The following is a 110,038-nucleotide window of genomic DNA, read 5'->3' as shown; positions in this document are numbered from 1 at the left end:
GGATCTATTACTCATGACTCATTCACTTCCCCAACAATGGCTACCAAGAGGTCTCAGAAGACATTTCTTTAAGCAGAACATTAAGATAAAATTTGTGTTTCTGGAAGTATGGAAAACTAGATGCTCTGACTGACTCTCCTACCAAAAAGTAATTTAAAAATCTGGATAAAATATATTTTAAAACATTAAGTGCAAGCAGAAGCTAGAAATAAAATGTCAAAATTTAAGAGTCCAACATCAAAGTGAATAAAGAAGAACAAGCTATTAATATGCAACAGTATGGACTAACCATTGTGCTGAGCAAAAGAAGCCAGGCAAAACACAGTATATACTGTATGATTTTATTTATATAAAATTCTGGAAACTGCAAACAAATCCACAGTGGTAGGAAGTAGGTCAGTGTCACCTGAGGATGGAGGTAGATGGAGAAATATGTTACAGTGGGATGGGGGAAGCTTCTGGAGCCATGGGAGTATTCACTATCTTCATTATAGGGATGGCTTCATGAGTGTATATTGCCAAAATTGATCAAATATGTACAGCTTATAGTACTTCAATTATACAGCAATAAAGTTGCTAGTAAAAAATACCCAGACTAATTAACAAAAACCAAAGTGATAGCAAGAACTCAAAACTTGAACACTGCTTAATGTGGTTTTTACCCTGAGGGCACACACCAAACTATGGTCATCTTGAGCTTCCTGTTCACAACGTGGAAGGGTGAGGGGGGAAAAGGAGAAAAAGCCTAAAGTGGGGAGTTTAATAGAGGAGACCCTGTACAAAGCTGGAACCTCAAAGTGCTAGAGCTTTCCTGTAAGGATGACCAAAGCATAAAGCAGTCCCTCACTCCCTGCCCACTCAGGGCATGATAAGTTTTAGTATCTATCTGTGCTTATTTTATCTTGATAGCAAACACATGGTTTCTGGATCAGAGATCAGACCAATTATTTACTTACGGCAATAACATTACTGGTTCCCCATGCTCCATGTACCCCCTTGTGGTGATGTGACGAGGGCAGATGTTCACCTTGCATGTACAGAGGGAGTCTGTCCTCCAAGAGGGGACCCCAGAAATTCTGAACCTCAGAGTTTACACAGGAAGTGTTTCACAGCTGCCACCTGCCCCTCTGCAAAGAGGGACAGAGACCTTTGGTCTCTAATGTAAACAAATCCTCTGTGGGAAGAGAAGGGGAAAGTTCCTAGGTGTTTACAACCCTCTGAAAGTAAACAAATAATAGCTCCAGGAGAGATAAATCTCCAAATCTCTCTGGGGTTATAAACTATCTTTAATTTCCAAGGCTTGTTTGCCATTCACTCGTACTTTGCCAGGAAGTTTTGCTCATGCACAAACACAAAAATATTCACACTGTTTCTCGACAGAGGATAAGAGGGAACACTACCTACCTTGAACTTAGATGCTTACAGAGGGGTGAAATACCTTCTTGTGCACTCATAAACATAATATGACCTCATGCACGTTGAATTCCCATTACCTGGAATGTAATAATAAATTAAAGTAGACACTTAATTGATGATTTAATAGTTGATTAGTTACAGCTGAAAACAGAGCTGAAAAATAAAATCATACTGGAAATCAACCAGCATTATGCAGAGAGAGACAAAGAGATGGAAAATATGAAAAAGAGGTTAATAGGTATGGGAAAGAGAATGAAAAGATCTGTCATGAGTCTAATTGGAGTCCCAAAAGGAGAAAAAGAGAGAGAATGGAGAAGGGGCAATTTTTGAAAAGACAATAATTTCAGAATTGATGGAAGACTCTAATCCTGAAATTCAGAAAGATCAATGAATTCTGAGCAGGTTCCTTTTCTAATTAGAAGAAATACATTCCTAGGTACACCATAGTGTGTATTAACGGCAGCAAGAAAGACAGATTACCCTCAAAAGAACACCTAGATTACTGACCAAGAACTCATCAGATTTTTAAAAATTGAGATGTAATCCACATACCATAAAATTTACTCTTTTAAAGTGTACAATTCAGCAATTTTAAGTATCTTCACAAGGTCTGCAACCATCACCACTACCTAGTTCCAGAATAGTTTTATCATCCCCCAAAGAAAGCTGTATCCCTTCACAGTGACTCCCCATTTCATTCACTTCCCCCAAGCCCTGCCAGCCAATACTCTAATTTCTGTTTCTATGGATTTACGTACTTTTGACATTTCATATAAAGGGAATCATATAATATGTGGCCTTTTGTGTTTATTTTCCTTCACTTAACATAATGTTTTCAAGGTTCATTCACATTGTAGCACATATCAGTACTTCATCCCTTTTTGTGGCTGAATAATATTCCATTGTATGGATATCTGTTTCATTTATCCGTTCATCAATTGATGAACATTTGGGTTGCTTCCACTTTTTGTCTATTTTTAATATGCTGCCATGAATACTTATGTACAAGTTTTTGTGTGAACATACGTTTTCAATTCTCATGGTATATACCTAGAAGTGGAATTCCTGAGTCATATGGTAACTCTCTGTTTGGCTTTTTAATGAATGGCCAATGGTTTTCCAAAAGTGGCTGCACCATTGTACATTCCCACCAGCAATGTAGGAGGGTTCCAGTCTTTCCAGATCCTTGCCAATGCTTACCATTGCCCATGTTTTTGATGATAGCCATTGTAGTGGGTGTGAAGTGGTATTTCATTGTGGTTTTGATTTGCATTTCCCTAATGACTAATGATGTTGAGCATCTTTTCATGTTCTTATTATCTATTTATATGACTTTTTTGGAGAAATGTCTTTTCAAGTCCTTTGCCCATTTTAAAATTGGATTATTTGTATTATTGAGTTATAAGAGTTCTTTAATGTATTCTTGAAACTTGATTCCTATTAGATATAATTTGCAAATATTTCTCCCATTCTGTGGGTTGTTTTTCACTTTCTTAATTAAATTGGTAATAATTGATCAACACTTATGTGCACATATGGAAGTAACATTCATCATGTAGCTCTGATTCAGGCGGTGCAAAGGCAATATATGTAACCAAAGTGTTTGTACCCCCGTAATATTCGGAAATTAAAAAAAATAGTGTCCAGGCATTTTTTAAAAAACTATTGAATACCAAGTTTGAAAAAAAATTAAAGACAATTTTAATGTTCTCCTGATTTGCTGGTGCCCTCTTTTCTTCAGCCTTCACTGGGTAAATGTGACAAACTCAAATGTAAATTTACCTTGGATACAGAGTGACATACCATAGTGTTGGTAAATCCTGAGCTGGTCATATCTTCCTCAACATCAGGTGATGCCTTGTGGGACACAGAATGACGGCCCCTAGACAGCAACACTTTAAGAGTGGTCAGTAAGAGAAAACAAGCAGCCCTTCAAGTATATTTGCATCACGTGTGCATGTGCATGTGTGTGTGCACACATAGGCCTTACAGATTCAGAGCTGATAGGATAGGTTGGTAAAATGACTAATGGTCTTCCCTGGGATGGGGATCAATATTGACTAGGGTTGCTCAATTTATTATTTCTCTCAAATCACTTCCCTGGGAAAGTAGGAGAGAGAATGGAATTGATCCTTCCATTTTCCTCTAAAAAGGATGAAGAATTCCTGTTGTGTGCCTCCTGTTTCCTCCAACAGCCTCTCCTTGCAATCCCCACACATCGACCCTTCAGCCTGCTGCGTATCCTTGACTCTGTGAACTTGGTATCTCCCGCCTCACCATGTCTTCCTTCTGTTTCCATCGCCACTCCCCTGGTTTAGGCTTTCGTGATGGGCTGCCTTCTAAGTCATCTCCTTGTCACAGTTCCTCAAATCCACTCTGATCTCTGCACCACTGCCCTAGTGTCCTTCCAAAAGCCTGGATCTTGTCATTTACACTCTGAGAACCCGACAAGAGAGACCAGGTCTTTTCATCGTTATGAACAGCAGTCCTCAGTAAAGCTGGTTGAAAGAAAACATTAATGAGCCTGTCACTCCTTTACACAAAAACCTTCACTGGCTCCTCCTACCTTTTGCCTGATGTCTGAAGAACTTGGCGTGGCAACCTTCCATCCAAGGCCTGCCATAGTCCATGTTTCCTGCCCTACTGCCCACCACAGCCACCCTGCACTACTCTGTCCCTGGTCCCCAAGGGCATCTCCATGTCTCTGGGTCTTTATTCACTTCATCTCCCTTCCAAGAATGTTCTTGATTTTTGAAAAACAAATTGACATCCTTCTCCCTGTGGGCCCAGTCCCAGCATCAGCTCTTCTGTGCAGACCTCCCCTGTCCTGTGTCAGGACCCCTCCTTCTTCGCTCCTGCGGTGCTTTGTGTACACCTTCTGTCTCCTTCCTGGATGACTGGCATTTTGTTTAATCCGGACATATTCTCTCAGGGCCTAGCACAGTGGGATGGTCAATAAACATTTGTTGAATTGAGCTAAATTTTTATGTGCAAGCTTAACTTTTGGGAGAAAAGCTCAGGAAGAAAAATCAGGAGAGGAAGTGGGTATGGGTTTCTTGATTCCCCAGAATTTCTAGCTATTTCAGGCCACTGAGCTGAAACCCCTGGTCCCACAGAGCCCTTGTTGCCATCCCTCTCTGCTCTTTCTCAGTCTCTGGGTTGCTTGCCACCCCTCCTCTGTGTGGCCAGTGGATGTGGTACCTGCCTGCTCCTCCGTCCCCCTCTGGCTTGTCTGACAGTCCCATGAAGAAGGAGGAAAGTGACCTTCCCTGGGACTGTCTTCATGGGGACCCGGATGTAATAGTCTTCCCGCTGCAGGTAGGCAGAAGGAGCAGGGGAGGGAAGCAGGATTTCAAGCTCTTTCCTCTCTTGTTCAGGGATGAAACTCACACCTGATAATAGGAGAGGGGAGAAATCAGAGCAGGTGTTTCCCCTACCAGGAGGCAGAACACGCCTCTAGCACTTCATCTTTTCCCTGAGCTCTGTGAGTTGCTCACGGCTCCCCAGAACTGCATTTCCTATGGACTGAATTCTAGGGTTCAGCCAAAGGACAGGAGGCAAGATCATGAAACCCTTACACATCGAACTGCCTGACCTGCTGATATAATTCATTCGCAAGGACACCATAAGGATGTTATACCTGGGTAGGGCCTGCCCTTTGCTCTGGCTTCTGGGGATGGTTTCCCCTCCCCTGCACATAGCGATGATGTTCCCTGTCCTTATGCTGGGGTGTGGCATCTGCCCTTCTTAACCCATATTGCCTAGTTGCCTGGCCACTTGGCCCTTCCTTCTCATAACTTCTTGTAGCTCCTGTACTCAGACTGACCAAACCCTTCTGGACAGCTTTGAACACAGATCTCCCTGTCTATCCCTCCTGTCCCTGCGCACATTTCCTAAGCTCTTCCCACCAACGCACACACTTACAGGGCCAGCCCAGCGCACAGCATCTACCACCTACACGGTCCAACTGGGATCTACAAGCCATGTGTTGTTATTTAAATCTCAATGAATTAAAACATTAAAAAATTTAAAGATTCACATTAACCACCTCTCAAGCACTCAGGAACCACATGTCACTAGTGGCTATGTATTAGTCAATGTGGATTTAGAACATTTCCATCATCGCGGAAAATTCTATTGAATACGCTGTCACTACCAGGAGTTTTTTTTGTCTTTCTGAGACATGTTCATTGAATTTCATCTGACCAAAATGATTTGTTTTTGCAGCTTTTATTATTCATCTATTAGTTTCTTCAGAGTATCATTCTCTGAATTAAGACTTGGTTTCACCAGCATGGGTATGTAAGTGGAGACAATGTAAGAATGGCCACCGCTATGCAGTGACTATTTTGTACAAGGTACTATGTCAGTCACTTTCTGTATGTTACTTCTGATTCTCACAACCTTGTGAGTTAAGTATTTTTATTTCTATTTATGGATATGGAGACTGAAGCTCAGAGAGGTAAAATGGACTCTAACTGCACAGCTAGTCAGGAGCTGGGATTCCAACTCAGGTCGATCAGGCTTCAAGATCCTTTCTAATTTATGTATCAGTGCCCTTTCGGCGTGCAAGAGCATTTGAAAGGAGGATTTACCCAAGCTGAGACATATGGACTTGAAAGATTTAGTATACAATCGCTGTTCTCAGAGATCTTTCAGCCTAGCTGAGAAGGAAAACAACCTCATTGCTACGGTCATCACATTGCAAACATTTGTATAACATTTTATAATTTACAAAGAGTGTTGTCATTATTTCAGTACTCCAGGAGGTGTTATAGTGCTGGACTTACTAAGGCAAATAGAGGTGTATGCAACTGGATGGTGGAAGTGCTCCAGAAGGAGCATTGACTGTGTGTGATTGACTGGGAGGCACAGAGGAGGTGGCACAGGAGCTGAATCTTGATGGATTAGGAAGATTTCTACAGGCAGAAGGGTGCACTGGGCAGGGATAGTCACATGTTGAAGGGTGCAAGCCCATGCTGAGGCCCCATCCACCTCAGAGCCATCCTCCTCCCTGCAGAGTGAGCTTTCTTCTCCTTTTTCCACCCCCAAGACAGGGTCTTGTTCTGTCCCCTGGGCAAGAGTACAGTGACGTCATCACAGCTCACAGCAACCTCAAACTCCTAGGCTCAAGGGATCCTCCTGCCTCAGGCTCCTGAGTAGCTGGTACTATAGATGCGCATCATCATGCCTGGGTAATTTTTCTATTTTTTGTAGAGACAGGGTCTTGCTTTTGCTCAGGTTGGTCTCGAACTCCTGAGCTCAAGCAATCTTCCTGCCTTGGCCTCGAGGAGTGCTAGGATTACAAGTATGAGCCACCATGCCTGGCCAAGAGTAAGCTTTCTTACATAAGACTGTGGCTGCGTGGCTTAAAATGTTTTGGTGGCTTCCACTGTCTGGGGATATAGTCCTAACTCCCTGGGATGGTTTGGGAGGCTGCACAGTCTGGATGCATCTTTGTTCTCACCATTTCTACCTCTTCCTCACTGCCTACCCTACAGGTGACTTGTTTCCTTTGAACGTATCAAGCCCTCTCTCCTTGGGGCTTTTTTTTTTTTGAGGCACAGTCTTGCTCTGTTACCTGGGATAGAGCGCCATGGTGTTGCCTAGCTCACAGCAACTTCAGATTCCTGGGCTCAAGCAACCCTTCTGCCTCAGCCTCCCCAGTAGCTGGGTCTACAGGCATGCACCACCACGCCCGGCTAATTTTTCTATTTTTTAGTAGAGATGGGATCTTGCCCTTGCTAAAGTTGGTCTTGAACCCCTGACCTCAAGCAGTCCTCCTGCCTCAGCCTCCCAGAGTGCTAGGATTACAGGCATGAGCCACCTTGCCCGGCCACCTTGGGGCTTCTATTCAGATTCTTCTTCATTTGACTGTCCTTCCCTTCACTGCCCTTTTGCTTTTCTTACTCATGTCTCTTTATTCCTTCAGGACTCAGTTATCTGCCTCCTCAGTGGCCTGTGGGCCCCTGTGCTTGCCTCCATCATAACTGCCATCCCCTCCACTGACAAAGCCTCTGTCGTGTGACTGCCTGCCTCGCCCCAGAGGATAAACAACTTCAAGGCAAGGACAGTGTCTTGTTCATTATGTACAGAGCTTGCAGTGTATTGTAAATGACCAATAGATATTTGTTGAATGAATAAATGAAGATGTTCCCATTTACTAAGTATGCTGACCTGTCCTTAGGGATAATACTGGGTTTCATGGTGAATGTATGAGAAAAACACTGAAGTAACCAGTATGATGAAAGTGCATGACTTATGGGATTTTACCACAGATCAATTTTATTTGTGTTTGCCATGTCTCTATACATTTATCCAATAGGCCTAGTTCTCCCCCTGCCCCTGGCTAAACATGTGGGCAGTCCCATGACTTTTCTAGTAATCCTCACACAATCTGTGTTGCCATCGAATATCTCAGTGTTCCCTGAACATGCCTTTGTTCAGGCTCTTCCATCAGCTTGGACACCTACCAAGGCTGACCCCATCCTCCAGACTACGTCTAAACACTGCCTCCTCTGGGAGCTCCCCAGAGCTAAATCACTTCTCAGTATTCCCATAGCTGCAGTAGGACTTTAAACAAGCCTAGTGCATTCCACTTGAACTAAGCACTTAATTGTCTTAAATGTCTAATTATATCAGATCATCAACTGTTGGCTACTGCAATGCAGGTGTTTTATGGGGGTGGGTTGAACAGGAAATAAAGGTCTGTGGATTGGTAAACTGTGAAGTCCTCAAGAAAAAATAGCAAGTGATCACCCCCCCCCCTTTTGTGGGTGGTGAAGGATATTCTGGGTACAGGCAAGTCAGTGCAGGGGACTGAAGATGATCACCGGCTAAGGAAGTCTCCATTTTCTCTCCTTGAAGCCCACAGATGTTCTGGAACCCCTGGGTTCCAATAAAAGCAAAAGAGGACAGCACTCAATTGGCGGTGTGTCCTTGACAATGTGATGGTCTGCTGGACCCAGAAAAGCTAAAAATTAGGAATTCAACTCCAGGCCTGTATCTCATAAGTGAGGTGAAGGGCACTCTGAAGATCAGAAATTTGGCAACCTGAGGAAGGGGCTTGCCAAACGTCTTACTGTTTCCTGACCTAATGTCTTTGGATTATTTTAGGCTGATGAATTTTTTTTTTAATATAACTGTGTTCCAGGATTACTTCCAAGATGTAGTATGGAGCGGGGACAGGGTCCTGCCTGGTTTGGTGTACTAGGTGGTCCCAGCTGTGTTGGAGAACCAGCAAAATGGAGCTTGTACAAGCATCTTTGTGGGGCTCCAAAAGTAGTAAGTGCTATTCATCACCAGGCTGCACAGCGCTTACTTCATCCATGTTTTGCTTTATAACATTAGTTCTGTATCGATCTGATGTCCCACTAGACTGTTTGCTCCCCAAGGACAGGCAACCTGTAGGTCCACAGAGAGAATGCTCTGTACATTCAGTTTTTGGTGAGTGTTTGTTTACTGAATGGTGGCTGCTTTCCTTGTTTCAGCTTCCCTGCTGTTTGGGGTTGGTTCATTCAGCTGCCTGAAGCTGAGGCCTAATTAGAACAAGTTTAAGTGTTCAAGCCAGGTGTGAGCAGATTGGCATCATGCTGTTCCTTGACCATTCAGGCAAAAGTTTAGTAAGGAAGCAGCGATCAGTGTGATAGTGACAGGGGGATGGGGCATGTCAGGTTATATCCTAGGAAGGTTTGCATTCAAAGATTGGATAGTCATGTGCGGAAAATATGAGTGTATGAATAGAATTTGCTATGCTGCAATGTGTGTTTTTATAATATCATTTAGTTGACACACCATTGATAGAGAGAGAATGGTACCACAACTTTGGTACAAGTTGTGTTGGTTCACATGTAATTTCCCTAGGCAAAAGGAGCCAGAATAGTGGTAGTGAAATTATAACTACAGAGGCAAAGAAAAAGTCCTGAGCGTGGCTGTTGTATCAGACGCAGCCCTCTCAGGATATTTTGAGAAAATTAAATGTGAGTACCTACTCCCGGGGCTTGTCTCCTGGAGTGGCACTCCTTGTAACTCATAAGCATACCTTGTACACGTGGCAGATGACCTGTCCTCCTGTACATACCTCAGCAGCAATCCAGCTGTTTTGTCTTTGTGCCTGCAAGCTAGCATTTTCACTCTTTTGTTCTGTGCGTTTGTGATACCCCCTTAGTTTGTAATGCTTTGCACATGTCATGTATTTGATGAATAAATAGTAAATGGAAGACTGGCCTCTTAACGCCTGAATCTAGCTGTACTGCATTCCAGGGAGGACGTCACCACCAGAATAATACTTATTTGAACAAATTATTAGTAACACCATGTGCGTTTTTTTTTTTTTTTTTTGATGAGCCAAACAAAAGTCTGCTGGTTAGAAGGGACAAGTTTGTTCTTACGTGCCAAGGGGAGACACAGAGGATTTTAATTTAGTCCACTTGTGTCCTTCCAGCTCCATTCATTCAGGCCTCCTAGAAAGTGGTCCTCCTTGCCCACCCTCTAAAACCTGGTACCTCCACAATCTCTATCTGCTATCCCACTGCTACTCACTTCACTTTATTCCCAAATTTATAACATATATTTACTTGCTTATTGGTTGTCTCCACTGGAATGTGAGCTCACTGTTAGAGCCCAACTCTTAGAACAAAGCTGATGCACGGTAGGTTGTTGCTTAATGAATGCATTCAAATTCTACTCTCTGATACAAACACTTTGGCAAATGATTTGGTACTACTTTTCAAACATGAGTATATGCATAGCCTGTTACCCAGCAATCTCACTCCTAGGTAGGTACTTATGGTGAAACATTCCCATTCTTTTCCAGTATTCATCCTCTTCTTCCTCCATGAAAATAGAATTTCTAGGCTGGTCATATGACTGCCCATAATAAAGACTTCATTTCTTACCCTCCATTGCAGCCAGGTGTGGCCATGTAACTTCTGGCCAGTGAGATATAAGTAGAAATGTGTGTAGCATTTTCTAGGAACCTTCCTTAATAGACAAATGATGTATGTAATTTGCAGCTTATTTTTCATTCTTCCTTCACTGCATTGGCTGAAATGCAGAATGCCATCATCTTGGATTGTGAGGATGAGAGCCACACCCTAGGAACAGCAGAGCTGTGAGCTGGAAGGAGCCGGGGTCTCTAGGGACTTGGGAGAGCAGAGCTACCATACTAGCCATGCATGGCTTCCATCCTGACTTTGAGTAAGAGGGAAATACATTTCTATCTGGTTTCTGTCACTCATGGCTGAACCCAAGCATAACTGAAACAATACCTGGAGAAAATCTCTTCATAAGTACAAGAATATCCATAGCAAAATTAGTCATTACAGAAATGAAAAAGGAAATACCATCAAAATGTCCATCAAAAATTGTGTGGATAAATTTTTTCTTGTAAAGTCATATATATAATATACTTTATAATAATGAAAATGATCAGATGATAGCTATACACATCAATATGGATGAATATCAAAACCATTTTTAAGCAAAATAAAGTTACGCAAAGAAGCATACAGTGTGATTTCAGGTATAATATGAAGTTCAAAAATAGACAAAAATATTCTTTAGGGATACTACACACACATAGGAAGTACAAGTTTAAGGGAAAAAGGGAATGATTGACACAGAGCTCAGGATGGGACCACCTGTGGGTGGAGGGGGGCAGTCCATCAGGGTGGGGCACACAGAGGTCTGCAGAGGTACTGGAGTGACTGTGAAACTCTAGGAGGGTACAAGGCATGTGTGTTTCCTTATTAGGCTTTAAACTAGACGAATATGCATAAACGCTATTTTGAATTTAGGATATATTTCTTTTCCTTCCCTCCTTCCTCCCTCCCCACTTCTGCTCCTTCCCTTCCCTTAGACACAGGGCCTCACTGTCACCCAGGCTAGAGTGCAGTGGCGCAATCATAGCTCATTGCAGCCTCAAACTCCTGAATTCCTGAGCTCAAGTGACCCTCCTGCCTTAGTCTCCAAGTAGCTAGGACTATAGGTGCATGCCACCAGGCCCAGCTGATTTTTAAAAAAAATATTTTTGAGAGATGGGGGCTGGGTGAGATGGTTCACTCCTGTAATCCTTAATTGGCACTTTGGGAGGCTGAGGCAGGAGGATTTCTTGAGCAAGAGCGAGATGCTGTCTCTACAAAAAATAGAAAAATTAGCTGGGAGTGGTGGCATGTGCCTGCAGTCCCAGCTACTCGGGAGGCTGAGGCAGGAGTTTGATGTTGCACTGAGCTATGATGACATCACTGCACTCTAGCCCAGGCGACAGAGTGAGCTCCTGTCTAAAAAAAAAAAAAAAAGAGATTGAAGTAGACATATTCCACTCAAAGTAAACATTCAATACATTGGTTGATGATGGCAATTAGTGCTAAAGGGGAAGAGTGAAAAGCAAATGAATGCCTATAAAGCGAGTTATCTGCTCACTCACCATCAACTTCTATCAGATACAACTTAAGCTCTAGTTTTAAGTTAATGCCAAAATTTCTTTCAAAAAAAAAAACCAAAAATTTATCAATTCATCAAACATTTATTACCTGACCACTATGTGTTTCACATGGTTCTCGCCACTTCAGAACAATATAGACACAGTACAATGAGTCTAAAGTGATTAAGGTGGTGCCTCGAGTATGATAAGTACCAATATTATTATTACTGCTCCTACACATACTTAGCCTGAAAGTCTTTAAGCTCTGAAGCAATTTAGCATCAAAATCGCCCCCAAGACAGCTTTTCCCACCTTTAAAGGCTTACCTTTATAACAGTATGTAGCTAGATTAAGTTGTTTAATTCTACAGAATCAAAACTGCCATAATTTTAGTGGCTTTAAACAAATATTTCTTGTTCATATACATTCTGCTTTGAGTCTGGGTTGCTTTTCTGTGTGATTGTCCTCCATGTATAGGCTCAAGACATCAGGCATTTTGTGCTGATGACACTTTATGTCAAAGCTTGCTCCTATAATTGCCACTGCAGAGAAGGTATGGCTGGAGAGTCTTCAATCACATTTTGTTGGCTAAAGCAAGTTATCTGGCTTCTTCTGACATCAAGGGAGATGGAAAAGGGCAGTTCTGTGATTCTGGAAGGAGTAGTGTATGGTTTGAATGTGTTTCCCAAAGTTTATGTGCTAGAAACTTAATCCGCAAAGCAGCAATGTTGGGAGGTGGGGCCTAATAAGAGGTGACTGGGTCATGAAAACTGCCCTCAGAGAGTGGATTAATGCTGTTATCTCAGGAGTGCCTTAGTTACCATGAGAGTGGGTTTGTTATAAAAGCAAGTTCTGTCCCCTCTTGCTCTCTTGTCCTTCTACCTTCTGCCATGGGATGACGCAGCATGAAGGCCCTCACCAGATGCCAGCGCCGTGCTCTTGGACTTCCTAGTTTCCAGAACCATGAACCAAATAAACTATAGTTGATAAATTTTCCAGTCTCAGGTATTCTGTTAAAGCAACACAAAACACACTAACACAAGTGGTACCAAACACTGGTGAATGGTGGTGCAGCAAACACTGGTGAATGGGTGGTCTAATTAAGGTACACATTACAAAGTGCTCTCACATACCACCCTACCTTCACCTCCATGGAAGCTCCAAACCATCCTACAAGGAAGTTACTGTTTCATTTTTCCAGATAAGAAAGTATATCATTTTTTCTACAAGGGGTAGAAAAAGAATTCAATTCCTATGCTTAACAACAGTAATGTTTTATTGCCCCTTTCACATCTCACATAAAGGAGTGAATCATGAACATAATTTATACTCTGCTTTTAAGCTTCCAAACATTAGCAGAATAACAGTCATACATCTTATGCCTGGAGTTGTTCACTATTCAGAGCAATCATCATCAGTTCCAGTTGGCTCCACCATACATATTATATACTTTATTTTATACGGAACATTATTCAGCTGGTTTATCAGTGCTAACACTCCCAATTTTTTTTTCTAAAAGTCTTTAAATGCTGAGAATTGCAAGCTGCTTTAGTAATTTCCATTGGACTTTCCCCTCTAGTTCAATTAATTACAATAGTAGGTGTGGTAGGCTGAATAATGGATCCCTTCAAAGTCCATGCCCTAATCCCTGAGACCCATGAATACGTTATCTTACATGGCAAAGGGACTTGGCAGATGTGATTAATTTAAGGATTTTTCTTAGTTGGGGAGTTTTTTTTTTTTTTTGAGACAGAGTCTGGCTCTGTTGCCCTGGCTAGAGTGTCGTGGCATCAGCCTAGCTCGCAGCAACCTCAAACTCCTGGGCTCAAGCAATCCTCCCGCCTCAGCCTCCCGAGTAGCTGGGACTACAGGCATGAGCCACCATGCCTGGCTAATTTTTTCTATATATATTTTTAGTTGTCCAGATAATTTCTTTCTATTTTTAGTAGAGACAGGGTCTCACTCTTGCTCAGGCTGGTCTTGAACTCCTGACCTTGAGCAATCCTCCCACCTTGGCCTCCCAGAGTGCTAGGATTGAGAGCTACCATGCCCGGCCATAGTTGGGGAGTTTATCCTCAATTATCTGGGTAATCACAAGGGTCTTCATAAAAGGGAGGGAGAAGGGCCACAGTCAGAAAAAGGAGATATAATGACAGAAGCAAAGGTTGGAGTGATGCACCCTGGAGATGGAGGAAAGTGCCGTGGGCCAAAGAATGCAGGTGACCTCTAGATGCTGGAGAAATGAAGGAAATGGATTCTCCCCTGGAGGCTCCAGAAGGAATGCAGCCCTCCCAACACCTTGATTTTAGCCTCATTAAATTCCACTAAAGGTTTCAGACCTCCAGAACTGTAAGAAAATGTATGTGTTTTTAAACACCAAGTTTATGATAATTTGATATATCAGTAATAGGAAATGAATACTGTAGGCAAACAGAAATGCAGCATCCTGGAGTATGCATATCCACAGCCCTGCTCAGGAAATTGCTAAGTTCTTCTCCCCATACTGGTCTCCTTTAAAACATTCTTATTGGTTTCCTTGCATTATTATTGGTCCCTCCTCTCTCTCTCTTTCTTTAATCTATTATAACACAGAGCTTGGCGATAAAAAGTATTTTTTGACTCATGTTAGAAAAAACTGTAAGATGCCTCCTTTAACCTATTTTAGAAGATAGGGTATAAATGTTAAATTAGAGGAAAAAGCAAGACAGAAAACAAGTCACATGGGCTTGGGAATCAGACAGAGTTGAGCTTAATACACAGGCACCACTGGCTACCAGCAGTGTATACTTGGGTGCTATGGACTGAATGTTTGTGTCCTTACAAAATTCACATGTTGAAGCCCTAACTCCCAATGTGATGGTGTTTGAAGGTGTGCTTGGGATAGTGCTGAACTTGTAGAGCGCTCAGCAAAAGGTTGATAATATTATTTTTATCTGTGCTCTTTCTACTTTTACCTCTGTATTCAAGGTTCTATTGAAGTACTTCATACTGCGTTTTAAATAATTTGTCTTTTAACATCCATCTCCCTCACTAGACTGTGTGCTTCCTCCTCCTCCGTAAGAATACAAACCAGGCTTTAGTCATTGCCGTATGTGCAGCATTTAGCACGTTTGTCAAATGAGTAAGTAGGAAAGGCAGCCAAGGCAGATGGGTGTGCGTGGTTTTGACAGTTAATAAGCAAGCTCTTTTTAATTTTTAATTCTGCCCTTCCCTCAGGCCTCAGATTCAGAATGGTTTCCACTCCGGCAGAGCTGATGTTCCTCCCATGTGTTTTTGTATTAATTTCTCCTATTGTAAAATGATTGCACTGTAAGGTGATTGTTTGCTTGTTGCCTCCCTTGATAGACCGTCAACTCCTGCAGGGTAGGAAGTGTCTTCTTCACCACTATATGCCCAGTGCACAGCACAGTAACTGACAGATAATACTCAATATCGATCTATTGAATAAATGCATGCATAAACTAATTTTTTCAACAAGGTTAAGACAGGCACTAATACCATTGTTCTTTTAACATTGGAGGAAATCCAGAATTAATGAGATAAAATACCATCCCAAAGGCACAGGAAGATAGGCTGAAGAAAGGAAATATGGATATTAAATTTGTAAGCATGTATGTGTAGCTGCATGTGACAAAGTCCCCAAATAAGAGTGGCTTTTATCTAGTCTCAGCTAGGATGGCAGCTCTGCTCCACAAAATCAGCAGGGACCCTAATAACTTCCAGTCTGAGGCTTTGCCATTCCTGGAGTCCTGTCCCACTTGCATGGTCAACCCATGCTGTAGTTCAGGCAGTGAGGACAAAGAACAAGAAGGGCAGAGCATACCTCTCTTCTCATAGAACACAATCTGGAACTTGCAAAGTTCACCCTCACTTCTGCACACATGGCCACTCTCACTATAAAAATGGCTGAGATATGTCATCTTTATATTGAGCAGTCATAGGCCCAGCTTTAAATTTCATTACTTTGAAGGAGAGAAATAATATTGGTAACAGGTGGTCTATGCCATAGATATTAATGCTCCTCTTTTTCTAGGTGGAGAGGAAAGGATGGAAAGGAAAGAGAATATTAGGGGTCTTTTTCTTTTTTAAAGTAGCTCAACCGTTTTTCGACATGTCAACAACCATTAAAAAAATAGGGATTAAGAAACTTAAAAGACATACAACCAAATGTAATGTATGGCCCTTTTTCTTTTAGATCCTGATTCGAATCTGAACAAAATAAAATGTCCGGCCAGGCGCGGTGGCTCATACCTGTAATCCTAGCACTCTGGGAGGCCAAGGCGGGTGGATTGTTTGAGCTCAGGAGTTCGAGACCAGCCTGAGCAAGAGATAGACTCCATCTCTATAAAAATAGGAAGAAATTAGCTGGACAACTAAAATATATATACGAGTAGACCTACCATTTGATCCAGAGATCCCATTATTGGGCATCTACCCAAAAGAACAAAAGACATTCTATAACAAAGACATCTGCACTCAAATGTTTATAGCAGCACAAATCACAATTGCAAAGATGTGGAAACAACCCAAATGCCCATCAATACATGAGTGGATTAATAAAATGTGGTATATGTATACCATGAAGTACTACTCAGCTATAAGAAATAATGGGGATATAGCACCTTTTATATTTGCCTGGATAAAGCTGGAACCTATTCTACTAAGTGAAGTATCCCAAGAATGGAAAAATAAGCACCACATGTACTCACCATCAAATTGGTTTCACTGATCATCACCAAAGAGCACATTTAGGAATAACATTAATCGGGTGTCGGGCAGATGTGGGGGGGGGAGGGGATGTATGTATACATACATAATGAGTGCGATACACAGTCTAGGGGATGGACATGCTTGAAGCTCTGACTGGGGGGGGAGGGGGTAAGGGCAATATACGTAACCTAAGCTTTTGTACCCCCATAATATGCTGAAATAAAAAAAAAAGAAAAAAAGAAAAAATTAGCCAGGCATGGTGGCGCATGCCTATAGTTCCAGCTACTTGGGAGGCTGAGGCAGAAGGATTGCTTGAGCCCAGAAGTTTGAGGTTGCTGTGAGCTAGGCTGATACCACAGCACTCTATCCCGAGCAACAAGGTAAGACTCTGGCTCAGAAAAAATAAAAAAATAAAAAATGAAATAAAATAAAATGTCCATAAAAAAGATAGGTGGGAAATTTGAAAATAATAGTATTTCAAATGTGATAATCTACTGTCAGTTATGCCACACTTTGAATGAGACGTGATTTTGGCTACTTTTTTAGAGATGCATATTTAAGTATGTAGGGGCAAAATGACATAATACCTGGGGTTTGCTTTAAAATATTTCAGCAAGAGAAGGGAGTAAGGATAGATAAAACAATGTGACAAAGCTTTTATAATTACGGAACCATCTTACTTTGGGATAGGTTAGCATTTTTTCACAGCAAGAAAATTAAAAAAAAAATTAGCTCAGCATTCTTGATGGAGAGATTTCAGTCAAAAGATAGCAGTAATTAATGAAGGCTATTTCCTTTTAAAGTTCCAGGTCCTTGCAGAGCTCTGGGAATGGCAGACAAACCCTCTCCCAAATTTCTCCCCTAGGGGCTTTGGTTCTTCTTTTACATTACAATAGCACTGACATTTTAAAAAAAACAAAAATAGCCCCACAAAATATTTAACATGCTGGACTTGTTGCTGGCACATACTTAGAATTGAGAAAATGAGTCAGACAGGCCTCTAACTAGGTGGTTCATTCTAGTTAATTTTCGGATCCAATCTGATCCTGGACGCAGTCCAGCACTTCTGTCATGACTTTTTCTTTTTTGAGACAGACTTTCGCTCTGTTGCACAGGCTAGAGCGCAGTGGCACAATCCAGGTCACTGCAACATGTACTCCTGGGCTCAAGGGACGCTCCCACCTCAGCCTCCCTGAGCGAGCCACTGCGGATGTCATGACTTCTGAGCCCAGTCCGCGTCAAATATTTTCTCAAACCAAGTTGGCGCACTAGCTCATAACATAAATCGTGGAGTTTCAGAATCTAAGAGCGATTACCCATGCAGTTGTGTGCAGCCACTATCTCATGTGATCACGCAATGCTCCTGGGGTTTGCTGGAAGCTCTCCTTCGAATTCTACTTCAGACACCACCTGTAAAAGAAAAAGTTCACACAGATAAGTTGCACAGTTTAATTGAGCAAAGAACTATCTACAAGGTGTGCAGCTTCCAGAACCAGACGATGCTGAGAGACGAGACTCAGACTCAGCGGCTGCCCACGCCGTCGGATAATATGTTTAGACTGAAAAAGGAAATTGATCAGAAAGCGGAAGTGAGGTACGGCAACAGCTGGATTGGTTTCTGTTTGCCCCGTTTGAACGCGGCTGAACAGTCGGCTGCTGTGATTGGCTGAAACTCGGCTGCTGTGATTGGCTGATATTCTCTACTTGCCGTGAGAGCAGCATAGTCCGTTGCACAACCACATACGGAGAAACCTGGCCAGGCTCTGTTCGGTGCCTCACGCCTGTAATCTCAGCACTTTGGGAGGCCCCGGGCCAGAGGATCCCTTGAGGCCAGGAGTTCGAGACTAGCTTGGGCAACATATTGAGGCCCCTGTCTCTACAAAAAATAAAAAATTATCTGGGTGGCATATATTTGTAGTTTCAGCGACTCAGGAGACTGAAGCGGGAAGACCCCTTGCTTCTCAGGTTGAGACCCGAAACCGGAAATACGAGGGCATTATTAGAGGGTTGGGCTTTTAGGCCCACCCCCTAACTTCCGGGGAGGGGAGAGGGGCTAAAGATCAATTTGATCACAGATGGCCAATGGTTTAATCAATCATGCCTACGTAAAAACCTGCGTAAAAGCCTCAAGAGACCTTGGGGGAACTTCCAGGCACATGGAACTTCCTGAAGGGTGGAGCTTGTGGACGGCGGGGAACTCTGTGTGCCTCTCCCCATGCCTGGCCTTACGCACCTCTTCGTATGTATCCTTTGCAGTAGCGTTTCTATTAGACCAGTAAATGTGTTTCCCTGAGTTTTGTGAGCCCTCTTAGCAAATGAATTGAGCCCAAAGAGGGGGTTGGGGAACCCCAACTTGAAGCCGGTCAGTCAGAAGTTCTGGAAGCTTGGACTTGTGATTCCTGTGTGTAGCGGGGGGATGCACACAGCATGGATAACATTCCAGTTAAGTTTAGTGTGATGTTGTGAAATATATGTATTCGGTTCTTTTTTTCCTGACCCATAGCTTCTAAAATCCTTGTAATCTTTAGAGTGATAAGAGCGCGCTTTATATGCTAATGAGATGACTGGTGACTGTAGGTTCCAGGATGGGGCGAGTTGCCAGGGGAAATTCCAACCCTCTAATCACAGGGTTGGAACTTTCAGCCCAGCACCCCAGCTGGAGAGGGGAGAGGGCTCTGTCTCCAAGGTTAAATTTATCCCTCAGCATTGCTTTGGTTGGTGTATGGGGAGGAAAACTTACACAGCAGGGGTCACAGAGTGTTCAGTGAGAGAATACGGATCTGAATCTGATATCCTTACGTGTAGCTAAGAGATTAAGGTTAACCCTATATAGGGTTGGGGGAAGTAGGGGAGATCAAAGGCTGGAGAGACCCCAAGACGGACCACCTCACCATTAGAGCACGGGTGTCCCTTCACAGTAATACGTTCCTGCAAGATACATAAGGACAGAAAAAGAGAAGCACAAATTGATTCTTTGAATAGGGGTGTAAAGTTTTAAGACCGGAGTCCACAGGAGGGGGGCGGTTCTTTCTCTGGCGCCGGCCAATCCAAAAAACCTTACATTTGGTGCCGAGACCCGGGAGGGTACTTTAACTTTCAGCTACGCTGCCCCCCTCCTGTGGACTCCGGTCTTAAAACCTTACAAGGAGCATTATACTGGTTAGTGACTTGAAAAATTCAAACTTGATTCTGTTGGAATTGTCGGTGGAAATACCCAAACTCTAAAATAATTTAGAGGTTTATTCTGAGCTGACTAAACTCGTGAACATGGCCCCATGAACATGGTCTCAAGAGGTCTTGAGGCTGGGCGTGGTGGCTCACCCTTGTAATTCTAGCACACTGGGAGGCCGAGGCGGGAGGATTGCTTGAGCTCAGGAGTTTGAGACCAGCCTGAGCAAGAGGGAGACCCGTCTCTACTAAAAATAGAAAGAAATTAGCTGGGCAACTAAAAATAGAAAAAATCAGCGGGGCATGGTGGCGCATACGTGTAATCCCAGCTATTCTGGTGGCTGAAGCAGGAGTATCGCTTGAGCCCAGGAGTTAGAGGTTAATGTGAGCTAGGCTGACGGCAGGGCACTGTAGCCTAGGTGACAGAGTGAGACTTGGCCTCGAAAAAGTAAAAGAGGTCTTGAGAAAATGTACCTGATGTGGCCAGTTGGTCTTATGCATTCGTGGAGACAATAATTACAGGTAAAACCATTAATCAGTATATGGCAGGTATACATTGGTTTGTCCCAAAAAGATGGGACATCTTGAAGGGGGGGCTTTCAAGTCATAGGTGGGTTTTAGAGATTCTTTAGTTGGCAATTAGTTAAAAGAATTAAGCTTTGCCTGGAGACCTGGAGTGAGTAGAAGGGAATGCTTGAGGTAAAGTAGGGAGGTCTTCTGTCATGTGACACATACTATAATCAGGTTGGAAAGTCAGCCATATTATGCCCAGCTAATAAAAACCCATTTAATGAGATTTCACCGTTTGTAGGTGTGACTCACCAGGCCTCTCAGAAAGGCATTTGGGCAAGAGAAAAAAAGAAAAGTCAGAGTTCAGTCCCCAGAATCACAGAATATCGTAGTTGATGTGTGTCAGCAATGTGTGTTGTATACATTAGAGGCCTCTTATTACTAGAAAGAGGCTTATTTAGCTTTTAAAAAGACATACGTACATCTCAGAAAGACAGAGAAAGCATTTACAATATCAAGTTTTCTAAAGACAATGTTAAAATGAAAGGAAAGGAGAAAGTTTTCCTGTTGGATAGAGGACAATTTTTGAATTTAAATTGTTTTTTATATTTGTATTTATTTACTCTGTCAGAGTTTCTTCTCTTGGATTATATTCCAATTCTGAGATCTTTTAGGGTGCTGATTAATTTCCTAGGGCTGCCTTAATAAAGTGTCACAAACTGGGTGTTTGCTCACAATCCTGGAGGCCAGAAATCCATAATCAGGATGTTGGCAGGGCCATACTGCCTCTGAAGTCTCTCGGGGAGGATGCTTCCTTGTCTCTCCCGGCTCTGGGTACCCTAAGGAGTTCCCTGGCTTGTGGCAGCATAACTCCAATCTCTGTCTTCACATGGCTATCTCCCCTCTGTGTCTATGCCTTTTTTCCTTATAAGGACCCCAACCATAGTGGATTAGGGCCCACTGTAATCCAGTATGACACCATTTTAACCTGATTACATCTATAAAGGCCCTATTTCCTGTAGAGGAGGAAAAGTATCTTTTGCTTCTACCCATGTTAGGTTCATTGGCTGGGGCCCCTATAACAAAAGACAGATTAACAAGAAAAAAGCATACAAATTCATTTAATGTAAGTTTTACATGACTTAGGAGCCTCCGTTAGGAAATGAAGACCTGAAGAAACAGTTAAAAACTGATTTTTTTTTTTTTCCTGAGGCAGAATCCTCGCTCTATCCCCTGGGCTGAAGTGCCGTGGTGTCAGCCTAGCTCACAGCAACCTCAAACTCCTGGGCTCAAGCGATTTTCCTGTCTTGGCTTCCCAAGTAGCTAGGACTACAGGCGTGTGCCACCATTCCCAGCTAATTTTTTCTATTTTTAGTTGCCTGGCTAATTATTTTTCTATTTTTTAGTAGAAATAGCGTTTCACTCTTGCTCAGGCTGAGTCTTGAACTCCTGGTCTCAAGTGATCCTCCTGCCTCAGCCTCCCAGAGAGCTAGGATTACAGGCGTGAGCCAGTTCCTGGCCAAAACCTGAGTATTTTTAATAGTAGGTTTGATGAACAGTGGACAGTCTGGAGAAATAGGATAGCACTAAGAGTATGAGGTAAGTATAGTAAACTCGGGGAACTTAGCAAGGCCTGTTTGTTCTGATTTCTCTCTGTGTCCCTTCATCTTTGGCAATAAGGATATTCCTTTCCTGTGGGTATAGTGAGGGCACAGGGTCTTATGACCTGCTTCAGGGAAAAGTTGGAAAATCCTTCCTAGGTTTTAAGACATGGTTCAAGGGAAAAGAGCTGGTGAAAGGCTTAGATACCTTCCTGCTTCTGCCGTTTTCTCAATTTCCTTCAGCTTAAAGCATTCAATATGCCAAGATGCTGTATTTTGGAGTAGTGCGTTCTGAACTCCATCATTCCAAATAAGGTCACATTCACAGGTACTGGGGGTTAAAACTTCAACATATCTTTTTGGGGGGGTACAATTCAACATACAACAGGTGCCAAGGTGTTTATGTTTATTGAGGACTGGAGTGTGTAGAATGGTATCTTGTCCTTCTAAAAAGCTGCTGAAACTTCATCAACCCCTTGAGATTCATTGACATTCCTCCATGCCATGCTTGGGACACAGAGATTTTGCCGGGACTGTCTAGGGTCCAGAAGGCACTAATCATTTTGCAGGTCCTGCATCCCCACGCTGTAGCATTCCAGGAGGCACCAACCAAGTTCCCTCCCCTCTGTGTCTCTGACACATTGCCTGGGGTTCCTTTGTTCTAGGAGCCACAGACCTCTCTGCCCTCATCCTCTTCTTCCATCTAGCCCGGGCTGTCTCTTTGTGATCTAGAGGAGAGCCTTTTCACTTCCTGATTCTCTAGGGCAAATTGGCTATTTGAAGAGAGATTTTCAGGGCGATTTTGCCTTCAGTCCTGCCAGATTCTTCCCCAGAGGCAACTAGCACAGAGCTGACTACCTATTTGCATGGCAGGCTATAGAAGGAGTTATATATGATAGATGAAGGCATCAAAATTTTACCCCAGTTGCATGAGAATTGAAGTGTAAGTAAAAAGAGAGTGTTCTTTATTAGCAAAAAGTTAAAACAACAACAAAAGAACATTTGCACTCTCCTCTCATATAGAATTACACTCTTCTTTGCTTGCCCCAGATCACTCTGGGTTGATACTGCCTTTGGATGCACAATGTGAAGTACTGATTCATCCAGCATTTCTTCCCCACCACCTCCTTTCTTCCTCTTCATGAGAATTATTTTTCTGGGTTTTTTTTTCCCTTCCATTTACTGCTTACAAACCAATTTGCTTCATCTCAAGCCGTCTCCTTACACAAGTGCACACATCTTACCCAGGTCCTTTTCTGCCTCTAACCTAATTATACCATGAAATTCTCTTTCTCTAGACTTGTCGTGTGCTCAAAAGTGGCCCTAATTACAAATGATGGGTATAAGGACACTCTAATGACATACTTAGAGATAGGAAAAAGAGAGCTATTAAGTGTTCATGGAAAATGAAGACATTGTACGAACGGTGCCATCGCTTACAAAGTCCTTCAAAGTTCTCAGAAGTCCTCTTCAGAATCTCTGTGAAACTTTCCGTATACCTCTCCATCTTTCTTCAATCATGGCTGTCCCTATTGAAGTAGCATCGTACGAGATAAGTAAATTCAAGTATTCGTTCTATCTCTGGGAAGGACGTTAGAGATATTTTATACTGAGGAAACTAAGACTCAGAGAAGGAAAGTTACTTGCTGAAGATCACATGGCTGGCCGATGATAGAGGATTTGTGTTAAACCTCCTTCCTCTCTGCTTAGCACTCTTTCTAGCACCTCATGTTGTCTTATACTCTGATGCTTAATTTTTCTGTCTGATTTAATAATACTGGTGGCAAATAGAGCCCGTCTATTCATGTAGTTAATATTAACTGAGCCCCTATTATGTGTCAGACACTGTTTTAAGCATTGGAGGGGCAGAGGTGAACAAGGCACACACAGCTCCTGCTCTTGCTGAGTTGACTATTTTTGAAAAAGACACAAAGAAAAGCAAATAACTAATTCAATGTAATGTCTGCCGTGAGAGTTGACAGGTTGATAATGGGAGCACTCTCAATAGTGCTTACTTGGGACAAGCCTCTCAATGAAGTGAAATTTACTTGGCAGCATTTTAGCCAGATACAGGGTTAAATGACATTTGTGGGCTACTCTAGGAACAATGCTAAAACTATTCTAAGTTGTAAAGAAGTAACTTAGGAATTTTGTTAGAACACAGTATATTTTACAAGGTGAAAATGAAACTTGTTTCCTGATAATGTTGCCCATGAGGATTTGGCCACAGGCATGACACAGAAAGGTCAGCAATAACAAAGATGACCTGAAATTCTTAAGAGCATACCATCACCATACCCTCAGGTGTCTGTACACCCAGACACAGACCAACAACATAGCAGACATTCAAAAAGTATTTTTAAAATTAATAAATGGACAAATTTTCTTAAACTTTCAAATATCAGTAGGAAGAACAATGAGAAAAAAAAATCCTACGCCACATTATCTTAATTTTTACTGAGAAGGAAATACTAATTGTTACAGTGGACCATTTTAAGATTGTTCATTGCAAGTGTGTAGAAATACAGTTGATTTTTGTTTATTATCTTGCATTCCACAACCTTGTTGGACTTGCTGATTAGTTGTTTTTTAGTGGATTAATTAGGATCTTCTATATACAAGATCATGTCTTTTGCAAATGGAGATTGTTTTACTTCTTCCTTTAAAATCTGAGCACACTTTATTTCTTTTTCTTGCCTATTTTTCTGGCTAAAACTGCCGGTATGTTGTATGTTGAATAGAAGTGGTGAGAGAAGGCATCCTTGTCTTATTCCTGATCTTAGAGAGAAAGCACCTAGTCTTTCACCATTAAGTACGTTATTAGGTATAGGTTTTTTGTAGCAGCTTTTTGTTAGGTTGAAGAAATTACCTTCTATAGCTACATTGTTGAGTATTTCTGTCATAAAGGAATGTTGAATCTTGTCAAGTGCTTTTTCTGTATTTATGGAAATGATTATATGGTTTTATATTTTATTCTGTTGATATGGTATATTACATTAATTGATTTTCAGATATTAAACTAACTATGCATTCCTGGGGTAAATCCCACTTGGTCATGTTGTATGCTTTATATATTGCTAGGCTAGGTTTGCTGGTATTTTATTGAGAATATTTTGTATCCATATTCATAAGAAATACTGGTCCATAATTTTTTCTTCTGATGTCTATGTCTGGTTTTGGTGTCAAGGCAATATTGGCCTTACTGAACAATTTTAAAAGTGTTCTCTCCTCTCTCTATATATGTATATATTTTGGAAGAGTTTGTGAAGAATTGGCATTAATTCTCCAAGTATTTGGTAGAATTTAACAGTTAAGCCATCTGTACCTAGACTCTTTTTGTGGTTAGTTTTTTGATTACTAATTCAGTTCTTCACTTGATACAGGTCTATTCAGTTTGTCTATTTCTTCTAAAGTCAGTTTCAGTAGTTTATGTTTTTCTAGGAATTTGTCCATTTCACCTAAGTCGTCTACTTTATTGGCATACAATTTTTCAGAGTATTTCTTTATAATTCTTTTTATTTCTGTAACGTTGGCAATAAATTCATTACTTTCAGTCCTGACTCTAGTAATTTGAGTCTTCATTCATTTTTTTCTTGGTCAGTCCAGCTTAAGATTTTCCAATTTTGTTGAGCTTTTCAAAGAACCAACTTTTTTGTTTTCTACTGACTTTATTGTTTATCAATTCTCTATTTCATTAATGCCCATTCTTTATACTTTTTTTTCTGCTTGCTTTGGGTTTAGTTTGTCCTTCTTTTGCCAGTGCCTTCAGGTGGAAGCAGAGGTTATTGGTTTGAGATCTTTTTTTTTTTTTTTTTTTTTTTTTTTGAGACAGAGTCCCACTTTGTTGCCCGGGCTAGAGTGAGTGCCGTGGCGTCAGCCTAGCTCACAGCAACCTCAGACTCCTGGGCTTTAAGCGATCCTACTGCCTCAGCCTCCCGAGTAGCTGGGACTACAGGCATGAGCCACCATGCCCGGCTAATTTTTTTGTATATATATTTTTAGTTGGCCAGATAATTTCTTTCTATTTTTAGTAGAGACGGGGTCTCACTCTTGCTCAGGCTGGTCTCGAACTCCTGACCTCGAGCGATCCACCCGCCTCGGCCTCCCAGAGCTAGGATTACAGGCGTGAGCCACCGCGCCCGGCCCTTTCTTTTTTCTTGATATAGGCATTTATGTGTTTCTCTTCAGGTACAACTTTAGGTGTATCTCATAAGTTTTGATATTTTGCATTTTCGTCTTTATTCTTCTCCAAATCCTTTCCAATTTTCCTTTTTATTTCTTCTTTGATACATTGGTAGTTTAAGAGTATGTTGATTAATTTCTGCCTATTTATAATTTTCCCAGATTTCTGTTATTAATTTCTAATTTCATTCCATATGGTCAAAGAATATATTTTGTGTTATATCTACCCTTTTAAATTCATTGAGTTTTTTTATGGCCTGGTATATGGTCTATCCTGGAGAATATTCTATGTACACTGGAGAGAATATATATATTCTGCTCTTTTTGGGTGGAATGTTCTATAATTGTCTGTTAGATCTAGTTGGTTTATAGTACTGAGTGTTCCATTTTCTTGGAACTTTTGTCTAATTGTTCTGTTCATTATTTAAAGTGGAGTATTGAAATTTGCAATTATTTTTGTTGAAACGTCTATTTGCCTCTTTATTTCTGTCAATTTTTGCTTCATGTATTTTGGTGCTCTGCTATTAGATACACAATGTTTATAATTATGTATTCCTGATGGACTGACCGTTTTAAAAATCATTGTGAAATGTCCTTCTATCTCTAGTAACATTCTTTAACATCTATTTTGTCTGATATTAGTATAGCCACTTCAGCTTTCTTATGGTTGTTTGCATAATAGATATTCTTTTCCATCCTTTTACTTTCAGTCTATTTGTATCTTTGAATCTAAAGTGTTTCCTGTGGACAACATATAGTTGGAATGTGTTTTATCTAGTCTGCAATCTCTGCCCTTTGAGCAGATTGTTCTGTCCATTCAAATAGTTGTTATTATTGATATGGTTGGATTTACCTCTGCTATGTTACTTTTTTTTCCTATATGTCTCATGTCTCTTTTGTCACTATTCCTTGATTGTTTTTTTTTTTTGCATTGAGAGAGTATGTTTTTAATGTAGCATTTAAATTTCTTTAATGATTTTTTAAACTTTTAAAAAAATTTATTTCTTGATTGGTTGCTTTAGGACTTAACATACACATCTTATCAGAGTCAGCTTCAGGCTCATACTAACTTAATTCCAGTGAAATATAGGTATGTTACTTCTAGATAGGTTTATTCCCTTTTCTCCTTTTTTTGGCATTATTTTTTATACACTTACTATCTGTAGATGTTATAAACACTACTTGCTCTAATTATTACTTTATATCTTTTAAAGAAGATGAGAGAAGGAAGGAAAACTAGTATATATTTATAGCTTTTGTTATATAAAGCTTCTTATTTATCATTTCTGCTTCTCTTAATTTGTTCTTGTGGATTCAAGTTACGATCTGAAGTCATTTCCTTAGCTCAATGAGCTTAATATGAATCTTCATGAGAATTGTAGAATATATAATGTATAATAAATGAGCAGTTAGAAAAGAAACTGTTTATGGAATATGATCTATATTATAGACTGTAGTAGGTGCTTTGTGCAGTCATGCACTGCACAATGACATTTTGCTCAATGACCAACCACATATATGATTGTGGTCCTATAAGATTATAATGGAGCTGAAAATTTTCTATCACCTAGTGATGTCATAGCCGTTGTAACATTGTAGCACAACACAGTATTCAGGTATTTGTAGTGATGCTGGTGTAAACAAACCTACTGCACTGTCAATCATATAAAAGTATAGCACATACAATGATGGGTAGCACATAATACTTGATAATGTTAATAAAGGACTATGTTACTGGCTTATATATTTACTATACTATACTTTTTATCATTATTTTAGAGCGTACTCCTTCTACTTATATAAAAAACAGTAGAACGGCCTCAGGCAGGTCCTTCAGAATATTTTCCAGAAGAAGGCATTGTCATCGTGGCAGATGACAGCTCCATGTGTATTACTGCCCCTGAAGACCTTCCAGTGGGACAAGGTTTGGAGGTGGAAGGCAGCGATGTTGATGGTCCTGACCCTGTGTAGGCCTAGGTTAATGTGTGTATTTGTATCTTAGTTGTTAACAAAAAAATTTCAAAAGTAAAAAATTTTAAAAATATAAAAAGCTTATGAAATAAGGATATAAAGAAAGAAAAATATTTTTGTATAACCATATAATGTGTTTGTATTTTAAGATAAATGATATTACAAGAGTCAAAAAATTTTAAAGTTTATAAAGTAACAATTTACAGTAAGCTAAGGTTATTATTGAAGAAAGAAAATTTCTGAAATAAATTTATTATAGCTTAACTGTACAGTGTTTATGAAGTCTACAGTGGTGCGCAGTAACATCCTAGACCTTTGAAATCACTCATCACTCACTCACTGACTCACCCGGAGCAACTTCCAGCCCTGCAAGCTCCATTCATGGTAAATGCCCTGTACAGGTGTACCATTTTTTATCTTTTATACTACACTTTTACTGTACCTTTTCTATGTTTAGATACACAAATACTTACCATTGTGTTACAGTTGCCTATTCAGTACAGTGTCATGCTGTACAGGTTTGTAGCCTGGGAGCAATAGACTGTACCCTATAGCCTAGGTGTGTAGTAGGCTGCACCATCTAGGTTTGTGTAAGTGCACTCTATGATACTCATACAACGAAATCACCTAACAACACATTTCTCAGAATGTGTCTCCATTAGTAAGCTATACATGACTACATATGTTTAGCATGTAATTCTCAAAATATAATACTTCTTCTAAATGGCTAAGTAACTGCTGTTGGCCATTTAACAGATGAGGAAACTAAAATTTTAAGAGATGATGCAGCTCCTTTCTAATCATCTATACTACTTAACACTTAATCAAATGTGTTTTAATCTCTCTCTCACATCTGTGCATCAGCACGTGCTAATTCCTCTCTGCCTGAAACTTGTTTCCCTACTGCAGTCGAACTCCTGCTCGTCCTTCAGGACTGAGCTCAAGTGCCACCCCCTAGAGAAGCATTCCCTGGTCTTTCAGTGCAAAATTGTTAATAGTCTGTAATATTTAGGTCAAGAGAAATATGGAAAATTCAATTGCATTCAGAGTAGCTGCTCAATAAATACTTGTTGAACCAATGGCACACAATCACATATTAAAAGTGTCTGCTCATCTGTGTATTTGTCAAGACTCTTTTCGTTGCAAGTGATAGGAAAACAAGTCAAACTTGCTTAAACAGAAAAGGAGAGCTTATTTGTTCTTAAACTAAAAAGGCCCCAGGTAGCTGGCCTCAATCATGGCCATATTTTGGTGCTCAAATGATATTGTTAGTGACGTCATTAGTTATCCTCTCTTCCTCCACCTCTCAGCTCTGTTTCCCTCTGTAGTAGCTTCTTCATTAGGCCTCTCTATCAAGATGAAAGCAGACTCACAAGTAGCTTCCATTCTACCAGATCAACAACTCCAGAAGAAAGAGAATGCTTCCAAATGATTTGGCTACAGAAAACTCCAGTAGGGTTCTTACTGGCACAGCTTAGTTTGTGTTCATCCCTCATTTATTATGTGGCCGAGGGATGGTATATTTTGATTGGTGAGGTGCAATAGTAGTCTTTATCCAAAGCACGTGAACTAAAAGTTTTAAAGAGACTATTCCTCAAAGGAAATATCAGGGTGCTACCATCATAGGAGGCAAGGGCTGCCAGGCAGCTCTGTTAGCAGGGAGCTCCTGAGTGTCAGGAACTGCATCTTTCCTTTCTCAATTTCCTCAGCCTAGCACATAGTAGGTACTAAGCATATGCTAAAGGATTCAACTCAGAAATGCATGGTCCCTAAATCATGTATTCTGCTACCCAAAGCTGGAAAAAGCACTGGCTGAGTCATAGAAATTAGAGAGCAGTCTCTAAGAGAAAGAGCCAACTACCCTGATTGTTTCCCCCTTCCCGTCTTCTCCTCCTCCTTTCCCTCTTTTTTCCCTTCTCTCCTTCTTCCTTCCTTCCTTCTTTCTCCTCCTCCTCTCTCTCAAGCATAATACCATAATCATAAAGGTAGATCTCACCAGAGGTTTGGTATAAACAGAGTAAACCGTATACCTAGAAATAGGGTGGAGAACGTCGCACCAAGAAGAGAGGAGGTAGATCTGCAGAACAGGGGGAGACAGTCCGAGAGACTTAGGAGGACAAGACTGAGACCAATGTATGAAACCTCCCTGGAGGCAGATTTCAGCTCAATATAAGGAAGAATTCTTATTACCATCAGAGTCTTACGGATGGGATGTGTGTGGTTGTAACAGTTTTACTTTTCCCCAGAAGCTGAACCTGAGACAGGGATTTGGGTGCCAGCATGGTAGTCTCCCCTTGTCCGCAGGTTTGCTTTCCCCAGTTCAGTTATCTGCAGTCAACTGTGGTCCGAAAATATTAAAAGGAAAATTCCAGAAATAAATGATTCAAAGTTTTAGATCTTGCACTGTCTCTCTGCGTCCTGGGATGTGAGTCATCCCTTTGTTCAACATATCCGTGCTATAAATACTACCTGCCCATCAGTTGCTTAGGAGCCAGCTTAGTCATTGGATTGACTGTCTCAGTATCATGGTGTTTGCATTTGAGTCATCCTAATTTTACTTACTAATGGCCCCAAAGCACAAGAGTAGTGATGCTGTGAAATTGTTACAATTGTTATGTATTATTATGAGTCATTGTTGTTAACGTCTCGTCTTACTGTGCCTACTTTATAAATTAAACTTTATTGTAGGTATGTATGGATAGGAAAAAGCATAGTTTCTATGGGGTTTGGTACTATCTGCAGTTTCAGGCATCCACTTGGGGTCTTGGAATGTTTCCCCCACAGCTGAGTGGGGGGCTACTGGACTTTAATTGGGAGGTGAAGAGAGATCATGGGGAGAGGAGTGAGGAAGAGTGACAGAAGGAACATGGCCAAGAAAGGACACTTTATCAAGCCGGCCACCACTGTCGACAACTGGAGCTTAATCACTGGGGAGACTCTGGGAGCAGTGTAAGGCGTGCAGCTCAAAGCCGTCCCACTCACAGGACGAGGGAGCAGAGTGTTTACACACGGGCCCTGAGGGTCCTTTGTTCCCTAGCACTTCAGGGCCCCCTTCTGGGAGGCAAGGTAGGCTCTGGCAGCCGGAGAATGGCAAGGAAGTGCAGGTGCTGGTGGTTGGGAATCAGGTCGGAGTGCACCGAAGCGGTAGGGGCCCGGGATCTGGTGGGGGGAGGGCACGACAGCACCTGCTATGCATTTATTGGGCACTTTATGGTATGCCAGGCACTTGGTACACGTTATCCTATTTTTTTCTCAGTGCAACCCGGTCAAGTAAATATTATTTTATTCATCTTATAGATGAAGAAACCAAGACTCTGAGAAGACAGGTAACTTATGGTGCAGCTAGAATGAGGCAAGGCTCAAGGTCAAACTCCAGTCTGTCTCATTCTAAAATGTCACCGTTTTAGTCTGGGTTCTCCAGAGAGACACAACTGATAACATAGAGATACTTGAAAAGGGATTTAGTAAGGGGAATTGACTCACTTGATTATGGAGGCTGAGAGGTCCCATGATAGGCTGTCTGCAAGCTGGAGAACCAGGAAAGCTGGTAACATGGCTGGGTCCAAGTCTGAAGGCCTTAGAACCAGGGAAGCTGACGGTGTGACTGTCTGAGGCCGAGGACCCAAGGGCCCAGAGGGCTTCGTTGCAAGTCCTGGCTGGAGTCCAAAGGCTGGAGAACCTGGAGTTCTGATGTCCAAGGGCAGGAGAAAAGGGCATCCTTCTACCAGGAGAGAGAGAATTCACCCTTCCTCTGCCTTTTCTTTTTCCTATCTGGGCCTCCAGACAATTGGATGGTGCCCACTCACATGGAGGGCGGATCTTCCCCACTCAGTCCACGACTCACTCGCCTGTCTCTGAAAACACCCTCAGAGACACACCTGGGGCAGCCCAATCATTCTAATCGAAAGTAAAACCACCTGGGTTTCCCTCTCGGCAGAAGAGGGACAGGCTCAGCGCCTGGTGAAACACTGAGAATAAGTAACACCTTACTGCCTATCAGGGTATCCCTTAATCGAGTCGAGCTGACAGCCCAAATCAACCATTACCCCCACCCTTGCTGCCTCTCAGGCAGTGGTTCTAAGCTGAAAGTGCGTGACAAACCTGTAGGAATGTTGCAGGGGGGTTGGGGCTCGTGGTTATGAGCTCCCACCAGCCACAAAAAAGCAGCTTGAAGGTCGAGTGTGGGCAGTGGCTGGGGAGACAGAATTTGTCCTTTTTGGAAATGCCAGAGAGGGTGGCAGGAAGAAGCGTGACAGTGTCTGTGAGCTGATTAGAGGTCAGTTTCAGGGCTGCTGGATGCCAGGTCCCGGAGAAACTTCTTTCTGAGATCGAGTTTATGGAACCCAAGAAGGATGAGGAGGGAAGTCTGGGCGTTGACTGGACAGGAGTGAAAGAGCAAGGCTGGTGGGGAAGGGCTCTGTCTCAGAGGTCAGTCGGGACGCGGGCTGGAGCACTGTCCTGCCTCTACTATAAGGCCCCGCATGAGAATGAGTGGCTATTGTCCAGGGACCAATTTTCTGGATTTCCCTGGACACACATTCCTGGCAGCAGTTTGTTGGGCATAGAGAACCCCAGCCTTACACAGACCGGGGCTTCCGTCTGAACTTGATTCACTTACAGGTTTACTAGGTTGAATAGTGTTGCCCCAAAATTCATGATCATATTCATGTGAATGTGACCTTATTTGGAAATAGGGTCCTTCCAAGTGTAATCAAATTAAGAGGAGGTCATACTGGATTAGGGCATACCCTTACCCAAAGACTGGTGTCCTTAGAAGAAGAGAAATTTGGATACAGTGACACACAAGAGGGGAACTCGACCATGTGAAGATGGAGGCAGAGGTTGCTCAGGATTGCTGGCAACCATGAGAAGCTAGAAGGGGCATGGAAGGATTCTTCCCTAGAGCCTTCAGAGAGGATGGCCTTGTTGACACCTTGATTTCGGATTTCTAGCCTCCAGAACTGTGAGAAGATAAATTCCAGTTGTTTTTAGCTGCCCAGTTTGTCATAAGTTTTTTTATGGTGTTTTTTATTTTTTATTTTTTTACTGAAACGAATATAGTAGCTATGTGATGACAACTTCTCTGAGCCTCAGTTTCTTCCTTTACAAACTTGAGATAAAAGCAGACACATATAATGGGGTTGTCTCAAACCCCCAGTTCGATAAATGTGAGTGCCCTTTGAGAAAACGCAGAGGGAAGAGGTGCCCCGTGGCCCCCCTGCCCACTGCTACTGTCTGCCAGCAGCGCCTGAGAAAATTAGCTCTGGCCTGTTCATGTGAACATTTTTCTCTTTTCACTGCTGCAGCTCCCTTCTGGCTCTTTCTTTCCAGACAGAGAAAGCTGTCCGGGGGGTACCAATTGCTCCTGGAAGCCAGACCGGTTTTAGCCGGTGATAAATGGATTGCTGCCCATAGAAGAGCTGCTGTCTGATGTCAGAGATGGCTAGGCACTAATTAAGGGGTTCCTGTGTTTACAGGAAGATGGGGAAATAAATGTCAAGACTGCAGTGCTCTGGCTGCTGTTTTAACAGGGTGGAGGCCAACTATGATGCCTGGTATCTGAGAGGGTGTCGGGGACAGGCTGCTCAGAGCCACCCAGGTCCTCACATGGATGCGGCAAGCAAGGCCTGGTGTCCAGGGTGGGTGGTCTCCCTCACTCCTGTATTTCCTCAGCCCTCATCTCTCCCCACTTACACTTTGTTATAGGAGGAGGAAAAAAGAAGTGAGGAAAATCCTTTCTAGTTAAATTGACACATTTATAAAGAAGCCACGTTTCCAATCTCTAGCCTGGTTTCTCATGATCCCCTGCCATCCCACTGTTGATATTTGAAACTGATAGATCAGTCTTTGTAGGCAGATCCTAAGAGGCGGCTTGGATTTTGGAGGGTCAGGACATTAAAGAGCCTTGTGGGGAGTGGGGGGCAGGCAGCCTGCACTCCCGTCTTGTGCCCATGCCAGACAGAGGCTGTGGCAGGAGAAAGCAAATGAAGGAACAGAGGAAGGAGTCTGAGGGGATATTTGACATTCTCGTCACTGCCAAAGAGCCAGGCAGACCCCATCCGGGACTGACAGCTGTGACACAGGGATTGATTGGCCAGAGTACCTAGCCTAAAGTTGGCTGCAAATCAAAACCTTGTGTTTTTCTGCCAGACTCTCAGCCAAGAGCTTAATTAGCTAGAAGGGTCAAAGGGACTGAACCCCCACACTGTGATCCTGACCTATCATTCCTAGCTCTGGAAGCCTTCTGTTGCACTTGAGTCGCTGGATATCCAACATAGAGCCTCAGGTTCAAAGGGATATGGGGAAGAGAAGACTGAGTAGGCTGCTGGGGGTGTCGGGGGACACCCCTGGGGAAAAGCAGCTCCCAACGGAGTCCTAGGAAAGGGGCCCTGATTAGGACAGTAATCTGGCAGAATACTAATTGCAGAAATGTTTCCAAAAATTTTCATTTTTTCTTGTAAGAGGGCTGACAGCTCAGCAAGAATTAAAATAACCATTACAGTTGCCATTTTTCAAGTGTTCCTTCATACCTGCAAGTCTGCATACATCTTGTATATTCCTTACAGTAACCCTGCAATATAGATGTCATTGCATCTAACCCACTGGATAAATGAGGAAACTGAGGCTCAGAGATGCTAATCAAGGTATGCAAGAGCACACAAAATTTAATTAAGTAGAAGAGGCAGGAATATAATTCAGCCTGATTCCACGGTCTATGGTCTTACTGCTCTCTCAGTGTTCTAGCTATCTTTTGCTGCATAACAAGCCATCCCCAAAGTCAGTAGAGCAGATCAACAACCATTTTATTATTTTCGTGCTTCTGTGGGATGAGTTTAGGCAGGCCACAGTGGGGCTGTCTCATCTCTGCTCCACAATGACTGGGCTCTCAGCTGTGGGAGGCCCAGGAACTGGAGTTAGCTGAGCTAGCTCTACTGGCACTTATGTCTAGGGCTTCAATTTTGATCATCTGCAGGTTTCCTCTGTTTTCGTTCACATCGCAGCTACTGATATCCTTCGTGCCTATGGTGCTTGGGTTTGGATGGCTGCAACAGCATCTCTTTCTCTGTCCACCTGGCCTCTTCATGCGCTAGCTCCACATATCACAGGGGTCTTACTTAGGATAGTCAGACTTTTTATGGGGTGACTGGCTTCCCCAAGTCCCACAGGAAGAGACAGGACTCAGAAGCTGCCAGTTTCTTGAATACTAACTCCAGCAACTGGCACAGTATCACTTTGGCACATTGTACTGGCCGGATGAGTCACAGAGCCTGAGCTGATTCACTGCTACCTCATTATATGCTTTGCGAACATCATCTCTGCCCCTTCCCAGGGGCCCTGCTACAGGGGAGCTCTTTTCCTCAGATTACAGTGTTTTGGATGATCGTGACAATGACTCAATTTTGTCTTGCTTTTTAGATTCACATAGAGCTTCTAGCTCTTTCTCTTATTTGAGCCTTACAATAAGACTTTGAAGCAAGCAGAGCAGGTTGTACTATCCTCAGTTTAAGGAAACTGAGCTTTTAAAAACTATAGAGGCTCACCCAAGTCATATGGTGGGTAAACTCCCAGCCTACCTGACTCCAAGAACCTTGGCTAACTGCATGCAGTTAGGACTCTTTCTGCCATACTCCTGTGCTCTGATTTGTCATATATTATTATTCTGCAACTTTTTTTTTTTTTTTTTTTGAGACAGAGTCTCACTCTGTTGCCTGGGCTAGAGTGCAGCGGCGTCACCATAGCTCACCACAATCTCAAACTCCTGGGCTCAAGCTGTCTTCCTGCCTCAGCCTCCACCAGGCCAGGCTAATTTTCCTATTTTTAGTAGAGACGGGGTCTTGCTCTTGCTGAGGCTGGTCTCGAACTTCTAGCTCAAGCAATCCTCCTGCCTCGGCCTTCCAGGGTGCTAGGATTACAGGCGAGAGCCACTGCACTGGCCAACATTTTTTTTAAACATTTCCCGAGGGCTTTCAAAATAGTAGCTCTGCTAATAAAATATAGGGCTAGAAATAACTTCATTTCACTGGTTTTAATGATAATGAAAGCTATGTGTTTTACTAAAGTTAAACCTTTATTTGTTTTTCATTGAAATAAAATTCCCATAATAGAAAATTAACAATGTTAAGGTATACATTTTAGTGGCATTTAGTGCATTCACAATGTTGTGCAACCATCATGTCTGCCTAGTTCCAAAGCATTTTCATCACCCCCAAAGATCCTGTGTTTTATGACATAAAATGTATATGATAATTTCGCCTTATACTTAGAACCAGGATACTTTGTAGATAATTATTAATGCAATGTTTTATGAAAATGAAATAAGCTCAGTTTTTGTACTCTGGCTGACCTGGATTTAAACCACAGCTCTTCAATTTTCTAGCCATATGAGTTTCAGCAAGGTATTTAAGCCTGTTTCCTCATTCCTCATACAAGGGAATAATGATGCCTGCTTGGAAGGGAAATGGTGAGGACCAGTGAGATGATGGACTTCAAGCACCTCTTACAGGGTATGATTCTTACTGGTTGCCTAAATGAAGGTAGTTGCTATTCATAGTATTAATGACCAGAAATGAGTTAGGGGACCTCAGCAATAACCCTCGGCCTCAGATTCCCAAGTGGAAACTGAAAGTATGGGTCTAAACGACTTCTATTATTTAAGATGATAAAATAATGTACAGATCTATCCATCCCTATCTTTAAAAAGCCTCCTGCCAATTTCCTTCTTATTCCCACCCCTGACACACATGCACAAATCTTACTTTTTGTCTTCTTGATCACAATCCCTTTGTTTTTTAACAGCTTTATTGAGGTATACTTGACATACAATAAACTGCACCTATTTTAAATGTCCAATTTAAGTTTTGACATATGTATACACTCCTAAAACCATCACCATGATCAAGATGATGAAGATATCACCATCCCTGTAAGTTTCCTGTTGCCCCTTTGTAATTATCTGTCCCATCCCTCCCCACTTCCTAATTAGTAGATGTTTGCGATATCCCCACATTTGGTGCTTTTGTTATCCAGCATGCACAGACACACGGGTCCCATTAGGGCAGGACAATGTATGTTTTGCTCATTATTGTATCCCCAGCAACCAGCAGAAAACAGGAGACGGCTCAACAATTATTTGTTAAATGAATGAATCACCCCTTTGTCCGTTTACTCCCGATGTGGCGCTACTTTGGCTTTTTTCTCTGAATGCTATGGTGATCAATGCCGAGACAAGAGAGAGCTCCGGGGGCTGGAGTGGTTGGGAAAGTTTCACAGAGGAAGAAAATTGCTTTGAGGCTCCGAGGATGAAAAGGGTTTGTTGAGGAAGGCAGAGATAATGGCTTGAGCGCAGGCCAGGAAGGATTCTGGGGAACATGAGAAAGTCAGGAATGGCTCCGAGGCAATGCAGTGACTGACATGACTGACAAGTGACAAGGATTAGACCCCCTGAGCTGCGGTAAACCAGAGCCTTTCTGAAATGGAAAAACAAAAAAAACAAAGAGCTGCTGGTACCTTAGCAGAGAATCACCAGATACTAGACTTGGCATGGAGATTCAAGACGAGACAAGTACCGTCCTAACACAGATGAAAAGGATGAAGTCCGGAGACATGAAATAAATTTCCCAAGGTCCTGTAGTAGACTAGTGGGAGAACCAGGAAGAATCCAGTTTCTTCTTTCCTGCCTGGCTTCATTCATTCATCTTTCAGTATATATTTATATTTTAAAATGTATGCATTAATATTTAATTTATTGTGCTCTGACAATATGCAAGCACTGGGCTAGGTACTGGGATTACAGAGATGAAAAATATAGTCCCTGGGACCAATGAGCTCATGGGGTAGTGGAAGAGGGATAAATTATATACACTGATTAAAATATAGTAAGATTGGTAATCCTAGCTAAATAGAACTCAAGGTTTTTCTGAGCAACCATGGATCCAGCAAGTAGGAGGGCTTATCAAGGAGGGACATCAGAGCTGTGTGTTGTAGGAAGAACAGAAGAGAGAGCAAATAGTAGGGAGATAACACTGCAGGCATTAAGAACAGCACTTGCAAAGGAACACATAATACATTGGGGAGCTTTGACTGACTCAGGATGGCGGATGGGAGGTTGGGTGTGGAGCTTCTGCAGGGAATGAGGCTGGGGAGACCCAGCCATGAAAGGTTTGATACGTCGACCTTTTCTCCTAAAGCCAGTGCTATGATGGGATTTGCCTTCAAGGAAGGTTGCTGGGCCCACTGTGGGAGGTGGTGTGGGAGCAGTCCTGCTGGAAGCGGGAATTACACCTTCGTGGAGTGACATTTCTGAAATGCACATATGACCAGTCACTTCCCTGCTTAAACTTCCCAGTAGCTCCTTGTTTCCTATAAGAGCCAGACCAATCTGGCGCTTGACCCACGAGCCACTCCATAATCCCAGCCTTACCAACTTTTCTAGACTGCTCTGCTTCTGAAGGCCTCCCTCCCTGTGGCCCCTTATCCTAAGAGCCAGCTCTGTTGCTACCTACTGTTCTGCTGATGTACCAAGACATCCCACCTGTCCATGCCTTTGTGGTTGCTCTTCTTTGTAGAATGGCTGTGTCTGTCTTTGATGATGGCAGACTCCTCTTCCTCCTTTCTCCAAGACTCAGTTCAAGGGTCCTCTCCATGAGAAGTTCTTTCTGACTGCCCAAGGGAGATTTCACCACTGTTTAGGTAATGCTCCCATTGAATCTGATTTATCTCTCAGTGAAAGCACTTGCAACAATACATTGTGATTGTGTATATGTCTGCTTTTTGTTAGATTGGGAACTTCTTGAGGTCAAGGATCTTGTCTTTTCATCTTTGGAATCCCAGAGCTTGCTGGGCTTGACCCCAAACCGGTGAAAGGGACTCTGGAGTGCCCAGGAATCTAAACTTTTAACAATTACCCCTCAGGTGATGCTGACACACTCTGAAGGGAGGCATGAGGTCCTGAGGGGGTCTGGTAGGACACCCATAGAAGAACCTGACTCGCCCTGCCCCATCTGTTATGGGTTGAATTATTTCTCACCAAAATAAACACTTTCTCAATCCCAGTCCCTCAGAATGTGACTATATTTGAAGATAGGACCGTTAAAGAAGCGATTAAATTGAAATGAGGTCTTTAGGGTGGGCCCTAATCCAATCTGATAGGTGTCCTTATAAGAAGAGGGAATTTGGACACATGAAGAGGCACCAGGGATGCACCCGCAAAGAAAAGACCATGTGAGGACATAATGAGAAGGCCGCCGTCTGAAAGCCAAGGAGAGAGGCCTCAGAAAAACCCAGACCTGCCAACCACTTGATCTTGGACTTCTTAGCCTCTGGAACTATAAGAAAATAAAACTGTTGAAGCCGCCCAGCCTGTGGAACTCGGTCATGGCAGCCCTAGCAAACTAATGCACCGAGCCAGTGCTGCTCTGCAGGCTGGAACACTTGGAACTTGGTCTGTACCCGTGTAAGGCATTCATTTTCTGATGCACAGTGGGTGTTATTAGATTTCTCAAGAGGTGCTGCTTATAAGGGGGTTCGTTTTGAGAGACATATTTGGGGTCACTGGGCTGCAGAGAGTGAGGGTGCCTCAGCCATCCATTCATGTGTATTCTCCTCCCCAGCTATAGTCAGAGGATATAAAAAACCGTCTGGCAGATGAGAGCCCTGGCGGTTACCATGGTGAGGCAGAGCAGAGCCGGGGAGACTGGGGTATGTGTCGCTGTCTCCGACACTTGAGCCGAGTGAAATGTCAGTCTGGCTTGTGTTCATTTTGGACAATGTTTTTATCCACTATTTTTTCCCAGCTAAGTTGTTTAAAAAACTTATGTAGGTTCAGTTCTGATCACTGGGTGTTTTCACCTACAGAAAAAGCTCTTTGAGAACAAGGACTGAGTATTTTCCTATTTTATTCCCTCTTTTTGGCCTCTCGTCTCCCCTGTCACCATCTTCCACATTCCCCATAGTATTTAAATCAGTGTCTGTCACTGAGTTGATATTCAAAAAGTATTTGATAGGTTGAGTTGAATTAATTAACCTTTGGAGCAACTCTTGTTTTTGTGTTTGCTTCTGATTTTAAAAGGCACTGATAATTAATTTCACTGCAAGCGTCTAGTTAATTTGAGTGGCAAGTTCTGGAATTTGGAAGATAGCTGGCATCAGGATTGAGACGTGTGACCAGGGTTTGGGGGCCAGTGCCAGCAATTTAGGACATGGGCAGAACTTGAGAGTAAGGGCTCTAGACTTGTTGGACTTGGGTTTGTGTCCTGGGTCTGCGACCAACTCCTTGTGTGACTTGGAGTCAGAGACTTCATTTCCCTGGCTCCCTTCATTGTCCTCAAAATGGGGATCCTAATTATGTCTGCTTCATGGGGTTCCTCTGAGGCTTAATGAGACAGTGTAGATAAAGCCTTGTGTCTGGTACTCAGGAAGTGATCCCTAAACTATAGCCATTATTATAATACTGTTACAGGTTTTCATTTTATCTCTGTTCTTAACTCTATGAGTTTGGGCATATGTTTCCTGATCTCTAACATTCCAGGAAATGTTCTCTCTCACGAAAGTCATGTCTGGGGACAGGTGTGGACAGCCACAGACCTCCATCTCCTTCCAGGCCATCTGTGGGTTCCCCTCAATAATCACAGGGTGTCTGTGGCTTCCAGTGGCAGAAATGTCTGGGGAGGGCAAATGGCTGAGCCTGGAGAGGTTTCCAAGGTCAGGGAGAACTGGCTCAGGCTCAGGAGGCTGCAGCCAGCAGCAGAGCTGGGTGGGGACAATGGCTCATTGGCATGCAGTGCCCAGACTCTGGGAACAATCAGCCAGGGATGAGAGAGCTGGCAGCAGTGGGCTTTGTGGAGACAGCTGGCTTTGCCCCTCTGTGATCTCAGTCCACTTTCTCTCTCCTTCCTTTTATTCCAAATCTTAAAGAGAACTGCCATATGATCCAGCAATGCTACTACTGGGTATAGGGCCAAAGGGAATAAAATCCATATGTTGAAGAGGTATTTGCACCTCTATGTTTATCACATCACTATTCACAATAGCCAAGATATGAAATCGACCTAAGTACCCATCAGTGGGTGAATGGATAAAGAAAATGGAATACTACTCAGCCTTAAAAAAGAAGGAATCCTGTGGCAACATGAATGGACCCGGAGGACATTATGTTAAGTGAAATAAGCCAGAAACAGAAAGAAAAATACCACGTGATCTCATTTATATGTGGAATCTGAAAAGGTCAATCTCCTAGAAGCAAAGAGTAGAACTGTGGTTTCTAAAGGCTGGAGGGCAGGGAGGATGGTGGTATTGGGGCTATGTTGGTCAAAAGATACAAAATTTCAGTTAGATAGGAATAAGTTCGAGAGATCTATCATACATCATGTTGACTACAGTTAATAACGGTGTATTGTATGCTTGAAAATCACTAAGAGAGTAGTATGTGTTCTCACCACAAAAAATAATTATGTGAGGTAATGCATATGTTAGTTAGCCTGATTTAGCCAGTCTATAATGTATATATATTTAAAAACATCATGTTGTACAACATAAATATATATAATTTTTATTTATCAATGAAAAAAATTTTGATTTATTAATTTTAAAAAATTAAGCAGTCATTGGTTATGATGTTACTTGACTTGTTACTTATTAGTGTGTGTTGACTTGAGCAAGTTACTCAAGCTCTCTGGGCCTCAGTTTCCTCATCTGTAAAATAGGAATATGAATAATAACGTCACCAGCCTCATGGGGTAATATGAAGATTAAATGAGATACAACTTTCAGTGCTTATTCTACTTCTGGGAGACTTCTTTCTTGTAGCACTTTTCTTAGGCAAACCCTCTTTGACTTTACATCGTGCATTGAGTTATTCTTCTGGTGACCTTTATAAAAATCTCACTGTACTTAATGCATTGTTTGTAAACTCATTGATTTAACATTGTCTTGTCACTGAGCTCTAAGTTTCATTAGGGGATGCTGGACCTTGCCTGGCTTCTTCCCTGCTGTGTTTCCAGTTCTTAGCCAGTGTCTGGCACATGGCTGGGACTCAATTGATATCTGCAGAATGATAACTGAGTGAAGATTAGCTATTCTTGCTGCTTTTATTATTACTATGAAGAGTCCCTTTATTGTAGTATAAATTTATGGTTACAGAGCTTGTGATCTATTAGAGAGATAGCTTCATGTATATAAGCCTCATGTTCCCATATCAACTAGATAAAATTTTCCCAAATGCTGTTCTATGAAACAGAAGTATGTTAATGACGTTATAAGACAAAGACCTGCTAAGTAAAAGTTATTTGGTCAAATAGGCTTGAAAAGTGCTACAAACTATATTTCTCCCCCTTATTCCCCCACATCTGCCACCCTTAGGTCTCACAAAGTACATTAATTTGTCTAAAGGCTCTGAGAAGTCCTGCAATAAAGAAATTTGCCTATATTTATTTAACTCATTGCCCATGGAACCATTTTCTTATGCAATATCCACAGCTGTTTCTTGGTATATAATCATTTGGAAACTGCTGAATTAGACTATGAACTTTTTGAAGACAGGAGGCAAGTGTTGTAAATATTGACATCTCCTAAGTGCCTGGTAATGTGTTGTACATATAAATGTTGGGTCATATGTGCACATTGACAGTCTGTTCTAGCAATCCTCACCCTCTTTTTTTCTTATCTTCTAAGGTTTATTTCCCAGAAAGCAAAGGCTTCATTGCAGTTTAATGTATTTTCCTGTAAATCATAATGAATTTATTTTCCTTTTTGCCAAAATTAAACCATGATAGTTTGTAATGATTTATTCACAAATATAATAAAATCACATGATAGATTCTAATCAAGTTCTATCATTCTCTAGCTGTGTGGCCTCAAGCAAGTTACTAATTTTTGGACTGCCCAGGAACCCTCGATTTCTACCTGCCAAATCCCATGCTTCCATAGTCTTCTACATCTCTGAAAGTCATGCCACCAGCAGTCTATTTGCTTAAATCAGAATCATAGGTACCATTTTGAATTTCTTTCTTCCTTACTCCAACTCCCATCCAATTCACTAGTAACTCCTGTTGGTCCCATCACTGAAATACAGTACATCTCAAGGCCATCCAGTTCTCTCCATCCACCATTACCTCGGTGAGGCCACCATCATCTCTTGCCTTAACTAACAACCTCCTCACTAGTTACTTGTTGTGTGTGTATGTGTGTGTGTGTGTGTGTGTGTGTGTGTCCCTCTGCCTACAATCTGTCTACCACAATGTCAGCCAGAATGATTTTCTTAGAATGTAAATTAGACCATGACACTCTTCTGGTTAAAATCCTTCAATCTTCCTATTGCATTTAGAAAAAAATATGAACTCCTTTACTTGGTCCATGCATCTCTGCTGAACTTTGCAGCTTTTTTCTTGTTCATTCTCTCTGTTCTCTGCATCCCTGATATGTGAATTGTCTCTCATTTTCCCAAACACTGCAAGTTTCTATTGCCTCAAAGTCCTCATGCATACCAATACCTCTGCTGGCAACAGTGGTCCATACACTTCACATTCAAGCTTCTTTCTTATACTTCAGGTCTCTGCTTAAACTTATCTCCCAGAAGGACTTTTCCCCATCCCCACCATGCTGTCCAAAGTAGGTCTCTCTCTCCTCCTCTGGTTTTTCTCTATCTCCATGACTTTGTGTTACCCTTAGAGCACTTAGCACCATTTGTCATTGTTTTCTCTGTTATTTTTTGATTGTGTTCCCCAGCGGAATATAACCCCAATGGGCTAGACACATGGTCATATCCCCAGTGCCTAAGGGAATGACTGCAAATACACAGGAGGTGCCTAGTAAAAAAAACAAAAACAAACCAACAAAAACCCTCCACTTCCTCAATTTGGCACATGTGAATAGTACCTTCCTTACCATTGCTTGAGCCTCACTGCATACCTTTGAACTTGCTCTAAGGAATAAATTCATGCAAAAAAGATTTACTGAATTTCTATTGTGTGTCAAGCACAGTGCTAATAAATCTTGAAGGAGAAGGATTCTGGTGGAGTGGAGAGAGGAGCTTGGGCTTGGGAGTCAGTAAGACTTGGGGACCACCAGCTCCTCTTAACACTCACCTCTGCGGTTAAACCTTACTTCCCTGCACCCTAGCATCTATCGCTGTAAGAAATGCTCACCCTTCTTCATTATCCGCTAAACTCCCGAGGAGCATTTGTCCTGCTCACTGTTATCCCCCTCCCCCAACACACAGGGTATGGAAGACTTAAAACCTCATGTGCTGCCTTGAAATTGGTGAGTCTCGCAGGGCCGCAGAGGCCTGAGTTCCCCTGTTCTTGCCAGATACACGCCCCACCCAGTGGGAACGTTCTCCTGTCGGCCAGATCAGCTGCACCCACGTGGTCCTCGAACTACCAGGTTTCACCTCCCTGCCAGCCCATGCAATTATTCAAACTCATTAATCACATCCTCCCCATAGGGACCACAGGTCACCTCACCCTCTTGTTACTATTTAATACAAAGCCTATCTCCCACAGCCTCTGCTTGTTTATTCTGCTGAGTGCAACCCCTGCGTGGCCCTGCGTGGTGTGGGGTGTCTTCTACCCCAGGCTGTCAGTACGTGTGACTAATACACTGCTGTTGATTGCATCTGTCCAGTGTCAGGTATTAGGAGTTTGGCCATTCTCACAGCCCTAGGGCAAGACTTTCTATCAGTGAGGTAGAGAGACAACAAAACACACCTACGTACCCACATGCACACACACACACACACAGAACAAGCAGCTATGCTTGTGATGTAGGGGAAAATAATGATCCCCAGAGGTCCATAGTTAGAGTTGACCCATGTTACAGATGATAGATTAACAAGAGAAAAGCAAGTTTATTAACACATGTATATTTCGTATATAAATGGGAGCTACTCAGAGAATGAGTAGTTCTCAAAGAGGTGGCTTTAAATTCCAGCTTATATGGCATTTTCATAAAGAATAGTAAATTTTTAGAGAAGTGACAAGACAAAGGAAAAGGACTTCGAGTCTCTGGGGCGGGGGCAAAATAAATAAATGGCAGGTAGAGGTGATTTAGTAAAGCTTGTCTATGCAGATTCCTCTGGTATCACCTCCAGGCTGATTGGGGTTTAAAGGTGGCATCAGTGGCTAGCCTTTGTTCTCCCTGATAGAGAGTGGGACAGGATATCTTTTGTGTTTGTAAATCTATGTCCTGCTTTGAGGCCAATAGAGGGAGGGAGTTCTCGTGTATCTGCTTCTTCTTAATTGTCTGCAGCTCAACAATGCTTCATATTTTGGGCTGGCATGCTTTGACTCCCCACAGTGATCTACACAATGATTAATTGTTCTTGATCTTGAGTAGACATTAAAATACCTCTTGGGGTTTTAAAAAATACTGGCCCTGGGCCACATTCCAGGTCCACTGAGTGAGAGTCATAGGGGTGAGTCCCAGATGTGTGTGTTTTTGTAAAGTACCATGACTGATTCCGGTGGACACCCAAGGCTGAGTGACACTGTGGTGGTTGTTCAGTGCCTACCTGCTGACTGTCTGACTGATGGGACTTCATGCCTGTCCCGTGGCATGGCTTAAAGGACAACACTGTCATCTTGGAGGGAGCGTCTGGCAGACTGCTGCCTTGGGATGATGAACACTTAGTCATAGCTTTCAAAACCCACCTGAGTCCTCGATAGACATTGCACATTGATCTTGGCACTCTTACCTGCTAAGCCTGGACCTCACCCCAGAACCTTTTGCTGAACGTTATCATGAGAGACAAAGCCTATTTTTCCCTCTGCCCCAGCCCTCCCTGATAAGTGCCCTGTGATGAAGGAAACTCAGCTGCCTGGGACAACTCTCATAGCTCTCTCCTCTGCATCCCACTCTCAGTGCCAGAGCTCACGTTATCCAAGCTTCTTACTGGGAAGAGCCCCTCCTCTTGGCGCTTGCAGTTCCTCTACCCATGCACCGACTCTCTAGCATACTTTCCAAAGGTCCCAGGGCCAATGATCTACTTCTCACCTCTTCCTTACCTTAATGCCCTCTTTCAGGGGGTCTCAGCAAAATCATATGATCTTTATATTCTTCTGCTGATTCTATACTTCTGGGTTAGACCCACATGGAAATAAGCAAATGTAATAGAATGATGTGGTAGTGAGAATTGAAGATTTAGAACGAAGGTGTGATTCCCTGACTCATCCTCATTGAGCTGTGTGACTGTAGGCAGATCTCTGAGAACAATAATATCTGTCCTCTCAACTATACTGTTACATATGATACATATAATGTTACATATGTAGCATTATATGTAACATTAATGTAACATATAATGCTACAAAGTGGCATGAATGAACATTTGAAAAGTTAAAACTCCAAGGTGTTTTAAGAGTGGCAAGTGAATATTCCTTGCCTCTGCAAGAAAAATCTGCCTCTTTTCTCCAAGGTGGCTGAATATTAGGGGAGCTTTTCCAGAGAAGCAGACATAGAAGACATTCCATTATGCTAATGTAATTCAATTAGAATGTAAAATGTGAGCCATCGGCCTTGAGGTGTTAATGAGTTGCCACTTAGAAGGGCTAGGGAAGCAAATTAAGTCTATACGCAAATTAAGTTCTGAAACATCAGAACTGCCAACTCTCCGAGCTGTCTGGAAACTGAACTGCTCCTGCCCCGCCCTCATCCTATGTTTATCTCATCCTTCAAGTTAGCAGCTGGAATTGGTGGATGAGGTCCATGTGAATACCATTGGCTTTCCTGCTTTCCTGCCTCCCCTGCTCGGACCCATCTCACTCAGACCCTGTCTAAACTTGAGGAGATGAACATGCCCAAGTACTTGGGTTCATCAGCAGAGGGATGGAGGGGGGTTGGTCACAAAGAAGGCAGGATGTCTACTTCATTGTCACTGGAAAACATGCTTTAAAAACTTCCAAAGTGTCTTTGCTGATATATAGAAAGGAGTTTGGGGGGTGGAGGGAAGAATGTTCCCTGAAATATCATAAGCAACATTTGGAAAGTTAATAAAAGTAAATCATAAAATAATAAATATTTTAAAAATGATGTTTTATAGAATGTCTACTATGTCCCAGACATTGCGAGTTGCTACATCTATTTACTCTTTTTTAAAACTAATTTCAAATTAAAAAAAAAAAACCTTTTAAAGCATAGCACATGGCTTTAAAAGTAAGTTATTTCTACAGTGTTTATTAAAAAGAAAATTGGACAGCTTGCCATACTCACCCCACCCCATCATGTCATTCCTACTGCATAGGGGCAACTGCTTTGAACCCTATTAACAGTTTCTTTGGTTATTTCCACATTTCTCAATAACATGCTTACACTACAGCTTCTCAGTTTCAGCTCTTACATCTTGACTTACTGCTATGGAAGATGAACAGTTGGTTCTCTCATCCTCTCCTGGAAAATGCACACACACACACACACACAAACACACACACACACACACACTAAATTTCACTTCCCTTAGCCTCTTAAAATATTCATATCATGATATTTGGTCACATCAATATGATGAGGTAAATTTTATTCATAGTTGATCTATAAGGTATACCCTTTTCTTGTATAGTTTTTTGATTTGGTATCAAGCAGTTTTTCTTTTGAGCCTTTCACTGTTGCTATCTTATTTTTAGATTTCCAAGTGCTCTTTTTTTGAAAGCTCCTTGTAGAAATAACAACCTGCTCTTATTTTGTGGCTGAAATAGAGTCTCCTTTCTCTATGAGGATATTAGCAATAGTTATTTTTCTTTTTTAAGTTACCTCTTCCTACATTGTCTCTGTTTTCTACACATTCTCTCTTTTGGTGATTTTTGGTTTTGGTCTCCATCATTCAGGTAGAGGCATTCTTCAAGTGTGTGCCAATCTTGGGGTGTCAGCACATGTTTAAGAGCGTGACGTTAGAAAGCTAAGTGGAGGCTTGCAGGAGCACGAACAGGACTGGGGCTTCATGGCAGGTGGGTCAGAAACAGCAATGTCATTATACAGTGTCTTTTATCTTGGGCTGATCAGGTTCATCAAAGAAGACTCTTCTTGAGCCTTCTGAGAACCTAGTGGGAAAGCAGTGAGAGGTCCTCAGAATTTAATATGGGAATTTTTATCAAACCTCACTGTTTTCAGTACATTATCCCAGCCCTCTATCCAGAGTGGGGCCCAAATGGCCCCCAATCCAGAGTCCCTTTGGTTCACTCTCTCCAGGAAGTCAATTTCTGTCTTCTACTTCTAGGGGTGGGGCATTTGTCAGCTGTGAGGAGTAAGAAAGGGGCTCTGGGGGTCTAACTGCGTTGTAAATAGATTTTCAACTGGTCCTCTGGTTGTCAGCCCGCACGTCTGTCCCCTCCCCTCATGCCTTCACAGATCCCTGATGCTGCCAGTCACTTGAGTCACTCTGAGCTCTGTTGTGCCTGTCAGCTTGTGCTTGGTGTCCCTCCCTGCTGGCTGCGGGCTCAGCGTTCTGGGTTCTGCAAATTCAGTTGCCCTGTATCCTCTTGTCTTCCAGCTTCCAACATCTTGTTGCATTCTTTTCCTCTCATGTTCTCGTGGGCTTATGCCTTTAAAGGAAAATCCCTTTAAACATTTTTTTAATGGGGCTGAAGGATCAGAGCAAAGCCACATGTGTTCAGTCTACCGTTGTTAACCCCAAAAGAGAGAAAGCATCAACACAAAAAGACGTAGAGCACTCACGGCGTGTATATTGACAAGATGGCACTGCCAGGGATTCAGAGCCGAAAGGAGCATCCAGGATTTAACTTTATCACCTGTCTTCCTTAATGCAGTCCCACAAAGTAGTACCAGTTCCCAAATTTATCAATAAGGAACAAGTAGTAATAAGAATCAACATTATTAACTATCTAGTATGATCAGGTATGTACGTCTATTAGGGCTGCCCTACAAAATACCACAGACTGAGTAGCTGTAACAACAGAAGTTTTTCTCGCAGTTTGGGAGGTTAGAAGTTTGAGATCAAGGTGGCTTCTCCGAGGCCTCTCTGCTTGACTCGCCGTCTTCTGATTCTGTCTTCATAGGGCCTCTCCTCTGTGCGTGCACACCCGGGTGATGTTCCATATTATAAGGACACCAGTCGTATTGGCTTAGTATTAATTATTTAACCCTAATTACCTCATTAAAGACCTTATCTCCAAATACAGTCAAATTCTGGGGTATAGGGGTTAGGACTTCAGCATATGAATTTTTGGGGAAACACAATTCAGTCCATAACACCAGGAATTGATCTAGTCACTTTATTTCTATTTATTCATTCATTCCTCATAATAAACCAAGGATTAAGTACTATTAGTATTATTATTATAAATGAGAAAACTTCTGTTTGGAGAACTTAAGTAACTAACTCTAAGCCTCCACAGCTAGAAAGAGATTGTATTTTTTTTGCTGCTGCAACAAATTAGCACAATCTTGGTGGCTTAAAATGACACAAGTTTATTATCTTACAGTTGTGTGGTTGAGAAGCCTGGCGACGGTCTCTGTGGGCTACCGTCAAAGTGTGGCAGCCTGCACTCCATTCTGGAGCCCCTGGGTGCAGTCTGTTCCCTTGCTCTTCCCAGCTTCTAGAGGCTGCTCACATTCCTTGGCTCCAGGCCCCTTCCTCCATCTTCAGAGCCAACGCCGGCAGGTGAAGTTCTTCTCACATTGCATCCCCTGACCTCTTCTGTTTCCCTCTTACAAATTTAAGGACCCTGTGCTTTTAATAGGCCCATCAGGATAATACAAGAGAACTCCCTATCTTAAGATCAGCTTATTAGCTATCTTAATTCCCCTTTGCTTTGTAATATAATCATCTTATGTTGGTGTTGAATTGTGTCTTTCTTTCTTTTCTTTTTTCTTTTTTTTCTTTTTTGAGATAGGGTCTTGCTCTGTCAGCCGGGCTAGAGTGCAGTGGCATCATCATAGCTCACTGCAGCCTCAAACTCCTGGGCTCAAGTTGTCCTCTTGCCTCAGCCTCCCAAATAGCTGGGACTACAGGCACATGCCACCACACCTGACTAATTTTTCTTTTTTCTTTCCTTCCTTCCTTCCTTCTTTCTTTTCTTTTCTATTCTATTCTTTTCTTTTCTTTCTTTTCTTTTGTAGAGAGTGGGTCTCACTCTTGCTGAGGCTGGTCTTGAACTCCTGGGCTCAAGCAATCCTCCTACCTTGGCCTCCCAAAGTGCTACAATTACAGGTGTGAGCCATTACACCTGGCCTTAAATTGTATTTTTCTTTAACTAAGCACTGAGAGGAAGTTTGGCTTAATGAGAAAAGGACTAAAATTGGAGTTGGAATATCTGTGCTCTATTTTTTACTGTACCAACCTCTAGCTAAGTCATCTTTGCCAAACATATATATTTCATGTCTGTTCTGCATCTTTTTGCATTATGTTGTATTTCCCTATAGCAATAGTGATTTTGTCTCCCAGAGGGCATTTTGCAATATCCAGAGAGATTTTTCGTTGTTACGACTGGGGGAAGAGGGAAGTGCTACTGATGTCTTGTTGGTAGAAGCCAGGGATGTTGCTAAACACACTAAGATGCACAGGATACCCTCCTACCCCCAAAGAATTATCTGGCCCCAAATGCCAGTAGTGATAATAGTGAGCCTGAGAAATACTGCCCAATTATTATGTGGGAAACAGATTGCAGGGTTGCAAGAGAGGAAGCCAGGGGATGAGTTAGGAGGAAATGGCTGTGGTCCAGGCAAAAGATGATGGTGCTTTAGACTAACACTGTAGCAATGGAAGTAGAAAAGTAGTAGGATTTTAAATCTATTCTGGAGATAAAAGTGATAGGACATTGAGATGAATTATATGTGAGGAGTGAGGATGGTGTCAAGGATGATTGCCAAGTTGCTATAATGATCTTCCAGGTAGATGGAGATACAGTTACTAAAATGTAGACTTCCAGAGGAATAATAGCTAATACTTAAAATAGATCTTATTTTATGTCAATTCTAGTGGAAGTATATTAAATTAATACATTTAATCTTCATAACAACCCAGTAAGGGAAGTGTTATTAATATCCCCTTTTTATGAATGAAAATTAAGGGGTACAGAGAGGTCAAGTAACTTGCCCAAGATCACCCAGACTGTAGTACAGGTTGTGAATGCATAAAGTCAAATTCCAGAGTCTATGCTCTTAATCACTACATGATTCCACCTTTTGGAAGAACAAATCTAGAGAGAAAGATCAAATCTCTTTCCATGTCTTCATATCCTTCACTCCTAAGTTCAGAGTACATGGTCAATGACTTGAACACTCCCTTGCCAACATTCTCTGTTCTCTTTTTCTGTAATATGTCCATTGTATTCACAAGGCAAAACTCCCAACTTCAATCAGTCAATGGTGTACTTTTTCTGTTCTTGTGCCTGGGGTGCTGAATACTGCTGAAGTCCACAGAGCTTTGGCAACTGCTATAATTACGAGGTCATGGCCACCGCTGTCCGCAGAACTCTCAGCAGCAGATCATCCCTTTGTCTCTCAAGAGATCTTTCTGCCCCACTCTCTGCACTGCCCTCTCCAACTTCACTCTGCTCAAGTCCCCATCTTCCTCTCCACCACACTCAGTACATAACCCTGTGCCCTATTTCACCAAGAAAATATTGATACAAGCACTGGGTTGACATTTCCTCATTCTCTAAACACCTCCTTTGTATAAACCAATCTATATTCCTATCCATAGCTTCTTTCATTCCCAAATTGGTGGAAAAGCTGTCCTTATTCTCAAGTAAGGCGAATCCATCCCTCATCTTGTGCTCAGGATTCCTTCTCACTTGGCTTCCTTCATGGATCATTGTAACATTCTCCCAACCCTTCAACTTCTCTGACCTGTCCTGCACCTGCCCAGCATTTAAAGGTACTCAGTGGTGTGTTATACTTGCATAGAGTATTGTTCTTGTGGCTCTTGCTTAGTTGGCATCAAATGTAGGAAGATAATATTCAGTGTGCTATGGTAACCTTGAATCACAAACGTTTTAGCTCTTTGGGTACAAGGCAATTTTAAATTTTAACCTATGTCTTTAAGACCATACCATAATTAAAAGTTGCTGTTTTCTTTTCCAGTTCCAGAGCAATGATTCAATTCAAATCTTTTAGAAAAAATATGCAATCATATTTGTTTCTCAAAAAGAATAATTTTCATAACCATAAGAAGGAAAAAGCCAGAGGCGCCCTTGCCCTTAAGTATAGATCTACTCTGATGTTGTCTCTTTCCCTGTCCTCCAGTATCTGATCAAATGTGTGTGTGCAGCAGGTGAAATACGGAGGAAGAGCAAAGGGACTAATTCCACTTGTGAGAGATGGAGGGAGGGGGCCACTTTCATGTTTCTTAAGGAGTGTACATTCTTTCCTTCATTTACGCAGTCATTGAAAAGGAGTTATTGAGTTCCTACAATGAGTCAGGTACTAAGGAAAACAAATGCCAAAGCTTCCCTTAAAATCCAGTGGGGATCCAACATCTTTCTAAATCATTAATACAGATCCACAATGCCTTGGCTACAGTTCCAAAGTCCAAAGGATGCTAAAAATGGAAAACTTTTTCAGAAGTTTGCAACTCCTCCTTGGCAGTAAATCTGATCAGAGTGATTTGAAGCTATTTACAGACTTTATTCGAATTATTTAAATACATGCCAAGTATTCAGACATATCACTCAAATAATAATATGTTAAATTTATAGCATGCTGCCCCAGACCTGGCGGGAGTGTTACGAATATGAAAATTCTGCATTTTGAAACACTTCTGGCTGTAAGAGTTTCCATATATGGATGACATGCCTGTATAGAGAGACTAGGGTGAGGAACAAAACATTTATTAAGTACCCCATTGGGCATCAAATAGCATGCAGATTGCCTTAGATGTATTATCTCATTTAGACCTCAGGACAGCCCAGTGAAGAAGGCATTGTGATCCCATTGTGCAAATCAAGAAACTGGGCCTCCACTAGCTTAAGTAACTTGCATAAGGAGAGGGCATAGCCCAGAGTCAAACTCATATCTGTTGACATATGCATGCTGATACATGTATCAAACCATTTAGGAAGGACTTGAGAGAAAATTTGGGTCTGAACGTGGTTGGTCACTCACTCACTTTGTGTCATAAAAGCCATGAAAGGATCCATAGAGCCATATTGGCTCACATTTTTCAGAGTCAGAAGGGGGCCTGCAGTGGAGGCAGACATGGGTGTTGTTTTTAGGGGGTTAGGGAAAATATCAAGAAGAAGTATAATTTGAGCTGATTCTTTAGGCATCGGCAGTCATTTTGCTTGTAAGCTATAAACATGTTTAGTCTACTCTGCTTGATGGAAAAGACCCTTCTGGAATGGGATTCTGGCATCTGTTATGGGAGCTTTCTCCCAGGAGTCTTCCTTATTGTGCTGTGTGAGTGGGGACGGAGCTGAGGTTGATGGTTATGCGTGGGCCTATTCCCTCTGGGGTCAGGAGTCGGTCCCAGAATTTAGGGCCTGCACCCCTGACCTAGCTGCACAGATTCTGAAGCTTAGCGTCCGGGCCACCAGCTAAAGAGTTGATCCTGGGAATCCTGTAAAATATATTTTATTTGAGCAGGAAGCTTATTTTTGTCCTGTGTGGTTGTACATCAAAGTTTTTTCATATGTCTTGGAGCAACGACAAGGATTTGTCTTGGCTTTTCAGGGCTTATGAGGACCTAGATTCCTCTGTGACTTACAGATCACTGTCCTTTTCCCCCTTAGGGCATGAAAAATGCTTCCATCACAAGTTTCTACGGTGACATATTCATTTTTCACCTGGAAGGAACCTGCAAATTGGAAGGTTTGGCTCATAACCTGGGATGGCAGAATGTTGTTAGCACTTCTGTGGTAGGGTTGGGTGAAAGGATGTTGTCTTTATGCTAGGCTCTGAGGTGTTTAATGAGAAAAGGGAACAAACAGAAAAACCAGGGCCAGGTCAGACTCAGGCTATAATCACGGCTGAGCACTGGAAAAGGATTTCCAATAGGGCAGTCCTGCTCCCGGGCATTCCCATTCCGGCTTGACAGGCTGGAAGCCAGACATGCTGGGCTATTCCAGGTGTACCATTAATGGGTCTGTGACTGTCTTATCCTCCTCCGTCCAACGAGGGAGATGAACTCGATAATCTTTAAAGGTCCCTTCTTGCCCCATAATTCTTTGTGTCTATGATTCTAAGTTTTTCATTTCACACTTAAAGTATTTAAGTTATAAAGCCAAAGCAGGTTATAATTTTTTTAAGTGGAAGCCAGAGGGAGGAAATTGGGGAGAGTTGTGCCAGAGGATCACCAAGTGTTGTGTCTGTGACAGGAGAATCAGACAGTGGAGTTAGCACAAGCTCCAAGACCTGCTGTGAACCGACCACACTCCGAGGAGCAGTGCTAACCTCTAATGAATTTAATAAGCCCATCCTGTGATGCGCCTGCTTCATCTGCCAGGCTGGGACAGAGTTGGCATTAGGCTTTGGCTGCCTGCCTAAGGATAATTACCTTTGGTGTGCACCTGTAATGGGAAAATTACTGGGCTGTCTAGTTTCAGAGCTGACACGGGGTGCAGCCTCACTGCATCCCTCTCCAGGTCTGTTTCTGTCGAGCCATAAGCATTGGTTAATAACAGCAGCTGAGAGCCAACGTGGTGTCTTTGTGGAGCAGCACATTATATCTTTGGGCCCAAAGCTTTGCGTATATACCATGCTCTTTCACAACTGGGGGTGGGGTGGGATATCGAATTGCAAAGGGACTCTAAAAGCATGAGAGTGTGTATATTACTGCATTCAAATTTCATTTAAAAAGCATAAAACTATGTAAATAACAGCATGCTTATTTAACTGCAGGGCCTGAGTAATGTTTGATCTGACCACAGAAGCAGTTCATAAAAGGATTTTAAAATGCACCTACTCATTCCTCAAACACGCATGGATCACCTCCATGTGCTAGGGCAGTGCTAGAAGCTGGGACTGCTGAGATGAGCTGGATTTGCCCTCTGCCTGCAAGGGGCTTATTAAGGGAAGACAGACATATAAAGGAATAATTACAGCACAACATAATGCATGGTGGTGGGTCCTGTGATAGTGGTAGGGACAAAGTGCTTTGGAAGAAACACTAGATGGATTTACTGAAGTGTGTCTGTGTGCTTGCATGTGACAAGTGAGCCTTCCCTCAGTGGAGGCGAGGATGCAGCCCAGGCTTAAAGATAAGCATACACTCATTAGATGGCAAGCGTGGGAATGAAATTCTATCATTTCAGGCACAGGGCAGACTTGCTAAGCCACAGAGTAGATATTGAGGAGGTGAGTAGAGAGGAGAGGTTCATTCACTTTGCAGATGGTTCCTCTTCACCCACTATGTCACAGGTGCTGTGAGGACGCTGTGCCCTAGCAGAGGTGACCAAGAAGACAGACCCCACCCTCACAGATCTTACCTTTTGTTTCGAGAGAGAGTCCAAAAATAAGTGAACAGTTAAATAAAAGTTGCAAATTACAATCAAGCAAGTCAACAAACAGATAATGTGGATGTAAATCGTGGTGGATGCTCTGAACGAAGTGGCAAAGGAGCCGAGGTGGAATGGCTGGGTGGACAGGAGGTACAGGGAGGCGAGGTGTACGCCAGGCCGAGAAGAGTAGGAAGGAGTCCGCCTTGAGCAAAGTGGTCAGGAGAGCATGCAGGCCAAAAGAGTGTGTGTGAGGGCTCTGTGGGGGAAAGCAGTCTTTGGGGAACCAGGAGAGACTAACTTGAATGAGGCAATGAATGTGGTGGTGGGAGAGGAGGGGGGTGGCCAGGGAGCAGCTTGGGGGAAGAGCTTGGTGCCCCCTTCACTCCACTCCCACCTGATCTTGCTGCTCCCCAGCTCCCCATGTTCCAAGGGCTTTCCACACACTGACGCTAAAATCCCAAGTCCAGTCAGGCCACATGGGCCTCTTCGGACCTCGTTTCTTACTACTCTTTGCTGGAACCTTCCGGGCATGTTCCCAGAGCAGGAATCGGGCCCCTGCTCCTCCCCCAGCTGGGAATGCTCTGCCCCCGCCATTACCAACACTCGTGCTCACGCTCACGCGAGTCTTTCTCACAAATGCCGTCTCCGGAGAGGCCTGACTTGACCACCATCTCCTGACACCAGAGTAGACACACCCCGCTCCCTGACACTCTATCTCCTTGCCCTGCTTTGTTTTTTTATAACACTTAATGGTCGCTACCAAGTATTTTAGATGCATTTCCTTGTTTATCTGTTCATCTTCGGTGTCCTCCACTGGCACGTGCGTTTCCTGAAGTGCACGTATCAGGGCAGGGCTGCCTTCGCGAGTGTGTGACCCTAGCAGTTGAACAGGGCCACGTGCTCAAGAAGGACACTGTGCTTGGAGTCATCCTCTGCTGTCGCTGCCTTGAAATTCTTTTTTTTTTTTTTTTTGAGACAGAGTCTCGCTTTGTTGCCCAGGCTAGAATGAGTGCCGTGGCGTCAGCCTAGCTCACAGCAACCTCAAACTCCTGGGCTTAAGCGATCCTACTGCCTCAGCCTCCCGAGTAGCTGGGACTACAGGCATGCGCCACCATGCCTGGCTAATTTTTCTATATAGATTTTTAGTTGGCCATATAATTTCTTTCTATTTTTAGTAGAGACGGGGGTCTCGCTCTTGCTCAGGCTGGTCTCGAACTCCTGACCTCGAGCGATCCACCTGCCTCGGCCTCCCAGAGTGCTAGGATTACAGGCGTGAGCCACTGCGCCCGGCCTGCCTTGAAATTCTTAACAATTTTATCCTCAAACGAACGTGTGTATTGAGTGAAGTCCAGTGGAGCCGTGGAGCATGCACAGAGAGCACGAGCAGAGGCAGTGCACACTCATGCCGCTCACTCACTGGGCAGGAGGGAGTGGCCTGAGATGTCAGGAGCCCACCCACACACAGCTACCACGTGAGGAAAGAGGCCCTGAAGACTTGGCTCTCCTCTGTACAGAGTCCCACAGCTCACGCAGTGCCCTGGTGGAGAACCCAGCCCTGATATCTTAGCCACAGCTGACTGGACCGTATCACTGTGTTACCAGGTAGCAGGAAGTCGTCTGCCTTTGAGGGGGCCTGGCGGGATGGGTGCCCAATGGGAGCACTCTGAACTGAGAGGTGGTGAGTCAGTCAGATCCTTCTTTGGGAGAAGCATACCTGCTGGGTGAGCCAAGAGGAAGCGGACCTTTTCTTACTCTTTTGTGCCCTGAACTAAGGACTAGAAATTGGGCAGAGAAAGACACTAACATTTGTAGGAACCTACTACAGGCCAGACATTTTGTAGTTGCAAGAAGCTACCACTTCTTCAGCAGAACCATCTTGTATCCATGACATGACAAGTGTAAGGACAAAAAAAGTAGGCTAAGCATAGCTGAATGAAAGGATAAAAAAATGTTTCATTGATGTGATCATTCAACTGCTGATTCAATGCTAGCAATCACCTATCTCAAAATGTATTGTCACATGAAACAATACCTATATTTGTTTCAGCTGTTAGTAGGCTATTCTGTTCCTAGCAGCATTCCTGATGGAGATGCTAGTCATTGTCCCAAGATATCAACCTTTTCTTTCCTCTTCCTTCTTCTGCCTTTATCTGCCATTGGCACCCACGGGCATGGACTCATTTCTTTGGGAGCTCTCTGTCAGCTGATGAATTTGTAGGACTCTCATATGGAATTTTGTCTTTTCCACTAGTATCATGGGGTTTCAGGACACATCTATTCAATATTTAAGGATGCATTTTTATTACTCTATTTTAGTGCCCTATTTTGCTGCATTGAATTAATCTTTGTGTCATAGTAGTATTATAAATTTGGAGTGGTAACTTAGTTGTAGCTGTGTGTGTGTGCGTGTGTGTGATTCTTGGAACAATAGGCAATTAGCCTACTGCTTTGTGTCTAGATTTATGAGGTACAATTGTAGGAAATTTGCAGCCTAAATCTTAACAGTGGGGCAAATTGAGATGGGGACATAAAGCACGCAGGTAATCAATACAACACTTTTAAACAGGAGTTTCATGAAGGTGAGGTTGTTTTAAATTATTAATGTCTTTTGGAAGCAAGAGACAAAGTGAGGGTGTAGAAAGGCAATGAAGGCTGAGAGATGAGAAAACTGTCTCCTAATGAAAGAAGCTGAATCTTCATGCTTTGTCTCCAGTGGCCACAAGTGGTTAGTTATTATACTGAACCATATGAAATTGCTGATATTCTGCTTTTTTGTTTGGTTGGTTTTTTTTTTTTGAGACAGAGTCTCACACTGTCACCCGGGCTAGAGTGAGGGCTGTGGCGTCAGCCTAGCTCACAGCAACCTCAAACTCCTGGGCTCAAGTGATCCTCCTGCCTCAGCCTCCCGAGTAGCTGGGACTACAGGCATGTGCCACCATGCCTGGCTAATTTTTTCTATATATATTTTTAGTTGTCCATATGATTTCTTTCTATTTTTAGTAAAGACGGGGGTCTCGCTCTTGCTCAGGCTGGTCTCGAACTCCTGAGCTCAAACAATCCTCCCGCCTCGGCCTCCCAGAGTGCTAGGATTACAGGCGTGAGCCACCGTGCCTGGCCTTGATATTCTACTTTTTTGACCTATTTTAGCTAAGATAATTATAGCCTCAATTAGCAATGACTCAAGCTTCTAAAAAAAGTAAAGAAGAATCATTTCTTACTGCTGTTACTATTATGTATTTATTACATAATAAACACATGTTTTCTGAAGAAAAGAGAAATTCAGGTAAGTAAAAAGAAAAATAATCACATATACACATGATATATTTATACATGCTTTTTTTGCTTATTTCTTAGAATTTCCATCTTTCTGCTTATTCTGCCCATCTGTTCTTGCATGCTGTCTGCTTTATGCAGTAGAGCCCATGCCATATTAATCATAATTGTTTTAAATTTCTTCTGTAAAGAAACTGCTGTTAATAGGTCTTGAGTAATGCGGTGGTAAGGTGTGGGGGGAGGGGAAGCATTCTGTGATTAGGTCTCAGTCCCTTAGTGACGTTGTGCCTCTGGGCTGTGAACTTCACAAGTACTTCTTAGGTTTTGTATCCCTATTAGGTGGGACAGGATGGCTAGAGTGGGCTGGAGTTGGCCATTTTTCTTCCCCAGGTCGGTTAGGGTCTGAAAAACCCTCCACAGATTAGGCTCTAATAACATAGTTCCTCCTCAGGGCAGGCCTTGTTAAGAACAGAATGCTCTGGCTTGTTTCAAAATGGTTCCTTTTCCTCTCCCCCTACCGAAGAAAGTGAAGTTCAATTTTTTTCCAATATTCACTGTGAGAACCTGGTTAAGCTTCTGGATGTAAAACTCACAAAAATATGGGGCTTTTCTGTGACTGGGTCCCCCTGGAGTTTTGACTCACACACCTGCCCACACTGATCCTACAGCAGTTCATCAATTAGAGTTTAGGTTTCTCACTTCCATACTGGTTCCCATGGAAGTTTCTGTTCCGGGGTTGCTGCTGTGGTAAATCGTGATTCTCTGTATACGCTTGTCTGTCTCTCCGATTTTGGGGATGGGGTTTCCCTGTGACTTCATTTCTCTGATGGATCCAAGAATAGTTGTTGATTTTTCCATTTATTCAGCTTTTTATTTGTTAGGACAGAATGTTGACTGCCAAGCTCCCTACTTGCAAGCTGAAAGTCTATAACCTCATTTTCCCCTTTAACAATATATTGTGAATATATTTGATACCAGTAAGTAAATTTTTAATAGTTTGGTACATATTTCATTGTACGGATATACCATAATTGATTTGAGAACTAGCAAAAATGAATGGTTAGAAGCAGAATTTCTGGAATAAGACTGCCTGGATTCAAATTCACCTCTCCACTTACTAGGTAGATAGATGACGGGGAGCAAATTAGTTCACTTCCTTATGCCTAATTTTTCTCATCTGCAAAATAGATAATGCTAGTACTTATGTAATGGGGTTATTGGGAGGATTAGGTGAGTTAGTATATATGTAAATCTTCTAGAATAGTCCCTAGCACATAGTGCTTGTGTGAATATGTCAGACATTTATTTAACCCTTCCTCTGCTATTGACCATTTCAGTTATTTCCAATTTTTTTTTTACCATGATAGATAATCCTGCAATTTCTCTATTTAGATCAGAATCTTTATAAACATCCTTAACTATGTCCTTAGCATATGTGTCAATTAGGATTCTGTTTTGACTATAAGTGACAGAAAATCCAACTCAAACTGGCTTGAGTAAAATGGATAAGTAGACAGTGCTATGGTCTGAATGTTCAGACCATTTTTTCCTCCAAAATTTCACATGTTGGAATCCTAATCCCCCTGGGGGTGGTATTGGGAGGTGGGGCCTTTTGGGAGGTGATTAGGTGAGGTGATTAGGTCATGGGAGTGAAATCCTCATGAATAGAATTAGTTCCTTTATAAAGGGGGCCTCAGAGAGTTGCCCTGCCCATTCCACCATGTGGGGATGCAGAGAGAAGGCACTGTCTGAGAACCAGGAGTCTATGCACCTGGAAGAAGGCACTCACCAGAGACCAAATCTGCTGGTGCCTTAATCTTGGGCTTCCCAGCCTCCAGAACGGTGGTCAATAAATTGCTCTTGTTTATAAGCCACCCAGTTCAGGGTATTTTTCTTTTAATTCTATGGAAAAATCCCACAAATTTTATTATATTCCTTTTTAAAATGGGGAACTACTATACAAGTAAGCATGATCAAAACTCTGTTAGAGCTGGTTAATACTAATCTTTTATTATTACCTTGAATTCTCTCTAGTAGTGTCCAGGAAATTATGTTTAGGGTCCATATGAAAGAAAATAGCAATTTGCATTGGCCTTGGAGACACAGGAGGAGCTGTCGTCTTTCATCAACAGGTCAATGCCACACGCAACCATCCCCAGGGTATCAGACACCTGGATAGCTAGCTGCTTCCGTTGTTCACTCCATGAGCACATCATCCCCACACCACCTAGTGAGCAGTTGCTTTGCATCCTCCCATCTGTTTGAACAATGTAACATGGTGCCAACCACACGGCTTCCCACGACAGTGACACGCATGGCCCGTCCATGAGACTCTTTAACATACTTCTGGAACAGGTATGGAGCTTCACAGAGAGTAAGATGGCTTAGATTAGCCAAATGGGGCTTATCTCGAGCCAAGATCTCTTCTTCCCTAATGTGACATCTGTGAAAACCACAACTTGGCAGCCACGAGCTATATGTCTTGATCTGCTTGTTCTTCTTTTGCCTGGATTACTTCCTCTTGAATGTAAAGTCTATTGGTTTATTACAGAGGACATTATAAAGGATAGCTGAACAGCCAAATGAAGAGGTATATATGATGAGGTCTGGAAGGGTCCTGGGCACAGGAGCTTCTTTCTGTCCTGGCCGAGTTGGGGTGCCCTCCTGGCACATGCATCCAGTTCACTAACCTGGAGGCTGCAGCTCAGTGTCTTTTATTTTAGCAGCTTGAAATAAGATAGATAGATACTTAAAAATAATAATAAATGTATTGGCTCATATAGCTACAAAGTCTGGGGCTATCTCTGGTGCTGCTTGATCCAGGTACTGAAACATTTCTAGCAGGACCCGGCACCTTTCTACGTCTGCACCTTCCCCTTTTCCATACTGGATTTATCCTCAGGCTTCATATGGTGAAAAAATGTCTCAAGATAAGTCCTCCTGGATCCAAGTCCAACAAACAGGGGGGACAGTTTCTCTTTCTCAGAACTAGATAAAAGTCCTTGACCATATTGGGTCATGATCCCATCCTTGAATGAACTACTATGGCTGGAGGGTGAAAGTACTGATGACTTAGCCCTGCAGCTGGAGTGGTATCAGGCCAACCCAAATCACAGGAAATCATAATGGGGAGAGGGTGGCTTCACAATTTGAAATACTAACAAAAATACAGGAGTCGGGGGAAGATACTGAGTGGCCAAAAAATAAAAAAAATCTTCTTGTAATTAATTTCTTAGATGGGGTATTTCTGGGTGATAGGAAATATACATTTTAAGACTTTTGATATATTTTGCCAATTTTTGTGCTTCAAAAATATGTACCAATATGCTTTCTCACTAATAGTAAAAGAAAAGGGCCATTTTTCTGGCATTGTGGCCAATGCTGGCTATATTAGCATAAGAAAATTGTATTTTTCTCAATCCACTAGGTAAAAAAATTTCAATTTATATTTCTTTGCAAATTGAATTGCATATTAGTATGATATATTTTTATATGTTTATTGGCTATGTACATTTATTCTTTTGTAAATTATGGCACTTCATTGATTCTGAGACACCGTTGTTTATAAAACACACCACTATTTTATATACCACCAAGAAATTTTTAAAAATAACACTCTCTGCTACTAAACTATTATACAAATACTTATTTTCGTTTGAAAGAGCTACTCTGATTTTAGAGATGTCAAAACATCTCTAATATGCATCTTGAATCAATGAAATAGGGTACCTATCTATTAATGTTCTCATCTTTATTACATATTCTTTGTTTACTTATTAAATTTGTTGGTGATTTATTGCAGATATTTTCCCCATTTGTCATTCCATTTATAATTTTATGATGGTGTTTTAAAAAGCATATAGAAGTTTTTGTGAAGTAAAATCTATCAGTGTTTTCATTTGCTGTTTTGGCCTTCGATGTAATGTTTTCCATCCTTAGACTATTACATTATTTACATAAACTTACTTCTAACATTTCTCCTATTTTATTTTTTAATTCTATATTTAATCCACTAGACTTTATTTCATTGTGTGAAAAGGAAAAGTTTCAAACTTTGTTTTTTCTCTCTACACTTCTCTCTACATTTAATCTACCTGGAATTTATTTCATTGTGTAAAAGGAAAAGCTTCAAACTTTATTTTTTCAAATAGTTACCTATACATGCACCATTTATTAAATAAGCCATAATTTCCCTACTGATCTAAAAGATCACCTTTATTGTGTACTCTATGTCTATACAAATGGGTCTATTCATAATAATATAATAATCTACCTCTATTTTCTCATATCAGTACCACATTGTTTAAATTAGTATATCTTTCTAGTATGTTCTAATACCATATTTTATGGATTCTAAGATATTGTTTACATCTTAAGATATCTAAAATCAGTGTCTTACAATAGAAAATAAAAAGAATTATATCACAACTGGCAACATTTAAAATTTTTATTTTTTAATAAATGTAAAAATGTTTGTCTTATAGTCAATAATACCTTAGATTCAATAAATTATGGTGTATGAAAATGCATATCTATCCTTCTTATACATCTTTTTCAATATTTTGTCTCTTCTTGTCTATTTACTCTTCCAGATTAATATTAGAACCACTTTGTCAAAATATTTTGTGCTTTAATGAGGTAAGTTTCTAGATTAATGTAGGGAGAATAATCATCTTTACATCTTTAATATTTAAAATATTAAATATTTTCCACCATGAGAATATTTTCTTCAACATGTCATGCTTCTCCACTTATTAAATTATTCTTTTACTACCATTGGTAAAGTTTTATAGATTTTTTTTCATGTAACTTTCACATATTTCTTTCTAGACTTATTAATATCAACTTCAATGTTTTTGTGTGTATATGCAAACATGAATGGGATCTATTTTGTGTTATATTTTTTAAATGATTATTGCTACTGTATGGAAAAGCTACTGACATTTATTTTGGTAGAATGAGTTTATCCTGGGAAATTGAATGTCAGAAAAGAAATTATGGAATGAGCAAAGGATGAAGGATCCACAAAGTGGGAGGTCCGAGAGGAGGGAAATCAGGAGGGAGTAGTGTCCTCAAAGACAGGAGGAGAGTCTGAAGACAAACACTTGCCATAAAAACAACTCCGATCATTTTACTGAACATTTACTCTCTGCCAAGTAGTGTGTGTGGAGTTTATGTAATCCTCAAAACAATCCCACAGAGTAGATACATTTCTTATACAGAAGAGGAAACTGGGGCCCAGAGAGATAAAAATTTCTCTGGATCAAACAATTGGTCAATAGGAGAGATGAACTTTAAATCCTGGACATGTGACCCCAGAGCCACTAACCTCTTAAACACTAAGTGATATAGCTCTTCCACTTCTTCTTTTACCTTACTGAAGAGAAATACCTCCTAAGCAGCACAAACAGAAAACCGGGAAAGATGGCATTTGGCCCTTGATAGATGGGTGGGACTTTGGCAACAGAAATGGGGAAAGCCAGATAGGTTTGCCAGATTTAGCAAATAAAAATACATGACACACAATTAAATTTGAATTTCAGATGAATAATTTTTTTTTTTTAGTATAAATATGTCCCCATTGTATAGCATGATCCAATTCGGGCAGAATTCTCACTCTTCCCTGTAACTTTTTACTTCTGTACTTTATAGCTCCTGTTATTCATCTCTATGGGACACCCTAACCTTTCTTTTTGCCAATCTTAATGTGACCTACCATTCAAGGCACAGCCCATCCATATTAACTATCATTTGCTCTTCCTCCCACTTACAGAATGCATTCATATAAATGACCTCTTTTGATGTACAAAGCAGTCATGCACGTCAGCACGTTATGCGTTATTATTGACCCCTTTTGTAAATGAGAAAACAAGCTTGGATCCAAGTTACACAGATCATCCATTCAAGTAATAGGGATTCCAGAGTCTTTTGACGGCTACTTTCATCCTTTTTCCACTCATCCACACTGAGCCTAATGCCAGCCTTCCACTTTCTCAAGGCACAGGTGCCTCTCCTGTGCATTGACCTCTCAATTTGGCTCTTGATTTAAAGTTTACTCTTATTGTTCAAAATATGTAAATCTTATTTTTGCAATAACACTTACATTCTCCCAGAACAGAAATCTGCCTTGTATAACTTTTGCCCCTACCCTTCATGCATATCGAGTTCAAAGTGATGAATTTTCTAAAAATCCTGTTGAATGGCCTTGAATAGCCACCCACGTCTGAACAACCTTTCAACTGCCATGAGTTTTTGGCAGAGTGAGTCTTTTTTTTTTTTAATTTCAAAATATTAGAGGGGTACAAATGTTTTTGTTACATCGATAGTTTTATAATGCTTAAGTAAGGGCTACAAGTGTGCCCATCACCCAAATAGTGTTCACTGTACCTGTTAGACAGCTTTTTACCCCTCTCCTCCTCTCCTCTCCCCCCTACTTGATTTCCAATGAGTTTTACTTCTCTCTGTGTCCATGTATGCCCATCGGTTAGTTCCAAATTATTAGAGAATACATGTGGTGTTTGTTTTTCCATTTTGAGATACTTCACTTAGGAAAATGGTCTCCAGTTCTGTCCACATTTCTATAAAAAAAACATTAATTTCTTTCCTTTTATGGCTGAGTAGTACTCCATGGTGTGTGTGTGTATATATATATATATATATATATATATATATATATATACACACACACCACATTTTGTTAATTCACTCATGAATTGATGGGCACTTTGGTTGATTCCACATCTTTGCAATTGTGAATTGTGCTGCAATAAACATTCGAGTGCAGGTGTCCTTTTGATAAAATGATGACTTTTCCTTTGGCTAGATACCCGAGAGTGAGATTGATGGATCAAATGGTAGGTCTACTTTTAGGTCCTTGAGAAATATCCATACTGTTTTCCATAGGGGTTGCACTATTATAGTTTGCAGTCCCACCAACAGTGTATAAGTGTTCCATTCTCTCTGCATCCACACCGGCATCTATGGTTTTTGGACTTTTTAGGAATAGCCATTCTGACAGGGATAAGGTGATGTCTCAGTGTGGTTTTAATTTGCATTTCCCTGATGATTAGAGACATTGAGCATTTTTTCATATGTTTGTTAGCCATTTGTCTATCTCTCTTGAAAAGCTTCTGTTCATGTCTTTTGCCCACTTTTTAACGGGGTTGTTTGTTTTTTTTTCTTGCTGATTTGTTTGAGTTCTTTGTAGATTCTGGATATTGGCCCTTTTTGGATGTATAGTTTGCAAATATTTTCTCCCATTCTGTAGGTCGTCTATTTGCTCTTAATTATTTCCTTAGTTGTGCAGAAGGTTTCTGCAGTATAGGTACCAGCTCTTCTTTGTATGTCTGGTAGAATTCGGTTGTGAATCCATCTGGTCCAGGTTTTTGTTGTTGTTGTGCTTGGAGGATTTTTTTATTGCTGCTTTGATCTTGCGGCTCATTGCTTGTCTGATTGAGTCTTGGGAGATTGTGTATGTCCAGGAATTTGCCCATTTTCTCTATGTTTTCTAGTTTATATGCATAGAGATTTTCATAGTATTCATGGATAATATTTTGTATTTGTGTAGTATCAGTTGTAATATCTCCTTTTCCATTTCTGATTGAGCTTATTTGGGTCCTTAGTACTTGTGACTAAAATTGTTTTTTTTTTTAAATTTTGTTTTTCAGAGAATGCCAAAAATTTCTTGCTTCCAAAATGTAGTCAAATATTCTTCCCTAATATCTCCAGCTTAGAATTTTCTTCTGGATAGCCATTTCCGTCCACCACAGAAATGTCCAGAACAAATAACCAAGGAATAAGCTAATTTATCTAACAGTAATTCATTCTTCTGTTCTTCATTCAACAACATTTAATGACATGTGCAATATGCTAGACATCATGTTAGGCAGTGGAGATCAAAGATGAGAGAGAGTAGTCCTGTTCAAGGAATTCAGTCTGTTAGAAGTGATTCAACTTTATGCTAATGCCAGAGGACAAACCCAACAGATAAATGTTATGGAAATTCAGAGGTAGAAGATATTTACTTCCAGCTTTGAAGAAAAGAAAGTGTAAGTATAATTTTTAACCTTGCTTCCACTCTCAAATTCACACAGCCAGTTCTGAAGTATTAATTATGTGGATGGTAGCCTCAGAATAATTGCTGTGTTTATTTCAAGAATTTTAAAAAGGACTAAATGCTATTGTGAAAAAATGAAAACTCAATCAGAGACATTAGAGGAAGCTGTTAAGTACAATGGGGAAGGTTAAGTGTTCACACCCCCTCCCATCTCAGGCTCCTCTGCTCCAGTGAGAAATGACATAACACACTCTCTGCCTTTTGTAACCATTATTCTTTTGCTTATAGCCATTCTGTAGAATGGTTCCCTTTCTCTCTACCTTTCTCCATCTCTTCTTCCCCTCTTATGTTATAGACATGTCTTTCTTCCATGACTTATTTATCCCAGCAGTCTGCAGTAGCCACCTTTCCTAATTTATTTCTTGAAACTTCCTTTTTTGCATCATTCATTCATCTCTCATGCCAGCTGGGAAAACTGGTGTTTGTAATTGTCATTCGGTAATTGGTATTCAATGAATGAATATTGGCTTGAATAACTCAGCTACAAAATAATAATACTTTACATTTTTATATCACTTTCTAGTTTCTTAAATATTTTTGTAAATTTCAAAGACCTTCTGACATTAGTTGGCTTTATATTGTGTAGACCATAGGAGAGAAACTTGGACCCTATATCAACATTTGATTTAGGGCCAACACCCTGTAAGTCTAAGCTTGCTCTTGTGTCCATTGTCTCCTGCTCAAGACTTCCTAAGGTTCACCCACCACCACCACTACCTCCATGAGTGAATGCATGCTCTTTTTACTTCTGTTAAGCTTCAAGTCAGTGGGCTGCCCTCTGGCTGGTGGGACTGTTTCTCTATAAAATGCTTGTACACGTGCTACACTTTCTGTGCTGGCCCTCCCAGAGAACCATTTCCTCATTCCTCACCTTGGAAGGAATAAACCTTTCTTTGATTTTACCAAGGGACTACTATTGAAACCTAGATTAGGGATTTAACGTGCTTGGAAATTCAGCATTTATGTAAGGATTTTATTCAACAGGAAGATGAAAAAAGGGACCTACTTAATAAAGGAAAATGCAAATTAAAACCAAAATGAGATATCACTTCATACCTAGTAGACTGGTTACTATTTAAAAAGAAAAAAAAATAAAAAGTGTTGATAAGGATGTGGAGAACCCTTGTACACTGTTGGTGGGAATGCAAATTGGTACAGCCAGTATGGAAAACAGTATAAATGGTCCACAAAAAATTGAAAATAGAGCTCCAGCAATCCCAGTTCTGGGTATATATCCAAAGGAAATGAAATCGGTATCTAAAAGCCATATTTTTACTCATGTTTATTGCAGAATTATTTATAATAGCCAAGATATAGAAACAATCTAAGTGTCTGTCTACAGATGAATGGATAAAGAAATTGTAGTGCGTGTGGGCACACACACATACACTGAACTATCATTCAGCCTTAAAAAAGAAGGAAATCCGGCCATTTGCAACAACATGGATGAACCTGGAGGACATTATGCTAAGTGAAATAAGCTAGACACAGAAAGAAGAATTCTGCATGATCTCATTTACATGTAGAATCTTAAAAAGTCAATTTCCTACAAGCAGAGAGTACATTGGTGGGCAGGGTGAGGGGAAATGGGGAGATATTGGTATAAAGTTTCAGTTAGGTAGGATCAATAAATTCTAGAGACCTAATGTACAGCATGGTAATTGCAGTTAATAATACTTTATCATATACTTGGAATTTGCTAAGAGAATAGATCTTATGTGTTTTCACTACACAAAAAAAGGTTAACTATATGAAGTGATGGATATGTTAATTAGTTTAATCATTTCACAATGTATATGTACATCAAAACATTAAATTATATTTCAATAAAGCTGTTATTTTTTTTTAAAAGAGGGGGGCGTATAGATTAGGCCAGATCCCTGATCTTTCTCCTCAGACAGCCCAAACCTCCCGTGCCTGGCAGGCAGACTGGGCCACCAACCTTCTCTTCCCTCCAGTGGGTGTTGGTGGCCTAGAGCACAGCCCATCCAACTGCAACTGTCCTTAATACACGTGTCCTAAGTAATTGAAACTTTAGAGGAGAGTTGCCAATTATTACAGAAAGCAGACATTGTCCTATTTGGTCCTATTATGATCTATCACTATGCCAAATACCCGGAGGGAAAAGATGGCTTAACTAGCCCTGAACAGGCCCCTTTAGACTCAGACATCCTCCAGCTGTTCTTACAAGTATCTCCTCTCATTTATTGAGCCTCAGTATTGCACTTGATAGACCAGGCCACCAGGCTCTAAACAGATTAGAACTATTAGCTGCACATGAATCTGACCCAGATGCCACCATATGCCAAATTCAAATATAGTGTGGCCCCAATAAAATTTTAATATCACAATAATTACAAAAATTTTAAATAAGGGTCTCAAGAATAATGCTCCATCAGAACTCTATTCCAAATGTTTGGTACTAGAGGCTCAGGGATTTAGGATTCTCTAATCATTTGATTTTGGGAAAGTCTACAGGTGACAAGCCTTACTTTACAGGCCATTCAATTTCTACTTCTTCCTAATGCCATTCCTAGCATTTCTAGGGCTCCTCTAGCTATGATGCCAACCACTGCTGCAACCCAAGTCTTTCCTTTCACAGCCCCAGTACGCCCCACATGTATACCAAATGCCTTCTCTGACCTCCACTAGTGGAAGCCCCCTGCCTCTTTCCTTTACTAGAGACCTGTAAGTCATTGGATACCCTGATTATCTCTCACGGACATATGCTCCTATATTTCATTGGTAGTATATTGGTCCTCACATAATTCTTAATTTTTCAGAGCCTTCGTTGATGCTGGATACCAGATCACCTTGGTGCCCAGTAAACCTTCAAAATTTAAAAAGGGAAAACTCTTAACAATCAGGGGTGTCAATAGACACTGAGTCCAAGGAACTCAACACCTTGGGAATATATTGCTGCTCAGACCTCACACATTATAATTAAAGTCTCTTATGTCTCAGCTTATGCCAAGGCCCTGCAAAAAGGGCAGTCTTTAAGAAAAACCTGGCCACCTTGCTCACATTTCTCAAACATATCCAAATAATATCCCATGCCCTTGCCCTTGGCTAGATGGGCCTATGAGACCTCTGGTCATCACAGCCCTTGCCCCTTAAACTTGGAGCCAACCACCATGGCATCATTATGCCCCTGGCTCTAGCCCAAATCTATGTCTCCCAATGTGCTCTGTATACTCTGTCCCACCACTTGTTTCCTGGCCTGTGGGGATCCATGCCAAGGGGCAAATGCTCATTCTCTGATTGGCAAATTGATTTTATTGAACTGTTGCCCAAATCTGCTGGCACAAATTGCCATGCCTTAACAATGATTTGTATTTATACAGGCCTACTCTTGGCTTATTGCTCCCAGCATTCTACTGCCAACACCACTCTTGTAGATGTCACTAAAACTTTGTTCGTTCTCTTTGTGCCCCCAGATACTCTTGACTCTCAATGGGGTACACACGTGACTGACTGCTCATTCATTTGCAGTGTGGGCTTTACTTATAATAAGGCATAGTTTGGAACTTCCATTTGTCCTATTGTCCACAGGCACCAGGCCTGATAGACATAATGGCCTACTCAAGAAATTGTCTTAAAATTACAAAATAGACAATGATCTCCCAAATTGGTCTCTCTTTTGCCCACTATCTTAGTTAACCTGAAATTTCATCCTTTAGGTTTTATGACATCCCATCAAAATGCAACAAAAACTCTTCTCCCCTTTATAACCACAAAAGGGGACACTTCTTACCTATGAGTCTAAAATATCCAAGTAGAGTTCCTTTCCTCACTTAATTATACCTCCTATTGTATTACCTCTTTTCAATCCTGACACAGTCCACACCAGATTGGCTTCTGGATCAATGGTGGACAATAGAATGAAAATCACTGAAAGTTGAGGGGTCTTGTTCTTCAAACTGGTAATTCTATATTGGGGCCTCATCACAATCTTTGGCATAACAGGAATAAACTTGCATGTTTTCAATTCTGTTACACAGGTTCACCTCAGAGGGGCCACCCAGACAATGTCACAACTCATGGAAGATGAAGTACATCAAACAGCCCAAACCTTAGATAAGGGACAAACAAATCATTCTAGTTGCTATGGTAGCTGATAACAGATTAGCATTAGTCTACCTACTGGCATCTCAAAGTAGAGTTTGTGCCTTGAAGGAAACCTCCTACTGCATGTGGATCAACAACACAGGAAGGGTCTCCAGAAGAGCTCAGTGAATAAAACAACAAACCAAAAGTCAATATTATGACTCTAAGAGATTCCCTGGATTCCATTGTTTTCTTCTCCTGGATGTCTCCTTCTGCCTAGGGCAACTCCCCACTGTCTCTCAGGGACCTATGATAATAATTGCTATTTTAATAGTAATACTCATTATTACTATTATTTTTGGTTGGCTTCGCAAATTTGGTCTCTCTGAAATACAAGTTTATTTGTAGGAAACTGGGAGGTTGCTGTGCTAACTCAAATATCATAGATGAATTGTAAAGACAATAGGTAAGAAATAGGAAAGAAACATGGACTCCTAGTTGACATTTGACTTAGTGCCACTAAAGGCTAAGTCTCATCTCCCACCTGTGCCTGTCAACTCCTGCATAATAAGGTTCTCAGTCTTCTGCTCTGCCCCTTAAGTTCATGGGCAGTCTTACTGCCTTTTTTAAACTTCACAATAGAGGGTTCTCTTCCCTCCCTCAGGACTTCTCCTTTATAAAATTCTTGTGTACTCACTACCCTCTCTCTTCTGGACCTCCCCCAGGAGACTGATCCCCTGTACCCCTTGCCTTGGGACTTCCCCATCTATGTGAGTAATCAACTCTTCTTTGAGCATACCAAAGGATTGCTCTTATGAGTTTGGACATCTGAAGCTAATCTTTGGAGGGTGCTTCCCATGTTATGATGGAGTTGTTCTTGCATATATTATTATGGTTGTTTTACTGAGGGGGAAATTAAGGAATTTTGAAGCCATTCTGGATGATTAGACCCTATTGACAGTTAACACTAATGTGTTCATTGCTCTTTGAAACAAAATTGATAAACTTAAGCCTACAAATCGTTGGTGGTGAGAGGATAATGGCCAGAAGATTTCTCTAACTGGAAATGACATCTTATAGCTGTGGCAAGAATAACAAGGGAAGCTTCTAAACCACTCCTAGTTGGGTGGATGGGGCTGGGGCTTGTGTTTGGCCCTGAAGCCCTGATGCTCTTGTGTTAGGAGATGGCCTCCCAGGAAGACATTCTTACTCCTGCTCACTGTGTGGCCAAATTCTTGTGATTAATTTATGTAACCATCCATGTCATGGGAGAAAATGCTTCAGCTTTCTTACTCCCTGCCAAATGATTTCTTGAGTAATGAAGCACGCAGGAAAACCACAGTCGTCAGAAAACTCAGGCAACGATGACATCCTGGAATACAGGAGTTACCAGCATAGCAGAAGAACCCTATTGCTCAATGATTGCTATTACAAAGTTCTCTAAAGTGCATTAACCTGCTTTCCTGCCAAGAGAGGGTCAGTATGCTGAACGAAACTCTCTTTATAATCTTATGGTACAAAGTAACCATAGTACTCATTTCTGCTTCAACTGTGATGTTAGAGAACCCTAGGATGACAAAGTAGTATTAAATGTGTATGAGCTCCAGCATATACCAGGAAATGGTAAAATAATAATGGGTCTCCTGAGCATACACATGTACTAGGCAATTTACGTGTATTATCTCTTAAATCCTTACAGTAAATCTGTAAAGTAGTTACTATTGCCATGCCTATCTTACAGAAGAGGAAAGTGGGACAAATTTCAAGGCCATTTAGTTAATAAAAGACCAAGCTGGTTTTAAATCCATACCACTCTCCAAATCCTAAATTATAACCAGTTCCTCTCCTTCCTTTGATGTCTATGACAAGCAAAACAATGGCTCCATGAAGTTATCACATCCTAATTTACAGAACCTGTGAATATGTCACCTTGCAAGACAGAAGAGACATTGCAGATGCGATTAAGGTAAGGATCTTGTGGTGGGGAGATTATTTTTAGGAGTATCTGGGTGAACCTAATATAATCACAAGGGTACTTATAAGAGGGAGACAGGATAGAGAAGACGTGACAGTGGAAGCAGAGGTCAGGCTGATGCAGCCATGAGGCGAGGAGTGCGGGCAGTCTCCAGAGGCTGGAGAAGTCAAACGATAGATTCTCCCCTAGAATCTTCAGAAGAAATACAGTCCTGCTGACACCTTGATTTTAGCCCTGTAAGACCCACTTCAGACTTCTGACCTCCAGAACTGTAAAATAACAAATTTGTGTTGCTTTAAGGCCTTAGGTTTCTGGTAATCTGTTACAGCACACCATAGGAAATTAATTGTTCCATTGCAAAGAAATGTACTCTCCAGTAACACCACTTTTTATCTTGTATTATATCAATTTTAAAAAAGTTTGGGAATATATGTTTTTTATTTTAAATATATATTTTTATGTTTTTAAGACTTTTAAACTCTTGTATTTTCCTCTATACCTATCAAATCTTAATTTTTTTAGGGTCTATATTATAATAGGCATTATCCTAGGCACTTTACAAATTAAGGCTCATTTGATCTCCCTAACAATCTGTAGTGGAGAAAACTAGCTTTCCATGCAAAATGTATGCTTCCCTTCCATAGTGCAGAGCTGTTTTTAGAAATTGGCTGCCCAGCCTGAGACAATATTTCCTGTAAGTCTTCTTAACAAGTGTATCTAGATATGGCCACATGACAAGTTTTGCTAGTGAAATGTGAGCAGAGATGATGTGATTAGGAAGCATGCATGCCTCTCCACTCTTCCTTTTGTATTAAAACCTAGGAAACTAGGTTTTAATAATGGCAGAACCATAAAGTGGTCCCTTTTCACCATTGCAATCTTTTATGTGCAAGAAATAAACTTCCTTTGTGTAATCCACTGACTTGGGGATTTACCTGTCACAGCAGCTAGTGTTGTGTTAACCATACTCTATCCTGTGAAGTATAGCCCCATGAAGTATAATATGAAGGACTAACCTCATGTTTAATGATAGTGAAACTGGGGCCCAGAATGATGAAATAACTTGACCAATGTCACAAATTTGAAAGTGGCAGAGGCAGAATTCTGACTCCAAACACCATTTATTTTCTGCAAAACTATTGTTCATTTGTCTGTTGAAAAAAATCCATTTTTAAAAAAGTAAAATCTCTGAATCATAGATTTCTGGCACATGTGGTGAGAGACACAGCCAGCACTAGAACCAAAGCCTCCTTTTCATTGCACATATTGCTTCTCTAGACGAGCTTGTTTTGTAGTCAACTTTTTTTCATAAAATGTTTTTCAAATATTTTGATGTAGGATTTCTCACGGCTATAGAGTTTTCTCTCTAGAATGAAAAATAGGAAAAAATTTAATTGTATTTTTGGAAAAAACCTCTGAGGCCAATGCACATAATATCTATGTTATATATATATATATATATATGTATATATGCACACACATACACATACACACACCCTATATAGATATAGATATGCCATCTATATTACATCTATGCCTTGTTTTATTTTTAATCTCTTGTTCTATTGATATTGAATTATCTTTGTGTTATAAAAATGAAAGTGGCAGAGTACTGAACAGATGGAGAGTTAAAAGAATGAACTGAGGATTCCACATCTTGACAGCCTGAAAATATGTTCTACTACAGTAAACATATTTTTAGCAAACAAATAATGGCAACCCACATGTTGCTCTCTCGTAAGAATTCTCTAGTTTGGCTCATTTATTTTCAAAGTATAGCTGAACTTTGCAAGAAACAGATATTTCCCATTTTTTTTTAAGTCTGGAAGTGAATTTGAGAATGCCAGAGAACTGGGTAAAGCTGTAAAACTACACTTACGATTTTACACCGGGTGAAATTTTTCTAGTGAGATCAGGACAATGGTACAGATTGGACCATTCTGATCTCTGCTACTGTCTTGATTTCTGAATTTAACCTGGAAATTCTAGTATGTAAAATTTTCTCCTCAAACTCATTATTTGTTTAATAATGACAGCTCTGGGAAATAGAGGGGTGAAATTCTGAATATATATTGTGCCTTGAGTTAGTGGTAGACCCCTGTTTCTGTGATTCTCCATGAGAAATTTTGATTTCAACTCAGCTTCTTCACATCAAGGAGTATCAATCCTGGACTGGAACTCGAGGGCATAGAACAAAGAGACTGCCCAACTTCTGTTACCTGGAAATTGCCTTCAAGCTCTACCTGCGTGCTAACTATGCTATTCATTTCCTAATAGTTTTTCTTGGCCAGGTGTGGTGGCTGACACCTGTAATCATAGTACCAAGATCACACTGTCTTGATTACTGTAGCTATATATTCAGCCGTAACATGGAGGAGAGTGATTCCTTATACTTTATTTTTCTTTTTCAAAATTATTTTGGCTATTCTAGGGCCTTTCCCTTTTCATATACATTTTATAATAAGCTTGTTTATATCTATAAAATTATGCTTGGGTTTTTATAGAAGTTTCATTAAATCTATAAATTAATTTATGAAGAATTGACATCTTTACCATGTTCAGATTTCCAGTTGAGGAGCAGAATAAATCTCCCCAGTTATTTAGGTCTTCTTTGATTTCCTTTGTCAGCATTTTATAATTTTGAGCATATAGCTCCTATACATGTTTCGTTAAATTTATACCTAAGAATTGTATTTTCCTTGGAGCAATCATAAATAGCATTATGCTTTTGATTTCAGTTTCCATATGTTCCATGTTGGCATACAAAAATGCAATTGATTTTTGTGCGTTGATCTTGCAATATTGCTAAATTCACTTATTAGTTCTAGTTTTTCTAGTAGATTTCTTGGGATTTTCTAGTGAGTAAATCATGTCATCTGCAGACAGAGAAGGTTTAATCTTCCTTTTCAATCTCGATGCCTTTCTTTTTCTTGCTTATTATGCTGTTTAGAACTTCCAGTGCCATGTTAAATGAGAACAGTGAGAGTGAATATCCTTGCCTTGTTTCTGATCTTACAGGGAAAGTATTCAGTCTTTTACTATTAAATATGATGTTAGCTTATGCTGATATGATTATGTGATCTTTTTTCATTAGCCTATTGATATAGTGGATTACATTTGTTGATTTTGAATATTGAACTAGCCTTGCACACCTGGAGTAAATCCCACTTAGTTGTGATGTATTTTTTTCATATATTGCTGAATGTGATTTGCTAATTTTTTAAAATAATTTTTATGTCTAAGTTTATGAGAGTTGTTGGTACATAGTTTTTTTGTTTGTTGTTTGGTTTTTGGTACTCTCTTTGTCTGGTTTGGTATCAGAGTAATGCTGAACTTATAAAATTATTAGGGGAGTATTTCTTCCTCTTTCATTTTCTGGAAGAAATTATATAAAATTGTGCTAATTCTTTAAATATTTGGTAGAATTCTCTGTGAAATCATGAGAGTCTGGAAATTTTCTTTATAGAAGCTTTTTAATTGCAAATATAATTTCTTTAATGGTGATAAGACTAATCAGATTATCCTCTCTATCTTAGTTATGTTTTGGAAGCTTTTGGATTTTAAGACATTGGTCTACTTCTTCTAAGTTGTCATATTTATGATGCAAAATTATTCATAGTATTCTCTTATTATTCTTTTGATGGCTGCCGGATCTCTAGTGATAGCCCCTGTTTCATTCCTGATATTGGTCATTTCTGTTTTTTGTATTTTTATCTTTATCAGTTTTGCTAGATATTTATCAATTTTATTATTTTCAAAGAACCAGTTATTTTATTTTATTTATTTTCTCTATTGTTTTCCTGTTTACAATTTCATTTATTGCTACTCTTATCTTTATGATTTTCTTCCTTTTGATCTCTTTAGGTTTGTTTTACTCTTATTTTTTCTAGCTTATTGAGATAGGACCTTAGGTTACTAAGTTGAGATCTTTCCCATTTTCCAATATAAATGTTTAATGCTATAAATTTCCCTCTCAGCACTGCTTTGACCGCATCCTATAAATTTTCATATATTGTCTTATCGTTTAGTTCTATTTATTTTTTATTTCCTTTTAGACTTCCTCTTTGAACCATGAAGCATGTTGTTTAATTTCCACAGGTTTGAATAATTTGCTGTTGTCTTCTTGTTATTGATTTCCAGTTTGACTTCATTATGATTGGAGAAGTATGTCTTTTCATATTTCCTTTCCCTTTCTCCCTCCTTCCCTCTCTCCCTTATTCTCTCCCTTTTTCCAGGTTATAGGCTTCTCCAATGCGTGAGAAAAACTCAAGGAACTTATCTCAAGAACCAAAGTCCCTATTCAGTCTACCTTCTTCTTTCCACTTTCTGGAAAACTTTCATGATTGTTGATTTATTTCAAGGGTTTTTAATTATATTTAAAGGAGAGGAACAGAGAAAAGTGCCTCTATACTATCTTTAAAACTGATTTTTCTCTTCTTTCTCCTTCTGGGATTTTCACTATCCTTATATTTGGATGCATGAGGAATTTCATATATCTCTGGGGCTCTATTTTTATTCTCTTTTTTTCTCTTAAGATTGGACAATTTCTACTGCTCTTCTTCAAGTTTGCTGATTCTTTCTTCTGCAAGCTGAAATATGCTGTTGAGCCTTCTTTCATGAATTTTTCATTTGGTTATTGTACTTTTCAACCACAGAATTTTTATTTAAAAAAAAATTTCTCTTTGTTGATATTCTCTATTTGATGAGTTGTTATTGTTGGGCTTTTATTTAAGTCTTTAAACATGGTTTCCCCCTTAGTTCTTTGAAAATATTTATAAATGCTGCTTTGAAGTCTTTGCTAAGTCCAAAGTCTGGGTCCTCAGAGATGGAGTCTGTTGTCTACTTCTTTTTCCTTTTAATGAGTCAAACTTTTTATTTCTTTGAATATTTTATATATTTTTTGTGGATAACTCAGTATCTTAAAAATATATTATAGCAATTCTAGATTCTGATTCCTCTACGAGTATTTGTTGTTGTTGGGTTTTTTGTTTGTTTGTTTGTTTGTTTTTTGTGATTTGTCTGAACTAATTCTGTGGCATTTGTTTCCCTCACAGTATATAGGCTCTGATGTCTCTGCTCAATTGCTTTAAAAACATTTTTTTAAAAAAAGAATTTTCAGCCTGGCTTTCATGGATGGGTTCACCAGGGTAGCTTACCTGATGTTAGCACCACGTGAATTTCATAAATCATTATGCAGTTCACTTGGAGCTAACATCAGATACGCTACCTGATGACCAGGCTGTAACAGATCCCTGCTTGTTGGCTGCTCATCAGAACCCGGAGAGAGAGAGTCCATGGGGCAGTGACAACCAGCATGTGTCCTGAGGGCAGCCAGAGCCACAGCTTTCACCTTCAGTGCCTTTGTGCAGGTTGCTGCCACAGTTTTAGAGGGACTCCTCTGTCCACCACCATACCTGGCTCAGCCACCGTCTGTGAAGCCTTCTCTGGTCCCCACCCCTGCTCCCCCTCAAAAGCATAATGCATCATCCCCCACCATTGCTCCAATAGCACTCATTATTGTGCTTCTAGCATGATTTTTTTTTTTTTTACTCTTTATTGGACTGTAAACTGCAGGCATGGGGAGCCAGAGAATGCTTCTGAGCAGAGGAGAAACCCAATCATGTTTGTGCTTTTATCAGATTACCGACTGGTGGTCACGAGGGATGGAATAATTGGGAGAAAAACTGAAGACTAAGTCACCTGTAAAGTGGTTCTTACAACGTGAAAGACAGAGAAGTGGGATACAGCATGAGGGCAGTCAGAACAGAGAACGTATCTACTTTGGTTCTAATGTGTTTGGTGTTTTTTTACTCAAAAAAGTGTGATTTAGACCTAATCAGCAAAACAGGGAAGAGATTGTTGTGCGTGGATGAAATGAGATCAGGCATGGACAGCACCTTGCCTGAAGCCTGGCACGTAGGAGGTGCTCAGTGATGGTTGCTTTCTTCCTTCCCTCTGTGGCCGCCACAGCTCTGGGCTCTCATCCTTCTTCTGGAGGAGAGGGGAGGTGGGGAGAAGAGCTATGCGACAGCAAAGCAGGGCAGTGACCTCATCAGTTACAGGTGAAAAAGACCGACCTAAATTGTTCAGGGCAGATGGATGAATGGCCTTGTGGCTCTTGCAGCCCAGTGGTATAATACATCTACTCATCCGAGATTCAGATTTTAACCACGGACAGCAAGAGGCCAACTCTCTACATGAAAGAAGCTTGTTAAAATTCACGGACTAGAAAAGCTCTTTAAGAGACAAGATTCATGATGGTCTTTTCACAAGGAAGAAGATTGATTACAAGGGAAGGTTCTAATGTATGTTAGGCCCGGTGCCCTCGCTCCTCAGGAGGGGAGGAGGAGGTGCTCTGGGAGCATCAGTGCAGTTCCATGGTCTCTCCCTGTTCCCTTCGTTCATGGCTGCTTCAAGCCAGGACAGGTCAGAGTAAAAGCACTCTGACCTTCAGCAACTTGTTGATAATCGTTGCTTTTTTCAATTTGTAGTTTGGAAATAATCATACTTGCCCCACAGAGTTTTTGTTAGGTTGAGGCAGAGCAAAAGGAGCTATTCTGGCATTATGTATCCACCCTAAACCCAGGCATTGGCTACAGAGGGTTCTAAAAATACTCAACAGGTTGCTTAACTTTAAAAGAACTTCTCACTGCCCTTACAAAAGTCCACACTCTGCAGCAGGACTCACAGGGTCCAGAGTGCTCTGGTCCTACTCATCTGCCAGCCTCGTCTTGTACCACACCCTCCCTCACTCTCTGCACTCCAGCTGCACTGGCCTTTTTAGTTTGTAGAAGTTGCCATGCCCATGCCAGCATAGGCCTTTGCTCATACTGTGCCCCTGCCTGGAACACTCTTGCTTCTCCTCTTAACTGGACTCTCATCCCTCTTTTAGGGTTTGGCTTAAATTAACTTCAGTCATTCAAATCACAGATATTTACTGAGTGCCTACTATGTGCCACACACTGTTCTAGACATTGGGGAAAGCAGTGACTAGGATGGCAAAGCACCTGCCCTTATGAATCTCATATTCTAGCACTGGGGAGACACAGTGTAAACGAGTAAGCTATAAGGGAACAAGACAATTTTTATGGCGTTAAGTATCAAGAGGCAATACAAGGGGAATGGGATAGGGCAGGCCAGGCCCTCTGGAGGGTGGTGGTTGGGCAGGAGAGGACAGTATGTATTAGATTGGATTACCTTGTAGTGATGCAAACTGTGACCTGAATAATTAAAAAAGGATACTCCTGAGAGAGGCAGTGGCAAGTGCAAAGGCCCTGAGGCAGGGATGAGCTTTGTAAAGTCAAGGCAAAAAGAAGGCCAGCGTTCCTAGGGCACAGTGATGAAGATATGAAAGTATAAGGTAAATCAAAGAGGTGGGTGAGCAGATCATCTAGGGCCTTCTAGGCCATGGGTAAGGGGCTCAGGTTTTATGTTAAGTATAAATGGAGCCACTGGAACATTTGAATTTATGCTTACATTAAAAAATATATTATCCGGGATACAATGTGGAGAATGGTTAGAGATAACAGAAAGCAGGGTGGGGGGACCTTTGCATGATCCTGTGGGAGGCAAGGAGGAGATGGCCCCGATGACGGTGGTGGCAGTGGAGGTGAAGTGTGGTATATTTTGGAATTAGATCCTGTAGGTCTTGTTCATGGATGGTGTGGTGGAGTTGAAGCAAAGAGAAGAGACAATAGGGAAAGCAAGAGAGGAAAGACTCTGGGAGAAATGAAAATTTCAGTGTCTTCTGTGTTAAATTACTTTCTTGTAGAAGACTTCCCTGATCCCCAGTCCTGGTTAGAACTTTTTATCAGTTGCCCCCAGATCAACCTGCAGTTCTCCTTAGCAACATTCCAAACATTTCTCATTTGTCATTATTTGTTCAAAATATTTTCTCCGATAGACCTGAGGAGAAGAACTCACCTTTCCTGTTTAACCCTGTTTCTCCAATGCTTTGCACGGTGCCTGGCATAGAATTATATAACATAGCAGAATATAATATTATAATCATCTGACCTATGATGTATCGACAAGAAACATTTAAAGAGTAGTTTCTCTGTGTCAGATACTATTCTGAGTACTTTACATGTATTGACTCCTTTGACTGTCACAGCAATCCCCTGAAATAGGTACTGTTCTCACGTTTCACAGGTGGGCAAAGGGAGGCACAGAAGGAATAAGTGAATTTGCTCAGGGTCATGCAGCCAGCCAACACCAATAAATGAATAAACTTCTTTTACAAACAATACATTGTTTATGCTTCACACTGCCACAGTGAGGTATGTTTTTTGTGTTCTCACTTTAGGTTTGAGGAAAGTGGGACAGACGCTTTTGAGGTGTCGATATTGGGAAGTAGGGCCGGCAGGATTTGAACTTGTGGAGAAGCTCGGTGAGAAAGGCTCTATTATGGAGCCAGCGGACCACTCGTCTGTGTCCGAGCTCGGTGGTTGAGAGCACTCATTCTGGGGCCAAGCTGGCTTGGTCTGAAATCTGTCTCTGCCATTCACTAGCTGTGCATGTAAGACCTTGGCCAAATTACCTAAACTCTTTGTGCCTCAGTTTCTTCATCTGTAAACTAACCTATTAATAGTGCTTGTCTTCATGAGGATGGGATGTGATATTTGCAGAGCACTTAGAATAGATGTAGCTGTTATGGAAAGAACTATAGTTTGCCGATAGAAAAGGCCAAGTAGAGAGGGTCCTCTCCTCCCCTAGTCTTCCCCACGGTGCATTCATCCTGGATTAAGGTGTTAGAATTAAAGAATCACTGGAGTTAGAGTTGACAATAATCTAATTCACCACCTCCTATTCATCATACAGATAAGCAAACTGGGGCATGCTATGAGGGTAAGTGGATGAGACAGTACAAAATCCTGGGGAACCTCTTGAAGAAATGTGAGAACTTCTAGGCTGGGCACAGTGTGGGAGGATCGCTTGAGGCCAGGAGTTCGGAGACCAGCCTGAACAAGAGTGAGAACCCATCTCTACTAAAAATAGGAAAATTAGTCAGGCATGGTGGGCACATCTGTAGTCCCAGCTACTAGGGAGGCTGAGGCAGGAGGATTGCTTGAGCCCAAGAGTTTGAGGTTGTAGTGAGCCATGATGACGCCACTGCACTCTAGCCAGAGTGAGATTCTGTCTCAAAAAATAAAATAAAATAAAATAAAATAAGAGACTTTCCATATGTCAGAAGTTTATAAAGACAAGACATACAATATCCAGAGCTAGAAAACCAGGCATCTTTTGTGAGTGAAAGAAAAACCTTCCCAATCTTTTCTAAGACGCTCTTTCAGTTTTCTGTGATTTGGGGTCAAAGAGAACAGGGAATATTATGCCACTCACTGACGTTCTAATTTTATCCTCCTACCAGTCAAAAAAGAAGCCCTGGCAGCTTTGGTTTTCTTTTCCTTTTGTTCCTTCCAGACCTCTGGTGGAGGTGTTAATGAAAAGTGACTTGGTCAAATCCCAGTTTATCAGGAGGAGACAGAAAAGGGATAAAAATTCAGGGTGATCAGGCCCCAAATAATTGGGATTACCTATTTTGAAGCTGACTTAACAATAAGGTGTCTGATAAATCAGTCCTTCCATCTCTTTAAAGAGCCTTCTCCAAGTTGCATTCGTTTCTCTCAGGCAGTGAATTCAATGACGTCAGCCTTCGTTTCTACTCCCACAATATAAGTGGTTTCTTATCCAAACCCTGGTCCACTGAGCAAATCTGGCTTCAGGAAGAAACTGTCCTGATCTGACACATAATCCAAATCAAAATATTTGAAATCCAATTTGGAATGGTGGTCTGGCATAATTCACATGATTCAGGGCTAGATAGTCATAAACTGACGTAAAATGTGCAATCCGCTGGCAGAACTTTTGTCCAGGGCTGGTGGATATGCAAATCATTGCAGTCTTTCTGGAAAGCAATTTGGAAATACAGATCAAGAATCTTAAAAAGGCTCATACCCTTGAACTCAGTAATTTCACTCCTAGAAACTATTGCACCTAAAGAAAATAGGAACAGGGCTAAGGTTGATGTACAGGTTGTTCCCAAAGGACTATTTGAAACTGTAAAAACAAATAGGAACCAAAGAAAATATTCAACAATTCACATACGTCATATTTCAATCAATCCAATCTGTGGTTGCTTAAAGAAATATTTAATGGCATGGGAAGAACATTCTCAACATGAATGAACAAAGGGAGAAAACTCAGAATCCCAAACTACAAGCTACAGATTCTAATTTTGTAGATCAATTCTCCCTGTCTATCCATCATCCATCTATCCATCAATCCTTTCTCTCTCAATTTATCTAGGGGATATAGGTCTAGAAAAATAATTGGAAGTAAATGAGTATGTTAATAGTATTTACCCTGGTGTATTGGTCTTATGGTTGTTTTTCATCTTTACACTATTTTCCATATTTTCCAAATTTTCTGTAGTGACTATGTGCTGCTTTACAATGAGGAAAAGAGTTATAAAGAATATCCTCAAAAGAAACAAGCCAACCTTTATCTGTTCTTTGAACTGCAAAAGCCTGACTACTTATTCTCTCTTTCATACACATATCCTGTTGAAAATGTTAAATGTGCTTAGAAGCTGCGTGACCACAGTCAAATCAGTTTGTCTCTCTGAACCTTGGCTTGAGTTCCCCCAGGCCATGCTCTTCCCTGCCCAGATACCACTCCTGTTTCCTGCGCCATCTGTCAACTGTCTACTAGAACGCTCTACTTTCATGTATTAAGTGGAGTTATTTTCTATCTCAAACCTACTCTCTCTCCCCACCATCCACTCAGCTGCCCAAGTCAGAAACCTGGAGTCACCCTCCCACCTTCCCTACCCCTCACATATAACTCCTCAAAAAATCTTCTAGGTCATACCTACCCAACCTCCCCCGATCCCCCCTTGCTTTCCAGACTTACTGCCACGACTTCAGTGTGGGCCACTTTGATGTTTCATCTGCCTTATGACAACGGCCTCCTATGGGTCCCCCATTCCAACCTCCTCTTGGCCCATCTAATTTATTTTTCTCATGGTAGCACATGAGCTTTGCAAAACAAAAACGTGACCTTGTCACTCTCTGGCTTTTAAGCTCTTAGTGGCTCTCAGTGAACTCCATAAGATACCGTCTGGGTCCTGCTTCTCTCTCAAGCTTTCTGTCTCCAACCCATCAATTTCTCCGTTGCACACGTTGAACTTCAGGTGCTGCATGAGAGGTTATCAAAGTGTGGTCCAAGGACCCGTGGAGTCCTCAAGTCTCTGTCAAGGGGTCTGAGGACAAAACTTTTCATAATAATACTAACACATCATTTGCTTTATTCACTTTCATTCTCTCGTGAATATGCAGTGGCGTTTTCCCAAAGCCACATGATATGTGCTATTGCAACAGATTGAATGCAAAAATATAAGCTGGTATGAGAGTCCAGCTAGCTGTCTTTGATTAAGCCAGACATTAGGTCAGCTTTTCACTAATTTTTTTTGTTTTGGAAAATATGTTTATTTTTCATAAAAGATGTTTATGTTAGCACATAATAGGTTTATTTTAAATATTTTACAATTTTAACTTCTAATATGGCAAATAACAATAAATATATCCCACATAAACAAAATCTTTTGGTCCTCAATAACTTTTACTACTATAAAGGCACCTGAAGACCAAAAAGTTGCAGAACCGCTGCACTGCTCTAGCCAAATGGAACTGTCTGGAGTACCCCAAAGTGTGTTTGCCCTCTTTTGCTCCCAGCTTCCTTTGGGTATGCCCAGTCACCATAACCTTTTCCCTGCTCCCCGCTTGCCTGCTTAATTCTCCTGCCGTCTCAGTACTCAGCTTAAGAGCCACCCTCAGGGAAAGCTCTCCTTTGAGCTCTGCAGAGAAGCTTCATGCTTTTACTGAAGGCCTCTTCTATGCTACACGTGGTATTAATAATAATCCCTTTACCTGCACTTTCTGTTCCTCTGAGTTAGGGCCAGGGAGGAGGAAAGATAAAATCAGGTCCAGTCTAGAGCTGCGGAAAGTTAAGCTCAGAGAGGTTTAGAAACTGCTCAGCTCACACAGCTGGTATGTGGCACAGTTGATTTGAATCCATCCTCTTCCCACTCTGTTAGTGGTTCTCGTACTTCAGTGTGCCCAGTGGTGTGCTGGTAACTGTTCAACAACTGGCTCTCCAGTGGGACCAAGCCCTGATTTGTAGTGTCTGGCAATTTGCATGGCGTAAGTACTCCTATGCTGGCAAGTTTCTAGCTACTGACATGACATCGCTGAACACGGAGTTGGGAAGGGTTGTGCAGTAGCCCACGTCACAAAGCATTTCCACCATACAAATACAATTGATGTAAAAAACTCAAGAACACAGATATTAGTAAAATGTAGTAAAATAGGAATTATAGTGATGAATTCTGAGTATTTTGAATTTGAATATATTTGTTTTAAATATAATTTCTTTAATTGTAAGTTTATCTAATCTAATTGTTAATAATGGTTGTGATTAGCAACCAGCTCCGAAAATTCCCAAATATTTAACAATTGGCTCTTGGACCTCAGAATTAAGTGTTCAGCCTTTGAACACTGCAGATATTCCAGCCCTACTCCAAGCCTATTGCATCTACCGCTCCAGGGTGGGGGCCAGGCAGTCATATTTTTACCAAGCCCCTCCAATGTCATCATGCACGAGAGTCATTTGTTCATTCTTTCCCTCATTCATTTATTCAACACACACTGACTAAGGGCCTACATTGTGTCAGACACTGTTTCGAGGTGCTAGGAAGATAATACTGAGTAAAACCGAAAAAGGCTCTGCTTTTGACTGTTGGTGTTTAGGTCTAGGAAGGATTGCATAAACAACGAAGCAAAATATACAATATACTTGTAGTTAGCAATAACTCTTTGAATAAAATAAGGCACTCTCTGCCTTAAGGGGGCAGTGAGTGACACAGTGCTCTCTGAGGGCTGAGTGTGGCACCGAGGGGGGTGAGTGAGAGGACGGAGGATCCAGGGGGATGCAGGGCGGAGCGGGGAGGGCTGGGGTTGCTGGGTGTGGCTGAGAGTCTCCCAGCCCAGCACCTGCCCTGTGCATGTGGTGCATCCAGAGTTGATTCTGCTGTACTCTGAGTACCTGCTCATGGTCCACGTTCCACCAGACCGTATGCTCCTTTACAGCAGGGACAGAGTCTATTTCCAGAGCTTGGTGCAGAGTCATCATGCAAACTTAATAAATGTTGGTGCTGGAGCAAAATAACAGCAACAAGCCAGGGCTTATCTGGCTCAGCTCTGATCAGCCCAAATCCCTGGGATTGGAGAGCATTAAGTGCCAATAATGTGGGCTTGGGTTCAAGTCTGATTCTTGGACAAGTAAGTTAGTTTACTACTTCTCAGTTTCCTCCACTGTAGAAGTGTTATAAGAATCACATGCAATCATGTTTTTGTCCCATGCTTAGCAAAGTGTACTGGTCACGTTATCCAGAAAGCATCCTCAGCCACTCTTGGTTCCTTCCTCCTGTGTTATTTTTCTTCATAACACCACTGCTTGATGTTATAGTATTTGATATTTATATATTTGTTTATTATGTCTCCTTCCCCTATGCCCCACACCACCAGACTGTGTGTTCCATGAAGGCAAGCACCCTCAGTATGTTGCATTCATCTCTGTGTCCTCAGCACCTAGAAAAGTCCCCAGTCCCTGGTAGTCCCCCGGTAAATATTTGATGGATGGATGAATAGATGAATGGATGGATGGATGGAGAGCCTGGTATATGTTGGTTATTATTAATAACTTCACATTTTTTCAGATACTTCCTTCTGCATTAGGGATCCCATTGGATGTCTCACAAGTACTCCAGGATCTAGAACCTTCTTCTTTCTTCTACATATGGCACATGCTGTGGCCACCTCAAGCTCCTGGCCTGTCCTCATGCAGCAGTTCCAAGTCCTGTGGTGACACCATCCTCTTCTGCTGCATGCATTCTGGGGACGTAGGAAGGGTACTTGGGAACTTTTCCTTCTGATTCTGCCAGAAAATTATCTAGTCTGTTACTGGTATCTGATGCCCCAGGAAGCTTTTCTGCTTTAGACTTGATGAAGTCAACCACAAAGTGACAAGTTTCTGTGCAATAATGGGTCACTGCATTTTCAAGCATATATTTAGCTCTTACTTTTGATGTGCACAGAAAAATCAGTAAATTATTCTGACTTAATGAGTGAAATCCTACCTTCAGAAGTGTTTGACTTGAGCTTTTCCTTGGGGAGGGTTGTGAACTCAGAAAGCAGAACATGGGGCCGTGCTCTTGGTTTATAGTGGTGGAGAGATTAGGGCTTTGGGGGTTGGGCACATCTAGGCTTGAATCCTGATTCTGCCCATTCTGATCACTGTGTCTTAGGAAGATATTATATTTAACCTTTCTGAGTCTCAATTTCCTCCATAAAATGTGGCCTCCTTCATTAACATGTTCTTAGCCCGCTCCTACTAAGTTCCAGGCATTGTGCTAAACATTAGGGACACACTAGTGAGCAAGAGTCTCACATGCCCTCATGCTCATCAGTCTTATTCTCTATCTGGTTGCTAAACTGTGAAGCAAATAATGCTGTAAAGGGGAAGCACATGGTGTGGTGGAAACTTACCATGGGGATATACGTAACCCAGTCTGGACAATCAGAGCAGGTCTAACAGAGGCAGTAAGGGTTAAACTGAAATAGGCAAAGAAGAGTTGTGGATGAATGGGCTGGGAGGAAAGAGGCAGGAGGTTGGGTCTTTATTGAGCTATGGCTTAGAACTAGAGGTGAAGGCTCTGTTTGCAAAGGAGGCGTGGCAAGACACTGGAATCAGCCATGCCACTTTGGGGGCCAGATGACAGAGTTTGAGACAAGGCAGATCTCCCCACTTTTGCATGTAACCCATGACCTGAGAGCCCCAACACTTGACAGCCTTTGGAACAGCATCATATGGACTTGGCTTTGGACCTCGTTATTAGGGAATTGAGCAGCTCTGGAAGAACATGGCTGATGCCAGGTGGGGCTGTGGTTAGTTGATTGACCAGTTTGTGCATAGTTATAACACAAGAGGTCCTCAGAAATTCTTGGTAGGAGTGGGGATGGTGAATGCTGTATTAACCTAGTAAGGGTGAAAATGAGATCTTTTATATAATGTGTTTTCTACTGAAATTGAGACAATGAAAGGGGCCACACATGTCTCTAGTACAGTCAGTCATAAGTAGAAGCAAAAACTCTTGCAACTCAACCAGTATTTGATAGTAAACTGATTATCCAGAATATGATTATTTTAACACTTATATCATTGAAATGAAAGCATTTTACAAATATTAACTCATATAATATGCATGATGACACTAAAAGAGAATGTGTTAGTTTTCTACTGCCACGTAAGAAATTATCACCAATATAGCAGCTTAAATCTCACAGTTATTATTTCAGTTTCTCTGCGTCAGGAGTCTGGGCACAGTATATGGTCCTCTGCTCAGGGTCCCACAAGGCTATAATCAAGGTGTCAGGCCACCTGCATTTTCATTTGGAGACTCGTCTAGGGAAGAATCCACTTCTAAGGTCATCCAGGTTGTTGGGAGAATTCACTTCCTTGCAGCTGTGTCACTGTGGGGCCCAGTTTTTTGCTGGCTGGAGGCTGCCCTCACGTCCTAGGGGCCACTCCCTGTTCCCTGCCATCCAGGCATCTCCAACGGGGTTGCTCACTTCACAGTGTGACATAATCACAAGAGTGCCATCCCACTACCTCTGCCATATTCTATTTGTTAGAGGCAGGCCACAGCCGCCTCCCCTGAGTTCAAGGCGAGGAGGTTCCACACAACAAATGCTTTGAGCTGGGAATGATTGGGAGTGACTTAGGGAGACGCATAACAATGCTCTGAGGGAAGAGATGTTATGATTCTCCATTTTACAAATAAGGAAACAGAGGCCCTTGGCTGAGTTCACCTGGTTCATGGGCAGGGAAGCCTGATGTCAGATTCAGGTATTCTGGCCCCCGAGTCCATGCTCTTGACCAGTAGGCTCTGTCACCACCCTTAACTGAAGTGAATCCAGTCTGGATTCCTCCTGTCCAGTCTGGACACCAGCAGTTTCTGCACTCTGAATCATGCTCATCTTCCATCCTCAGACAATTATGCTAATAATCTCCTGTCTGATAGCCTAGCAGGGTAAGGAAGGCAGTTGTATCGCCATTTTTCACCTAGAGAAAGTGGGGTTTAGAGGGGATAGATTGCTCTCCTACCACAGACTAGAGATGGGGTTGAGAACCAGCTCCAGCCTCCATGCCACAGGGCCATCATGAACACCGCGAGGGAGTTAGCACAGTACTTCCCGTTCTGCCACCTGAAAGGAAAGCTCTCAGAAAATCACTGAATGGTAAGGAATCTTCCAAATTCTCTAACCTGAGGCCTCTAACTGGTGGCTGGCAGGCCTGATATAGTTGGGCCAAAATAGAATTTTTTTATAAACAATTTTTAAATAGTTGCCAATACAGGAGTCTCCCCTTATCCAAGGTTTTGCTTTCCACAGTTTTCAGTCAACCATGGTCCGAAAATACTACGTGGAAAATTCCAGAAATACACAATTCACAAGTGTGAAATTTCGGGTTGTCCCGAGTAGTAATGAAATCTCACATCGGCCTGTTAGTCCCTCCCAAGACATATATCATCCCTTTGTCTAGCGTCTCCACACTTTCCTCGCTCCCCACCCTTAGTTGCTTAGTCGCCTTCTGGGTTATCAGATCTACTCTGGCAGTATCACAGGGTTCAAGTCACACTTATTTTACTTATTGATGGCCCCAAAGCACAAGAGTGGTGATGCTGGCCATTCAGATATGCCAAAGAGAAGCTGTAAAGTGCTTTCTTTAGGTGAAAAGGTGAAAATACTTAATGAAAGAAAAAAAATCATATGCTGAGGTTGCTAAAATTTACGGTAAAAATGAATCTTCTGTCAAATTGTGAAGAAGAGAAAAAAGATTCGTACTAGTTTTACTGTTGCACCTCAGACTGCAAAAGCATATACAAATTGAGGGTCCCTAATCTGACAATCCAAAATTCAAAATCTGAAATGCTCCAAAATCTGAAACTTTTTGAGTGCTGATGTGAAAAATTCCACAGCTGACATCATGTGATGGATATTGCAGTCAAAACTGTGTTTCATGCACACAATTATTAAAAATAATTGTATAAAATTACCTCCAGGCTATGTGTATAAGGTGTATATGAAACATAAATATACTTTGTGTTTAGACTTGGGTCCATCCCCAAGATTTCTCATTGTGCATATGTAAATATTCCAAAAGCCAAAAAAAAAAAAAAACTGAAATCTGAAACACTTGTGGTCCCAAGCATTTTGGACAAGGGATACTCAACCTATGTAGGGTTAGATGCAATCTGCAGTGTCAGGCATCCACTAGGGGGCCTGTAATGTATCCCCCATGGATAAAGGGGGATTACTGTATTGAAAAATTAGTAGATTCCCCATAAAAATCAGAAAAATGTTGTAACACCGGACACACATTTCTTTCTAGAGGCTACTTCCTATAGATTGGGTAACCTCCCCAGACATCTTCATTTAGAGTTTCTACTTGCCTGCTGTGGACCTTGAGTTTGAGATTCTGTCATTTTAATGACGAAAAAACTGAAATCCACAGAAGTTTCCAAAAGCCACCATGTAGTTAAGAGTGGCAGAGCTGATATGAAAGTTAGGCAGCGGGCAGTGGGCATTTTCAAGCAACAATCCAAACACATAAAGAACTGACTTATCCTCAAAGTAGCCCAGCCTTACAGCTTTGCTTAATTCACATTTAAATTGCACTGGGAACAAATACATTTTACAATGTTCAGCTCCAGGTTGCAGAGAAAAACATATTAATAGAGAGCTGCAATTACCAGTCATTTTCCTCCAAATCCCTCTGTTACTCTCCCACTCTGAGTTAATGACTACCTTCACAAAGAGGCCACATTAGCTTATCAGAGCAAAAGAAGTAAACAGGAGGACATGCATTAACATTGCAGGCTAGCCACCTCCCACGCCTGAGTAGAGCTTTTAGAAATGGAATTTTTAAGATGTGCTTCTCTTACAAATATCAGGTAAACAAAATTCAGAGTCCAGAGGCAGTGGGTGTTGTGTAGAACGATGTTTGCATTAGTCATAGATTGAATATCTAGGGCCGGTAAAAAGGGAAGGAAACATCCATTTCAGCTAATGGGTTGAGGACTTTCTATGCATCCGACATTGTGAACAATGATTTCTTAGGTGTCATTTTGTTTCACTTGCACAACTCAGAGAGTCACACAAGAAAGAAAAAGTGGGATTAAACCCACGTTTTCTGACTCTGGGCTCATTTTGGTGATGGCAGGCAGATCTGGGTGAGAATCTCAGCTCCAGCGATCTCAGCAGTAACCTTGAGATACTTAACTGTTCTGAGCTTCATCTGTCTCTCATCTGTGAAATGCCATATGCTAGATGCACAATACATTTATAGTTTGTTTGCTTGCGTGTTTTAATTAGACCATGTGGTTCCTCACTGGGATTACTTTACTATTATGTAAAATTGAAAAAGCACTGGAGTTGGTGTCAGATTTGGTTTGTAGTCCCTACTCTGTCCTTTCCTGTTAAGACTCAGAAGGAAATTACCTATTTTTAAAAAATAATTAAAAATAATATTGGCACACAGGAGTATAATTCAAACTGTATTAAAGTGTATAAAAGAAAAGTGGGTCTCCTTTCCCTGCTAAACTGCAATGCCTATTAACAGTTTATTGAATCTCATTCTAGAAGAATTTTCTATCATGCATATCCAACCCCCACCATCCCGTCTCTAACTCTCAAGTGGCAGTCATATCCAGGCAGACTGAATGATGCTGTAACACATGTCTTTGTCCCTATGGTTGTGTGTGTATTTGTCAGACTATCTGGCAAATGACATGTCTTAAGAAAACCAGCGGGCTAGTCAAATTGCATTTTTGAAAGACTGATGTTATAGCAGAGTGGAAAATAGACCCATTTCACAGCACCTGCCACATTCTCTAGTGCATTTGTACTTTCTTATCTGTCTTCCTTGGTAAAATTATGAGCTTCATGAAGGCAAGGACTCTGTACCCCAGGGCTTGGCATAGGACTGGCATATTGTCAACTCTTCATAACATTTGTGATAAATTACTGAAAAATAGGGAAGCCTTAAGTGGGAGTAGTATTTGGTATTTGACCTGGGTATTAAAGGATGAATACAATTTTAATAGGCAGAAAAAGGGAGGAAAAGCACGTGGAGTGAAGAAACAGCAAAGGAAAGAGACAATGTATTTGAAAGCAAGTGGACCACTTGGCCACCTTCATTGTTGCACTCTCGGGGTTCTGGATAGCCAGGGGTATTGTCCAGTACTGAAAGAACTTTAAAAGGCAGTCCCTTACTGGCAAGGTACTTTCTGATTTCAAGGACAAAGCATAAGGGAACCAACCCAGAAAAAGTGATCTCCTTGTGCAGGTCTTCTTGTTGTGCAAGCAAAAGACTGGCAGCTGGTGTTTAGCTTTTCCAGGTTAAGGCTCAGGGATTCACAACTTTCTATAATAGATAAGGGCAGTCCTGATCGTAAACCTGACTGCATTTGCACAAAACAGAAGCCTTTCCCTTCCTGTCTTAAATTCTGGTGCTCATTTCTCTTCCTTACTAATATATGTCCCTTGTGGCACTTTTTTTTTTCCAGAGTAAGACACTTCTCTCTGCATTAAAAACCTGCTCAGGCAGATAACCTTTCTCCTCACTGGTTTTCTTAACGGCATTTGGGAACTCTTCTGCTGCCTCCTGGTCGGCATAAGCTGCTTCTCTTGTTATCTTGACACTTTTTAAGCCAAACCTCTTTCTAAAATTATCAAACCATTTTTTGCTGGCAAGAAATTCTCCAGCTTTAGATCTTTCACCTTCTTTTAGCTTTAAGTTATCATATAATAACTTTGCTTTTTCTGAAATCATATTAGAGTCTATAGGCATGACGTTCTTATAGTAATCCTGAGCCCACATAAAAGCTGCATTTTCAACGTGAGATAAAATGGCATTTCAGAAAAAGTATAGGTTTTCATGCCTGCAGCAATGGCTTCATGAATTTCCTTTCCTTTTTTGCAATGGTCCTTATGCTGGATTCATTTATCTTGAAATGGTGGGCGAGGGCAGCTGCAGACCTCAATCTATGGTACATATCAAGCAATTCCACTGTTTCTTGTAATGTCATGACTTTTCTCTGCTTCTTGGGAGCACTTCCAGCATCACTGGTGACACTTTGTGTGGGTCTTATGGTGTTATTCAAGATTTATGGTATTGCACTAAATTTGATGAAAAATATGTGAGAACTGTGAGAGATTGCTTTTTATTTAGATGTGCAACTTACTGGAAATACAAACTGCTCACACAGAGATAATTAGTGTTACACAGCATTTTAAGCAGATACTCACAGCACTTGAGCTCACCTCAATAGCAACAGGAGGTAGCTATGAAATTATCACAGTAGTATAGTATGTACTAAAGTTAATTTTAAGCAGTTATGATTTAGCATTGCATCTTTATATTTCTCTACATTTCTCTCAACTACAAATGGTGCCATGTATGGTCTGTAAGTGTGTGCATAAGTTTTGATAAATTTTAATTTTTAAAAAATAAGTGTATATTTTATGGTAGTATATGAATATGCTATTATTTACATATATATTAGGCATTCATGACATATCTAACTTTTTAATTTTTTGACATTTCTAGGTTACATATTTCATCTGGGAGTTTTTAACATTGGCACAAATCTCCAAAGAATTTTCCAATGTATTTATCTTAAAAAAATCTGCCTACAAGTGTACCCGCTTACAGGATCAAGGGTCAACCGTGCCACATTCACAAGTTTCAGGTATGAGGACCTGGATATTTCTAGGGCAATTATTCAGCCTCCCAGAAAGTAGGAGGCAGAACTCTACCTAATATTAAGGCTTACTGTATAGCTACAGTAATCAGGACAATGTCATATTGGTTGAGAGATAAGCACATAGATCAATGGAACAGGACAGAGAACCCAGAAATAGACCCACACAATCATGTCCAGTTGATTGTGCAAAAGCATGTAATACGTGCAAAAGCAATTCATTATAGGAAAGATGGTCTTCTCCACAAATGGTTTTGGAACAATTAAACATTCACAGGCAAAAAAGTTTAAAAACTAAAAAATAAACGTCTCCACCTCAACCTCCGTATACAAAATTAATTTAAAATGGATCATGGACATCACCTAAATGTACATCAGGGAAGGATACCAATTGGATATCAGACTGGGATGGGGGGTGGGGGGAGGGGGTGGGTGTATGCCTACATGATGAGTGCGTTGCACACCCTCTGGGGAATGGTCATGCTTGAAGGTGCAGACCCGGGGAGGTGGGGGGGGAGGGGATGGAGGTATGACTACATGATGAGTGCCAGGCACACTGTCTGGAGAATGAGAACGGATGCGCTTGGGACTCTGACTCGGGGGGATGGGGGGACATGGACAACGTATATGACCTGAACTTATGTACCCCCATGATAAGCTGAAATAAAAAAAAATAAAAAAAAATAAAAAAAAAAATAAAATGGATCATGGACTTAAATGTAGAGTTGAAGTTCAGCCCCCCTCCTAGTCCTACAGAAGTCTTCCCAGCATAAGTAGGCACAGACTCACACTGCCTTATTGCAGTGTAAGCTCAGCTCCCAAGTGGGCCACAGTGATGGGGTGGAGGGAGGAGGCAAAGTACCCACTAGCTCCACCTTGCACAATCTCATTAATTCCCACTGATGCTACTGACATAACCCTGGAAGGGGATTCAGAGCATTAGCTCCCTGCTCAGCCCCGCTAACACCACCCTGCCAGTAGGAAAGGGGTGGAAGGAATCTGGAATAGAGTATTAGCTCTGTTGGGATGCAGAAAATGATTCCCCAAAATATGATACTTGGGAATGTTGAGTGCTTTTGAAAATTGAAAAGCCTCAGAAATAATCCCTAGAATCAGGGTCCCTCTAACCTTGTCTTATTTCTCTCCCCTCCTCAAGTGCAGAGGGGAAACTTACTGACCAAGGAAACTTCTTACCAAAAGAAACACAGTTGTTTCTGTTTCCTCATTATCTATTGTACACAAGATGACTGAAGAAGGCAACCACATCTGAGTGGACTTTTCTGCAAGATAATGCTGACTCTTGGGCTCATTCAAATTCCAAATAAATCATTTACAAGATGATTTCTGTCTCCATGGTCCATTCATTCTCTCTAATAATCATTTACTGTCCCTCAAAATAATTGTCTACATTCCCCATCTCCTTCCTCCCCTATGAAAAAGGGTATGTAAGCTTCTGTACCCCATTGGTAGGTTGTGAGAATCACTCTGTGCACATTAATAAATCTGTATGCTTTTTCTCCTCTTAATCTGCCATTTGGCAATTGATTTTCAGGAACCCTTCAGAGGGCAAAGTGGAAGTTTTTCCGTGGACTTGTAAAAGTTGTCAGAATTAAAATGCTAAGAAAACTCTGACAGATAGAGCCAGGAAAGGCCATGAAGAGAGGGTTCTCATGCTTGTATACCTGATAACAAAAAAGACTCTACCAAAACCACAACTGTCACCTTACACAAAAAATATTTCTTCAAGGACATCTGCTCAGTAACTTGCCTATCCAGCCTCAGACAGGTGTCACCCTTGTTACTGATCCTTGTAGCCAAGGATAATTATTTCAAAACAATCATGTAATCCTCATTTTTTTTCTTTGAAAATCTCTGCCTTTCTTTACTTTCCTGAATACACAGATAGTTTACTAGGGCATGTGTATTCCCATTGCAATGGTCTATCCTCAGATAAACTCTTTTTCTTTCAGAGAGCCACGCTCTGTTATTTAGGTTGATACATATGGTGCCAGAAGTGGGATCTGAATAACAGCCAGTATCCGAAGGCATCAGTGATTCTTGGAACTGGTGTGTTTTACTCACTTGGGCCCTCTGAGCTCTCTGCTTGCACAGCTCACCTTTCTGCCTTGGTGAATCTTCTGTCGGGTTGAGCCTCCCTCCTTTTGGTAAAGACTTTTTTACTCTATTTGGGATCTGGTTTGGATAAGACCGCCTTAATAAGGAACCATATCCCTTCTGGGATAATAAAAGATTTTTTGCCTTTTCTGGTAAGTCCTTTCTGGTATAAAGACAATTGTCTTTCTGGATTAAGCACTTTTGGTTTCTACAGAATTGTCTGTGAGACATGTCATCTCTGGTTTGTATACCCAAATATTTCATTTGATCTACACCTCTAGGTTAAAGTTTTTGTGAACACTCTTATGGTAGTTTCTTTTGATTTGGTGTGACTCTTCCCTTGTTTCTGAAAATATTCCGAGAGCAAAAATAAACATTCTAGATGGTGGGTACAGGAAGGGTAATTAAAAGCCACTAAGATGGTTGCCACCATCTAACACGAATCTAAACTTGGGACATTCCTGGACAGTATTTATAGAATTTTCTTTACTCTTGAGATATTAATAAGAAATGGAATCAGGTTCTCAAACATTAAGTCAAACTATCTTTTCTGGGACTCTAGCTGGCTACATATTATGGCCCATTCCCGTGCTCATTTTAAACTAATGGGCAAATTACATCAAGAAAAATGTAGAGTTCCATGGTCATTATTCGAAAAACCTTCAACTATAGAGTTAACATGTAGAGTCTCCCAAGTTCTCTATTTTTTTCTGCCTACTTTGAATCTACTGACTTTTCTACTGTTGAAATAAAACTCTCACTGCTTACGGCATTCCAGACAAGATTTTTTAAAAAAGCAGTCTTAAAGGGCTTTCAACCTAATGGCTTTACAAATTACAACAGCTCCATAGTAACTAACAACCTAGACACCTTTTAGAAATATAAATTTTATTTTGCCTAAGAATTATATATGGTGATGAAACACTTAATTGAAAAATTAATCTAGAAGAAAAATAATTCTATTAATGTTTATAGAAAGTTAGGCTCTCAGATCAAACAGGTCAAAATCTTGAGCTCAGAGCGACAATATAAGGTCTCTGTCCAGTAAAAAGTTGTGCTTTTTCTGCCATGCAGAGGTAGAAAACAAACAAACAAACAAAAACCTTGGAAAAAAACTGGTAAAAATTCTTCCTTGCCTGCGTTTGCTAAACAAGTAAATCAGACCGGCAAACAAAAGACAGAATTGTTACTATTCAAGATGACTTAGAGATTTTGTTTTTCTTATAATTAAGCCAATCCTAGCTGAAATGTACACAATTGGAAATTTAACCCTAAACTTATTTGAAACTGAATAAAAGAAGGGAAAAAAAAGGGTGAAAGAGGTTTTATAAAATCAAACTACCATGGAAACTGCTTTACCCAAAATTTTGGTCGACAGCCTTTATTAGATTACCTATTAGGGCAAATAAAATTTAGCCATGTGGACAGGTCCCAATTTTGTCAGAAATATAATTTGGATCCAACTGAGTTTGTATTACTATCTCATGTCTAAAATTCTAAAATGAAAACTATAATATCTTTGTGTGTATGTGGTTAGATGTGTTTACACATATGTACATGTATTACATGTACATTGTATCTACATGGCATAATTTGGCATGGTTGGCCAGAAATCTCTTAAAGATAAATGGACACTCATATAAAATATAAAATGTAAAATATATAGTAATTGACCCAAATGCTTTTTAGTTCATATGACTTATTAATAAATCTTTAATAAATTGTTTTTAAAATTATTGATAATATAAAAATAGAATGTCTTCAACATTGTCATCATACACTTTTTTTTGTTTTTTGAGACAGTGTCTCATTCTCTTGCCCGGGCTAGAGTGCCGTGGTGTCAGCCTAGCTCACAGCAACCTCAAACTCCTGGGCTCAAGTAATCCTCCTGCCTCAGCCTCCCAAGGACCTGGGACTACAGGCATGTGCCACCATGCCCGGCTAATTTTTTCTATATATTTTTAGTTGTCCAGGTATTTTATTTCTATTTTTAGTAGAGACGGGGTCTTGCTCTTGCTCAGGCTGGTCTCACACTCCTGACCTCGAGTGATCCTCCCGCCTCGGCCTCCCAGAGTGCTAGGATTACAGGCGTGAGCCACTGCACCCAGACCATCATACACTTTTGCCTGGGTTTACTGGTGAGTTTTATAATTTGTCTCTGCTGGATATTTTAAGGTGTCAGGGTTTGATATGGAGTTTATGAAACTATAAACCCAGCCTGAAACAAAATAATCCTTATGTAATGTTGTTTTCTTTTGAGAAGGAAAGATGAGTCTATTAATTTGGCGACAAATGAGGAGGTTGGCAAACTCCTGTCACAAAGTACCAACGTCCTGCCTCTGAGCAGAAGTACAGAGCTTTTAAAGGTTCTGGTTAATCCCATAATACCATTTGTGGCTAAATCAATCTCATGGCCTCTGCCCAGACTCAGCCCATCTTCAGCTAAGACAATTTTGTGACCTCCACCTAGGCAAAGGACACTCTTTTGCTCCCCCCAACCACTGGCCTGAGGCAGGGATGTAGGTTTTAGTTCTTACAATGGGTGATGGGTTTTGAAGAGGCAGAAAACATTTTTACCTTTTTTCAGGCCATTCTCTCTGTTACATATTCCCCACTGTCAATTTTACCCTTCCATATCTATGGGAGGAGGGGCGATATAATCATTGAGCTACTTCTTGCTGAATTGGGACAATATTTTAGACAGAAGATACAGATTATCAGATGAAAAAGGGCATAATTACAACTGTGAGGATTGACAAGGTGAAATGCACTGGTACAGCACAGACAACTGAAAATCTTAATTCCTATGTTTTCACTAAAATATAAGGTAACTGAGTTAAAAATTCTAGTTAATATATAATTCTGTATATAAAGTATGACCAAAGATTTTTTTTTTTTTTTTTTTTTTTTTTTTTTTGAGACAGAGTCTTGCTCGGTTGCCCAGGCTAGAGTGAGTGCCGTGGCATCAGCCTAGCTCACAGCAACCTCAAACTCCTGGGCTTAAGTGATCTTACTGCCTCAGGCTCCTGAGTAGCTGGGACTACAGGCATGCGCCACCATGCCCAGCTAATTTTTTCTGTATATATTTTTAGTTGGCCAGATAATTTCTTTCTATTTTTAGTAGAGATGGGGTCTTACTCTTGCTCAGGTTGGTCTCGAACTCCTGACCTTGAGCGATCCACCCACCTCGGCCTCTCAGAGGGCTAGGATTATAGGCGTGAGCCACCGCACCTGGCCAAAGATGTGTTTTTAATAAGAAAAAATTATAGGAAAGGCATAAACATGTGTTCTTTATTTAGAAAAAATAATTTTGTTTAATTTGGAGGTTATTTAAAAATTGTATACAAATACAAACTTAAAAAAGAAATAAGAACAAAAGGAAGCAGTAAGTAGGAGAGAGAGATGTGAAGAAAGTTATGTATATGAAAATGTATTTTTGGTAATGAAGGTTTTTTTAAAAAAGATTAATTTTGTATGAGAATGAATCTTGTGTGGTAAATTTTTGTTCTAAAGTAAGATGATTATTTAAGGAAGAGAAAGTATAGGACAAAGCAGAAAATCCAAGCATGTTGTAAATGGTCTATGTACGTCATAATAAGGTTAATGAAAAGGAACTTTATAAAAGGAATTTGCGTGTGATTAAGTTGACTATAATTTAAAAATTATTCATTTATGAGTCTTTCTAAAGATTGAGCTTTTTTTCTCAAGACAGCACCGATAAAAATTGAGCTTCGATATTAAAAATATGCTAATACAAAATAATGAGAACTGACACAAGTTTGCCTTAGAGAATACTAGACTAGACCTTCTATTATGTTAAAGGAAGATTTAAGAGTATTCATTGATGTTTATAATTTTAATATTTATGAAGGCCATTATACTGGCCTGGATATGTGCTGAAAGCCTAACTTTTAATTTTTTTGGTTTTTTAAGCAAAGAAATATTTTATTTATTTATTTATTTTTATTTTTATTTTTTTTTTGAGACAGAGTCTCACTTTGTTGCCCGGGCTAGAGTGAGTGCCGTGGCATCAGCCTAGCTCACAGCAACCTCAAACTCCTGGGCTTAAGGGATCCTACTGCCTCAGCCTCCCGAGTAGCTGGGACTACAGGCATGCGTCACCATGCCCAGCTAATTTTTTCTATACATACTTTTAGTTGTCCAGATAATTTATTTCTATTTTTTTTTTAGTAGAGATGGGGTCTCGCTCAGGCTGGTCTCGAACTCCTGACCTCGAGCTATCCACCAGCCTTGGCCTCCCAGAGTGCTAGGATTACAGGCATGAGCCACCGCGCCCGGCCAAGAAATATTTTAAATAAATCCTATTTCAACACATGAGAAGGTAAAAATACACTAATACAAAACTAAAAAATAAGGTTCTCTATATTAGAATAAGATTTTCTTAAAGTATCGATTTGTTCATAGTGAGATTGCAAGAGATTTTGATTTTTAATTCTGAAATCTATTTCTTTTTGAAACTTCTCAGACATATCTCAAAAGTTCAACTTTTGCTATACCTTGCTGTATGTGATTTGAAGGTCATACATCATTGCCATATGTTCTTTCTTCCTTTAAAAAGGAATATCTTTTGGCTTGGTTAGGGAAATAACTTTATATTCTTCCACCTTTTCATCAACTCCTGTAACTTTTTTTTTTTCCAGTTCTAACTCTGCTGTTATGGGCTGATGCTGAAATGTTTATCTTGAAGGCATAGAAAGGCAGTTTTCCTCCAGTATAACGTGATTCTGCACTCTTGGCTGTTCTTAATATATCTGAATTGTTCCACATAACCAGAGACATTCCCATGCTGTTGCAAAGAGCCATGGAACCTCTGCTCAAGATACTAGTTTTCTTGTTTAAATTCTTCTATAATATAGTGTACACTAATAACCCTGGACACCCTCTTCCTGTGTCTGATTAAATTCAATACCTTTTTCATCAGGTTTGACTTCCAGGTTATCTAAATGGGCTTCCCATAAGTAGAAGCAATCACACTGAAGGACTCTTTTCTTTACCTTTTTGGTAAGTGACCTAAAAAAACAAAGCAAAGATTTTACATTTTATCAAGGTTATTCTTGCATTATCTTTATTAAGTTTTGGATTACTTAGGATAACTGAGATTTAAGAGGGTTAAGGTTTTTATATACATGTAATTTTGTATGTATTATTTTTGAAGTCCTTTGATTATCATTCTGGTTAAATGAACAACTATTATTTAACAATGACTTGTAATTGTATTTTGATCAAGTGTTTGGAACATTTTGAGATCTTTCCCCAGGTTTCCCCCAGGATCAAAATCCTAAATTCTTTTTGGCCTAAAATTAACTTTGAGATTTTCCAGTTGGGTCCCTAGAAAGCATCAAAGAATGCATCTCTCATGTTGCAGAGATAAGAAATGATTAGACTTATTTGGTAAATTGTATCAGAGGCATTGTCAAATGCTAAGTGATACAAGATCTTCTTTCAGTTACATTTTTGGGTATGTTATTGATATAAATGTTCCAAAAATTATATAAATTCATAAAAATCTAATAATGCTATCAGTAATAATTTTGATTATGTTAAATCTTCCCTAAAGTTATACTTGTATAGATATGTAATTAATGTGAATATTGTAAAGATTACATGAAATTTATAAAAGTCAGATGTCCTAATGTGACATGGTCAGTCATGATTCTGGTTATCTTAAAATGCTATATGTAATAAAAATAACAAAATTTCCTTGTCAATTGGGAATTTTCATCAGATTTTAACCATGACTATTCTAAGTGTTTGTCATCTTAAGTTCTTATCTTGAATTCTCTCAAAAAATAATTGCTTTTCATGGAAAAGACTAACAAATAATCTTGAACACAGATTTCTGATGACTTTAAGATCAATGGACTAGACAAAAACTTCCAGAACTCTAATAAGGAAGCTGATAAGTTCATACAACTGCTAATCAAAATTAAGCAAAACAAAAAATTAATTATATGAAATTAAGTGATCAATAATGTTTTTATGACTTTTATTTAAAACATTTTTTTATTTAAAACATTGTTGGTTCTTAAATATTTTGTTTTCCAGATTTAAGAAAAATTTTTCTCATAAGCTATCTATAGTTTAAAACAATTTGGTAAAGTATATTTTGTGATCAAAGATAGAAGCATTTGCTTTTTCTCCCTACTTGATTCCTCCAAAATTTGGAAACTTTGTGGGCATTCTTATTTTTATTTATACAAATTCAGTAAGAATCTACTGTCTCTTCATAAGCAGAATACAACTGGAAATAATGGTTATATCACCAAGACCTTGACTGGAATGTTATATTTAAGAATGTATATAAAATGCTTGACTTCAAAAGTTTCCAGCCTCATAATGAGTGAACAAAAATTATCAGTTCCTGACAGGTCCAAGAACCTTAAAACTGTCAATAAAATCTAAACTCTGCCTGGGTTTGGCTTCCTAGCATCAAGAGGTTTTTGAATCTGAGATTCCTATATGATCAATATATAATAAAAAAAATTATGTTTCTAAAGGAAGAAACTCTAACACACCTGCTATTAAATTGTAGCTCTGTGCATTGTTTTCAAGTTCTTATGATCTACCCTTAGACTGGACTAGATCCTAAATTCTAATTTCCTCCAATATTTGACTACGACTCTCCAACTCACAACAAAAACAGCTCTATTTCTAAAGTCCTATAAGCTAAAACTAGATGAATTTTAAGGAACTTTGTGCTTGATGTATGGACCACATAAAAAGTTTACCAAACTGCCTGATGTTATGACCACAGATATTCAAACTACAAATCAGGAGCAGTTCGTGCCACAGACAACTCTTCTCGAGATGTCAGAACAAGACTCTATATCATAATGCGACTTTTACCCACCTTAAGGCTACCTTTTTCACCAGGATAATGGTGTAACTGAAATTTCACAATCAATAGCTTCTGAAGGTAACTTAACAAACGTAACCTAAAAAATCCTTTAGTATCCATTGGTTAAAAAAGAAAATATCTGTGCTATTGCTAATACTACATGCCGTACCTGGATAAGTTCCTCAGGGAAAGCTGAGACCCATATACACCATACACCCATATACCCATACCAAAACAAGAAAACAGAACCCATGGTTACAACAGGTCTTACCTAACTCTGTGTTATCATTTAATTTATTTAATTGGTTGTCTTTAAGCCTAGGTTCATGGCTCAAAACCATTGTGTGAATTGGAATTGTCTTATTACTATTAATTTTGCTTTGTAATTTAGTATCTATTAGTTGTTACATTTTTGCAAAAGTATAACTCCTACCAAAATAACACTGGCCTAGTACTTTGAGATGACAGCAAAGGACTACAGAACAGACAAAATTGAACTTAATGATAGACTCCACGTAGACTTAGCCTGAGAGTCACTTCTTTCAAACCTCCTTTGTTGCTCAGTTGTCACTAACAGGGTTTTAACACTGACTCCTAGTCACCAATCACTCCCTCCAACATGGGATGCGACCAGCAACCAGGACAGGTCCATCTCAGCATCAAGGGACATCAAAATCTAACTATAGAAAGATTGGTCAGTGATGTTTTTGGAGAAAGATCTTGATCAAAAGGGGAAAGTGTGAAAGTTGTCAGAATAAAAATGGAGTCACTAATGTTAAAACCCTGACAAATAGAGTCAGGGAAGGCCATGAAGAGAGCGTTCTCACCCTTGTAAGTCTGATAATGAAAAAGACTACACAAGCCAAACATTGCACAAAGGCCACTGCAACCTTACCTGAAAGATACTTCTGCAGAGACATCTGCCCAGCAACTGGCTTTACAACCTCGGACTTGTATCACTGTTGTTATTCATCTTTATAACCAAGGATAATTATTTCAAAATAATTATCCTTTTTTTCTCCTTAAAAAACCTTTGTCTTCCTTTACCACCCTGAATATGTATTAGTTTACTATGGTATGCATATTCCCATTGTGCTTCTGACCCCTGTGATAATGTCCCCTTTTAGGTTAAAAGCTTCTGCTTAGCTCTGTACTGTAGGCCAGCTAATTATAGGAAGAATTTAGGTTGTAGTTCAAATCTAAAAGAAAAATAATTGTCCCTTTCCCAAAACTACCTTCTGGGGAGATTAAAAAAAAAGAGAGAGAATACATGCATAAGTAATACTATGATAAAGATTTATAGGAACATCATGACCTGACCTATTCATCCAAAGTTAACTAAGAGCAAAGAAGTTTTACAACTAACTTCCTCAGACCCTTGCTGACACCCAGATGTCTGCAATCCTCAGTTACCTCTTACAACCCCCCTTCATCCTTCTGGTAAGATGAAAAGGAGTCTAAAGTTCATACTAACTTAAAATATGTAAGACATCAGTCTGCCATTTTCCCGGTTTGCTAGCTCTCTGAATGAAAGTCACTTTCCTTGCCCCAACACCTTTTCTCTCTACTTATTGGCTGTCCTGCAGCGACTGGTACAACTTGGACTCCGTTACAGCATTTCTTCACTCAAAAAAATTATGTTCAAATAAAATTAATCTTTTTAAAAATCTCACTCATGGAGGATCTCCCTCCCCTTACCTTCCATCCTCCTCCCCATTCCCTATATCCAATATTTCTTGAGGAAAGACTTTTGAGACAATTAAAAGGCTGAGCTTTGCTTTTTGCCTGCTTCCTTTTGAGACAGCAACACAGTGAGTATCATCTTCAAAGGTGCCTGCAGTTCTTTTGGATGTCAGTCCAGGAAAGGTTATGGATATACAACAGTTCTGCAGTGCAGGGACCCCCTTGGACAGCCCCCTTCACCACTAGCTAATTTCAAGAGAGCAAGAATGTCCAGATGTGGAGTTCTTATTAGAAACATTTAACAGATGTGGCTTAAATTTTAATGTAATGGGCAATTTTGTTGTTATTGTCTGGTAAGAAAAATTCTTAACAGCCGATTGCATGCAGGAAAAGCTTTATTAAGTCAAAAACTGTTATACTATTAAAACTACTATGTGGAATACCCAAACATTTTCAAATAACACAGGAAACAACAACACATCTTTGGTGAGAGACTTCTATTTTCACATTTTTCTCTGCTCCCACCCCCAGTGATCATGTATAGAATATTTTTGTTTGTCTCTTTAGTGTATCTGTCTCACAGCAATTTTTCAAAGTGTTGTGAAAACACATTTCTTAACTAATAAATACACAATGAAAAGACATGATTAAACACTTACAGGAGTTGAAATGTTTAAAAATAATAGATAATAGGGTTACCCAAAGGGCTGTGGCATTTTCCAATTCATTTTTGTGTTTTATTCTTTCCAAAACATTTTCCCTTATCAAAGTTACTATTAAAGATCTTATTTTAAATGCATCGTGGTACTTTTTTGTTCTCAAATGCCAATGTTTTAACAATCTGAATTCTCTTGCCTGAGAAAAGTAAGTTACTAACTCACAAGGCACATTTATGTTCATCTAGTTGTTACTGTCTAAACCACTGCGTGCGTACACACACAAATACGGTCACGTGCAGGTAACACAGACCAGCCCACATTTTCTATGCACTATAGGGTAGGCAGATCGAGCTCCTTAGGCCCAAGGCTCACATGAAGCTACATTTGTCAAGCAGCTTCTCGGTCGTCTTAGGCATCTGAGATTTCTTCCGGGGACCCTGGAGGCAAGCACTGAGCTTCTTATGGGTCAGCAGCGTGTGGAACAGCTCCTGCACATTCACATCCGTCTTGGCCGAGATCTCCATGAAAGCGCAATTCCACTCCAACGCACAGGTGGCGCCATCACTCAGAGCCACCTCCCGGCAGTTTTCATCACTCTTATTGCCCACCAGCAGGATGGGGAACTTATGCAAGTCATCACCTTTGATCTTACATATCAGGTCATAAAAGGGCTTCAGCTCCTCCAGGGTTTCCTTCTTGGTGACTGAGTAGAGCAGGATGAAGGCGTTGCCTTCGGTCACTGCAAGACGCTGCAGAGGAGGGTAGGGGTGGCCGCCTGCGCTGTCGGCTACGTGCAGGGCAGTCACGCCATGGTCACAGCCCAACAACTTGCAGTAATTATTTTCAATGGTTGGCAGGTATGGATTGCGAAAGGTGTCGTGTGCCCATCTCTGCACCAGGGCGCTCTTACCCACGCCAGCGGAGCCAGCTATCACTACGCGGTAACCCCCGCTTCTCTGGAGGGGCAAGGGGGTGTGTATGATAAACACAGGGGGCCGGAGCCCCAGCCTCTGCAGCAGTGATTCCTTGGGCCCAAAGCTGGAGCTGCCCATCGTTGGGAACCGGAAGGGAGGAGGGGAGCCGCGCGCGCGCGAGTTCTCTGGCACTTAGCTGGCGCCAGGAGGAGCCTAGGAAGGAAGAGAGAGAGATGGGAGTTTTAACCTGAAATGCTGTAAAAGCGTCTCCCGGTCCAGCTGTTCCGCTGGGACTCTGGGGAGGGTGTGCCGTGTGACAAACGGGATGCGATTTCTTTTGAGACAGAGTCTCGCTCTGTTGCCGGGATAGAGAAATGAAAAATTCCTTCAGACAAAAAAACCTCTGGGGCTCATGTGACCGCTAAACTGCTGTCACTCTTGCTTCTGTAAACCGCTTGTAGCAGCTTCCTCCTATGACCAGACCGCACAGAAAGAATTTCTATAGAAACCCTGTACCGGGAATTAAGGTTGTTCAAAACCCTGCCCTTGCTAACCACATTGTAACCGTGCCCTACACCCTCCCTAAGAGAAAAAAAAAAAAAACAAAAAAATATATAAAAAACTGTTACACTTTTTGTTTGGGGCTCAGAATTTGGTGGCGAGGCCCCTCCAAGCCCGCCGGCGTAATAAACCTGCTTTTCTGTACCCTTTAAGTGCCACTCGGTTTGTTCTCGGTCAACTCTGATGTAACAGCCGGGCTAGAGTGCCGTGGCGCCAGCCTAGCTCACAGCAACCTCAAACTCCTGGGCTCAAGGGATCCTCCTGCCTCAGCCTTCCCAATAGCTGGGACTACAGGCATGCGCCACCATGCCCGGCTAATTTTTTCTATATATTTTTAGTTGTCCAGCTCATTTCTTTCTTTCTTTTTTTTTTTTTTTTTAGTAGAGAAGGGGTCTCGCTCTTGCTCAGGCTGGTCTCGAACTCCTGAGCTCAGGCGATCCTCCTGCCTCAGCCTCCCAGAGTGCTAGGATTACAGGCATGAACCACCGCGCGCCTGGTCAAAAAAAAATTTTTTTTTAAATTAGCCAAGCATGATGACACACAACCTATGGTCCCAGCTACCCAGAAGGGTGAGGCAGGAGGATGACTTGAACCAGATTGAGGCTGCAGTGAGATAGAATGAAGCTTCTCCATCAATATGCATTAAAAAAAAAAAATTAGCCCTGGTGTGTGGTGGCTTCAGGAAGAGGCAGGATCCCACCCGCCTTCCCGTCTTTGGCATCCGTTGGCGGCATCTCTAGTAGCCTAGCGCGGGGGCCTCCGGAATGTCTGCCAGGGAAGCTTGGCGCCTCGGCTCACTTGAGAGTGCCAGTTCCCGGTGTCAGTGCATCTCCCACGACCAGCTGCCCTCCATGCCTCGGGCCCCCATTTCCCGGACCGCAAGTGCCTTACAGTTCGTGCCCGCAGTCAGCAGTCGGTGCTGCGTGTCTTAGTGGCTGCACAACGCTTGGCTTGCAGCCAGCCCCACCTCCGTCTCTCCTTCCAGGTACGCGCATCAAGCCGAATGTCGCAGTAAGTGATGAGCCGCGGGAGTCTGGAAGCCTAAGGATTTTCGCCCAGACCCCGCCCCCAGTGCACGCACTCTCCCCGCATAACGCATTCGTTGTCCAATCCAGCGTACTGATAACTCAAAATGTGGTTCATAGACTTTACAAAATCCAGCACAAAGAGAAATCCCTTAAGAAATTTTTTTTTGTGATTGGTTTTGAGGACTGAACTCTGATCTTTCTCCTTTGTTCAAAATTTCTTCCTAAGGAGGCCCCGCCTCCGGACTTCGAGCTGCTCCGGGGGGAACCTGGTGTAAGACCTGAGATCCGGATCTCCGGCTCTTGGTTGATCGTCCCGGTTTATTCTGAGCTGTCGGTTTTCTTCCTAGAAGTTGTTGTTTGAGATCCTCGTTTGATTTGGAAGTACACTCTAAAGGGCTTTCTCCATTGCCTTTTTCCTCTCAAAATTAATTTCAATTTCCTTGTCTGCGCATTTGCGCGAGGGACTCAACTGTCGTGTTTGTAGATAAATGAGAGACTTTCTCAGCTCCGAAGAAGGCGCAGCTTCAAGCAGCCCTGGGTGACCAGGACCCTGATTGGGAGTTGCTGTGGCGATTCCCCGAGTCCCCAGGAGCCCCATAGGGAACCCCTACCAAATTAATTAAAAGAAGGCTCGTCCAGGAAACTCATACAAGAGCCGATCACTTGGCGTTTTGAGCCCTCTCCGAGGTACCAGACACCGGAAGAGAGAAACTGAGCCACGTAAGAGGGTGGGACGGAGAGCCCCACCCACAGTCAGCACACCATAGGTATAGCATTAACATCACCTAAAAGATAGAAAGCCCCCATCTTAACTGAAGTATCGCAGCAGATTCTTATCTTAACTTGAAAGATTCTCCTGTCTGGACCTCCCAGAGCGCTCACGTCTTTATCTTAAATTAAGCATTTCCTTTCTGGTCTTTTAGATAAAGCCTAACTCTCTCAGCCAATTGTCAGCCAAAGAGTCTTCAAACCCACCTATAACCCATAAGCCCCTGCTTCGAAATGTCCCGCCTTTTGGGGCCAAACCAATGTATGCCTCTCATGTATTGATTTATGACTTTACCTGTAATCCCTGTCTGTCTGAAATGTATAAAACCAAACTGTAACCAGCCACAGCGAGTCCACTTGCTCAAGGCTTCTTGGGAGTGGCTCCGGGCCATGGTCCTCAAATTTGGCTCAGAATAAAACCTCTTTCAAATATTTCAGAGTTTGGATTTTTCCATCCACAATTCAAATAAATGAGCACTCATAAAACGTATAGTAATTAACTTAAATTTTTTAGTTTCTGTGACTTAAAGTCTTTGAAAAAACTAATTTGTATATTTTTCTCGTTAGTCTACCTGCTGTCAATTTGGTTTCTAGATCCAGCTGAAAAGTCCACTAAAAACTAAAAGGGTCAGCCTAAAACAAAATGATCTTTAGTTACACAATTCTTTGATATATAAGATTATTATTGATTTACGGCCAAACATATGAAAAATGTTCAATATCGCTAATCATCAGGGAAATGCAAATTAAAACCACAGTGACATACCACCTTACCCCTGTGAGAATGGCATTATTAAGAAGTCAAAAGCCAATAGATGCTGACATGGATGCAGAGAAAAAGTTATGCTTGTACAGGAAAAAAAACCACATGGCCTCCTGCCTTGTTCTCTGGAATCTGGGGCGTGTTGCTCTTGAGCCTCAGATCCGAACCCAGCGCGTCTGACCGCATCACTTCCTTTGTGTTTCTGTGGCATTCTGTCTGTGTTGCTGTGTAGAGTAAATAAACTGTTTATATAAAGGTTAAAAAAATTTTTTTTTTCTGTTCAGAAATTGTCCTCAAGGAGTGCACTCTAAGAGCAAACCCAGGTGGGAAACAAATGCTTTGCAATCATCTCTCCAGAACAATGGTTCTTAACCTTGGCTGCACATTGGAATCACCTGGCAAATTAAAATACTGATGCCTGGGCCTGTCCCTAGGGCATCTGATTTAATGAGCCAGGGCATCAGGGTTTTATATTTTCAAAATGTTTTTAGATTCGCTGAAGGGTTTCATACACCTTTCACCCCCCTTCCCCTAATGTTAACATAACCTTGGTACATTTATCAAAACTAAAAAATTAACATTGGTGCAATGATCCATGATACTGTTAACTAGAGACTTAATTTGGATTTTACCATTTTTTCCACTAATGTCCTTTTGCAGGATCCCATCCAGGATATCAAGTTGCACTTAGAGCTATTGCTTTTTTTTTTTTTTTTTTTTGAGACAGAGTCTTGCTCTGTTGCTTGAGCTAGAGTGAGTGCCGTGGCGTCAGCCTAGTTCACAGCAACCTCAAACTCCTGGGCTTAAGCAATCCTACTGCCTCAGCCTCCCGAGTAGCTGGGACTACAGGCATGCGCCACCATGCCCGGCTAATTTTTTCTATATATATTTTTAGTTGTCCAGATAATTTCTTTCTATTTTTAGTAGAGACCGGGTCTTGCTCAGGCTGGTCTCGAACTCCTGACCTCGAGTGATCCACCCGCCTCGGCCTCCCAGAGGGTTAGGATTACAGGCGTGAGCCACCGCGCCCGG

General features: G+C 41.1%; 2 protein-coding genes and 1 long non-coding RNA gene across 19 annotated transcripts; 1 reads left to right on the top strand and 2 right to left on the bottom strand.

The window, feature by feature from the left end:
- Positions 1 to 350: 350 nt before the first annotated feature.
- On the bottom strand, positions 351 to 16,119 carry LOC123635535. 2 transcript variants are annotated; one of them, XR_006734153.1, is made up of 4 exons: positions 16,091 to 16,119; positions 3,220 to 3,298; positions 1,439 to 1,493; positions 1,102 to 1,127 (listed from the first exon to the last, which is right to left on the bottom strand). It is a non-coding gene; the product is annotated as an uncharacterized LOC123635535 (long non-coding RNA). The 2 variants fall into 2 exon arrangements; XR_006734152.1 differs by having other exon boundaries at positions 351 to 1,493.
- Positions 16,120 to 18,522: 2,403 nt separating this feature from the next.
- On the top strand, positions 18,523 to 94,997 carry LOC123635533. 16 transcript variants are annotated; one of them, XR_006734146.1, is made up of 7 exons: positions 18,523 to 18,788; positions 53,655 to 53,733; positions 63,227 to 63,272; positions 72,667 to 72,763; positions 86,550 to 86,732; positions 93,503 to 93,644; positions 94,818 to 94,997. XR_006734146.1 is itself a non-coding variant. In XM_045547777.1 (7 exons), the coding sequence occupies exons 2-7, from the start codon at positions 63,268 to 63,270 to the stop codon at positions 94,905 to 94,907; spliced, it is 525 nt and encodes a 174-aa protein (XP_045403733.1). In that variant the 5' UTR covers positions 18,523 to 18,788; positions 63,227 to 63,267; the 3' UTR covers positions 94,908 to 94,997. The 16 variants fall into 16 exon arrangements, 7 of the variants coding, with proteins under 7 accessions (XP_045403733.1, XP_045403737.1, XP_045403732.1 ...); XM_045547777.1 differs by lacking the exon at positions 53,655 to 53,733 and adding an exon at positions 71,523 to 71,567 and having other exon boundaries at positions 72,709 to 72,763; positions 94,813 to 94,997; XM_045547778.1 differs by lacking the exons at positions 18,523 to 18,788; positions 53,655 to 53,733 and adding exons at positions 21,809 to 21,826; positions 71,523 to 71,567 and having other exon boundaries at positions 72,709 to 72,763; positions 94,813 to 94,997.
- Positions 94,998 to 104,792: 9,795 nt separating this feature from the next.
- On the bottom strand, positions 104,793 to 106,061 carry DIRAS3 (DIRAS family GTPase 3). The gene has a single exon (XM_045547774.1). It carries the CDS (start codon positions 106,022 to 106,024, stop codon positions 105,341 to 105,343), a length of 684 nt encoding a protein of 227 aa, XP_045403730.1. The 5' UTR covers positions 106,025 to 106,061; the 3' UTR covers positions 104,793 to 105,340.
- Positions 106,062 to 110,038: the final 3,977 nt, after the last annotated feature.

Source organism: Lemur catta, chromosome 3 (assembly GCF_020740605.2).
Source record: "Lemur catta isolate mLemCat1 chromosome 3, mLemCat1.pri, whole genome shotgun sequence".
Taxonomy (NCBI): Eukaryota; Metazoa; Chordata; class Mammalia; order Primates; family Lemuridae; genus Lemur; species Lemur catta.
Note: the sequence above shows the minus strand (reverse complement) of the source record. Positions and strands in the feature narration are given on the sequence as shown.

Excerpts from the sequence above, each read along its gene's own strand:
- LOC123635533 (XM_045547775.1), top strand. The coding sequence starts at position 18,625 with ATGGCCAATGGTTTAATCAATCATGCCTACGTAAAAACCTGCGTAAAA. Across the intron at positions 86,733-93,502 it reads GCTGCATGCATTCTGGGGAC|GTTACATATTTCATCTGGGA; the intron begins GTAGGAAGGGTA and ends TGACATTTCTAG. Across the intron at positions 93,645-94,812 it reads GCCACATTCACAAGTTTCAG|TGCAGAGGGGAAACTTACTG; the intron begins GTATGAGGACCT and ends CCCCTCCTCAAG.
- DIRAS3 (XM_045547774.1), bottom strand. The coding sequence starts at position 106,024 with ATGGGCAGCTCCAGCTTTGGGCCCAAGGAATCACTGCTGCAGAGGCTG.